This window comes from Rattus norvegicus, chromosome 8 (genome assembly GCF_036323735.1).
Source record: "Rattus norvegicus strain BN/NHsdMcwi chromosome 8, GRCr8, whole genome shotgun sequence".
Taxonomy (NCBI): domain Eukaryota; kingdom Metazoa; phylum Chordata; class Mammalia; order Rodentia; family Muridae; genus Rattus; species Rattus norvegicus.
In genome coordinates, this window is record NC_086026.1 from 101925982 (window position 1) to 102070160 (window position 144179).

At 40.8% G+C, this 144179-nt stretch overlaps 1 protein-coding gene, 1 long non-coding RNA gene, 1 other non-coding gene and 1 pseudogene across 4 annotated transcripts; 1 reads left to right on the plus strand and 3 right to left on the minus strand.

Annotated features, from left to right (window-relative positions):
• Positions 1–14980: 14980 nt before the first annotated feature.
• Positions 14981–15111, minus strand: LOC120094505 (small nucleolar RNA SNORA17). The gene has a single exon (XR_005488809.1). It is a non-coding gene; the product is annotated as a small nucleolar RNA SNORA17 (small nucleolar RNA).
• A 4249-nt stretch (positions 15112–19360) lies between these two features.
• LOC134480086 (uncharacterized) lies at positions 19361–23409 on the minus strand. The gene is made up of 2 exons (XR_010054240.1): positions 21510–23409; positions 19361–19644 (listed from the first exon to the last, which is right to left on the minus strand). It is a non-coding gene; the product is annotated as an uncharacterized LOC134480086 (long non-coding RNA).
• A 6253-nt stretch (positions 23410–29662) lies between these two features.
• Rpl39-ps5 (ribosomal protein L39, pseudogene 5) lies at positions 29663–30111 on the minus strand (annotated as a pseudogene).
• An 8225-nt stretch (positions 30112–38336) lies between these two features.
• On the plus strand, positions 38337–121041 carry Plod2 (procollagen lysine, 2-oxoglutarate 5-dioxygenase 2). 2 transcript variants are annotated; one of them, NM_175869.3, is made up of 20 exons: positions 38337–38642; positions 67691–67782; positions 69885–70021; positions 79107–79270; positions 81300–81412; positions 83647–83710; positions 85226–85323; positions 87774–87875; positions 90213–90338; positions 91719–91840; positions 93710–93814; positions 97545–97670; positions 99864–100005; positions 101208–101270; positions 102290–102403; positions 104107–104172; positions 104753–104857; positions 119161–119307; positions 119417–119542; positions 119688–121041. In NM_175869.3, the coding sequence occupies exons 1-20, from the start codon at positions 38534–38536 to the stop codon at positions 119841–119843; spliced, it is 2277 nt and encodes a 758-aa protein (NP_787065.2). In that variant the 5' UTR covers positions 38337–38533; the 3' UTR covers positions 119844–121041. The 2 variants fall into 2 exon arrangements, with proteins under 2 accessions (NP_787065.2, NP_001136387.1); NM_001142915.1 differs by lacking the exon at positions 101208–101270.
• The last annotated feature ends 23138 nt before the right edge of the window (positions 121042–144179 follow it).

Sequence of the window (144179 nt, forward strand, 5' to 3'; positions counted from 1 at the left end):
TATCCAAAATATATAAAGAACTCAAGATGTTTACCACTAAAAAAAAAACAAAAAACAAAAAACAAACAAAAAAAACAAATCGAAAAATGGGGTATAGAACTAAACTGAGAATTCACAATAGAGGAATCTCAAATGGTTGAGGAGCACCTAAAGAAATGTTCAAAGTTCTTAGTGATCAGAGAAATGCAAATCAAAATTACCCTGAGATTCTACCTTATGCCTATTTAGAATGGCTAAAATCAAAACCTCATGTGACAATACATGTTGGCAAGGATGTGGAGAAAGAGGAAGACTCCTCCATTGCTGGTGGGATTGCAAACTGGTACAACCACCCTGGAAATCAATTTGGAGGTTCCTCAGAAAATTGGAAATAAACCTACTTAAACATCCAGAAATACCACTCTTGGGAATATACCCCAAAGATGCCCCACCATGCCACAGGGACACATGCTCCACTATATTCATAGTGCCCTTGTTTGTGATAGCCAAAAGCTAGAAACAACCCAGATGTCTCACGGCAGAAGAATGGATACAGAAAATGTGGTTCATTTACACAGTGGAATATTACTCAGCTATTAAGAATGAGTACATCTTGAGTTTTGCAGGCAAATGGGTGGAACTAGAAAATGTCATCCTAAGTGAGGTAACTCAGACCCAAAAGAACATGCAAGGCTAATAAATGGATAGTAGTCAAAAAAAAAAAAAAGTACATGATACCCAAGATACAGTCCACAGAACCATAGAACTCAAAAAGGTCAACAAGCTGAAGGGCCCAAGTGAGGATGCCTCAGTTCGACTTGGGAGGGAGACAAATGCAATCAGAAGGAGAGAGGGAGGGAGGGCCAGAGGATGGAACGGTGGGAATCTGGGGAGAGGAGAACATGATCTAGTATTGGGTGGGGGGAAAGGACTGAAGCCCTGAGGGCCAGCAGAAAGAATGGAAACAGACAACCTTGGGGGGAAGGAAGTTGGGAGGACCCTATAGAATGTGCCAGAGAAAGTGAGAATCTCTCAGGACTCGAAGGGGGAACCCTAGATGAAAGGCCATACACTGGGGAGAGGGAACTTACTGAACCCACCTCCAGCAGAAAGACAGGCGTCAAGTAAGGGATGGGGTTGGTATCCCACAATCAAAGCTCTGACCCATAATTCTTCCTGTCTGAAAGAAATACAAGGATGGAAATGGAGAAGAGCCTGAGGAAAAGAAGGTCCAGTGACAGACCCAAAGTGGGATTCAGCTCAAGGGGAGGCCCCAAGACCTGACACCATTACTGAAGCTATGGGGCATTCACAAAAAAAAAAGGACCTACCATGACTGCTCTCCTAAAGACCCAACAGGCAGTTGAAAGGGTCAGATGTAGATATGTACACCCAACCAAAGAACAGAACTGCTTACCCCTCTGGTTGAATTAGGGAAAAGCTGGAAGAAGCTAAGGAGGACGGCGACCCTGTAGGAGAACCAGCAGTCTCTATTAACCTGGACCCCTGAGATCTCTTATACACTGAATCACCAACCAGGCGGCATACACCAGCTGAGATGAGGCCTCCAACACACATACAGCAGAGGACTCCCAGGTCTGGGTTCAGTCAGAGAAGGTGCACCTAACCCTCAAGAGACTAGAGGCCCTGGGAAGTGTAGAGGTCTGGTGGGGACATCCTTGTGGAGACAGAGGGAGGGAAATCAAATCTCGAGTGTAAAAATATTCAATTTTAAATGAAGGAATGAATGAGAAATATACAAATGATAGAAATCTCAAAATAAAAAAAAATTTTATAGGATTTTCTAGGAAGCAAAACCATGAAGGCAAAGAAACCCAACAGAGCAGCAGGGGGAGATAAGGAAATCAGAGGATCAGTGTAGGAAAGAAGGGAGAAAGCAGAGTGGAACAGTGTTAAAAACATAATCCAGAAATCCAGCAGAAACAGAACAGTAGGTAGGAAATGCTTGCCTGTGGGAAATGTCTCTGTCACTGTGGACTGGACAGGTCATCTAAGATTCTGGAGGAACTATTCTAGAACTGTAAATTCACGCCAATGGCATTTAGAGTATGAGGATGGACAGAATAGAACTTTTTCGTGTGTCAAGTCTCCAAACATGTTTATTCCGCTTTTCTTGGGAGGTAACTAGAAAATGAGCACTCCCAATAACAGTAGAACAAGCCGTGAATCTAGGATAAGGGGTTATCCACACTCCAGGGAAGAAAAGCTACATGGGAAGGCAGTTCCACCTGTCCACCAAGGTCCTGGACAAAGGCTCAATCTAGGAGCAAGCATGTCTAAGGGAGGGAAGTAAACAGACATGATTTGACCAGCTTGGTGGAGCTTTTCCATTTATCCTAAAGGCTAAAGCTGTTGTCATGGTACTTAGAAAATGATGCAACAGAGTAAAGGAAATTACTAGTTCAACAAACCAGCAAAGCAAACTAGCAAGCAAGCAAACAAACAAAAATAAACAAAAATATTTATTGATTTCTGGAAAAGAAGAAAGTATATAAAAATAATATTAAACCATATAAAATTTCTTAGGGAAACTGAACATTTTTCCAACTATGACCTTGAAAATCCTAGATTTTTATATAATTAAAATAATGACATATTTTGAGCAAATTGGCATTTTGGGTCCCTAAACTTTCAGTTTTCTCTCTGAGCAGTCAATGGGAATATATTGGCTATGTAATCATTGATGCATTCTTCCCAACACAGTCTATGCACTGGGTGCCTTTGTATGCTCAGGGAGACATTTCATTTAATAGTAACCCAATCAAGAAGCTTGAGAAAACAGACTGTGGGTCACAGAGAGTAAGGAGCCAAGTCAGGTTTGAAATTTGGGTTGGCCAGAGTTAAGGGTCTTGTTCTGTTATTGAGCTTGAGGGTAACAACCTGTGCCCTAGATTAGCCATTTCTAAAAATAGAAACGAGAACAAAGAACTTTATTCAGTGTAATCATCCAAGTCATTTTCAGAGTCATGAAGGGAGCTGAATGTTTAAACAGAGGGCCAAGGGTATGAAGATCTAAGCGGTCCCATCAAGCTGTGGACCCGCCCACCATTGACTCCTCTTTGACTGGTCTCCAGTCTCCTTCTGTAAGGTGATCTGATAGGTTTGATAGAACTTCTCTCAGACAGAGAGGTTTTTCCTCTGGTTTGTGCCTTTTCCTCCTTCCAGAACGAGATTCCTGAGTGGAAGATGGGTGGAGACACATTTCTTCAGAGTCCATTGTTATCAAAAATCTGATAGGTTAAGGGACACAAAGCTTTCTTTAGAATCTCTTCCTGGCTGATTACAGTTTCTAGTGCGTTATCTGTTACTGTTATCAACGACCAAAAGCCTGGAGAGATTGTCAAGCACTTAAGAGCACTTGCTGCTCTTGTACGGGACTCGGGTTTGAGTCCCAGCACTCACGTGGTGGCTCAGAAACATCCGTAACTACTATTCCAGGTGATCCGATGCCCTCTTCTGGGATGGTAATGCACACAGTCGTGCACTTACACACATATAGGCAAAACACTCGAACACACAAATAAGTCAACAACACAAACCAAAACCAACTTGAGGAGAAAAGAGGTTTTATATATTACAGATTAAAGTCCATTACTGAGAGAATCCAGGGCAGTAAGTAGCTCAAGAAGGAAACTGGATCCAGACACTGAGGTAGAGACCATGGTGGAATATATTTTACATGCTTGCTCTCCAAGGCTTGCTGTGCTGCCTTTCTTTACAGCACAGATACACCTGCCTACAGAACGCACTGCTCATAGTGGACTGGCCTGTTCTACATCTTTAGAAATTCATTAATTAACTGTTAATTAAAATAATAACATACTAATTAAGAGAGTGCCCCACAGACGTGCGCATAGGCCAGTTTGATGCAGGCAACTCATCCAATGAAGCTCTCTCTTCCTAAATGTTTCAAGTTGACACAACATTAACCGTCCCAAATCTGAAGTCGACATGGTAGAATGCTATTGTTTTTGATGAATTCTCTACAGAGAAGGAGTAAACATGGATGCGTAAGTAATTTTTAATAGGAAATAGAATTATTTGAATTGAAAACCTTCCCCAAATTTATTTTTTTCTTCATCTTTATTAAATTGGGTATTTCTTATTTACATTACAATTGTTATTCCCTTTCCCGGTTTCCAGGCCAACATCTCCCTCAGCCCTCCTACTCCCCTTCTATATGGGTGTTCCCCTCCCCATCCTCCCCCCATTACCACCCTCCCCGCAACAATCCCATTCACTGGGGGTTCAGTCTTGGCAGGACCAAGGGCTTCCCCTTCCACTGGTGTCCTTACTAGGCTATTCATTGCTACCTATGCAGTGGGAGCCCAGAGTCAGCCCCTGTATAGTCTTTGGGTAGTGGCTTAGTCCCTGGAAGCTCTGGTTAGTTGGCATTGTTGTTCATTTGGGGTCTCAAGCCCCTTCAAGCTCTTTCAGTCCTTTCTCTGATTCCTTCAACGGGGGTCCCGTTCTCAGTTCAGTGGTTTGCTGCTGGCATTCGCCTATGTGTTTGCTGTATTCTGGCTGTGTCTCTCAGGAGAGATCGACATCCAGTTCCTGTCAGCCTGCACTTCTTGTATGGGCCACATGTGGGGCAGGCTCTGAATGGGCGTTCCTTCAGTCTCTGTTCTAAACTTTATTAATGGCATAAAAAGACAGAACAGCCTCTCATGGACTCTGAGGAGCATTCAGGCTCCAGAACAATAGGCAGACATCATGGCAGTGAGTTCCACAAATAGGAATCTGGGTCCTTGTAGCAGAAGTGGGTCTTTTCCTATATTTAGTGAGGATAGGAGTGATTTCACAGAAGAACCCTGCAGCCAGCCTCTGCTTTTTTAGACAAGAAGCCAGGAGGAGGATGGGGAGCAGATTATATGGCCACCAATACCCCTTTTGATGCCCAAGTGAGAAATCTAGGCAATTGGAAGTCTGCTAATTAGAAAATGTCATCAGTAGGGCATTTGCTACTGTCTATGATAAAGGAAGAGGCTGTTGTAGGTTTCATAGCCTAAGAAGCAGTGTGATCCAGACTCTAACTTCATATTCTTATGAGGATATATACTCAGATAAGGCATAGCTGGGTCATAAAATAGTAAATCTGTTTTTCACTCTTATCAGTCCTTCCTATTGATTTCAATGGTATGTGCACTGCTTGTACTTGATCAGTATTCCCTTTTCCTAACCCTTACTATCATTTGATGACAGCCATTGTGGATGAGGTGAGACGGAATCTTGCGGCAGTTTTCATCTTCATTTTCTTGATGGCTACGTGTGACTGGAAATTTGGGGGACTCTCAACAGAGTTGCTCCATGTTACCTTGGAAATTGGAGTCTTTTATCAGGGTTCTAAGTATCATCAATAATATATTGAAAAGCTAGCTAATAACTCTATTAGCATTTTAAAGGAAAGCACCAGGACAGACAAACTGTGAGTCCTGGCAGCTGCCCAAAGGAGGACCATGAAGCAGAGAAAGAAGAAACCATGCAGTTGAGTCAAACGAACAGAGATGCTAGCCACAAGGTGCCAAACGCACAGGAGAGCTTCAGAGAAAGTAAAGCCCAAGGTTTCAAGGGAAGAATGCTTGGAAAGGAGACACAAAGAAGAAATGACAAGTTACACTTTTCTGAGCAAGTCAGAAGAACAAACTTACAAAGCTATGTGACTGTGGCATTGTGAGTGACTGTGTTAGGGAACAGGGAATTCTGGGAAGGAATTACCTGGAAGTAACCCTCCTGCTTCTTTAGTGTGATTTAAATGCCCTTCATGAGGGGTGGTCCCTTGTCTGACGATTGACGTGCACAAGTGCAAAGGTTTTTCTCCATCTAGGCCAGAGATTTTATTCTGTTGACCAAAAGGAATTTTCCCTAAATGGACTTTTATTGTTCCTGCAATATAAGGGTGTTGAGCACTTTTTCAAATGTTCACTGGCCATCTGCATTTCTCCTTTTGAGAACAGTCAGATGATTCCCTTAGCCCACTTACTTACTGAAAATTTGATTTTTTTTGGCATTTACATTTGCAGTTCTTTAGATATTCTAGACATTAATCTTCCTTTTGAAGCTTCAACGTCCACACTTTTTTACCCACTCTCTAGAATGTCTTTTTATTTGGCTGTTTGTTTCCATTTATGTATAGAAGCTTTATTATTTCATGTAATCCCATTTGTCGTTTTTTGGTAGGATTGTCATTTGCATAATATTAATTCTATTTATCTGTGAGCATAGAAAATCCTCCCACTTTCCAGTGTCTTCTGTTTTTACTGTGGAGTTCTTTCATCTCCTTGCATGAGCTTATTCTTCAATACATTTCTTGGTTGTGTGTGTGTGTGTGTGTGTGTGTGTGTGTGTGTGTGTGTAGAACTGCTTGCACAATTTCTTTCTCAACGTATTGTTATTGGTATAACACCACAGGACTATTTTTTTCCTTTGAAACAAAATGTATTACAGGGACTTCAGCATAAGTTATGTTAAATGTATGAGATAATACAAAACTTTAGGTAGGAGAAGCCTATAGTTGTGTTTTCTTTATTTTTTTTTTATTAACTTGAGTATTTCTTTTATACATTTCTAGTGTTATTCCCTTTCCCGGTTTCCAGGCAAACATCCCCCTCCCCACCTCCCCTTCTTTATGGGTGTTACCCTCCCCATCCTCCCCCCATTGCTGCCCTCTCCCCAACAATCTAGTTCACTGGGGCTTCAGTCTTAGCAGGACCCAGGGCTTCCCCTTCCACTGGTGCTCTTACTAGGATATTCACTGCTACCTATGAGGCCAGAGTCCAGGGTCAGTCCATGTATAGTGTTTAGGTAGTGGCTTAGTCCCTGGAAGCTCTGGTTGCTTGGCATTGTTGTACACAGGGGGTCTCGAGCCCCTTCAAGCTCTTCCAGTTCTTTCTCTGATTCCTTCAACGGGGGTCCTATTCTCAGTTCAGCGGTTTGCTGCTGGCATTCGCCGCTGTGTTTGCTGTATTCTGGCTGTGTCTCTCAGGAGCGATCTACATCCGGCTCCTGTCGGCCTGCACTTCTTTGCGTCATCCATCTTGTATAACTGGATGGCTGTATATGAATGGGCCACATGTGGGGCAGGCTCTGAGTGGGTGTTCCTTCTGTGTCTGTTTTAATCTTTGCCTCTCTATTCCCTGCCAAGGGTATTCTTGTTCCCCTTTTAAAGAAGGAGTGAAGCATTCACATTTTGATCATCCATCTTGAGTTTCATTTGTTCTAGGCATCTAGGGTAATATAAGCATTTGGGCTAATAGCCATTTATCAATGAGTGAATACCATGTGTGTTTTTCTGTGATTGGGTCACCTCACTCAGGATGATATTTTCCAGTTCCAACCATTTGCCTACGAATTTCATAAAGTCATTGTTTTTGATAGCTGAGTAATATTCCATTGTGTAGATGTACCACATTTTCTGTATCCATTCCTCTGTTGAAGGGCATCTGGGTTCTTTCCAGCTTCTGGCTATTATAAATAAGGCTGCTATGAACATAGTGGAGCACCTGTCTTTTTTATATGTTGGGGCATCTTTTGGGTATATGCCCAAGAGAGGTATAGCTGGATCCTCAGGCAGTTCAATGTCCAATTTTCTGAGGAACCTCCAGACTGATATCCAGAATGGTTGTACCAGTCTGCAATCCAACCAACAATGGAGGAGTGTTCCTCTTTCTCCACATCCTCGCCAGCATTTGCTGTCACCTGAGTTTTTGATCTTAGCCATTCTCACTGGTGTGAGGTGAAATCTCAGGGTTGTTTTGATTTGCATTTCCCTTATGACTAAAGATGTTGAACATTTCTTTAGGTGTTTCTCAGCCATTCGGCATTCCTCAGCTGTGAATTCTTTGTTTAGCTCTGAGCCCCATTTTTTAATAGGGTTATTTGTCTCCCTGCGGTCTAACTTCTTGAGTTCTTTGTATATTTTGGATATAAGGCCTCTATCTGTTGTAGGATTGGTAAAGATCTTTTCCCAATCTGTTGGTTGCCGTTTTGTCCTAACCACCGTGTCCTTTGCCTTACAGAAGCTTTGTAGTTTTATGAGATCCCATTTGTCGATTCTTGATCTTAGAGCATAAGCCATTGGTGTTTTGTTCAGGAAATTTTTTCCAGTACCCATGTGTTCGAGATGCTGCCCTAGTTTTTCTTCTATTAGTTTGAGTGTATCTGGTTTGATGTGGAGGTCCTTGATCCACTTGGACTTAAGCTTTGTACAGGGTGATAAACATGGATCGATCTGTATACTTCTACATGTTGACCGCCAGTTGAACCAGCACCATTTGCTGAAAATGCTATCTTTTTTCCATTTGATGGTTTTGGCTCCTTTGTCAAAAATCAAGTGACCATAGCTGTGTGGGTTCATTTCTGGGTCTTCAATTCTATTCCATTGGTCTATCTGTCTGTCTCTATACCAATACCATGCAGTTTTTATCACTATTGCTCTGTAATACTGCTTGAGTTCAGGGATAGTGATTCCCCCTGAAGTCCTTTTATTGTTGAGGATAGTTTTAGCTATCCTGGGTTTTCTGTTATTCCAGATGAATTTGCAAATTGTTCTGTCTAACTCTTTGAAGAATTGGATTGGTATTTTGATGGGGATTGCATTGAATCTGTAGATCGCTTTTGGTAAAATGGCCATTTTTACTATATTAATCTTGCCAATCCATGAGCATGGGAGATCTTTCCATCTTCTGAGGTCTTCTTCAATTTCTTTCTTCAGTGTCTTGAAGTTCTTATTGTACAAATCTTTTACTTGCTTCGTTAAAGTCACACCGAGGTACTTTATATTATTTGGGTCTATCATGAAGGGTGTCATTTCCCTAATTTCTTTCTCGGCTTGTTTCTCTTTTGTGTAGAGGAAGGCTACTGATTTATTTGAGTTAATTTTATACCCAGCCACTTTGCTGAAGTTGTTTATCAGCTTTAGTAGTTCTCTGGTGGAACTTTTGGGATCACTTAAATATACTATCATGTCATCTGCAAATAGTGATATTTTGACTTCTTCTTTTCCGATCTGTATCCCCTTGACCTCCTTTTGTTGTCTGATTGCTCTGGCTAGAACTTCAAGAACTATATTGAATAAGTAGGGAGAGAGTGGGCAGCCTTGTCTACTCCCTGATTTTAGTGGGATTGCTTCAAGTTTCTCTCCATTTAGTTTAATGTTAGCATCTGGTTTGCTGTATATGGCTTTTACTATGTTTAGGTATGGGCCTTGAATTCCTATTCTTTCTAGGACTTTTATCATGAAGGGGTGTTGAATTTTGTCAAATGCTTTCTCAGCATCTAATGAAATGATCATGTGGTTTTGTTCTTTCAGTTTGTTTATATAATAGATCACATTGATGGTTTTCCATATATTAAACCATCCCTGCATGCCTGGGATGAAGCCTACTTGATCATGGTGGATGATTGTTTTGATGTGCTCTTGGATTCGGTTTGCCAGAATTTTGTTGAGTATTTTTGCGTCGATATTCATAAGGGAAATTGGTCTGAAGTTCTCTTTCTTTGTTGGGTCTTTGTGTGGTTTAGGTATAAGAGTAATTGTGGCTTCATAGAAGGAATTCGGTAGTGCTCCATCTGTTTCAATTTTGTGGAATAGTTTGGATAATATTGGTACGAGGTCTTCTATGAAGGTCTGATAGAATTCTGCACTAAACCCATATGGACCTGGGCTCTTTTTGGTTGGGAGACCTTTAATGACTGCTTTTATTTCCTTAGGAGTTATGGGGTTGTTTAGCTGCTTTATCTGTTCCTGATTTAACTTCAGTACCTGGTATCTGCCTAGGAAATTGTCCATTTCCTGCAGATTTTCAAGTTCTGTTAAATATAGGCTTTTATAGTAAGATCTGATGATTTTTTGAATTTCCTCTGAATCTGTAGTTATGTCTCCCTTTTCATTTCTCATTTTGTTAATTTGGACACACTCTCTGTGTCCTCTCATTAGTCTGGCTAAGGGTTTATCTATCTTGTTGATTTTCTCAAAGAACCAACTTTTGGTTCTGTTGATTCTTTCTATGGTCCTTTTTGTTTCTACTTGGTTGATTTCAGCTCTGAGTTTGATTATTTCCTGCCTTCTACTCCTCCTGGGTGTATTTCCTTCTTTTTGTTCTAGAGCTTTTAGGTATGCTGTCAAGCTGCTGACATATGCTCTTTCCTGTTTCTTTCTGCAGGCACTCAGCGCTATGAGTGTTCCTCTTAGCACAGCTTTCGTTGTGTCCCATAAGTTTGGGTATGTTGTACTTTCACTTTCATTAAATTCTAAAAAGTCTTTAATTTCTTTCTTTATTTCTTCCTTGACCAGGTTATCATTGAGTAGAGCATTGTTCAATTTCCACGTATATGTGGGCATTCTTCCCTTATTGTTATTGAAGACTAGTTTTAGGCCGTGGTGGTCCGATAGCACGCATGGGATTATTTCTATCTTTCTGTACCTGTTGAGGCCCGTTTTTTGACCAATTATATGGTCAATTTTGGAGAAAGTACCATGAGGAGCTGAGAAGAAGGTATATCCTTTTGCTTTAGGATAGAATGTTCTATAAATATCCGTTAAGTCCATTTGGCTCATGACTTCTCTTAGTCTGTCTACATCTCTGTTTAATTTCTGTTTCCATGATCTGTCCATTGATGAGAGTGGGGTGTTGAAATCTCCTACTATTATTGTGTGAGGTGCAATGTGTGTTTTTGAGCTTTAGTAAGGTTTCTTTTACATATGTTGGTGCCCTTGTATTTGGGGCATAGATATTTAGGATTGAGAATTCATCTTGGTGGATTTTTCCTTTGATGAATATGAAGTGTCCTTCCTTATCTTTTTTGATGACTTTTAATTGAAAATTGATTTTATTTGATATTAGAATGGCTACTCCAGCTTGCTTCTTCCGACCATTTGCTTGGAAAGTTGTTTTCCAACCTTTCACTCTGAGGTAGTGTCTGCCTTTGTCTCTGAGGTGTGTTTCCTGTAGGTAGCAGAATGCAGGGTCCCCGTTGCGTATCCAGTTTGTTAATGTATGTCTTTTTATTGGGGAGTGGAGGCCAATGATGTTGAGAGATATTAAGGAATAGTGATTATTGCTTCCCGTTATATTATATTTGGATATGAGATTATGTTTGTTTGCTTTTCTTCTCTTTGTTTTGTTGCCAAGACGATTAGTTTCTTGCTTCTTCTAGGGTATAGTTTGCCTCCTTATGTTGGGCTTTACCATTTATTATCCTTTGTAGTGCTGGATTTGTAGAAAGATATTGTGTAAATTTGGTTTTGTCATGGAATATCTTGGTTTCTCCATCTATGTTAATTGAGAGTTTTGCAGGATACAGTAACCTGGGCTGGCATTTGTGTTCTCTTAGGGTCTGTATGACTTCTGTCCAGGATCTTCTGGCTTTCATATTTTCTGGCGAAAAGTCTGGTGTGATTCTGATAGGTCTCCCTTTATATGTTACTTGACCTTTTTCCCTTACTGCTTTTAATATTCTTTCTTTATTTTGTGCATTTTGTTTCTTGACTATTATGTGACAGGAGGTGTTTCTTTTCTGGTCCAATCTATTTGGAGTTCTGTAGGCTTCTTGTATGCCTATGGGCATCTCTTTTTTTAGGTTAGGGAAGTTTTCTTCTATGATTTTGTTGAAGATATTTACTGGTCCTTTGAGCTGGGAGTCTTCACTCTCTTCTATACCTATTATCCTTAGGTTTGATCTTCTCATTGAGTCCTGGATTTCCTGTATGTTTTGGACCAGTAGCTTTTTCTGCTTTACATTATCTTTGACAGTTGAGTCAATGATTTCTATGGAATCTTCTGCTCCTGAGATTCTCTCTTCCATCTCTTGTATTCTGTTGGTGAAGCTTGTATCTACAGCTCCTTGTCTCTTCTTTTGGTTTTCTATATCCAGAGTTGTTTCCATGTGTTCTTTCTTGATTGCTTCTATTTCCGTTTTTAATTCCTTCAACTGTTTGATTGTGTTTTCCTGGAATTCTTTCAGGGATTTTTGTGATTCCTCTCTGTAGGCTTCTACTTGTTTATTAATGTTTTCCTGTGTTTCTCTAAGGGAGTTCTTCACGTCTTTCTTGAAGTCCTCCAGCATCATGATCAAATATGATTTTGAAACTAGATCTTGCTTTTCTGGTGTGTTTGGATATTCCGTGTTTGCTTTGGTGGGAGAATTGGGCTCTGATGATGCCATGTAGTCTTGGTTTCTGTTGCTTGGGTTCCTCCGCTTGCCTCTCGCCATCAGATTATCTCTGGTGTTACTTTGTTCTGCTATTTCTGACAGTGGCTAGACTGTCCTATAAGCCTGTGTTTCAGGAGTGCTGTAGACCTGTTTTCCTGTTTTCTTTCAGCCAGTTATGGGGACCGAGTGTTCTGCTTTTGGGCGTGTAGTTTTTCCCATCTACAGGTCTTCAGCTGTTCCTGTGGGCCTGTGTCTGGAGTTCACCAGGCAGGTCACTTGCAGCAGAAAAGTTGGTCTTACCTGTGGTTCCAAGGCTCAGGTTTGCTCCTGGGGTGTTGCTAATGAGCTCTCCGTGGTGGCAGCAACCAGGAAGACCTGCGCCGCCCTTTCCGGGAGCTTCTGTGCACCAGGGTTCCAGATGGCGTTTGGTGTTTTCCTCTGGCGTCAGAGATTTGTGCAGAGTGCAGTCTGTTCTGGTTTCCCAGGCGTGTCTGCCTCTCTGAAGCGTTAACTCTCCCTCCCACGGTATTTGGGTGCAGAGAACTGTTTATCCGGTAGGTCTCTTCAGGTTCTGGCGGTGTCTCAGACACAGCGGTCCTGCTGCTCCTGGGCCCTCCTCTACGGGAACCCAGAGGCCGTATACAGTTTCCTCTTGGGCCAGGGATGTGGGCAGGGCTAGGTAGTGTTGGTTGTCTTTTCTGCTCTGTAGCCTCAGGAGTGTCCCCCTTCTGGTGGTGAGGTCTCTCTCCCACGGGGTTTGGGAGCAGAGAGCTGCTGCGGGCCGGGATCCGAGGATTTGGGACTCCTGGTAAACCAGCACAGGACTTTGAAAGCAGATTTTGTATTCTGCCACTTTCCCGAAGGTATTGATCATTTCTAAAGTTAGCTGGTGAAGTTTTTTGGGTTTCTTATGTATTTTGTATCATTTGCAAATAGAAAAAAATTAACCTCTTCATATTTGTAGCTCTTCATCCAGTCTCGTGGTTGAGTTGGTACCACAGCCAACTAGAGAGATTAGCCAATGGACCAATGATGAGAAGTCACCGTAACAGAATGTCGAGTCATCTTTGGTTCTCCACCCTGCAGGTCCTGCTCATCTTCCTGGGTAGAATGCAGCTCTGGGAGCTGCACACAGAGCTGCTCACACAGTGGTCAGTTTTCTCAAAGGAAAACGGCATAGGCCCACCGGCACTTGCATTTGTTATTGGTTCTATTGATGAACAAGATTTTTCACCATTTCCCAAGAAGCAAGAGCAGCAATGACTTTCATGTCTCCAGTTCTGCTTCTTTTCATCGCACACACATGCTTAAGTTCTCTTCCTCTTCTTTCTCTCCACCAACTAATTGCTTGCTTCCTTCTTTCTCTCTTCACTCTACCACTTAATTTCTTGCTTCTGCCACATCCCACCTGCTGAGGACTCCTGTGACTTTTTCAGTGCAACATTGCCTTTGCTTTAGGGACAAGTAATAGCTAATGACCAACTTATGTATGGGGATATAATTTTATTTTTCACATGATAGAAAAGGAAGACACAGATTTCTAAAACTCATATTGATGGTAAAAGAGAGAAAAAAAAAACCTTGCTGTAAAATCTGTAGCATATCAGGGTGTCTCACAGTATATACTTTTTTCTAAACTTCTTTGCTTGAAAATGTTCATTCCAATGGCTTTTTGGTCTGGTAGGAGACCTCTGGCTTCTGCTACTCTATCAATATTGGAACCTCATTGGAACTCCTTTCAGATATCCTGTTGTTGCCCTGTGCCATGGAGATCCTTTAGTTTTGATCTGGAGGACCAGCCCCTTGATGCAATCTGCATTTTATTGATATTGGTAGATGGTGGGTTGGGGCAACTCAAAGTCCTGGATCTGGGCCTGAGAGATATCTGAACTGGTCAGCCCTTTCTAGATCTTGGAGCTAGGTCACGAGAAACCCCTGCGACCAGGGCTGCATGGGTGAGGTTCCATGCTTGCTCTGCCACGTGTTATAGCAGGCGAGGAACATAGCCAGTTCTCCCACTCTCATGACCTAGGGCCAGCTTGTTGGCTGTGGTAGGTGTTAAGGGACAAGAAAGGGGAGGAGGGCATCTCTCCCTCATCTACACCACTGCCTACCAGACACAAGGCAGGGTCTGCTCTCTCAAGTTCATAACATGGGGACTGGTTTACCCACAACTCCCTTAATGTGTGGGGGCTGCTCTCCTGAGTACTGTAGCTGGCTAAGGGTGGGGTCAGCTCTCCTGCTTTCCTATCCCCAGGGCCAGCTCTTTTATGATGCCCAGGTAAGGGGTGGGAATTCTTCACAGTACTCAGACATCAGCATGTCACCAGGCAGCAGACCTTACCAGAGATGTCCACCTGGCATTTAGTGGCAACAGACTTCTGCTGCTGTGAGGTTGTGGATCCAAACATGGCCTCTGATGGCAACACAGGCCAAGACCTCACCATAGTCTCAGATGGCATCATTGGGTCATCACATCAAGTGGTTCCTCACTACCCTTGAGTCTCCAGCTCTGCCTGTCTTTATTGTGCCCACATCCTTCTGTTTCTCTCTCTCTTCCATTTCCCCAACACTTACAACTCCCAGGGTCCTCTAGGCTGTGCCCGGAGTCTTTGGATGTCTGTGGTCATCTCAGGAGTGGTCTTAGGAGTGCTATGCCCCACTCATGCATTATGGTACCTGGCAGGTATCATCTTAGGAAGCCCCCCCCCCTGGCTTGCACTACACTGGACTGGTGGTTCTCACAGACAAGCTACCTGTCTGGGTAGCCTGTCTGGGCCTGTGTGGTACTGGACTGATGATCTCCTCAGGTTCACTTTTTTCAGGGAACATTGGCTACTAATTATTCTGATGTTCACAGGGCAGAACACTGGGCCGAGGCACAGCCTCTCCCCTCACTGCCATCTACTGAAACACATGTGACACAGCAGCCACACTTGCAGTGCTCCTAAGGGCAGTCTTACCTTATGCTTTAGTCTTGATATTTTATCTGGGACTATTCTGCCTGTACAGCATTCCACTGAGTTTTCTAATTGCATTATTGGAGTTTTTTCAATTTCATCTTAATTTTGGCTTTATCTATTTTCAATAATCCTGTGTCTTTGTTGAAATCAGTTTGCAAATCCCAAATCATCTCCATCAGTTCATTTATCTTTATGTTAGTATTTTCTTGGGCATCACTCAGACATTTGTTGTTATTCGCTTTAAGTTTACTGCGATGTTTTTGTCTCCTTTAATATCTCTGAATTTTTTGTTCTGTTTCATAGATAACTATCACTGGATACCATTTTTATGGGACTTACAGATTTGGGAGGAGATATACTGTCTTGGCCCTTCATATTGCATATGTTATGTGCATGTGTGTGTGTGCATGCATGTATGCATGCGTGCATATGTGTTAAGACTTGGGCATAGGCAGGGGGAAGAAAAAAAAAGACTTGGGCAAAGAGACTTCTTTGTTTGTGTGAGTCCAATGTGACATTCTAGACTGCTTCAGTTGAGGAGTTTGTTTTTTGTTGTTTTCCTAGATTGGTTGATTTCAGGCCAGGTATGTGGAGTTGTAGGCCAGTCCTTCAAATACTCAGTGATGAATTTGGATTGGAGAAATGGAGGTGACTCCAATTCAGTGTTGAGCAAGAAAGCAGGTGGATGGAATGAATGGTTGGATTGCTTGTGCTAGAGTAAAAGCTGTGCCACGCAGACTATACCTGAAAATATGGGGATATCAGGGGTGGGCCAGGGGTCTTGGACAAGTGCACATGCTGTGAGACTAAGGGAAGCCTGATGTCCCAGGAAAGGGAGGATCCAGGCTGATCTGTTACATACGTAAGTGTTCATGTGGGACTAGACTGTGAGATTGGCTCTGGTACAGAAGGGTTAGCATCTGGAGACTCACCATAGTGAACCAGTGCACAATTTGTAACTCAGGATAACTCAGACTAGGGTAGTGCACTGAGTGTATGCGTTGGGCCAAGCCTAGAGATTGGAAATGGTGTCGGAAGACTAGGATCTATGGGACTCCCCAGGCTGAATGGTTCATAGGATGTATGATTGAGCCTAGGGTAAATACGCTATTCTTTGGTGGTCATAAGGCTGGCCTGGTGTTCAGAATTTTAGACTAGGCCAAGCCTGAAGGTTGGAAACTAGACAGGTGGAACTCACCAGGATGTGCCTATGCACATGAATGGGGAGTGAAACCAAGGCTAGTTATGGGGATTAGGAAAGGTACAGGCAAGCTAGGATGTAGAAGGCTCACCAGTCTGGAAAGGAGCACAGGATATGAAACCTTGGGTAGTCATACAGGTTGTAGTTCGTAGACATGCTAGGGTCAGGCTTGCTCACCAGGTTAGGCTGGTACACAGGATCTAGAATTTATATATTCTAAAGAGACACTGTGTCCCTTGCTCTGACTAAAGAACTATTAAAGCAATAGACCTCAAGAAACTGTAATTCCCTGTAAGATCTCATATTAAGAGAAAGGAAAGGCAGAAGCCTGATATTAGTCACACAGTGATCTTGAAAGATTTCACACATTTCTAAGAACATATCAGACTACTTTGATGAGAATGGGAGCTCAGATAAAGACAGGTCAGTGGTGAGGGGAACCACATCTTGACAAGGACTGCTGAGATGCACATAACCCTGGCCCACTATTTAGTCTCTTTTCAGATCCTCAAAGACAGACTGGCAGGGGATGACTGGGTCTTTTATCTTTCCAGCCAAATGCGTTCACATTGAGTCCATCTTCTTTCTTCTGCTTTTTACAAGTTAATTTGGCTGTTCTGATTCACTCCTCAAAGACGGGTGGTTGAACCAGACTTCTGGAAGTCCAGACTGTGACTCTGTTTTAGTAACAGCTTTTCACATTCTACATTAGGGTCTTTGATTCATTTTAACTGATTTTTGCTCACAGTGAGCCTATGGGTCTATTGTATTTTTTGACGTGACTTTTTTATTTCCAGCACTTTTCACAGAATTAAGAAAGGAAAACAACCTACATGCTTATCAGCAGAAGAAAGGGTGCAGGAAATTGCTACACATGCACAATTGAATTTTATTCAGCTGCAAAGAAAAATAAAATTATCAGAAAGACAGAAGACACTGGAAATCATTGTGTTAAGCAAAGCGTCCCAAACTCAGAAACGTACATATGGAAAATTTTATTTCATATGCAGATTCTGTATTATAATTGTTAGCATCTTGTCTAAGCTCCACCCTCTTGTCCCTTTCCCTCCTCTCTCTCCACATGCTCATGGCCAGCCTCTAGGGCCTCTACTTTTCTACTTCTCTACTCTCGTTCTCTCTGCCTTTCTCTGCATCTACTACCCTCTTGATTCGCCTCCCCATGCCCTGAATAAACTCTATTCCATACTAAACCATCTTGTGACTGGTCTCTTAGGGGGAAGGAATACCTTAGCACGGCCCCACAGAGCAACCCCCTTTCCCCATACCTGACTACACTTCCATAGAACATACCCCCTCCTCTTTATCTTTTTATAAACACATCAATAATCTTTATGGTTGTGCACTTGTGTGTAGGCATGCATGTTATAAAACTGGAAAGAAGATCACAAAAAGGGAAAAAGAAGTTTCAAGGGAAGTTTAGGAGAAGAAATAAAAAAAGTGAATAACAGAATAAATGTGAGGTGAGAACTGAAGCTAGTCTAGTGGAGGAGGGACTGCAAGAGATGGGGAGAGAAGTGGGAAAGGAGGATCAGCCCAAGGAACATGTGTAAAAATGCCACCAGGAAACATACTATTCAGACTGCTGACACTCAAAGAAGAAATTGAAATTAATAAAATGAAAAACAGAGAACAATTTCACGAGAAAGAACTTAGAGCATATTTAAGGTAGGTGACAAACATTCTTGATCAATAGTAAAAACTACACATATGAAAGACAAAAGGGAGGAAGGAAAGAAAAAGAAAAAGAAAGAAAGAAAGAAAGAAAGGAAGAAAGAAAGGAAGGAAGGAAGGAAGGAAGGAAGGAAGGAAGGAAGGAAAAAAAGAAACAATTGCTTCCTATTTCCTCCTATTGTTTATGGCATAAGTTTTTGGTCATTGTTATTTTTTAAGTGTAACTGAAGTTTCAAAATTATCTTTCCTTGCCATGTTTACAATTTCTAAAAGAGAAAAATACAAACTAACATAGACAAAATAGGCCCAGGGGCTGACAGGAGGACTCAACAAAGGTGCCAGCAGCCAAGCTTCATGACCCAAGTTCAATTCCCAGAACCCATATGGTGGATCCAACTTCCACAAGTTCTTCTGAGCGTCACATATGTGCTGTGACATGGGCACACAAACAAACAAACAAATGAAAACACACACAAAATAAATAATAATGTAATAATTTCTGCAAATGAAACAATAAAAAAACATAAATCCTATAATGTTTTATTGTATTTATTGATAAAACAATATCAAACACATCTTACAACTATAAACAAGTCAATTAGAAAAAGTTATTTAGGGGGGTTGGGGATTTAGCTCAGTGGTACAGTGCTTGCATAGCAAGTGCAAGGCCCTGGGTTCAGTCCTCAGCTCCAAAAAAAAAAAAAAAAAAAAAAAAAAAGAAAAAGTTATTTACATCATTTTATTTTATCTTTAAAATATCTACTGTCCAATACTCAAGTTTCAGTGAATTATCTTTAATATAAATATTAGCGATTAATCTGGAAGCTGTATTTCTTTACCTTATGCTAGTTCTCAATAACAACACAGAGAAACCAAGATTTATTTAAAACTGCACTTGAATATCAATAGTTAAATGATCTACCTTAATCTTCTATGCTAATTTGGCTACCTCCCAGCCCCATCCTATGATACATGCATATTATTATTGATCTGGCCCTTGGACTTTAGGTGTGTTTCCATGATCTCTCTCTAGACCCCTTCCTCATGGCTACAAATCCTCCATCCCCCTCACGGATCTCACTTCCTCTCTCCCTCTCTCCTCCCTCTGACTGGTGGATGTCCTGCCTTATTCTCTATTCTGTCCAGCCATTGGTTGATCAGTGTTTATTGACAAGGCAGAGACTAAATGGGAAGAAATGCTTACAGAAACTTGACACAGGACATGTTTGGTATAAGCATTAAAATGCTGTGTCCTGACTGAAACGAGATACGAGGGCAGAGAAATCTGCATTTGAGTAACACAAGGTTAAACTTTTACACAGTGTACAAAAACATTATGCCTACGCTCAAGTACCATTTAAAAAGACATTTATTAAGGTATACTGTAGATGTAAACCATCAGTAATGTGTAGGCATTTGAAGGGAGAGAGTTTGGATCACCTTGGGATCTGGCCATGAGGGTCTGAATGCAATGGCAACGTGGGTGGTGACTACTAGCTCTGGCCAGGCCTCTGGGAAAAGATGGCTTCCATTCTGGGTTAGCAATGACGACAGCAACCTTTTCTTTCTAGGTTCTTGCCTCTCCTTCCCTTCTGACTCCTACGACACTTCAGTGAGGATAACTGTATGAACAACCTTAATGGAATAAAGGAAAAGAAAACAACACATTTTTTCTACATAAGGTTCATTTTTTGTCACTTTTGCTTCATGAACATTATCTACGCTATTGTTTTCAGTAAGGCAATATATACTCAGTGTTGAAAAGTTGAATGAGTCAAATGAGCCATTAAAGTACTTAATTTCATAGTATTTTCCATTTTATGAATTTAAAGCTTTCATGGAAAAACTGAACCTCATTTTCAAACATACTTTAAGCGATCACGTGCTTTTTATAGGCTATACCTGTGTTTTTGGTAGATGCTGATTATCCTTTGAACTTAGTAGCTTTTACTTTGGGATAAAATTCATATTAATTATCTCTAAATTGTGATTTTTAATGATCATAGGAGAGACAAACCCAAGAATGCCCACATGCTTTAACAAAGTAACACTACAGTTACTTAGAAAACTACTGTGATTATGAGAGAGAAAAATTAGAGGGCTGCTTCCAAATGGCAGCCTTTTGATACTGGAGTGGTATGATGATAAAGTCGGAGGACCCTATAAAATAGGCGTCTGTGAGGTCCTGAGCATCTCCTGCACTGGGAGCAAGGAAGCCGTGTGCTTGTTATGCTGAGCACAAAGTCTCCAGTGGCTCTGAGCTCTGCCATCTGTGTCTGGAATACAGAAAATTACACCTGGTGCAAAGTATGGCTTTAGAAACGTGTAATGGAAAGTATTCAAAGGAGACAGCACGGGCTCCCGAGGTGCTGTGGACAGACTGGGCTGGGAATGGCCACACTCCAGCATTTTCTCAAATGACACACCCTTTCAAGTACAGACTCCTTTTCAGTTCCACTGCAAAGACACTTCCTGTAGTGTATGCCCCAGAACTCCTACTCCAGACCAGGAGTTAGTGCTTGCACAATACACATCTGAATAACGGTCATTTGTCTCAGACCAAAGCGTTATAACTTCTATTATTTCACCTTCTGTCTGCTAGTGGTGTCTTATAGTATCAGTTACTGATGGGTCTCTTTTTCTCCATGCTAGGTAGTAACTCATTTCAGGGTGACATTCTTGGGGAGTTCACCAAAGGGCATCCTAATGGAATTATGAACATTAAACTGCTCTCATTGAATCAAACGATGCGATCAATGTATGTTATGTTCACGTTTGCCAGAATAAACTCTACAAGGATAAGGGTTAGTATGCCAACTGCAATGACGGGACATGGAAGTAATCAGTCAGCAGCAGGACTATGAGTGGTGCCACGGAGAAAGGCCTACAGGAGGTCCATCGTAGAAGTCCATTGTTTGGGACTTAGGCAATGGTAACTCTAGCTTGAGATATCTCAATGTAATGGAACAAGATAATTCTGGAGCCAAATATGAATGACCATGGCCTTGTGAACACAGGTTCATGTCACACAAAATACCATGTTACAACATGGTTGCAGGTTCATGAGGTTTTCACAGTAACACCAGTCATTAATCAGGGTATTTTAAAAACGTATTTGTGGAAACAGCAGGAAGGTTTAGAAATGTGGGGAAATCCCTGCTCTAGGCCTTAGATGCTGTCTGATGACATTCTTAGCCCTCAGGTCAGGGGAAGCTAGCGGTCTCTTGTGCATTGCAAACAGATTTACCTAAGGACAGATATTAAGTGAAACAGTGCTGGGCAATGAGTGACCATAATGGCAACTAAAGCTGACCCAAACAACTTGGCTTTTGACCTGAAACACTCAAGTCTCCACAATCATAAAGGTTATATTATTCCTTCCACCTTTAAGTGGGTTTTGGGAGTCAAACTCGTGTCTTCAGTCTTGTGAAGCTGGCGCACCATATTAATTATGATACCTGACGAGCCAACTAATACGGCTCTGTCACAGAAGCGCTTACCTGTCAATCAGCCTCAAAGACTCTTTAATACAGGTGTGGATTTTATTCTTTTTCATAGAGGAATTATCTAATAGAAATCTGAGGCTATGATGAATATTTTTAAACAAGATTGAATTGTGTAAGAAAGTACTTAGTCACAGAGGCTTCGGAATCTAGAAGCTCTTCAGATTCTCAATATCCTGAGTCAGACTTGTTCTAGATTCTAAGGGTAAGACAAGGCGTCAAGCGAAGACTCTTAGGACTCTGCTGTCTTTAATATTTTACGGATATTTTCAAGAAAGGAGCATAAAAGCTATGACTGTAAATGGAATACAGATGTTAGGATGGATGATGACCCCAGTGGCAGGGAAGGGACTAGCAGTCAGTGAATGATCCCAATAGGAAGGAAACAGGTTTACTTAGTCTGTGGTAAGAGGCAGTAGACAGGACAGTAAGGAGCACACCATCTGTAGCCTAAGGCACTGGGTTGTAATGTCTCCGTTTTAGAGAAATTCCTATTCTGTTAGGGTGAGCTGGTGCTTTGTAGTTTCTTGGAAAGTAATTCCTGCCATGTGGTTAAAGGCAGTCAAGATTGGTTTGTGTTTGGTCTTACCAGGTTAGCATGAGTTGCTGTGTAGTCGATAGTAATGAAATCTTCACCATACAAATAGGGGCTGTCCTGAGTGACCAGTGCCAGCTTCTGGGTGAAACTTAGATTACTGCACTCTGTAGTTAGCAGTTTGGCTGAAGGCAAGCCTTTCTCTTTGAGTTTTCTGGACAAAGCTTGTGAAAATTCCCTAATGGAGACTGCAATAATAAATGTGCTGGTTCACGGAGAAGTTGAGACCAAATAACCTTAAAAAAATCTTCTTTAGGAAAGTTGTAGCCAAGATCAAGCCTTGAGAAGGGAGATAGCTGAGAAGAGATAGCTTAAAACTAAAGATAAGAAAAGATAACATTCAAAAACTGGATGATGGGAAACTGAGGGAGTATTCCAACAAAACCACAAGCAAAATGGAGTTCTGGCTTTTGTAAGATTTTTTGGGGGGGAGAGGGGTAATGGGAAATCCCAGGCTACATTAATAGACTCCTGTTATGTATGGAACCAATACTAGATGGTCCCAAGCATCAGCTTGGCACAGTGTTTTCTCAGTACCACATTGTAGAAGGGCATGGCCTTCTTATGGATGGAAACTAGAGTTCCCTTTGAGTTTTTAGTCTCATTAATAAAATTTAAAAGCAGACTTAGAAGCAATCTTGAGGACAACATTATTAAACATTGGGAGAAAAACAACAGGACAGTAAAGCTAAAAATATCTCAGCAACCACAAGGCACAGGGTGAGCAGGTGTAGACGGAAAAGGCATGCGTTTTAGCTAGGCCTGGAGGTCAGAGAAAGGGTTAAAGCCTAGTGTCAGAGAAATGAGGCTGAGGAAGCTGGGCTATAGGTCTGAGTTCAGAGAACACCTCCTTCTAATCTCTTGTGTCCCCAGGCAAAGGTCTACATCAAGGACACATGGTAAGAAATAGGAATAGCATATAAAACCACAAAAGACCCCAGATAACCAAAACAGTACTGAGCAAAAAAAAAAAAAAAAAAAAAAAGTTAGAGGAATTTCTCTTCCAGACCTCTAGACATTTTACAGAGCCATAGTAGTTAAAAACAATATGGAAAAAAATGTCGTAATGGCACAAAAAATGCATATAGATCATTAGAACAAAATGGGAGCTAGAAACAGGAGTACATGTAATTACAGCCATCTAATATTTGACACTGGAGAAAAGACAAGTCACTATCTTCAACAACTGGTGCTGGGAAAAGTGGATGTCTACATGTAGAAAAATAAACTTAGGGGCCTGCCGATCGCAGCGCGCTCCCTCCTCTCCCCCAAACTAAATCCAAATGGAATCAAAGTCCTAAAGGTTAAACCGGAAACACTGAGTCTGCTTCAAGAAAGCATGTGGAGTACTCTAGAATACAAAGATGTTGAAAGGAATTTCTGAATATGGTTCAATTTGCCAGGAATTGAGGACAGCAACTGACAGGTGGGCCCTCTAAAACTAAAAAGCTTCTGAAGAGCTAAAGAAACAACCAATACAAATTTTGACCATCCTGACTGGGTAAGATGAAATATCAAAGGAGTTTTAGTTGACATTTCATTGATGGCCAGGATGTTGAATGTTTTAAAAATTATTTCTGAGGCATTTGTATTTCATCTTTTGAGAACTCTTTGCTTAGATCCATGTCCTATTTTAAAATCGGGGTGTGTTTTTTCTTTATGTTTAGTTTTTTTTCATTTCTGTGTATATTTTAAAAAATGAATCCTTTGTCAGATATATAACTGGTAAAGATTTTTCACACTCTGTGGGCTGCCTCTTCACTAGGATGATGGTTTTCTTTGACACATTAGAACATGTTTAGTTTCACACAGTTCCATTACTGATCTCTGGCCTTAATGCTTGTAGTATTAACATTCTGCACAGAAAGTCCTTTCCCATGCCAACAGTGCAAATGTATTCCCTTCTTTCCTCTTCCATCAGGGTATCAGCTCTTACCTGAAAATCTTTGATGACAATCTTTGGAGTGATTTTGTGCAGGGTGAGAGGAGAGGATCTAGTTTTAGTCTTCTGCATGTAGCTATCCAACTTTAGAGCTTTAGAGCACCACTTGTTGAAGATGCTATCATATCTTTGATATATATATATATATAATTTCTATGAAAAAATTATCTTGAGTATTGATAGGCACCACCTTGAGTCTGTAAATTGCCTTTGGTAGGATGACCTTTTGCAATATTTATTCTATCAATTCATGAGCATGAGAAAAACTCCCATCTGCTGGTGTTTTCTTTTCAAACGAGGTTGTTTCTCTGATTTCTTGTTATGATTGTCACTTGTATATCTGAAGGCTAGTGAGTTTTGTTAGTTTATTTTGTAACCTGTTACTTTGCTGAATGCATTTATCAGATGCAGGAATGTCTGGTGGAGTATTTACTCTTTTCTGTATAGAATCTTATCATCTGCAAATAAGGATGATTTGATTTTTCTTTTCCTATTTGTGCTTCTATTTCCCTCACTTGTATTATTGTTCTAGCTAAGGCTTCAAACACTATTTTGAACAAAATTGATGAAAGCAGGTACCCTTTTCTCGATGCTGATTTAATGGCAATGCTTTGTATTTTGAAGTTTATTTAACATGGTGTTGATCTGTAGGCTCCTTGCACATTGCCTTAACTAAGATGAGATATGCCACGTGTATCCTTACATTCTCTACTGCATTTATCATGAAGGGATATTTCTACATCTGATGAAGTGATCGTGTGATTTCTGGCTTTGAGTCTGTTAATAATGTGTCTGATTACATTAACTGATTTATGTATATTGAACCATCCCCACATTTTTGGGATAAAGCCCACTTGCTTATGGTACAGTCTTTATGATGTGCTTTTAAATTTGTTTGCAAGTATTTTATCAAGGAGTTTTGAATTTTGAGTTCATTAAAGGTATTGGGACGTAATTCTCTTTTTCTTTTCTACTTTGATTTATTTACTTATTTCTCATTTTTGTCTGCTTTTGGTTCAGATAATTCAGGAATCACAAAAAGAGTTTGGAAGTGATCTATCTTTTCTGTTTTATGATATAATTGACAGAGTACTGGTATTCTTGGGATATCTGGTAGAATTCCATGCTGAACCAATCTGGCTACAGGCTGTAGAGATGCATTTGATTTATACTAATTAGCTCCTACGTCTTTCTACTTAGTTTTTGTCTTAATGATCTATTGATAAGAGATTGAAGTCACACTATCCCTGTGTTTGATTCATAAATGTTTAGAATTGTAATGTCCTCTCAGTTGTCTTTTCCTTTAATGACTATCTTCTGACCACTTTTGGCTTGAGGTTATTTTGTCAGATATTAGCTGTTTCTTTGTTACCCTTGCTTGAAAACATTTCCTCACTCTTTTACTCTAAGGTATGTCAAGCCTACATTGGAAGGTGTGTTTTTTGGATGCAGTAAAAAGGATTCTGTTTTCTAATCCAATCTGTTAATCTGTATCTTTTTTTGGGTAACGGGACTGTTATTACTGAAGCTATTTTTGAACAGTATTTATTAATTCCTGTTATTTTCTTGTGGAATTTTGTTCTTACCATCAGGTAGCTAGCTCTCTACCTTTCGCATACACTAAGTACCGGTCTGTGCTTGTTGAGTAGAGCCAGGCAGATGGGAGTGTTTATGTATCCATGAAATACACTGTTATTCTCCTTCATCAAAAAGGAATCAAAAGCTGCTTGCGAAATGGAGTCTTTCAGGGAAAGACACAGTCTGAAAAACCATATTTTACTCAGTATATAGTGACTTATAGCAAGGTACAGACTGGTCTCAATGAGAAAAACGGAAACGATCCCTTTTAGATCACAGAGTGCTAGACTCCCCTCCTCTCTTCTCTGCTTCCCTCTCTGATATCAAAGAAAATTGGGACCACTAGAACACAAGAAAATATGAAAATCATACTAGGAAAATTGGGCCCAAAAACTTACTGAACATCAGGCTGGGGAAAAGTGAAACTGCCTCACCTGGACCCCAAGTGGAGGACAATCCCATAGTGAAAGTCCCACAGGCCAATCCTGTGATCATTCCATGTGTTCATCAAAGGATAGACAGGCAGAGAGATCCTCACTGTCTCAGGGACTGGAGGTCAGCTTGTGGACACAGCCTATTTAAACTGCCATCCACTTATCATCCTGTGTCTTATCTAGTTGCACTTGTCATCCAGCTGTTCACCTGTTCTTTCATCTGGATCTGGTTCTGCCCTTCATCATGACAACCAACACAGTGTCACACCCCTGCAGCTCAGCTCCAACCTCACCATCTGTCTCAATGGCAATAACAGATTCCCAACCCCGCTTCCTATCTTCCTGCAGAGACATTTTTGCATCCCTGTTGGGCTGCCAGCTTCTGACTCTCAAGCTTCTTTGAAACTCCTTAAACTCTGCTTCAACCTCTTTAACCATTTTAGCCATTCTCTACCTGATAAAGCTATTATATTTCTTGTGTGATATGTAAAGTGTGGTCTGAGAGCTAATATTAGTAACTAAGATTGATGAGAAGAAACTTAGATTTAGTTTGGTTGGTTTCTTAGAGTTTCTATTGCTGTGATAAAAATGCAATGGCCAAGAACAACTTATAGAGGAAAGGAATCATTGTATTGTACAAGCAAGTGCATCTTCAAAAGATGTCTGTTCAGTAACTTGAGGCCGGAACTGAAGCAGAGGAGTGGTACTTACCGGCTTGCTCTTTGTGGCTTCCTCAGCCTATTTTCTTCCAGTATCCAGAACCACTTGTCCAAGGATGACATCATCTACAACTGGCTGGGCTCTCCCACACCAATCACTAACTTTTAAAAAATGCATTGTAGACTTGTCTGCATGCCAATTTTATATAGTTTCCTCAATTGAGAAAGTCCTTCTTCACAAATGACTGTCACTGTGTCAAGTTGCTATAAAACTAGACAGTACAGTTGGCTATCAAAAAAAAAAAAAAAGGGCCTACCTGCCATACTTTGTGAGTTAATTTTTGTTCAACAAATCCTGACATTATACAAGGGCACAGACATGTTTGTCTATGTTTCTAACTGTATGTTCATGCATTTGTCTTTTACTTGTGGCTTTTGTTTTCATAAACTTGAGTACTTATTTGAAATAATAATAATAATAATAATAATAATAATAATAAATCCTAATACTTTATTGGATAAATGAAACTCAGGGCCTGGGCCACAGAACCAGCTCAGTAAGTGACAGAGTGCCATACCTGAAATTCATAAAGAGATAACTCAGTTCTACAAAGATATTCTTTGACCCAACACATCTGCAGTAGTACTCAGGCACTCCTATGCCCAAAATAAAATGTTTGTTAAATTTCAGGCCCCCTTTTCTAAAACCCTCATGCAGTGTCTAAGGGATGTGTTCTTAATGATTCTGATTTTGCCATAACTTCCTTCCTAATAAAGACTAAGCCACAACTTCCAGTCCTTCTATGTGCAGTGCATTCATGTCACTTCAGCTTCCTGTGCCTTGGGCTAGTACTTAAGGAAATGAGAAAACTTAAAAACAAAAGAACCAGAAAGAAACCATTAATAACTGCTGTTGAACAAGAAAAATGTGACACTACGCCCCAGCTGGTCACAATTAGTAGCATTTTAGTGTTATCTGTGTCAACAGATATGTTGCGGCTCTGGACTTCATTGAAACCTACTTGGATGACAAACGCAGACACCACAAATGTCTGCTTCTGGGCTTGTGGGGTGACTCATAGCGCAGACAGCTCTGTCTCAATCATTGTGACTAGTCAGAAAGCATCTGCTAGAATCATCTTCTCAGAAGACCATGCACCATTTGGCTCTCTCTGCGGTCCTGGCCTCTCCTTGCTATTTTAACTTGGCTGAGTTAGTTTTAAGTATGACATCATTTTTCCGATGTACATGGCCTTCCCAACTCATATCTACCTAGGGAAGATTCCATAGAAGCTGGTTAAAGCATGCAATCAAGGTTTTAAAAAAAATGACGTTTAATCTGAAAGTGTTGGAATGAGAACTGAGATTACTTATAGAAAACCGTACGCTTATTAATCTCTAATGACACAGACAAATGAGAGTAAATTAAAATCCTCAGAACACGAGTCAGTGTTCTCTGTTAGAAGTAAGTAGCTTTGTTTGCTAATTATTCATTATGTTAAGCAGCTCATTTAATTTTCTTACTGGCTGAAAAGACATTCAACTTTACCATACATATGCCACCTAGGAAATCATCTTTCCTTAGATGAGAGCTTGGAATACCGCTGGAGTTCCCGAGCATGTTACAAACCTTTCATACTTGAAGAGCAGAGTCAGCACTGTGGTAACTTAGCCATCCTTAAGTGAGGAAAGGCTGCACTCCAACATGCCCAGGAAACCCCTGGTTTAGATGGAGTCACAGAGGAATGGTCTGCTGTTTTCTCGCTCTCTTCTCCCCCATGTGGTTTCTCCTCCCTTTTGAGGTTAAGATCTTACATGCGTATCCCAACTACTCAGACCAGTCTCCTTTTCCTAAACTTCTTCCTTTGGATCAGTTTTGTCTGTCTGACTTTATCGGTTTCCTTTACAGACTACTCCCCCTCCCTTTCCAGAAGGGCCTGCTTTCTTTCATTTCATTCCTTGGCTGTCTGGTTATTTTCCTTCTAGTTTGTTTCTTACAATGTTCTTCTCCATATCCACCCATCATGAAGTATGTTCCCGGAGCATTACGTCTTATTCACCCAACAAATATTCACTGAATAAATATTCTTTGACATTCTCTTACACCCACATATAGACCATCACATTTTGTCGGCTGTACAGTAGAACTTATTGAGAAACTGACTTTGATTTAGTAATACCAATGTGGTTAATGCCACCATGGCCTTTTTGCTAGGCTTCAATCTTTAAATTGGTTTGTAGTGTTGCTTTTCGCCACTGCCTGCCCCTTGGTTCTTCATCTAACATCTGGAATCTTATTCCAGTGTGCAAAGCACACTTCTGCTCTTCCTAAAACATTCACAGGACTTCTTTGTTCACTTAGGTCAAAGAAAGAGGTCAGGCAGGTTCCCTATGTGCTCAGCTGTCTCATAGGATGATAGACTGAATCTCTAAAGAGGTTGAGCTCAATTTGAGCTGGCTAGCTCAAAGAAGGCAGAGAGGGTTGTTTGTTAGAAGTCTTTATACAGATAGATAACATGAACGAATGCAGGCTTATTCCTGTTTTCTCCTCTGATCTTAGCATTTCTGAGCATGACAACTTGACATCCTGCAATCTAGAGTTACACAATCATTGGTAGGTTGCTATGTCTCTGAGCACACATGCTGGGAATGTGTGGAAAACAAGCATTGTTTCGAGGCCCTTCAAAGAATGTTGGAGTTGAAAATAAAGATATCGCAGATATCTTGTGCCTTGACTATGCTATCTATAAGGTGTAATTATACATCAGGTCTGTGGACTACAGGCTGTACCTACTGGGTTAGATTACAACATGAATGGACTCCTGGTTGTCTTTTTTGGACTTTCTTCAACCTCACCTACTCAGTTTCTTCTGAACACTCTTCCTGTAACCAAGGCTGAAACACAGAGGAACCCAAACAATGACAATGATTGCTATATAAACTTTTTTTTAAAGGTTACATACATTTTATTGCTGGACAAACCACACCCCCAATTTAGGCACGAGCAAGTCTCCAGGTTAAAATGTTAAACTCTGTCTGGTAGGATTGAGCAATGACCATGATTCAGGATAAACCCCCAGTCCTGCCATTCTGTGAACTATTACAGACCCAGCTTCGTTCTCCTCCAGTGTCTTCTCTTTGGGTTTTACCTGATTTTGTTCCCAGTTTTCATCCGAATTCATTGAGGAGTAGGACGATTTTGCTTTTGTTTCTTGGCCAGGGATCGCTTGATTCTCAAAGCCTTGTGAGAAGGCATGGCAAGAAGTCAGATCAGGTGTAGGGCAGAGGAAAGGAGAAGAGAGTGCCATACAGATTTTGGAGGATAAAAACGAAACATTCATCTTGTGGTGAGAGATGAAGTAGTCAAACCAATCAAATGCAGGATATAGCATGAGGCGGCTTAAACTTTAGTGAAATAATTTGAATTGTAGGCAAATGGGTTAGGATTGTTTCCGGCTCTGTGAAATCTTTGTATCTGGGGATGAAAAAAAATCATGACTATGATGGATCTAGCCTTAATACAGAGTGCCACAGTTTGGGTAGTGGAAGCAGCCACAGAAAATTTGGCCAGTGATAAAAAGCTTGAGCTGAGGCATTAAGTGGTATGCTACTTAAGCAGGAAAAAGGGAATGGAAGGAGGGAGAGGAAATGTGAAGGAAAACGTAACAGTCCTCTAGGTTAGTGCTATTGTGAGTAGAAATTAAAAAAAAAAATCTGGCTCGTACCCAAAAGAGAGCTGGATTCTCAGAAGTGCAGACAATCCTGAGAGTTCAGGGAAGATTGACACTTCTGCTTACATCTTGGCCCAAGAGGAACCTGCCTAGTGTCCTCTGGATACAGTAACCTAGGAGCAATCAGGGGCAGGAGCCTTGCCATTTCTTCCTGAGCCCAGAGCTAAAGCCAGTCCCCAGAGCACTGACATACCTGAGAGCAGAGGTGAGGCCAACTCCTCTGCTCCAAGCAAACCCACCTGGAGGCTTCAGGTCACACAAAGTCAGGAGCAGCTCTCTGTTCCCAGATATAGCTGAAAGAAAACAGGTCTTCAGGACTGCTGACACACAAGCCTACAGGAAGGTCAAGTCACTGTCAGAGACACCAAGACAAGCTAATACCAGAGACAACCTGATGGCGAGAGGCAAGCACAGGAACCTAAGCATCAGAAACCAAGGCTAACTTGGCACCATCAGAGCCCATTTCTCTCACCAAAGCAAATACTGGATATCTAAACACATCAGAAAAGCAAGATCTAGATTTAAAATCACACCTCATGATGCTGATAGAGGACTTTAAGAAGGACATAAATAATTCCCTTAAAGAAATACAGGACAACACAGTTAAATAAGTAGAAGCCCTTAAAGAGGAAACACAAAAATCTCTTAAAGAATTACAGGAAAACACAACCTAACAGGTGAAGGAATTGAACAAAACCATCCAGGATTTAAAAATGGAAATACAAATAATAAAGAAATCACAAAGGGAAATAACCCTGGAGATAGAAAACCTAGGGAAGAGATGAGGAGTCATAGAAGCAAGCATAACCAACAGAATACAAGAGATAGAAGAGAGAATCTCAAGGGCCAAAGATACCTTAGAAAACATTGATATAATCATCAAAGAAAACGTAAAATGCAAAAAGCTCCTAGCCCAAAACATCCAGGAAATCCAGGACACAATGAGAAGATCAAACCTAAGGATGATAGGTATAGAAGAGAGTGAAGACTCCCAGCTCAAAGGGCCAGTAAATATCTTCAACAAAATCATAGAAGAAAACTTCCCTAATCTAAAGAGAAGCCTACAAGAAACCTACAGAACTCCAAATAGATTGGACCAGAAAGGAAATTCCTCCTGTCACAAAATAGTCTAACCACCAAATGCACAAAACAAAGAATATTACAAGCAGTAAGGGAAAAAGGTCAAGTAACCTATAAAGGCAGACCTATAAGAATTACACCAGACTTCTCACCAGAGACTATGAAAGCCAGAAGATCCTGGGCAGATGTCATACAGTCCCTAAGAGAACACAAATGCCAGCCCAGGCTACTACATCCAGCAAAACTCTCAATTAACATCGATGGAGAAACCAAGATATTGCATGACAAAACCAAATTTACACAGTATCTTTCTAAAAATCCAGCCCTTCAAAGGATAATAGATGGAAAACTCCAACACAAGGAGGGAAACTAAACCCTAGAAAAAACAAGAAAGTACTCTCCTTACAATGAATCCAAAAGAAGAGAGACACACAAACATAATTCCATATCTAACAACAAAAATAACAGGAAACAACAATCACTATTCCTTAATATCTCTTAACATCAATGGACTCAATTCCCCAATATAAAGACAGACTAACAGACTGGATATGTACAGAATCCAGCATTTTGCTACATACAGGAAATACACTTCAGTGACAAAGACAGACACTACCTCAGAGTAGAAGTGTGGAAAACAATTTTCCAAGCAAAAGGTCCAATGAAATAAGCTGGTGTAGCCATTCTAATATCGAATAAAATCGACTTTCAACCAAAAGTTATCAAAAAAGATAAGAAAGGATACTTCATATTCATCAAAGGAAAAATCCACCAAGATGATCCTAAATATCTATGCTCCAAATACAAGGGCACTCACATTCATAAAATAAACCTTACTAAAGCTCAAATCACACATTGCAACTCACACAATAATAATAGAGATTTCAACACCCCATTCTCATCAATGGACAGATCATAGAAACAGAAATTAAACAGAGACACAGAGAAACTAACAGAAGTTATGAACCAAATGGATTTAACAGATATTTATAGAACATTTCATCCTAAAAGAAAGAATATCCCTTCTTCAAACCACCTCATGGTACCTTCTCCAAAACTGACCATATAATCGGTCACAAAACAGGCCTCAACAGATACAAGAAGATTGCAATAATCCCACGCAACCTATCAGATCACCATGGACAAAGGCTGATCTTCAATAACAACAAAAATGACAGAAAGCCCACATATACATGGAAGTTGAACTCAAATGATATCTTGGTCAAGGAAGAAATAAATAAATAAATTAAAGACTTCTTAGTATTTAATGAAAATGAAGGCATAAGATACCCAAACTTATGAACACAATGAAAGCAGTGCTAAGAGGAAAACTCATAGTCTGAGTGCCTGCAGAAAGAAACAGGAGAGAGCATACATCAGCAGCTTGACAGCACACCTAAAAGTTCTAGAACAAAAAGACGCAAATAGACCCAAGAGGAGTAAAAGGCAGGAAATAATCAAACTCAGGGCTGAAATCAACCAAGTAGGGGAAAAAAGGACTATACAAAGAATCAAGAAAACCAAGAGCTGGTTCTTAGAGAGAATCAATAATATAGATAAACCCTTAGCCAGACTAACCAGAGGTCACAGAGTGCATATCCAAATTAACAAAATCAGAAATGAAAAGGAAGGTATAACCACAGAATCTGAGGAAATTCAAAAAAATCATCAGATCCTACTACAAAAGGCTATATTCAACAAAACTGGAAAATCTGGAGGAATTGGCAATTTTCAAGACAAATACCAGGTACCAAAGTTAAAACAGGAACAGATAAACCATCTAAACAACCCTATAACTCCTAAAGAAATTGAAGCAGTTATTAAAAGTCTCCCAACCAAAAAGAGCCCAGGACCAGATGGGTTTGGTGCAGAATTCTATCAGACCTTCATAGAAGACCTCATACCAATGCTGTCCAAATTATTCTACTAAATAGAAACATACAGAGCACTACCCATTCCTTCTATGAAGCCACAATTAAACTTAAAATTAAACCACACAAAGACCCAACAAAGAAAGAGAACTTCAGACCAATTTCCCTTATGAATATTGATGCAAAAATAATTCAATAAAATTATTGCAAATTAAATCCAAGAACACATCAAAACAATAATCCATCATGATTAAGTAGGCTTCATTCCAGGGATGCAGGATGGTTCAGTATATGGAAATCCATCAACATAACCCACTATATAAACAAGCTCAAAGTAAAAAACCATGTGATCGTTTCATTAATGCTGAGAAAGCATATGACAAAATTCAATACCACTTCATGATAAAAGTCCTGGAAAGAACAGGAATTCAAGGCCCATACCTAATCATGGTAAAAGCAATATACAGAAAACAGTAGCTAATGTTAAACTAAATGGAGAAAAACTTGAAATAATACCACTAAAATCAGGGACTACTATACAAGGCTGCCCACTCTCTCCCTACTTACTCAACATAGTACTCATAGTCCTAGCCAGAGCCATAGGAAAACAAAAGGAGATCAAAGGGATACATATTGGAAAGGAAGAAGTCAAAATATCACTATTTGCAGATGATATGATAGTATATTTAAGTGATCCCAAAAGTTCCACCAGAGAACTACTAAACCTGATAAACACCTTCAGCAAAGTGGCTGGATATAAAATTCACTGAAACAAATCTGTAGCCTTCCTTTACTCAACGGATAAACGGGCTGAGAAAGAAATTAGGGAAATGACACCCTTCACTATAGCCACAAATAACATAAAATACCTCCGTGTGACTCTAACCAAGCAAGTGAAAGATTTGTATGACAAGAACTTCAAGCCTCTGAAAAAAGAAACCGAAGAAATCTCAGAGGAGAAAGGCCTCCCATGCTCATGAATTGACAGGATTAATATAGTAAAAATGGCCAGTTTGCCAAAAGCTATCTACAGATTCAATGTAATCTCCATCAAAATTCCAACTCAATTCTTCAGACAGTTAGAGCAATCTGCAAATTAATTTGGGATAACAAAAACTACAGGAAGGCAAAAACTATCCTCAACAATAAAAGAACTTACAGGGGAATCACCATCTCTGACCTCAAGCAGTATTACAGAGCAATAGTAATAAAAAACTGTATGGTATTGGTACAGAGACAGGCGGGTAGATCAATGGACTAGAATTGAAGACCCAGAAATGAACCCACACACCTATGGTCACTTGATTTTTGACAAAGGAGCCAAAACCATCAAATGGAAAAAAGATAGCATTTTCAGCAAATGGTGCTGGTTCAACTGGAGGTCAGCATGTAGAAGAATGCAGATCGATCCATGCTTATCACCCTGTACAAGCTTAAGTCCAAGTGGATCAAGAACCTCCACATTAAACCAGATACACTCAAACTAATAGAAGAAAAAGTGGGGAAGAGCCCAAATACATGGGCACTGGGGAAAACTTCCTGAACTAAACACTAATGGCTTATGATCTAAGATCAAGAATTGACAAATGGGACCTCATAAAATTGCAAAGCTTCTATAAGTCAAGGACACTGTCATTAGGACAAAAGGGCAACCGACGGATTGGGGAAAGATATTTAGCAAACCTATATCAGATGGAGGGCTAATATTCAATATATACAAAGAACTCAAGAAGTTAGATTCCAGGGGAACAAATAAGTCTATTAAAAATGGGGTAGAAAGCTAAAGAAAGAATTTTCAACTGAGGAATGTTGAATGGCTGAGAAGCAGCTAAAGAAATGCTCAGCATCTTTAGTCATCTGGGAAATGCAAATCAAATCAACCCTGAGATTCCACCTCACACTGTCAGAATGGCTAAGATCAAAAACTCATGTGACAAGAGGTGCTGGAGAGTATTCGGAGAAAGAGGACCACTCCTCCATTGTTGCTGGGATTGCAAGCTGGTACAACCACTCTGGAAATCAGTCTGGAGGTTCCTCAGGAAATTGTACATTTCACTACCTGAGGACCCAGCTATACCACTCTTGGGCATATTCCCAAATGACACTCCAACATATAACAAAGACACATGTTCTACTATGTTCATAACAGCCATATTTATAATAGCCAGAAGCTGGAAAGGGCCCAGATTCCCTTCAACAGAGGAATGGATACAGAAAATGTACACAATGGAGTACTATTCAACTATCAAAAACAATGACTTCATGAAATTCATAGACAAATGGATTGAACTAGACAATATCCTCCTGAGTAAGGTAACCCAACCACAAAAACAAACAAACAAACAAACAAACAAACAAAAATACCACCAACAACAAAAAACAAACAAACAAACAAAAAAACATGGTATGTACTCACTGATAAGTGGATATTACCCTAAAAGCTCAAATTACAATCAACAGACCACATGAAAGTCAAGAAGATTGGACAGCCAAAGTATGGATGCTCCACTCCTTCGTAAAAGGGGGAACAAAAATATTCATAGGAGTGCATACAAAGTTTGGAGCAGAGACTGAAGGAACGGCCATTCAGAGACTGCCCTACCTGGAGATCCAGCCACCAAAACTAGATAATATTGATGAAGACAAGAAGTGCATGCTGACAGGAGCCTGATATAGCTGTCTCCTGAGAGGCTCAGCCAGAGCATGACAAATAGGGTTGAAATGCTAGCAGCAAACCATTGAACTGAGAATGGGGTCCCAGTCAGAGAAATTAGAGAAAGGATTGAAGGAGCTGAAGGGGCTTGCATCTCCATAAGAACAACAATACCAACCAACCAGAGCTCCCAAGGACTAAACCACCATCCAAAGAGTACACATGGACTTACCCATGGCTGCAGCTGCATATGTAGCAGAGGAAGACCTTGTTGGGCACCAATGGGAGGAGAGGCCCTTGGTCCTGCCAATACTGGACCTCCCAGTGTAGGGGAATGTCAGGGTAGGGAGGTTGGACAGGGGGTGGGTGGGGGGTGGTTGGTGGGTGGTGGTGGTGGTGGAAGGGTGGGGAGGTGGGTGAGGGGGGTGGGGTGAGGGGTGTAGTTGGGGAGGGGTAACACCCTTATAGAAGAAGGGTAGGGGATAGGATACGGGGCTTATGGAAATAACATTTGAAATGTAAATAAATAATATCCAATAAAATGATAAAAATAAAATAATATACAAATATTTAAAAAAAATCTGAAACCATGTGAGTTAGAGCATCATTAATAAGGTAAAGAAGCTAGGTTTGAAATCTGGATTTGCTGAGCTAAAGATGCTATTTGCCATAGGAACATACAAGTAGACAACCCCAGCAGACAGGAGGGCTGGAAACCTGAGAGGGCTGGAAAGATTTGGTTTCAGGCTGTTATTGAAGTGTCTGGCTATTTTGAAAATCTCAGAGACTATTGCTTTATAGAAGCTCTTAAGTTCTGCCTTTGAGACTCAACAGAGGATGAGCCTGTCATGGTAACCAGTAATTACTGGTGGACTCTGTAGCTAAGCATCCATGGAAATTCCATCACTAGCCAGGCAAGTTGAGGACTCCGGAGGTTCGGGGAAGCAAGAACTCAAGTTCAAGGAACTTGGCAGTGGTAAGTCTGATTTCTGGAAACATATTTAGCCAAACGACCAGCCATTCTTCCGAGGGCTGGTTCGACTTGCCCCTGCCTGGATTCTACACCTGCCACCCACACCGCAAAAGAATCCATCCCTTAGCGGCTCCTCTTCAGAGAAAAAAAGTTTTACTTCATTCTTCCTAACTTCATTCTTCTCCAGTCACAGTTTCCATTTCTTTCACTGTTTCTACTCATCTCTGAAGTCTCCCCAATTTTCCTTTATTAAAAAGAGGAGGATGACAGACACACCACCAAAACCTTTAAAACACAGCAAAATCTGGCTCAGCCCCAAGGTTATTTTTCTTCTAAATGTCACACTCCAAATATTTACAAACTCTCCCACCTGCTCTCAATCTGTTAGTTAGTATTCCTCTGCATTTGATGCTAATTTTACAAAAACTGTGTTCATGAACTTGAGTACTTTATCTTGAAGGACTCGGAGATAGAATGAATGTTTTCTTTCTTCTCTCATTTCATGGAGACTTAAGTAGAACCTTCTAGAATGCGGTCATTTTGATTCTTCCCTCAATTTTTAGCATACCATGGAAAGTGTGAGACAAAGTTGTCAAGACTTTTGCTCCTGCACAGTTTAAATCTTGGGCTAAAGTCTGAAAACACAGGACAAATGACTTTACATAGACATACTAATCAAAACCCGAAGTAGTGGAGGCGGCTCCCAGGAGCCCAGGAGCCCAGGAATGGATCCCCTACTTCTTCGGAAGTAATTTTCCATGTGCCTGGCAGGGAGAACTTGTAAAGCACAGCCCCAGGTTGCAGAAAAGCTGGGCTTGGACTCCTTCGGATTTACAAGCTTCATTACTGGAAAGAGTCTGAGGCTCTCCTGGCACCAGCGGCAGGAGAGATGTTCACCGGACAATGAAAAGTTTCTGTTTACAGAATAAAACCAAAGCATGGCCTTCCTCGACGAGGTGATGGCTAAGTTCAGAAGCAACAGCAGTGAGTGTGACAAGCGCCTGCTCAGCCAGGCAGGCTGAAGCCCCGCAGTCACCACTCACCTCCGGGAGCGCCCGGTTCAGTGGGGAAGGAGGTCTAGCCAGGGCGTGTCGAGGAAGCTTCTGGAACGCGGGGAGCGCAGAGGGGCGCACGTTCCGCAAGCAAGCTCCCCGGAGCCCGGGCGTGAGGCGGTGCACGTAGGCGTAGGCGACTCGGAGGGTGGGGGCGCAGCCCGGATAGCCCGGGACGCGGGGTCCCCGGACAGCGCCCCGCCCCCGGCCCCGCCCTCCTTGGCTGCTCTTAAGCCCGCGCCGGGCGCACCGCCGGTTCCGTCGTCTGCTCGGTGCGCTCGGGCTCCGCGCTAGTCCGCTCAGTGTTCTCCAATCGCTTTGGTACCCACGCAGTCCTCTCATCCGTCCTCCGCTGCCGTCCCGGGCCCCACGTCTAACCCGGTGCTCTTCGGGGTCTCCGCGTCTCGCGAGAAGTCCTCGCCGCAGGCCTCGGGCTTTCGGGCTTAGGGGCGGATGGGGGACCGCGGAGTGAGGCTGGGGCTGCTGATGCCCATGCTCGCCCTGCTCTCCTGGGCGGCTAGCCTGGGCGTAGCGGAGGAGACTCCCTCGCGCATCCCAGCAGGTGAGCTCTGCATGCCGGCTTCCATCGGCCGGTCTAGAGGGAGCTGGGCATGTTTCCTCTTTGCGTGCTTCATCGCTGCCTGACCTGCGGGGCTCTGTGCTTTGCGACTTATGGGGACATTCTTCCCTGCGCCCCGGGAAGCAACCCGCCATCCTGCCTCTATCTACACGCCGCGCTTGGGACCTGGCTAAGAGTGGACCCAATGCTCACCCAGCCGCTCCTCCTTTTGTTCACTTTGGGGTGCCCCTGGACGGTGTTCGGAAGCTGAACTAAAGCTAGTAGTTGGAGGCAAGTTGGTGTGAACAAAACTTTCTGGGTTCAGCCAGAGGAGAGCCCCGCCGCCTATTTGTCTCAAAGGGACTTGCAGCGCTTTTAACGCTGAGGGGAGTTCTTTGGCGGTTTCCACTTCTGGGCCCTGGGCTCAACTGCCCTGGAACTGAGCTTTGTGTTTAAATAACTTGATGTATTCTGGTGGTGAGTGAGTGGGTGGATGCGATAATTTTGCATTCTTCAATAACTAGTTAGATCCTTTTCTGCTGGAAACCAAACCCAGGAGCAAACATTACCTACCACCTTGGGATTCCAATTCAGAAGGTGACACTTGGCACAAGTCCAGATGCTCCTTGTAGCCATTTTTTTTTTTTTTTTTTTTGTCTTTCGCTTGGCTCAATACATGGAAATTAAGGGCTTAGAAGCACCTGGTTCTGGGGAACAGTGCTTCCTTTGTTGGCTGCAGAAATGGGTGCCTTTATTCTACCAGTCACAGGGAAATCTGAACCTGTGCGATTATTCTGAGTTTGAACTCATTTTAATCACATATCAAGGGTATTTCTTTCAGCATAATACTAGAAAACGACCCAGATAGATGCAAATAGAGACACAAAATAGAAAGACTCTTTCTGAAAACTGTCTTTGTTGAAACCCCCAAACCAAGCTTTTATTAGTAAAGTAAAAAAAACCTCTAGGACTTGCTAATTTCAGAGTTGGGCTTCAGCTTCTGTGTATTTTATGCCACCTCGATGCAACCTCTCACTTTTTAAAGAGGATATCCGTGCCAGGCTGCTCCCTTTCTGTTCGTAGTTAAAAATCAACTTCCCAATGCAAACTTTTACATTTCGTGGAAATGGATGTTAAATTTTTAATGGATTGTAATGGCTGAGGGCAGGGGATTTCAGATTTGAAAGTTTTTTCCATATGAAACCCATGGCTAATATCTGAGATGTGGTTTCTGTGGTAGGTGGGCCCAGAGTTCAGTTATGAGCTAAGTGTTGGAAATTTCCGTGTGCATGAATGGAGCCAGCTGAGTAGTAGACATTCTGGTTACACACACACAGAGATGGTTTGACATGTTCTGTGGTGAGCTGATAGATGCATTGTTTGGTAATTTGGTCAGAATTATTATCAGCTGTGGTAAGTTTTATTCCTAAATTAGTATAACTGGAAATTACTACATAAATATGGAAGTAATTCTTTAAGTTGTCTAGATGAATAGAACTTCAAGAAGAGTGCAGATCACCTGTGACCCCCATTCTTTGACAATGTGTTCTTGCTGGTCAGTAAAAACTATAGTCAGAGCTCGGGAGATGGCTCATTTAGTAAAGGACTTGTCCCAAAAGTGTGAGGATCTGAGTTTTGGATCCCCAGGGTATACTTAAAAGGTGGCATGATGAGATGCATTGATGGTGAGATGGTAGGGAGACTTAGGCAGAGCCCTGGAGCTGACTGGCCACTTAAGTAAGGTAGCCAGCCTGGCAACCTTTGCTTGGCTAATGAGAGATCCTGTGTCAAACAAAAGGTAGCTGGTACCTGAGGGGTGACTCCTGAGATTGTCTTCATGCCTTCACATGCAGCCCCAACCCCACCAGTGTATGCTCACTCTCCTACATGAAAGGAAATGGACCCTATTGATAATTTGAGTCATAACCCAAATTGTAAGTCTTGCTTTTTCCTTGACCTCTTACCTACTTGAGAATCACACTGCCCAAGATTAATAGGTGTCCTTGACGCAATGGGACATCACAGTGCTATCTGTTCTTCCATTTATTTGTGAGCGTTTTCTGGAACTTCCGGGCTCATGTGTTCCTCCTACTTCAGCTTCCTGAATAGCTGGGACTACCATTCTTAGTTTTTTAAAAAACATTTTTTTCTCTCAATTTTCCACTGTTTCAGTGAATGTGCTTCTCTAATATATTTCCTGGCTGGGGGCTCAACAGTTGGGAATGTCCTGCTTGTTACAGCAACGGAAGGATCTGCTGTGTGCTGTCCTGGATGTCTTTTGGCCGCCCAGTAGTCCAGATTAAAAAAGAATGTAAAAATGACTTCAGTTAAAGTCATTTGTCCCCATTTGTCCTCGAAGCATTTATCAAATTTTTCTTTCTTGGAGCTTTCCCCAGGCTGAGGTCTTCAGTCAGGTTCTTACGTTGATGCTTCTTGCACTTCATGCCTTCTAGATGAGAGAAGGAGAGGGTGCTCCTGCCAAGTCTCTGCAGTCTGGATGCTAGACCTGGATCCAGACTAGTGTGTGCTCTTAGAGGTACCTTGACTATTGTATGAACTCCATTGGGCCAAAACCAAGTTTGGAGCAAAGAGAAGGTTTCAGACATTTCTCCTAAGACTAGCATTTTTCAGTGATATTCATTTATAAGCTCTTTAATTTGCTATGGTGCGTTCGAGGAAGGAAGAAAAGGCTTGTCCCTATCTGCTGATGCAAACTAGTAATTTACAGGGTGGAGAGGGAGACAGTGAGTCCCCAGACAGGCTGCGGGGAGGGAAAGGGGGAGTCTCCTTTTTTGTACTCTGCCTTTCCTGCATTTCTCCCCAGTCTGAGTCCTGGAAGCTTCTCCCACTTGCTGTCTTTTGTTTTTGCTTTTCTTTCTTTTATAGCTTAATATGGTCAGTATATGCAGCTCAAACCTGTTTTGCTTTGTGTTTATAAGTTAATGACTTAGACTCTGAGGTTTTACTCATTTTTTTTATGGTCTTCAGAATGCACGTCTGGCCCCTTTACCACTAAAAGATTCACCATTTATTTTGTAAGGCTTAAGGCCTCCTTTAAGAATTGTGAAAAACAGCATGCAGCCAGTGAGCTTAGAAGTGCCTCTTCCAGGCCTTCAGTTAACTTGGCCCAGTGTTCTTTCTGCCTCAGGGACCCTTGGTACCGAGACTGAGCACTGTAAGCATGTCCTATCATCCGGGACCTTATTTCCAAGTTGCTGTTAGCAGCTCTTCTCCATAGCTTGTATCCACCCCAGATTTCTCTTAATAAAAGATAGTGCATTCGCTGTTCTCTTCAGGTGCTTGTATGCCACAATCAGTTATAGGACCAGAATTAGGATTTTGGGGTATTTCGTACCTCCCACAAGAACACTGGGGAACAATAAAAGGAGCCTGTACCCCTTCTCCTGCACTGTTTCTGTTTCTCCATGCCCTACCTGCCCTCAGTTTTGTTCTGTTGGACTTTTGGGTATTTAGTAAAGAAATAGCAGCTGGGCTTCAGGGACTTAGAGAGATGAATGATTGACAGGGAAAGGGGAAAGCATGCTGTTCATAGGTTTTGGATATAGTGGTATATGTGCAACACCAATTTGCCCCTCAGCCAGGGACAGAATGAAAACCACAGGCCAGATCCACAAGGTCAGATCCACCTTTGTGTTTTCTATGGCCTTTGAGCAACCAGACTCCACAATTTCGGATACATGGAGAAGATCAGAAGGAAAGTAATATATCAGGGCAAGTGAAAACTTTATGGACTCGAAGCTGTGTTGGCTGTAGTCACATTGTGACTGCTAGCACATTCTCTGTGGTGGCCTTTAGTGCTCCCAGGCTGAGCTGAGGAGTTCCCCACAGATGGAATTGACTACACAGCCTTAAAATGTTTACTGTCTTGCCCTGTGTTGGTCCTTGTCATAGGAGATGACATTCTTACTGAAGTTGTAACACGTGTAGCTTGCTCCTCTCTTGGAAAGGGCCACAGTTGGGACAGTAGCAGCTGGCTCTGGGCATGCCAGAGGCCTGGTTTTCATTTTAGATGTTGCCGGAGATTTCTGCAATCTTTGAAACCGGATACTTGACTCTAACTAGATATATACTTTGGTGTAAATACTGTTTATGTAGTTAAAAACAAAGTATCTTTATTTTGGCCAGATGGGAAAGAAGACACATTTTTCTTTAGATTTATATTCTAGACCTTTATTCAAGGGACTTGGTGGTAGGTTTTGGCTTAATTCCTTGTATGAAATAATTAGTATATTTGTACATCAGAAATTTTAGTCTCTTGTAACTGCAGCAGTAAATCAGGCCGCATCGAGAAAGGCAGTGCATTTTCAAGTGACTTGAGCGGTTTTGTGTATGTGTTTTACTTTTCTTCTCTCTGTGAACACACTGGAAAGGGGTAACTTCCAAAGCTATTACCATTGCAGTTGCCCCCAAGGAGTTACTCGGAGTCTTAGAATATGGGCAGTGTCACTGCCTTGAAAGCCTGGTTTGTTAAGCAGTGGCTGACAGTCAGTGGAGCGCTGTTAAATTATTACCCTACTCACTGGGTCACAATGATACTTTTATATCCGAAACGCTTCATTATTTTAAAGTGTACCTTCAAATAAGTTACTGTTTATGTAAAAAAAAAAGAACAGTTTATAATTTAAAATATAGTAGCTTCATGTACATTTTAATATTTTTCATTCAGGATAGCTTCACATACAAACTTAGATTTTAGATAGGTAGTTTTATGCAAAAAGCTAGGTTTCCTTTATTTTTATGTTCTGATAGAGGGGAAATTAAGTTTTCGTAGCATTTCCATAACACATGAATATCCTATTTAAAAAAAAAATAGTTTAAGCCAGAGTATTTATACATCTCTGAGTTATGACGTGCGGCAGTTTTCTCAATGCAATGAATGTTGCATTCGCCATCCTACCAGCATACACATTTTCTTGGATTTCTTAAAGGCGGTGCAGTTATATGCAAAGGGACCCGTGGTGACTCTCTTGGTTCGAGTACGATTTCTATTCTGCTACCAGAACTTTAGCTTAACATCTGGTCTGGGTAGGTTCAGAATGCCGAGCAGCCAACGGGACTTTGCTAAGGAGACCACGGACAGCCTTTGCTCCTCAAGTCAAGAGCAGCCAACACAGAATTCTCTCTCTTCACCGTCGTTCTCTTTGACTGCAGGGTTCTGAGTTGACAGGAATATTCCACACCTTGCCGAGACAGGGAGACCCTGGCCTTGGAGGAGCCTTCCCTTCTGCCGGTGGATTTCTGTTCCTGAAGGACCACTGTACTTAGAGACTTCACCAGAGATGAAGACAAACAAAAACAAACAAACCACCACACTTCAAACGTTGATGCAACCCACAGAGCACACTTAGCACTGAGTGGCCCCTGGGCTGATTTTAGTGGACCCGTGCTAATATGTGGGGCTTTTGAGGGCTTGTCAGGAGGTGTTTCGGTCAAACCAGGGTGAATTTAAGTAGGAGAAAGTTAAAATGACATCTCGTTTGTTAGATATGTGTTGATTTTAGTATTATTTATCTTATTGTTAGATGCACCCGACATCCATTCATTATGCTGTTTTAACCTTTCCCAGGTTTTTTTTGCTGCAGGGCTGCAGAGTCAGATGTTGCTGAGGAAGTCCTCCATTTGCTCTCCAGGTTTAAGGTTTCTTCCCAAAGCAAAGCGAGAGAGGCTTTTCATTAGATTCCAGGAGTGCGGTTATATTCCATGCAGACAGGTGAAGATTTCTTTCTGCATGAAAAAAGGAGGCTTTCAAATACACGTTTTAGTGTTTTGAAGAGGAGGGTCTGACTGTGTTGCTCAGCCGGGCTTCATACTTGGATTCTTCCTGCCTCTGCCTTTCTAGGGCTGGCCACGGTGGTGGCTGTGAGCCATTATATCCACCTCAGCATAAACAGTTCTTAAGCTCTCATGGTCACTGCCTCAGACGCTCAGATACACAGAAGAGATATCAGGTATCTTCTAGGTCACACCCTCTCAGGATGGGCTATCTCTACCTTGTTTAGGTATCCCCTCTGTGGAACTGCCAGGAAGGGCTGACAGACTGACATACTGCTTCTTGAACCCCCACAGACGAAGCCTCAACTTCCACTGGTCTCTCACAGCTCTCATGGAAGCTGATCCCTCTCCTTAGGACCTGGCATTTACAGATAACTTGGGCCACGGAGGGTTGTGTCAGACAAAACTGGCTCGTGACATCCAACCTTGGTCACTGCTGCACCAATGACCTTTATCCAGGGATGCCCCGGGACCCTTTAAACCTCCTCAGCCAGAAGTGAAAAGAAAGAATTTCTCTAAGTCTAACTGGGTAATGTCAGCTGAGTTTGGGTCCATTTCACTTTCCCCCTCCTTAAAGAACTATGTTCTTTCTGGGCTGGGTGAAGCTTCCCTTTCATCCCAGTGTCCTGTCCTGTTCATGCTGCCTGAAAATTGTTCCTCCTTGGTGCTGTTCTTCCCCGTAACTGAACAGTGCACCATGGTTGACCGTTCTGCAGGCCTAGCAATATGAGAAGAGCTGTGTGGATTCAGGCAGTCACTGAGTTCCTATTACTGCAGCTTCCCTCCTTGGTAGAAGACACACCCAGAAGCCATACTCCTTTCCTCTAGAGCCCAAGGCACATTTTTGGTGTTGCCTTTGGTTAGGATAGCTTAGAGCCAAGGTTTATATGGGGCCTTAGGGTGCTAATTACTTAATATCTAATATCTCTTGCACAGGGGGAATCCAGCCCCTTTAGGTACTTTTCCCCCTTTAAGGCCGCATCTCAGTTAATATAGCCCAGGCTGGTTTTAAACTGCTGGCCTTCCTCCCTCTGTCTCCTTGGGATGACAGGCCCAGGTCAACCAGATGTGCCTCCTATTTTTGGTAATCTAGATTCAGTGTCTAATAGGTTCCTGGAGCATTGAGAAAACTTCTTCTTGGTTCTTTAGTTATGGCAAACAGCAGCTGCAATTTTGTTTTCAAAAATTCTGCAAATGGAGAATTGAAATCATGTCTTTCAAAACCCAAATGACCACTCGCCCAGGAAGCCTTGCAAGACCTTGTGCTGAGGGCTGACTGACTGGCTGGATGGTTGTTTGGGTTTTTCCAGTCCTGCTCAAGCCAGATCTGAGACCTCTCGTCTCCGGAGGTCTCGGCTCCCACTCCAGCTGGTATTTCCTGGCTGCCAGCCTGCACTGTGGCCGTGACCAGAGTGCCCTGCTTATCCAGACCCTACTCATTCCTGCCGGCCACTTCTAGAGGACAGTTCTCTTTTTCTTCTTAGTTTAGTTTAGAGAAGGTTGGAATTTTTTAAACAGTGACTTTACTAGGTAACCAAGGGCAAAACAAAACCAAACCCAAATCTGGAAAATCACCAAAGCAAAGCAATGACCAGACCCACGCAGCAGACAGAGTTCTCAGTGTTTTCCGACTCGGCGTCCTTAGAGCTCCATGCTCCTGGCGTGGGACTGGTTTCCGAAAATCCATGCCCAACTTTTGTCTGGCCAATCTTTTATCTCCTTGCCTTTTCCAGCACAGTATTTTACAGAGACAAATGCTTTCCAAGGTAGAAAAGAGAAGGTAGGAAGAGTAGTGGATGGTTCTGTTTGTAGCCTCTCAGTGAGTTATTAGCACAATCTTATGCATTTAGCATTCCTTTTCTTCAGTAGGAGAGAGATTCTGTGTTTTTATTTGTCTACTTTTTAACTTTTGCCTATGTAATTCATTTCTTTATTAGTTACTTGAGAGTTTCAAGCCCGTACATGTTTTGATCATATTCACCTCCCCTTCCAACTCTTTCCAGATATATAACTCCCTTCTCTTCAAACCCAGCTTCTTGTTCCTTTAAAAAAACTCCCCAGGCCCACTTTGTGTTGCATACATGGTCTCCCAGTGGAGCTGGTAAATGAACTCTTTTTTTATTGTTATAATTCTTGGTTTTGAGTAGTAATTTGCTAAGGCTTTTGTGATTCTGCAGTTAATTAGCTAAACTTTGTTTTCCTCTAATAAGAGTTTCTGTTGGTAGCTAACAGCACCACCGTTCCCCATTGTTTAATACTCTGGGTATGACAGTATTGCAGGGCTCCAATGTTTATTGAGTGTCTTGTCTCTGTTTTGCTGCTTTATGTGGGGAGAAGAAAAAGTCGTAACATAAACAAAATCAACTCGGGTTCAGTTCTTTTGTACACTGAAGTTATAGGACTCATAATAGGAAAATGATTCATATGTAAAGTTGAAGAAATCAAAAAGCCTTTAGGGTGAAGCGCCAGGAGGACGGTTGGCGCCAGGAGGCAGGGTGACCTGAGATCCCTTCATTTTGTAAGCTGAGCCCTCACCACACCAGCAAACCTGATTCGCAGTGTATAAGCGCGCCCCCTCCAGCTCCTACCCCGTCCCCTTCGAGTCCTTGGAAAGACTGCTATTTTTTTATTCGACCGAAGAGAACAGAGATACACAGTGGTCTTGTATTTTGAAGTTTGTGTTTGCTCCTGGTTATTGTATCTCCCATGGGATTTGACTGAAATTTGATGTGGCTTTTTTTTTTCTTAATGAGCTTTTGATTTAGATGTAAGGCAATGCTAACAATAACTAGAGTTAAATTTACATTTTAAAATAGTCCACATGTTTCATAAGAGGGAGAAAAACAGTCTAGTGTTGCTATGAAACTATTTTTTTTCTTCTCAGAGGAATTAGATAATCCAGTACATTTAAATACTGTAAACATTTTTAAAAGAACTGTATTCTGTTTCCTTCCTATTTAAAATTTATAAATTAGCAAAGATGATGCTGATAACCCTGGAAATTTACTCTCTCTAGTTTGCTACTGAAATAGTTAATTTATCCCATAATTTTAAAATATGATGACATTATTGTGCTAGAACCATAAGTTCAATAGAAATCTTTTTGTAGGAGAAAAGTTCTGGAGTGTGTGTGTTCTGGAGTGTGTACGTGCATGTGTGCTTGACAGAATGGGCCTTGGGAGTGGAGTGCCTTGCCTGAGGTCTTGCTGGGCTGCTGTCTCAGCAGAGTTCGTTCTTTGTGTTTGCACATCCACATTTGAATGTTATCTAGTGAGTAGGATTCTTATCGCTATACCTGGAGGATTGCTTTGTCTTTCCTTTTTCTTTTCTTTTCCTTCTTTTGGACAATTTTATCTACTGTTTCCAAAAGGACCGCACCCCACCTCCCACACTTGCTCTTGTTAGGCAAGTGCTCTACCCCTGAGTTAACCCCCCAGCTCTCCAAAATGACTTTAGGTAAATTTAGGGAAGAAGTTCAAGCAGGATGATCAGAAGGAAAGAGTGTAAATTTTGAAAAAGCGAAAATTACTCTTTTGTTATTATTACTATAAAGTTGCAAAAGCATTCACCTTGAGAACTGGGGAATTAACCACGATTTGTTGAGTAAGCAAGTAAACATTAACATTTATTCGTCCCAGTATATTATGTATTAAAGAAATGTCTGGTTTATTAAAATGGTAACTGCTTTAGTGTGTGGGTAGACGCTTTAGTGCATAGTTATACATGCCCATTTGCACATGTGTGGGTACACATGAACATGTATGTCTGCCTGTGCGCGAGGGACAGGAATTGAAGGTGGGGACCTTTTCAGTCCTAGTTCCCTCTGTACTCTATTTACTGAGAGCTGTCCTTGAATCAGGGCTTGGCTATTTTAGCCAGTCAGCTTGCCGGTGGGATTTTCCTGTCTTCTTTCAGGCACTGGGATTATCAGTGGCCCATAACCACTCAGTTTTTAATATGGGTGCTGTGTAACCAAATTCTGGCCCTCAAGTTTGGGGGCTGGCATTTTATTGAGCCATCTCTGTAGCCGTGAGTTAACTAAACTGTTTATTACTAGGTATTACATATTTGATGTTTTTATGCTCTTCAAGTACAAGCATTTTCCCCCGACACAGCGATAGGTCCTAAATAGCTAAGCCCACCATATAGCTCAGTTCCCTGACTGAGGCTTTTATTTATACGGCTTGTGATGAGTGGCTTATGAAGATGAGGGTGGGATCCTGGCTGAAGTGTGAGAGATCAAGTAAGCAGTTTATGTTTTAAAACATGTTCAAGATAAGAGCCATCACTAACAGTGTGTTTCCTTTCCTGTAACTCGGCTTGGATTCTGGTGGGCCTGTGTGAGCAGCTCAGTGTTAGAGGGTTTTTTTTTTTTTTTTTTTTCGTCTTTATTAAATTAGGTATTTCTTATTTACATTTCAAATGCTATTCCCTTTCCTGGTTTCCAGGCAAACATCCCCCTAACCCCTCCCCCTCCCCTTCTATATGGGTGTTTCCCTCCCCATCCTCCCCCCATTACCGCCCTTCCCCCAACAATCACGTTCACTGGGGGGGTCCAGTCTTGGCAGGACCAAGGGCTTCCCCTTCCACTGGTGCTCTTACTAGGATATTCATTGCTACCTATGAGGTCAGAGTCCAGGGTCAGTCCATGTATAGTCTTTAGGTAGTGGCTTAGTCCCTGGAAGCTCTGGTTGCTTGGCATTGTTGTTCATATGGGGTCTCGAGCCCCTTCAAGCTCTTCCAGTCCTTTCTCTGATTCCTTCAACAGGGGTCCCGTTCTCAGTTCAGTGGTTTGCTGCAGGCATTCACCTATGTATTTGTCATACTCTGGCTATGTCTCTCAGGAGAGATATACCTGACTGTCATGTTCAAGGACTTGTATTAATCCCCAACACTGAAAATGAAAGTAAGCCAATTCATCATAGGTGGAAGACATGGGTTTTTCTCAGTAGTCAGAATCATCCGTGTGAACGAATCGAAGAGTCTCTGAGTTGTAGGGAAACCTGGAAAACATGTGAAGAGGGGACAGGAAGCAGAGTGGCAGATAAATCACTTCCAAGTGAGAAGGAAAACTAAGAAAAACAACTAAGAAAAACATTTATCAGAATCCATTGATGGGGTTTTATAATCATAAGCTGAACCTTTAATTCTGTGCAAAGTAGAGATATGGTTTGGTCAGTTTCACTGTAGGACTTTAGGTTTTGCTAATTGATACCGTGGCATATTATATTGACCATAACGAATGTACTGTTCCAGGCGTTCTTGCTAGACCATGGCATTTAGCTTGTGGTCTCTTGTGAGTGGACCCTGACAGTATTCCCTCTCCCCCTCTCTTTCTCCCTTTCCCTCTCTCTCTCTTACGCATACTCTCTCTCTCTCTCTGTCTCTCTGTTTCTCTCTCTCTCTCTCTCTCTCTGTTTCTCTCTCTGTCTCTCTCTCTGTCTCTGTCTCTGTCTCTCTCTGTCTCTCTCTGTCTCTCTCTCTCTCTCTCTCTCACACACACACACACACACATACACACACACATACACACACAGCTGGCTGCTTCCATGATTAGCAGAGATGGAGAAAGGTAGATATCAACTCTACATGAGTGTTTGCTGGTGAAACAGGGACACGATTCACATGTCTCTTGGTACTTCTGATGAATTGAGGTGTATGTCTGCTGTGAATGACCTGAATAGCTGTATTAATATCAGCTTCATCCTGTTTAACATTGCAATGACTTTAAGCATGGTACTTATTTATTTTGAAATACAAAGAGGATGTAAAAGGAAGATAGAAGAGTGCTCACTTTCTGAAAATAGCCAGTGAGGGCTCCCCATAAAATACTGATAGAACCCTAACTGTGAATGTAAAGTCCTCATGCTGTCGCCTCTGATGCTGGGATGCATGATGTATTTGAAAGCCAAGGGCTTACCAACTGCTTACATAGTACCCGAAAGATAAACAGTGTGGAAACAGTGTAGGGCAGTAGTTAAGAGGATAAAGCTTTCAAGACCCATAAGGTGTCACACGTGAGCAGATTATCTTCTGCACAAGCTCCTTAACCTCCCTGAACTCTCTTAGTTCCCTACCAGTAATGCTGCTTCCTCGGCAATCATTTGCACATTGACTATGACAGTACCTGTAGAAGAGGCTCGCCTGCCAATGGAACTTGCCCAGTTTGTGCTGTTACTTTTGTACCATTTTAAGAAATGTAATTCTAGTTATCATTTTTCTAGGGTGGCACCTAAAAGTTGTGGGATTATTCTTACCTTTCCATACTGGAAGATAGAGAGGGCCTCAGCAGGTTTTAACAAGCTAAGCTTCAGAGGCAGCAAGTTCAGAAGAACTCAAAAGAAATTAAAGATAAATTTAACAGTTCACATGTCATCTTTTTGATGATGCTGATTACTTAGTTTCAAAACTTAAATTTTTTGTCATTCTTCTTATATATGATTTTTTTCCTCCTTTTTACCCTTTAAGCCCAGATGTCCTTGGGATTTATGATCACAAACCTACGATTCACTTGTCTCCTCCGGAGTTGTCCAGGTTTGATTAGTCCCGGCACTCAGCTTTGCTGTGTGCACCGTTGCTCCCTTGGCGTCGGCTTTACTTGTCTTCAGTAGCTGTCAGTGTCTCGGGCAGCTAAGGCCTATAAATACACAACGTGAAGCTACAATGGTCTGAATTCATCTCAGTCGCTGGATCTCAGAAATCCTTTCGCTAGGAAGTTTGTGTGATCAGATACATTAATCTCTGTTTCTAAACACCCTTGCAGCTGTCTCCGGCTTATGCCAGGCTGCAGAGTCAAATCTCTTCTGTTTATGGGATTTCAGAAAGGTCAAACAGTGTTGGGTTTTCAGATCAGGGAATTTTACCTGTAGTCTTTATTTTTTATTTTTTCTTTTGGTGGGGAGAGAGAAGGAAGAGAGAGAGGGGGAGAAGGTAAGGGAGAGAAGGGAGTGAGGGACAGACATAGGCAGAAATACTCCGGAGCTGCCTTCCTCACAGAAGGGGCTGCAGGGGAACGGGGGTGGGGGTGGGGTGCATGGCTCTTCTGCTCCTTCCCTTTGATGCCTTGTATTCGGGCACTGGGTGCTGCTGGTCTCTGAGGGAGACAAGCACAGCTCTTCCGCATCCTTCTCCTGCCCCTCTCAAGTCCCGCGTCTCCTGAGCAGATGTTCTCTCAGCGGATAAGTGATAATGTGTGTAAGGGCTCTGTGGTGAGTAGTTGGTGCTCCTGGATTCCCGTGGATGAACACTGGTGGGTGGATGAGTGGGTGGGGTGTCCTACAGCATGACCTCCGAGGAAGAATTGCCTGTCCTGATTGTCAGATCTGCCGAGTTTGAAGGACGAGTCACCGTCTCAGCCCCCTCTGGTTACACGGCCCGCTTCCTGTGCTTCTGAGGGTTCCAAGCCTGTCTGGGCTCCCTGGCCAGTACTCACCGTGGCTTCTTGCTTGTCAGCAAACTTCCTTTTACCTCTGCCTACTTTGGGTCATAATTCCAGGCCCTTTGACTTTTAAAATCCCATTTAGGAATTTTAAGTCCTCTGTTAGTGCATCCAAGAAACAATTATTGATGGCATTTTATCTGTTCTCTAAAAGCTATCTTATTAGAAGTGGAAGCCTTCGTAGAGAAAGAATATTTTACTATATTCTCACTGGAGTTCTTCATTGGCTAGTGTAGAAAAACAGTGTTGATTTTCGATTGTTGCTTAATCTTTTTACTGTGTCCGTTCTACAGACCTTTAGTAAGTAGCAACTAGAGAGACTTCATGTGCAGCGCGTCCTAAAATGCTCCCTAAGAAGCGTCAATGCACCAATAGGACCAGTGCAGAGCGACTGATATAAAAACCGTGTCATTATTTAAAATCGTGCTGTGAAATGGGTTTCTGGGACTTAACATACAGTCACTAGCAAATTAAATTTGTCTGCGATCCCACTATGAAGTAGTAAGCAAGATAGTGTGATTTTTTTTCAGTTGATGTACCTTCATGTGTTGTCATCACAAAATCCAGTACATGCTGTCAACAGGCATGTAAAGACAATTTCGTAATCTGCCCCTCTTCCAAACACTGTTCTGTCTTTCCCCGAGGTGCTTTTGCTTCTGGGGCTCGGTTTTATAGTGGTAATATTTTGGTGTCTGTGGAGGGCTTGCTTGAGACTCCCTAGCTTCTACTCACTGTTGAACAAATGCACCATTTAGTATGATGCACTAACAAATTATTTTCTAATAGTATTATTGAAAATACACTTTGGACCCATTTATACTTATTTGCATGTGATTTGTAAAAGGAAAAGTGTGTCACGGGGTATGGATTTTTTCTTGTGTCATGTATCAAAGTGAATAAGCAGAAAGCTGTGTGGCTTGTCGTCTTGTCCCTCACGTTTCTATTACGTTTCTATTGAATCGTGGCAGCTTTTCCAATACTGCTACTGATTGATTTCTTCAATTCGTAGTGATTTTTTTTTTACTCTCTACTTAGCAGAATAAGAGGTTTTTCTTTTTTCTTTTTTTCTTTCTTTTTTTTTTTTCGATTTGTTTTTCCTGTGAGATGTCTTACCATGGTGCTGGAATATACAATCTACTTGAGTGGAGGGAGCACAATAAAGAATTCTATCAGTAAATGTCAATAACAAAGAAAGAACTCTCTCTCTCTCTCTCTCTCTCTCTCTCTGTGTGTGTGTGTGTGTGTGTGTGTGTGTGTGTGTGTGTGTGTGTGTGTGTGTTGGTGATCCAGTGTAAGAATGACGGGTTGTAAAACACACTTCAGGTCTCTTCAGGGCTTCATTCCATATTTCTGTTGTTGTAAGCCCTTGGTTCTCCACAGGGAACACTGTACCAAAGAACCTGCTCTGTACAGAAAAACGAGAGAAACTGCTGAGATCTTTTGAGGTGAAAGAAGTTTTGCAGGCCCCCTCTTCTGATGACAGTGTAAAGAACAGGTTGACTAGGTCTGGAGTAATTGCTGCGAGGTCATTTAGAACATGCGACAAGGGGAGGAGATGATGGTGCCATGCATGGGACAGGTGGCAAGGAGAGGCTGGGCCACATTACTCTGATAGAATTTGCAGACACATTGCACATGCACAAGAGAGGGGAACATAGGGTAGAAGATATCTCTACATTTTCTACATGCCTTGCAGTTAAATGATTAAATTTGCTCTAATCTTCACAGAGCAAAAATGGACCATGCCTGCTCTCACATTCTGATGTGGGGTAAACTAGAGCTTTCGGAAAACTTTTGGTGACCGTTTTACTGTCAGTAATCACTCATTAAAGTGTATAGTCTGTCTGTCCCTGTGATGTTATCCAAGGGCTTAATTTGGTGGTGTGCCAGGGCTGGCTGAAAAGGACCGACTGCTGAAACAGGGGTTCTGCAGAGGAACTTGGAGTGGGAAACGCCAGGAAGATCTGGAACAGTGGCTGCTGGTCAGTGAGCCCATGAGTTTTGGACACAGCATTCTCCGAACTTTGGTGATAAAACTGAGGAATTACACTCCCTGGAAGCTCCGACAGTTACAGCAAGGGAAATGGAAATAGGCCAGGGAGTCTGGCTCCAGGGCTCTACGATCCTTGCTCATCTTCCCCTGAGTCAGCAGAGAGCTGTTCAAAGGGATAATCATATCTGATTTTATCAAGATTAGCATGCACTGACCGAATCTGCTGCCCCCTCATACTGTATTGCAGAACAGTAACCAGACAGTTTATTTTTAATTTCTCTTTTTATTTGTTATGAATCACACATTAAATTTTGTTTAAAGACAGGCCCTGCTTTGTGTGGCTTAGTTTGTTTACGGGAAGTCCAGGGGCATTTATGTTCCCTAAAAGTGCTTTCCTCATATCACATTGTCCCTTAAGTTCTTCTGGGCTGCTTTGCAGTGCCTGGTGATCTTTTCTGCTAAATATGCAGCTTATGCAATTTAAAAAGGATATTTAGAATTGATGTTAATATTTAATGGTGTGCTAGGGCTTAGCTTTCAGTAATGGGTGAAGGGAGAAATAACTGGAAAAGAGACTGAAAAGGTAGAGAGAAGAAGAGGAAAAAATAGTATTGAGAGGCATCACTGGAGAATGGATTAATGCACTGGACAGTAAATTTGGCACTAGGTAATTTGCTAATAGAAAAGGGGATTGATTGCATTACATAATTTTCTATTTAGTGAAAAAAAGGAAAAACTATTTTTCTTCCCAGGTTGCCCCTCGTTGGCTGTGATAAAGTGCTCTTAAACATCTGTAAAGGAGAGAAAGCATCATTTCCAGTTACAGTTCCCATGTTGGGGATGTCACAGTGACAACAGTGTGAGGGACCTGGGCAATTGTGTCCACAGTCAGGAAGCAAAGAATGATACATTCTTGAGCTCAGCTCTCTTCCTGCCTTTCTGTGTAGTACAGGATCCCAGTCCAGGGAATGGGCCACGTACAGTTTACCTAATCAATTTCCACCTCAGCTAACTTAATCCCTGAGGGGATCCTGGATCTCTTCGTGGTGATTGTTGATAGTGGCTGTTGTGTTATTTCTAATGATTCAGAAAGTATTTTCCTTGGTGACAGAAATCAGTGCAAAGAGCCAGGTCATGGCCAGAGTGATGGCTCAGTAGTTATGAGTACATATTGCTCCTGTAGAAGTCCGGAGTTCAACTCCCACAAGAAACCACCTACAGCTACCTGTATCTCCAATTCTAGGGACAGCCAATGCCTTGACTCTACAGGCATCTGCGCTCACACATACCCTCTCTCCAGTATGTGGAAAATAAAAACAAATCTTTAAAAGAATTTTTAAATGCTGTGCATTAAATAGTAACAGTAATAGTTCTGTTAAAGTATATTCATTTTCTTGATCATTTTTATTTAAATTTTTTTCTGAACGACTGGAGTGATAGAACAGTAGTTAGGAGAACAGTAATTCCTCTTACAGAGGACTCTGGATTGATTTCCAGTGCCCCCATGGTGGATCACAACCATCTGTTACTTCTATTCGGAGAGGATTAAACCTTTCCCTTGAGCATAGGCAAGCATGTGGTGTACTTACATATATGCAGGCAAAGTACACATCTGTAAAATAGAAAAAAATAAAAATTTAAAAGCAAAAGAATTGTGGGCTGGGAGATAGCTTGCTACTTAAGCTTGAAAACCTGAAATCAGATATCTCGGCATCCACATAAAAGCCAGATGTGTTGCACATCTGTAACTCCATCTCTGGCAAGCAGAGACAGGAGGATCCCATTGGCTTGCTGGCTGGCTAGCCAGCCTTGCTCAAACAGCCAGTCCCACAGTTCCAGGTTCTCCAAGAGACCCTGTCTCCATAAATGAAGAGGACAGACCCTTGCACTAATGACTTTTGGCCTCCACACACGCACACACATGCACTGTCAGAAAGACAGACAGGCAGACAGGCAGACAGACAGACACAGTTATTTTTCTTACATCAGCATTTGACCAGTGATACAGTAAGGAGAGTTATTATCAGTCCTCCAACTCTCTGAGAATAGGGATCACAAAGGAAGTCTGGTCCTGGAACATTTACTTATTACTGGTTTAAGGAGGTTTCCCTGCAACTGTCTTTCTTCCCCTGGTAAAGTCTTTTCTTTCCTTTAGGTTTCACTGTTGGTATAAATTTCTCAGAACTATTCCCTAACCACCTTGTTTAGTACAACTTTTTCCTTTAAAAGTCTCTCACCTCACTATAGTTGTTTTACAAAAAGGATTCTTTGCACATTTATCACAGTTAGCACGAAACCTTTGTTTGGGGGCAAAACCTACCCTGTGTTGTCTTCACTATTCCCTGAGTTATGTGGAGTCAGGAACCTGTCTTCAAAGTAGATCTGCGGGGATATTTCTTTGCACTGAGAGCTTGCCAGTCATTACTTTATGTTCTTGTACATTGTATTGTTTCTCTGGCTTCCTGTGGCATCTCTCGATGAGCTGGTGCCTGTTCCACAGGGGACGATGGTAACCGTTGAAAATGAGACACGTAACGGTAATTTGTTGGACCTTAGGGCAGAGTGGAGCCTGGAGTTAGTTTAAGGCTGTGATTTAGGAGCCAGACTGGCCTCAAGAATGAAAGCTCCTATTCCTTAAAATTTCCAAGTGTCCTGCTACTCTGGTACTCTCTTGCTATATATGAGGTTTTCGTCTGGCCGTAAAGGAAAAGGAAATAAAAGATTCTCTTAGTTCCTCTGTTAGATTCTATAGTAGTTCCTCTAGGATCTACTCTAGTGTTTAAAACATTCTTTAGGCGTTCGAACAGCATGAAGGCTTCAAAGTCATGTCCCAAAGGAGGACGGAGCAGCTGTAGTGTGTGGGTGGAGCGTTCACTTTTCTTCAGTAATTACTTACTTTCCCTTGGCAAGGGAATCTCTAGATAAAATGTTTGTGTGAGTTTCTTCAGAAGAGGTCTGGGATTTTTTCCATGCCATTCTAATAGTCATCAAACCATGGTTAACCTTCTACGAGATGCCATGGAAACTTGAGATGTTTCACTCCTGCGTTCGGGGAAGTGTGTAGGGCAGTCTGGCTTTCTTTTCAGCAATATAACCTCCCTGGGCTGACATTCACTTTTCCAGATGCCCTCAGAGAAGGTGTATGCAGTTTGTGCAAGTTTTGAGATAAATCCCGTGCCTGTTGGTAATCAGTTTAGTATTGGTGAAAACATGGGCTACCGATCGTTTAACAGTATTGTCTGGTCATAGCTTAAAATCCAGAGATGATCTGCATTACTTGTGATTAAGGACTATGTACAGAATGAGCAAATGAGCTTTCCGCATCTCAGTATAAAATACATTTTTAAAATCACGCAGGGATAGCTAGTGAAGACTGAAGATGCATGCTGTCTGGTGACACAAGGTACCCTGACCCTTCTGGGAACTAAGAAGTTAAAGACCCAGGGCCAGGAACGTAGCTCAGTGGTAGCACACTTGCCTCCTGCATGCCAAGTCCTGAGTTCAATTCCCAACATCAGAAAAACAAAAGCAAAGTAGGGAAAGTAGGGAAAGTACAAAGTAGGGAAAGTTGAAAGCCTGTGAAAATTAGTCCATCTTCTCATATGGCAGTTAGAAATCACGGAGAAGTCATTTTTTCATATGCCTTTTCTAATTATGAGAATGTGTTGTAACAGAAAATGCAGAATAGTTTGTGAATTTGAGAAACGTTTTTACTTGAAACACACACAGATGCACATGTGTGCACACGTAAACACACACACACACACACACACACACACAAATGCGTGCGCACGTACTCAGCATAGTTTTATAGGTATTGTTTTATTTAGCACTAAATGAAATCACTGTGTTTCCTGTTGGAGAAATCTTCGACTTAATGATATGCAAGGCTCACTGGGAGAGGTCACTGATTCTGAGGAAATACCCGGAGATAACAGGGCTTCTTGGCTGTAGAAGTTAGACAAGGCTGAGTAATAGCTTTACAGCAGTGGGCAGGGTGACCCTGTACTGTAAGAGATGTTTGCAGAGCTCACAAGTCTCAGGATTCCTATTAGAAGCTGGCCACATGGGATGTGACTGATCTTCATTTTCTCCTCCAAAAATGTTCTACCTTAACTTCTGATTGTCTGATACTGCACAGCCTAGCCAGTGCTCAGGGAGGCATACGGCCCTGCGTAAAAGGATTTATACGCAGATCTTAGATTGCATTCATGGAGCTATTGTGTGAATGTCTGCTTTAAATGTGTGTCGTCTTTATGATTAATCAATGCCTTGCTTAAGTCATCTTAGCATTTGAACAACCACGTGGCCTGCCATTTATTTCTAATGTATCATAGCAAGAAAGTAAACGGATATTTCTACACAGAAGACAGGAAAAGAATGGAGGGACTAGGGAAAGGAGAGCTAGTTAGACTAACCCTTCACCCATCCTGTCCTCCTCTGTGTTCTCTGCCTCCAGGATATTCCTCACCAGTGAGCTTCAGTGGATATATTCAAGACCGTCTCAGTAATGACTTAACGTGGTGAATTTACATAGTGTACCCGTGGCTTGTTTATTTTACTCTAGTTTAAAATGAGGAAAAGTCTCTGCACACCGATAGCTCAGTCTGCTGAGATTCAGACTAGTGGGCAGTATGAAAAGCGTTTGGTGTTGAGGTGAGCTCAGTCACTGCTGCCTTCATCCCTGCAGTAAAACCCACAGGAGCTCATTGGGGTTCTTGCTAGTTTGTGTCTGAGATTCTCCTGGGAACAAGCAAGTATCAACACAAGAAAAGTTAACAGCTTACTGTCACATTCGTAGGATCTACACTGTCATTGTAAGTACTTTTACATTTTCTTGCCATTTTCAGAACAAAATCATCTTAAATAATTTGGAATTCCTTCTTCCATCCCTTCCACACAGAGTCGATTTAATATATCAGTTAACTTGTTGAATTATTCAAGACACACCCAGATCAGTTGCTTTTCACCTTCGTCAGTGCTACTCCTTGGTTCCAGTCATGCACTTTAGTTTAGGGAGTTGTAGCTCCACCCCCACCCTCACCCCCACCCCACTAGCCCGCAGTGCCTGAATTTGTCCTTCATTCTTTCAGTGAAGCCATGCCATCCTGATAATCATTAGCCATAATGACTGAGAAAGCCATATTGTGTCGCACTAAACGTTTTATCTGGGCCCAAATCTGGGATCCTGTCACTTCAAATATGTTTTATTTAGAGCATATTTGATGTAAAAATAGACTGTTTAGTAATTGGATTTAATGAATATTAGGTAAATGTTGTTGCTAATAGCAGATACTAATCTTGGCCTTGTATTTTATCCCTGTCCTCAAACTTCTAATGGTATCCAATGTCAAGATTAAAATCTGCAGTGACCTGTGAGGCCCTCTGTAGGTCACGAGCAGTTCCGAGGTTTGTGTGTGCCACATCTTCTCTTGCTTGTTCTCTCCTGGCCACGTATTTGCCTCTCTTGTCCTTTCCCAAGCCAGGCACCATGGCAACCTTTGTATTGCTCCTTCTTACTAGAAAACTTCTAGCATGTTATCTGCATGGCTCACTGCGTCTGCATTAGACTCTCCTCTCAGCGTGCTATGTGTGTGACTCAGAATTTGCAGCCTTGCAGCACCACGTCTCCCTGTGTTGCCTGTCCATGCATCTCAGAGCAGAGTTATCAGAAGCATTGTCCTTTGTATTTGCCCCCCTGGCAGCAAAGATGGATTGCTTTTGTCACTATTCCCCTGGAATATGGAGTCTTCGAACACTGTGGCACATGGTAGAGCACAGCACATATTGAAGAGGGCGATGACATTTTAGCGTTCATAGAATGTTTCATTCTCACTTGCAAACCATACACAGCAGCATCTTCTTCTGCCGGGGCTTGGTACTTCTCAGAGCTGTGCATGTTTTTTTCTCATGTTGGCTTCCAGATGCCTTTTCTCTCAGTGAATGCATTTAACCATTTCTTTCCATTTCTGAAGGCAGAGGATCAGAACCTCTTACCCCTATTTCTTACTGTTTAAATCTCACCCTTTCTCCAAGAACCACCTACAGTTTGTTTCTTCTGTGGAGTGATCTAGATTATTCTATGTCTCGTTGCATGTCATTGTGGATATTTGCTGGCACACCTAGGTAATTAGTTTATAATGTGGTCCCCATTTCGACTTTATCATATCACCCTGTACACAGAAAACAAGTCCTCAGCAGCTCCTGATACAGAGTAAGAGAGGAGACTTGTGACCCAGCATCTATGTTTAAATGAGACCTTGATTACTTCTGACTCATGTTCATGTCTGAGAACCAGTTGACAAGAACGGTATATGAATGGAACAGGCTGGTGATACCTGAGATTAGGGAGCCAGTTGATAAATTATGATTACTAGCACTGAATTATCAGGGTTCAATAGTCCCTAGGAATAGAAAATCTGGAGTGGAAATGGAACAACATTCCAGTATTCCAAGAATGAATAATATGGTTATTTCTCTGACTGTATCATTAATTGGGAGATGTCCTGTAGGACAAAGAACCGTCAATGAGATGAAAATAGGTCAGTGTTTACATCTGTGGTTTAGACGCTGGCCTTCTGAGCACATTTTGGATAATAGATGGTTAACTGCCTTGCTTCCTGTGAGCTCCACAGTGGGGAGATTTGAGACGGGTAAGCCATACTGAGCTAAATGTGGCATACATGGCTTCTTGGGATGGATGAGAACCTTAGGTTCCAGCTCCATGACTGGAATATGACAAAGGGACTGGTGACTGGTAAGTAGAAAAACCAAAATTGTGGGGCTGGAGAGATGGCTCAGCTGTTAAGAGGACTAACTGTTCTTCCAGAGGTCCTGAGTTCAATTCCCAACACCCACATGGCAGCTTACAACTGTCTGCAACTCCAAGATCTGACACTTTCACACAGACATGCAGGCAAAACACCAGTGCACATAAAATAAAAATAAATTAAATAAAAACAAAAAAACAGAATTGTAAAGCACAGACACTGAGAGCAAGGGTGCTTTTCAGGATAAGGTTAAGTGGTCTGGAGTGTAGGGGTTGCTTCTGAGGGACGTTATATGTATATTACTAAGGTCAACAAAGTGTCTTCTGGGAGGTGTGCATCAAATTACTCCCAGTGTTTCACTTGGAGATAGTCCATGTATTCCTGTATCTCTTTGTTACCTGAAATAATAGATTGAAATAAAATACTTTGATTACCTACTGTTTATGAGCAGTCATTTACTATGCATGCCTATTTGCTGTGTCTTACTAAACTCTTTGATTTCCCCCTCAATTTATAACTAGGATAAACTAACTATACTTCTTAACTGTGTGGTTGCTTCTCTAGCCTGTTGTAAGTTGAGATGGGCACTTCTTAAACCATACCAGTCCCTCCACATGGAATCAGGAGGGTTATGGCACCCTTTCCTTTCCAGGACACATATTCTTTTGCTCTTTTTGCTTTGCATACTCATAATAAATCTCACTAAAAGCAGCCAATAACACTCATGCCACAGGCTGCATGCTAGGCTGTCATGAAAGTCACCCTGTCAGGTAAACAAGGTAATTGCTTTAGAGTTCAGTTTCATTCCTATTTCCAGGAGAGGGGAGAACATGGTCAGAATATAACCTGAGTGGCCTCCAGTCAACGTTCAGCAGTCTTTTCTGCCGCCTGCAACCTCATCAACAGTCTTTACGGCCCGTGTTCTGACAGCACCCCTTGCTTATGGCGCGCTAGGGTTTTTCTGTGTTTGCTACAATGTCTTCCACAAAGCAGTTCCTAAGGGCTGTGAACTAAATGGTTAGGTTTATCATACGCGAGAACCCTGGATCTCTCTCTTCTGAACCCATTAATTTTCTGGTTGCTGTAACAGCATTCCTGATACATGCAACTTAAGGGAGGACTGAATTATGCTAGCCATGCTGACAGAGGACTTCAGGCCATCAAGGCCAACAGTTAGAGACCAGCTGCTATGTGCCTTTGGGGAACATTGCAGATTCAAATCATAATAGAATTGAACTTGGGATTTATTACATATAGTGTACCCGTACGACTGTATGTACATCAAGAACAACTGTATCTTTTTAAATGCTCTAAAGGATAGCTGTGTTTTAAAATAGCTTGACTAAGTTCACGGTATAATGGTTAAATAAGTAGTGCTTTATATAAACCAAACTATACTGTTGTTCCATTTGAAAACAGCTCAAATACATGTAAAACCTATAAAAGGAAAATATGGCTTAGCATGTAAAGTGTGCTCATGTATAATAATATATGGAATACTGACTTGTGTGGCATTGAGATTTTTTTTTAGAAGCAAGCAGAAGAACCACTTTTTTTTTAATGTCTTGAGCGAGAACCTCTCAGATGTCTGAAAATATATTTTGATTTCATTATTCAATCCTATAACATTTTTTAAAATTATGTGCATACTAGTTTTGCCTGAATGTCTGTGCACCAGTTGTGAACCTGATACCACGGAGGGTAGAAGAGGGTGTCAGATCTGCTGAAACTGGAGTTACAACAGGTTATGAGCCCCACTGTGTGAGTGCTGGGAACCAACCTGAGTTCTCTGGAAGAGCAGCCAGTGCTCTCAACCACCGAACCATTGCTCTAGCCCTGAAACACTGCTAAAATAGTTAACTTGTTCAGCAAGATGAGAGTGTGACAGTTGGTAGTTAGAGCACAGGAGTTTTGTAATGACTGTAGTTATTCCATAGACGCCCGGACTATAAAGGTGGCATTGCGAGTCATTTGGGAGTTACCTTTATAGCCTCAAATTATCATGTAATATGCTCATCCATGTTTTTAGTAATCCTTTACATGGCAACCTCTGAATAATGTGAACTGAAGTAGCAGGAAGGTGTTCTAAAGCTTCTGGAGTAAATGCTGTAAAGCCTTAAAGAAAGAATGAGGCTGAGCTGCTGCTGCTTAATCTAATGCACTTGACTGAATATATGCCTGTATGCCAGAAGAGTGCCCCAAGATCACGTTTCAGATGGTTGTGAGCCACCATGTGGTTGCTAGGAATCAAACTCAGGACCTCTAGATGAGCAGTCAGTGCTCTTAACCTCTGAGCCATCTCTCCAGCCCAAAGCATCTATTTCTTACATTATGCTGTAAATCAAGTCAGGCCTCGAGCATGTTAAACAAGCACTCTGAGAACCAAGAAACAGCATTGCAAGCCCGGCAGCCCCAGTCCTTGAAAATAATTCTGTACTGTTCTCTTAGAAATGCAGGATAGAAGAAACAACTATTTCCTTGTAGCTGAAGATGATAAGTAAAGTTTAGGACTTTGTTTTCACTAAATTTCAACAGCATATGTTTCTGAATCTTCTTTTAGTTAGACCCTTCTCTTAGAGCATGGTCTCTCAATCCCAGCACAGCTGCCAGTGGCCCTTACAAGTGAGTGAGCTCGTGGGAATGCGTGTTACCTTCATCTGTGGTTTATTGTCCTGGTCCCTAAACGGTGCCCCCTGTGTATGAGCAGAGGAGATATTTTACTGCCTGTGTAAAATATGGAACAGACAGTAACAGATCAAATGTGTTTCAACAAGCTACGTAATCTGCTTGCAGATTGGCGAAAGGCCGGTCCCCGTCTCTGATAAAGCATTTGGCCAGCAGATGTGTTACAGCACTCAGCTCCGAGGATGTTCTTCTCACTGGCACGTTTTTCTATTTTTGTGACATTTCATGTCTCTGAGGCCCTGCAGTTCATTAATGTACACTCTTTCTTTTGGGCGGGTGGTTGGCAGCTCTTTGTGTCTTTGACATTCGAATTATATCTAGTGTTCACAATTTGTGACATGTGGAGGTATCAAATATACTGTTATGAATTTTGGAAAGTTACACTGTATTTGTTGGATCTAAGGGATAGAATGCACATCAATTTTCTCACATAGTTCATTTATTTTGGATACATCTTACTCTTGTTGTTGACACAATGTCCTCAATTAATTTGTCCTTCTCTCTCAACCAGCTTTCTAAAGTTAAGCACAGAAACCTAGATTTTTGTTTTTCCCTCTTGAAATGAGTTAGTGCAAAAGGTGGTTGATTACTTTCTTATTTTTTCCTTTTTATCAGAGTAGAAAAACGTCTCAGTCCCTCAACTATTAGTACACAGCATGGCTTCCATATCTCTTGCCACCCGGTCAAACCTCACACAGTTATTACTTCCTGACATAGCTCACCAGTGTCACACGTGGGAAGGAGCTGGCACATGTCACTTGCCTGATAAAGATGGCTTTTTTCTTGGCTTGCTTGGCATGCATTGGCTGTTTGTGAGCATGTGTTCAACCTCACAAGTTTTTTTTTTTAATGTAGAATTTATATTTATTATTAAATACCATGTAGGAGATAATCATAGTGAATGCTTTTCCCTGCTTTTTTTTTTCTTTTTTGTTTTCGTTTTTGTTGAAGTTTTATTTCAAAAGTTTATCTCAGAGTTTCCTTGCTTGCGTTGGGAGTCGTCCATGCTCATTCTTTGGTGTGTGAACTTCGTTTCCACATTCTAAACTCCAGAAGGAACTCTTGGATCTCTGTGTGGAGTATTTGGCTGCCGTCCAGGGTTGTGCAGTTTTTCTTTCCATGTTTCTGGGAAGGGATTGCTATGAATGTGGGGGAGTGGATCCCCTTCATTGTTCTTCCTTTCACTTATCACATCGAGCTTGGGATCTTTGAACAGTCCGGTCTGAGTAACTGAAGGACTCGGCACAGTTGTAGGTCTGTGGCAATGGTGAGGGAGGGAGTGTTGGGTGGGAGTGTGGGTTCTTACAATGGAATGCGTTTTGTACAGATGACATAAGTTGTGTGGCTCACGTCTGTAACTATTGTTACAACAAGAGCATGAACTTCCCTAAACTAGGCGTTGTGTTAAGGCCAACTGTTCTCATTTTAATTTCTGTGATCCGTCATTGTTATCATTGACATAAAGTTTGTGGCCAACAATATATTAAAATTACATCTTATAGCAGGATAGAATTTTATCATTTCAATCTTTACCTAATAATCACTTTTACTATAAAATATACTAATTTTGTTTTTATTTGCAATATAAATAATCTACTTACATACTTTGAAAATGTCTTTAAGCACCCATAGCTCTGTGAAAGTTACTTTGTCTTCCAATCAGACCTTTCTGAAGAGGGAAGCTTCTGGCTTACCATTCCTTTTCTGTACACATACCATTTTATTTATTTATTTATTTATTTATTTATTTATTTATTTACATCCCAAATGTCTGCCCCCCCCCCAGATTCTTTCCCCCATCCTCCTTCACTTTGCTTCTGAAAGAGTTCCTCCTCCTCCACAGGGCATCCTCCCTCCCTGGTCATCAAGTCTCTACAAGATTAGGCTCATCTTTTCCCACTGAGCCCAGACAAGGCAGTCCTCTGCTACACCATATATACCAATCTAAAGGGTTTTTTGGCCCAGTGACCTTTGCCAAATGAGGCAACCTTAAATACTGGAAACAAATGAGCTTTACAGATTAGCTCTCATGATCTCCTTGTTCTGCACATAGCTTGTTTGGTAATATTAGTTAAATCACTTATCCTATTTAACTCTTACTCTCCTCATCTGTGAATGCCAGGTAGTGCTATGTATTTTGTTGAAAATTAATATTTTTGTACACATGTGCATGCCATCCTTTGTCCATGAATCCACTCAGTCAAGATGTTGATACATACAACATGTATGTACATGAAAAAAATTCCTTGTACTCTATTATATGTACAATTTTATGTTACTTTGTATCAATTGAAAATGAATTTTAAAAGTTTAGTAATCCATGGAATACTACATACCATGGATAACCTCACGGTTTAGTTAATGTTTAAGGACATCTCAAATCTTTGGATATAGTCTGGTTGGAGAGAATTTGATCATAAGTTTTAATTGTTCTCATGAATTCGTAATTATTCTTGCTCGAGATTGTTAAGAGCAGCATGCTCTTAACAAAATAAATCTTTAAACCAGAGACTGGATGCCATCATTACTGCATATAACTTTCTTTAAACCAGAGACTGATGCACCACTACTGCACATAACTTGCTGGCCAGGGCTTCTTTCTGCAGGCTCTCCTGTCTTTGCCTGTGTCTCTGCAGTGGGGCATGATGGGAGTACAGACCCTTGTGCTGCAGATGTTCCATGTTCTGGAAAACCAGCTCACATGGTCAGCCTTGCCCATTTATTTCTTCAGCCCTGGAAAGTTTTCTTTTCTAAAATTAACAATTTAAAGATATCTTTAAGATAGCTTTACCCAGTGTCTTAGTCTGTGTTGTATGAAGAAACATGAACAAGGGGACTCCTGACAAAATAAAGCATCTAATGAGGGACTTACTTAGAGCTTAGTCTATAGACATCATGGTGTGAGCAGAAAGGCACAGTGCTGGGACAGTTGAGAGCTTTACAACCTGATCTTCAGGCAGCAGGCGAAGGGGGCTGGAGGGGGTTGGTGAGAGACAAACAGAGAGAGACAAACAGACAGACACTGGGCTTTGAGTGGGCTTCTGAAACTTCAAAGCCCAACCCAGTGACATCTCCAGGAAGCTACAACTCCTGATGCTTCCTTAACACTTCCTTGCCCTGATGACTAAGCATTTAAATATATGGTTCTGTGGTGGCCATGCTTATTCAAACAACCATACTCAGATCTTCATAACGTCAATTAATTACCGGCTATATTTTATTTGGAACATTTATTCAACCAAAATTTTGTAAGGTAATACTTCATTTGTAACAGAAATCTAAAAATGCATTATTTATCTTAATGGAAATGTTTTTCCTTTTGATTTGAATAATGAATGTTTAGCTTACGCAAATTAATTATGCTTACATTCTATAGTAAAATATTTTCAGAATTTGATATGAAGAATTACCCTAGTTTGTTAACTGATTCCTATGATCCATTAATCCTATGACTACGGATTATTTATGATTTAGCGGTCACGCAGAACCTTCTCGGTCTTCTTGTATCACTAGGCCACGGAGAATTAAGTGGGATAACTTGGTGTTTGCAATGTTGAGATATTAGCTCAGCTGTCTGACTCCCTGAGGAATGCCCTGCTCCTTAGTGCTTGCTGGGGAGGATGCAACTTTTACGAGTTTTCCAGCATGCTTTTGCCTGATAAATATTATCCCATCTGTCTACAGCGGCTTTTATGAGTATTTGTAAACAGATTTTTACTCCACCTGTCTCTGTTAAGAACAGAACCTATAGTGAATTCGGGAGCCATTGTAAAAGGCAACTAAAGGCTACCTACTTGCTGATGGTGTTGCTAGCATCTCTGACTTTTGATCCAATTACTGTTTACAAAACTAAGAATAAAGAAGGGATATAAACGTTATATCTTTTAAGACCTTAGTATCAGACGTAGGAGGAAAAATAAGACTTTGTAAGTAGTCTGTTTTCAGTTTGTTCAGCTTGTTTTAGAGACTATGATTAGTCTTGCGATGAGGTCCTCCTTTGTGAGTGTCCGTGCGGAGTGAATAGAGCTTGCTGAGGAAATCACATGATAGCACACCTCACCTGGGATGGTGTGTAGGTGACAGTGCGGCTGTCTGATGGAGTGATGCGTACAGAAGTCTTAACTGGAGATAAAATAGGCCTTTTGTGAAAGCCCATCTCCTATATTTATTTGAATACCAGTAAAATAGTTTCTTGCTACATGGGTTAATCATTGCCTTGTCATACGGCCCATTTTCCATGCCTGTTTTTCAGTAACTCTTCATTTAACTAATCAAGAGAATTCCTGCGTGATAAGGAAGTGTTTAATCACCATAATGTTATGGAGAAACAGCATTTAATGTTTTGCTAAACCTTCTTTCTTTATCTTTTCAGATAAGTTATTAGTCATAACTGTAGCAACCAAAGAAAACGATGGATTCCACAGATTTATGAATTCAGCCAAGTATTTCAATTATACTGTGAAGGTATGATACATCTTTCTGTCTCTGGACTTCCTAAAATATGTATGTGCCTAAAATACATTATCTAGTGGTTTATTTAAACATGTTCTGTAAGCAACAGAAATACATATATATGTAACTTTCCTGACTTCCTTTGGAGGGTCATGCATACATACAGTGCAATCAGGATTTGACTAAGGGACTGTCTGCCATGGTGTTTCTTTATAGATGGTTGAAAACACGGTGGGAAGGAGGCTGTCGGGGTATGCTGTTGACAGTTGCTTTTCCTGTTTGGTTTGGTTTGGGTTCATTTGTTGGAACATTGCCAAGTGTTTTAGATGTTTTGTCCCCAGGATATGGTTCATGGATATGATCAGAGGTGACTTGGAGCCCCTGATAGAGTGTTACACTGGCTTTTGTGACATGTGCCTGTTGGATCTGGTTATTTATCTTTTGATATAAAGAGTATGCCAGCCATATTGTTTTTAGAAAGAGGAGCATGAGGAAGTAGCTGAGAGACTGAAGAGAATGAAAAACAAAAAGAAGGAAAACGTTGCTCCTAGCTTGGGAGAAACTGACCTGTTTTAGCATGTAATGTAGAGAATAGTGTCATCCATTACTTGGCCTCTAGATGACGAGGTGTGGATTTTCATGCAGAGCGTTAATGTTGCTGAGCTGTGCCGGAAAGAGATTTAGTGATAGCATCTGTGTGTTTAAAGAGGAAGAGTGAGAAAGAAGAGGAGAGCTATCGTTGGCATGCCTTGATGGAAACCGGTGTATACACACAAACAAAGGATATGCCTGGGACTCGGTGGGTCGATATGTAGGGCTCGATGTGAGGAGAGAATAGAAAGTATCTCATGTGCACGTATTAGGAAAATCGTATGTGGTATGCTGTTGACCAGTTCCATAACCAATGACATAAACATGCTTATGAGCAAAATTTATTTATTTTTGAGGGAAACTTGCCTGCTTGCTGAGAGTACATAGCTCTGACCTATCATATCTTAGAGTCCAGTTCCCTTTGAATAGTAGAGATTTGGGTCCTCTCTTCGTCCTCCTGCTATGTAGTCCAGAAGTTTCTAAAGCATACACTTTGTACCAGGGAGCTCTTCATTACTAGAAAGGAGCTGGACCGGGAAATTCTCCCACACACATCAGGTGAGTGAGTCACAGAGTGGACCCAAGAGTCTTCTTTCACCATTTTTGCCCATGTGCAGCAAAGCCTGACTCCTCCCTCTGCTCGGCTGGGATAAGCCCCAGATGTGGTCGGCTCAGGGGCGCAGTATTGGAAACTCCAGAGCGTCCTGTGAGAAGCTCGGCTGGAGCACTGATCAATCCGCATTCGCTCCGGCTTGAATCCAGTCCCATGCTAACTAACTTCAGTCCACTTGGATGTCTTTACCCCGGACATCCCTGTAGGCAGTTAAACATCTGAGGTTGGGTTCACTGAGTTTGTTTAAATTCCATTCCCCTTTCGTTCTCCAGATCTACTTGTGTGTGGGAGGTGGGGCACATGTTGATTATATCTCTCCATCTCAAAGCCAGGGCGTCACTCACCACTTAGAGCTCATGGTGAAGTGGCTAAGGCTGAGGCAGATGCTGGAAGGAGCCTACGTAGCCCAGGCTAGCTGCACTTCAGCATCCGTTGCATTGGGTAATTCTTATTAAACTTTTGAGGCTGATACAAATAAGATTTGCCAAAGAAATAAGGGTTCTTTATACTGGAGGCTTTCTGTGTGTCCTTGTTTGACAGGCCAATCTAGGAGCCTCTGATCATAGGAATTTCCTTACAGAGTTCCTATCCCATTAGACAGGTAAACCACAAGGGTCTCTTCATTTTCATTTAAATCTGGGAAAGAAGAATAAGATGAGAACTACTTTCTGAGTCCACTTCTATAGGTTAGAATCAACTTGAGGTGTTGTTTGGAGTGGTATCTTAGTGGTGGACAGCACTGAAGAATTAAGACCGTCCCGTGCATTAATTTCTCTTCCATCCTGACATTGCGCTTTAATTATAAATAAGCAGTGGGTTAAAGGAGTGCGGCACAAGTCTCTGCTGACATTTTAATGCTGATATCGCCGTTGGCGTTTTCCTCAGGATGAATTCTTGGTTTCATTTCTAGGTTCTTGGTCAAGGGCAAGAGTGGAGAGGTGGTGATGGGATGAACAGTATTGGAGGGGGCCAGAAGGTGAGATTAATGAAAGAAGCCATGGAGCACTACGCCGGTCAGGACGATCTGGTCATCTTGTTTACTGAATGGTAAGAGAACTAAGCCTGTGTGTTTTTCAGCCTGTATTATGTTACCTTTAAAGATAGAATTGGATAATTGAAGTTTAAATGTTGAAATATTTTACTGACAGTGACTCATTATAGAAAGTTTATTTTCCTCGGGTATAACTGAAGTTTTTCCAGTGAGCAGTTGGTGCTTCTGAGCCCTAACTTAAAAGCAAGATGATTTTATACTGAATTTTCCCATTGGCGGGAGTTTTTCTTCTATGCAAAATAAATTTACTACGCATGAAAGAAGTCACAATCTGCACCAGTCTTGTAGTATTAAAGATGATGAGTTATAATAAGAACTAATAAGAAAATATGGAACCATGTAACATTCTTGTGACATTCACTTTAATCTTGGGTTAAAGGCACACTGGAGGTCATGCTTGAGTGTGCAGTTGAGGGAGACAACAAAATGAGCTCTGCTTAGCCGTCCAAATGACCTAGAAAGTTGCAAGTGCAAGGCAGACAGATGAGACCCTGTGCTGTTAAACAAAGAGTCTTTTGGTGCATACATTTTTGCCATTTATTTGCTTTTGAGCTTGGCTGAAATACAAAGGGATTCGTATCCAAAGCACATATTCTGCCATAGAGCCGTCTCCCTGGCCCACGGATACCATTTTACATACTGCCTTATTTTCCTGAAGTACTTAACGTCTTTTTAAAACATATGTATTTTAAAAACACCACATTGTACCATATACTGCTTTGTGTCTTTTTCATTTTTATAATGTTGTTATTGATCTTTCATTTTAAATCCTGTTTGGAATTTCTCTCATTGGTGTAATAAAGTCATTTTAAATCCTTCTTGTTTTCAATTCCCAAATGCAAAACCACATCATTTGCAAATGAAACTAGAGATGATTCTTAGGCAAAAGTGTATGTGAGGATGGGCTGAACTCTGACGTAAAAACAGAAGCAGTGATGCCTAGGCCCCGTCAGTCCTTCATACTGTCACACTTCCAATTGCTGAGGTCCCCAGACAGAAGCTTTATTTTCATGCATGCACTTTCCTTGCAAGTCTGAGACAGCAGGTATGGGACACCTTATGCACTGTGAAGTTTTTTACATTGTCTAATATATCCATATCGTATATAATATATATCATATAACATCTAGATTAAGTGCTCAGTATGGATTTCTAATATTCACATGCCTGAGTTTGAACCTGGCACAAGCAACTTTGGATTTTGATTATGAGGGAGATAGTCCGTGATCACACACCAGTGAAGAACCTAGTGATGGTCTCTAGGTTTCTGAGCCTTTGAGAATGGGGACCCTGTTTTTCTCAGACCTTCCCTTCCCAGCCTCCTTTCTCCCTTACTCATGTGCTTTATCCTGGCGAGTTGGCGTGTGAGGAGCCCAGCTATTTCTGACAGACAGAAGAGGGCATAAGACACACATACCTGAGACTAGTCAGTCTGATTCATTTGGTTGTATTTAAGACTCAGCTCGGCAGAAAATACAGTGTTTGAAAACGGTCCGATGGCTCTAGGTTCAGGATCAGTCATTTCCGTGGTCCAGGTAGTTTCTTTGAGAATAAAGTTTTAAAAGCAAACCTGTACTTTTATTAAGAAAAGCTGGTTTATTTGGTAAAGCCCCCTCCCTGGCAATAGTGACAGTTTACATGTGCAGACACAAAGGATCTGATCATTAGTGATGGACCGCACTTCACATATAGATATAGTAGCAGTGACTGGTCTGTCGGTCTGTCTGTCTGTCTCTGTCTGTCTGTGTCTGTGTCTCTGTGTCTGTCTCCCCCCCCCCACACACACACACATATACACACATTGTGGTTTGCCCTGAAGTTACTGTATTTTGATGCTAATTCCACTGCCCCAAGGACAGCTGCCTAGTCAAAGACTCAGAACTCAGGTGACTTCACCAGAACCACCTCCCCATTGAATTTGTAAAGTACTGGTGAGGGGCAGGTACAGGATAGAAGGAGGCCTATCATTGGAGGAGAAGGAAGGATGGGCGGGAGAGAAGTTTGAAGGAAGAGGAGGAGACTAAGGGAGAGAAGAGGAGACAGGGCAGAGGAGAGAGGGGAGAAGCCTTGGCAGGACAAGATGGCAGGTGATGTTAAGATTCTGCTCTGTGTATTTACAGGTTGTTATTAATGTTCTCAAGGGATGGATAGTACCAGGCTTTGTATGTTTAAGTGGGCAGTTATATCTTACCAATTGGATCTAAGATTATTGTGTTGTGTGTTCTTTTATGTGGGGATTTGAGTGTAGGAAAGTGCGGCTGGGATGTGTTTCCGCCAAGATATCTAGCAGATATCTTGGGACACTGTGGCACGGACCTAGCGGGGTAAAAGACCACCGTACTTTATTATTTTTATATTTTTACAACAACAACAACACCACACACACACACACACACACACACACACACACACACACACACACACACGTGCACACATCCTTGCATGTGTATTCCCAAGCCAAATTGTCTACTTGAAATTTGTTCTTTAGTGAACAAGTATTAGCTATCTCTGTTCAAAATAAGATACTAGTTGTGGGTACTGACAGCTGACTGGGTCAGACATTCTGAATATTTTTCTCTTTTATATGTGTCGTAGCTGACATAAAGGATCTGAAAAATTACTTATTACTTTTTTATGGAGTGAATGAATATTCATTTTTACAGATTATTTGCCAGCTTTGCACGTTCTTATCATTCAGAGATAATAAGCCCTATCCTTTTAAAAGGAGACTGTGATTCTCATCTAATTCTTTGTATCATTTTAGTTTAAGGGACTGACTGAGAAACCAGGGGAGATCCTGGTCTGGCAGTTAGCTGGGCTGAGGAGCAAACATCTTTGAGATTTGCCACATTCTCCCTCTGGCTGTCCTCTGTGCATTGTGGCTCCTGCACTTGGGCTCCTCTGAAAACCGTCTGGAGGCGGTGACCTTCCAGATAGAAAGATCTTCATCGTTTCTGACTCTGTTTAGCATCAGGAATAATTTCATATCCTTCATGTGTAACTTCATCTGGGGACATACTCATCAAGGAATGTTTGGCTTTTAGGATAGAACCTACTTTAGCCCACCAACTCCCCTTTTCTCTATCACAAATAGCTAATATTAATTTGATCGTTTTCAATAATGATTTATACTTTATTTTGAAAATTCACTTGAGTGAGCATTTTCAACTAGTTAAAATGATGTGTGTGTGCGTGTGCGCGCGTGTGTGGATGCATGCGTGTGAGTGTGTGTGTTCGTGTTGTGCATGTGTGTTATCTATGTGTCCCTGTATATCTGTGTGTCTGTGTCGTCAGTGTATGTTGCAGGTATTAAAGGTTCTATTCTGTTGCATCATGGTTTTAATCTCTGGAAATACCAAAATTTGAGGGAGACTTAAGATACATAGTTTTCAGGTATTGCATGGTTCAGTTTCATTAGACTTTATTTTTAACCTGAACCTTCTTATGGTTCAGATGATTATAATTTTTGTTTAATTCTATGCATGTAATGATCAGTAAAGTTTTGGATTAGGGCAAAGTAACAAGGTTTGGGGAAACTTCTGTGGCTTTTTTCCTTGGCAACCTATAAGCTTTTTCCTCTTGTACAGATATAATTTAATTCATTTATTGGTTGATTCATTTCATTTGTTTGACAGACATATACTTAATGTCTTCAAAATCCTCAGCTAAGGGCCTAGATAAATGCTAAGGATGTGAATCCAGCTTATAAGGGAGAAGATGCAGCCTGGAATAAGAGGGGCTTTTGATTAGGTGCATAAAATACAACGGATATCTGGGTGGGTACAGAGAATTAAAGGATAGTGAGAGCTAAGTGGAAGGAAATGTTCTTTTCCTGCCATGTTGGTGTCAGAGGAGTTGAGACTGCACGTAAGCCTCGAGGGGAAGTTGCTTGGGAAATCCACGTTATGTAGACAGATGCTCATTATGAAGACACACTTGACCCCACGTGAAAGAATTCATATTAACTTCTGAATAGGATAGTGAATCAAGGTTATTGTTGTGAGCTGGTCTATTTAGATTTTATTCTACAGGGCAGGTATCCATAAATGGGTCTTGTGGGACCAAGCATTGTTCTGTAACTGAGAACTCTATACGTCCTATGTCTTATATGTGACTGCTTTTGTACCAGCCTGGCAGAATTAAGTTGTCTGACAGAAACTGTGTGGCCTTAAGAGTCCAAACTGTCTACTGAAGGCCAGTGTAAATATTTGCTGACTTATTTTAGGCCACAGCTAGAAACTACTGGTTGACTCTGGGGCGTGGTACCTTCAGGAGAGTCTCAGACTCCCCGAGTCAGGAGTGTGTGTGGCAGGGGGTGACAGATTGCTGGGAAGGTGCATATGGAGTTTGGAGGGAATGTAAATCGATACAGATCATTGTCTTCTCGGAGGAACTGAGTAGTAGAGGTAAGGTGCAATCAGTAAGACCCTGCAAAAGTATTTCAATGGCAGTTGTCATGGAAACCGACGAGTCCAGGATAAATGATGGATTTTCATCCAGTCTGGGTCACTGTGGTAGAAGTTACCACAAGCATAACACAGAAGGACCAGTACTCATAAAAGTCCCAATGACCTGTTGGAGATAGAACTGTGACATGTCTGCATTCACTCATGGGTTTTGCAGGACTGGGGAATATTTACCATGCTTAAATGTGGAAAAGTTTTATTTTATTCCTTGTCTTTAAATGGACTGAGTTCCTGTGAGAATTATTTTTATGACCTCTGTGTATTCATATTTTGAAAAAAATATTTTTATTGTACATTTTTGTGGCTCAAATAATTTTAAGTAGAAAAACTTTCTTCCCTTTGAGAAGTTTTAAATAGGCAGAAAGAAACCCCCACCCAAGGAACGCAAACAGAAATGACACCTGCTGGAAGGAAATAGGAAAACATGTCACCAACTTTACCTTTTTTAGCTGAGTGCAGTGGCGCCTCCCTCACTTGGGAGGTGAGGGCAGAAATGTCAGGGCCAGCCTGGACTTCATACCATGTCCCTCTCTGGCTTGCCTGGGTTATGTGAGACCCTTTCTCAGAAGAGGAAATACTTTACATTTTTAAGTCAAAGTCAATATTCTTTACAGTCAATTCCTACTTGAATTATGTGAAAATAATTTTCTTCTCATCTACATTAAGAGAATTGCATTTAAAAAGTAATGATTATAAAATCCTAAATTAGCAAATTAAAAATCATATCTTCTTTTATAAGCTACTGACTTTATTAATAGTCTAAAATACAGTTTTATCTTTGTTCTTCAGTAGAGTTCTAAAGATAAAAACATTCAAATGGCATCTGTAACTTTTTTTGGGCTAAACTGGGAATTCAATCCAGGCTTTGTTCAACTGAGGCCAAGGCTGTACATGGGATTTCACACCCACCCATCTCACCCTCATTGTAACATTTGAGTACGTGGTACTACTCACAAATTTTCTATAAACTATCTGTCTGTCTATATATCTGTCTGTGTGTCCTTCTGTTCATCTGTCTGTCCATCTGTCCGTCTGTCCATCTATCCATCTATCGACTATAAATTAAGGTTCCTTTACTCACCAAACTATATTTTTAACTGTTTTCAGAAAGTCGTTTGGTCTCCTAAAGCTCACTGTCTGCTTGACTCAGAGTGTGAGCTTTTGGCCTCATCTTTGGTATTTATTAATCCCCCCACTCTCCCCTCTCTCTTTCTCTCTCTCTCTCTCTCTCTGTCTCTCTCTCTCTCTCTCTCTCATCATGGGCACATACAAACAAAATTAGTGTCTAGTTCTTTGGAATAAAGCAGCTATAGTTATAAACAGGATTGATGAATTCAGTTATACAGAAAATTGTATTTATTTTGTTTTGTAAATCAGATTAGCTTTCTTTTTTTAATTTTAAAAACATCAAAAAGTTAGTTTTGAGATTTCAGAATACATTACTGAGATATAAAAATTGACATCTTTAAAATTTATTTAAAACACACTACACACACACATATACACGCACACACACACACGCACACACGTATATGAGCACTGCCTTTTCCCATGTCCTGCTTTCTAGGCAACCCCTCCTTGAGTTTGTAGCCAGCAGCTCTCATGTGCAGTACTTAACAGTGTGTTAGCAACTGTCAATCAGCAGTTCCTGTTTATGCCCACTTTCCCGCTCTTTTATAAATAAGAAATTAAGCTAGGTCCAGGAACTGGTGTGTGTGCTGCGAAGGCAGCAGCAAAGCTGGAGTCAGACTGCAGCTAGCACGCTGCACACTGGGGTAGACTTCGCGATCCTGCTGTTAGCATCAAGAGCACCTTCCTTACTGATTCTAGAATGTGTCTGTGTGTCTGCAATCTTTCTCTGACAGTCTGCCTCTCTGGATATTCATAAACAGAAATTTAATTTTGAAATGCAATATTTCATAATAGAAATATAAGTAACTGATTAATTTTTCTAGAACAGCTTCAAGTGAAAAGAAACTAACTTTTTTGAACAGCAGTTTTAAATATTACTTCAAAAATGTCGGGGGGAGTGTGGCCTGAGTGGTGGATTGTATGAGTAATTCTAGCCCTGGGTTTAATGGCAGTGTGGGTATGTAGTGAGACTCACATCTCAAAATAAATTCATAAATACAGAACTTAGTTATACAATTTTTTATATTTTATTTTGTAAAGATGTAAGCACTTATCCCTTATGCAAAGGAAGAGCAAAGAGATGCAGACAGTTTCCTTTTTAAAGAATGTGGCTTGGTGGTGCTGGCAGAGTTGGTCCTGTGGCACGTCTTTTCTTCCTTCACGGTTCTTTCTCAGCAGGATGGCCGTGTACTCATCTTACACACGAGCAATGCTGTTGTTAAAGCTCGAGTGTAGAAGAGGGGCAGGTGTTATCTTCACCAAGAGCCTAATGGAAAACAAGCTTCCGGTATTTTTGCTAGCAATGATCTAACACAGTAAACTATATGTTACTGAACCTTACATGTACCCAGCCCCTCATAGACAAAGCTACAGAGCACATGGAGCAGCTCTGGGCTTCCAGGACACGTGACTCACAGTCCATCTGCACTGTTAGCCACTAGGGAATCCTTTGCGGAACTGAGAGCTTCCCTTTCATATTTGTCACCTACCACAAGCATCAGCTTAGAGTCCTACAAACACTGGCTTTCAGCTGCTCTGCTGTAAAAAGAAACACTGGGAGATTTTTTTTTTCTTACAAGACACATTTTTTTATTTATTTTTTCCGTCTTTCTTAAATTGGGTATTTCTTATTTATATTTCAAATGTTATTCCCTTTCCCGGTTTCCAGGCCAACATCCCCCAAACCCCTCCCCCTCCTCCCCTTCTCTATGGGCTTCCCCTCTCCATCCTCCCCCCATTACCGCCCTCCCCCAACAGTCACATTCACTGGGGGTTCAGTCTTAGCAGGACCAAAGGGTTCCCCTTCCACTGGTGCTCTTACTAGGCTATTCATTGCTACCTATGAGGTCAGAGTCCAGGGTCAGTCCATGTATAGTCTTTAGGTAGTGGCTTAGTCCCTGGAAGCTCTGGTTGACCGGTATTGTTGTTCATATGGGGTCTCGAGCCCCTTCAAGCTCTTTCAGTCCTTTCTCTGATTCCTTCAACGGGGGTCTTATTCTCAGTTCAGTGGTTTGCTGCTGGCATTCGCCTCTGTATTTGTTGTATTCTGGCTGTGTCTCTCAGGAGAGATCTACATCCAGTTCCTGTCAACGTGCACTTCTTTGCTTCATCCATCTTATCTAGTTTAGTGGTTGTATATGTATGGGCCACATGTGGGGCAGGCTCTGAATGGGTGTTCCTTCAGCCTCTGTTCTAAACTTTGCCTTCCTATCCCCCCTTAAGGGTATTCTTGTTCCCCTTTTAAAGAAGGCGTGAAGCATTCACATTTTGATCATCCATCTTGAGTTTCATTTGTTCTAGGCATCTAGGGTAATTCAAGCATTTGGGCTAATAGCCACTTATCAATGAGTGCATACCATGTATGTCTTTCTGTGATTGGGTTAGCTCACTCAGGATGATGTTTTCCAGTTCCAACCATTTGCCTACGAATTTCATTAAGTCGTTGTTTTTGATAGCTGAGTAATATTCCATTGTGTAGATGTACCACATTTTCTGTATCCATTCCTCTGTTGAAGGGCATCTGGGTTCTTTCCAGCTTCTGGCTATTATAAATAAGGCTGCGATGAACATAGTGGAGCAAGTGTCTTTGTTATATGTTGGGGCATCTTTTGGGTATATGCCCAAGAGAGGTATAGCTGGGTCCTCAGGTAGTACAATGTCCAATTTTCTGAGGAACCTCCAGACTGATTTCCAGAATGGTTGTACCAGTCTGCAATCCCACCAACAATGGAGGAGTGTTTCTCTTTCTCCGCATCCTCGCCACACTGGGAGATTTAAAGTTGCAATACATAGGGACTTCTGCAGAGGGGTTGTATTCCTAATAGAGGTTATTACAGTTAATTTTCTGTTAAGTCATGATCCCGTGAGTTAGATCTGAAAATAAAATCTGGGGCTGGGGGGGTATCAATAAACCTGAGACCTTAAATTCTGTTGTTAATTTTGTTAATTTTACCTCGTTTTGAATTTATGGATCTGAATAAGATTATGAATGTGATTAAGGCTTCATATTATAGAGTATATCAAGTATTAAGTGTATACTGATAGCAGTTTGAGACGTACAAGTCAAAACCACTTTGTCAGGGGTAATAATGAATTGGTCCCTTAAACTTCCTGTCTGTGAATGTCACTGAAATATTTGACTGTTAAGATGGAGACTTTATTAAGTATTTATGCCGGTGTTATTAATTTAAATTAGCTGTAACATCTGCACACTAACTTTCACGTTTTATTCTGGAGATAAGTTGCTAAATATTAAAATGAAAATGTCTCATATTTTCACTTCATGTGTCAATGTAGAATAAAACCAAAACAAACCTGGTTCGTGTGATGTGAGTTGGGAAGAGGTTGCCTGCTGTGTTCTCTAAATGTGTTTTAATCCTGTATGGATTCTAAATTCTCATGTTTTAGGGATTTTTTTTCTTAGTTTTTGTTCTTAAATTCAGAAACATGCATTTTAAGACTTGTTTGTTTCTTTTAAAAACAGTTTTGATGTTATATTTGCTGGTGGGCCTGAAGAACTTCTTAAAAAGTTCCAAAAGACAAATCATAAAATCGTCTTTGCAGCGGATGCGCTGTTGTGGCCAGATAAGCGGCTGGCAGACAAGTATCCTGGTGTGCACATTGGGAAACGCTACCTGAATTCTGGAGGTATGAACAATGCAGCTAGAGACAGGACGGCTCACAGCCCCTGTTCTTGCTAGGGAGTATCCTGAAAGCTCATGCACAGGTTAGAGCCTGGAAACCATTTCCCAGGAGCTGTCTGTGTATCTAGGCAGTGTGGATGCTCACATTTCCACATTATAAGTGGGAATGACGTCCTCCCACTGCAGTTCGTTGAGGTGTTTTGGGTATAGGATATGATGTTTAATGAGTTTTCTTTGAAAACGTTTCACGTTTAATCTATAACCCTGTGATTAAAAGCAGTCACTTGTTAATTTGGTCTGTTTTTACTTATATTGTGCTAAGTTACTTGTTCTGACTTTTTTTAGTCAAAATTTTAAATAGTTCTAGTGTACAGAAGTGTTGCATTCTTTAACATGAATCACCACAGATTAAATAACAGTGATCACATATGCTCCTTAAAGATAAGAGAAAATTTGACCCAGGAGACATTATGACTATAGAAGATGTTCCCCTTGAACTGAGATTCATGCAAACACACAGATAGAAGGCATGAACTCATAGATGGGGGACATCATGACCTCATAGACGGAGGACATGTGTTCTACGTGAGTGAATAGCTTTGGATTAGGTTGTGTTTTGTATTCAACTGTTTTTCCCTGAGAATAGCACGTACAACGATATCCTGTGATACACATTCATCTGGGCAGTAAAAAGCCACTGAGGGAAATGTCAGAGGGCCCCATGGTGCTGTGGAGATGACAGACATTAGCAAGGAAGTGATGCTGGCAGTGATCTAATTCAGGGAAGCCTAGGAGACAGGGGATGAAGCTTCTGTGTGCAGCAGGATTGTGAGTGGGAAGGCAGGGACCATGGGTGTGTCAGTGTGTGGTTTCAGAGACAGTCTGGAAGAGATACTCAGAGGACATGAGTTATGACCTAGTGAAAATGGATTGTTTAGTCTTAAAACATGGCAGTAGAAAAAATGCATTAAGAATGTATATGAATGTAATTGTATTTTACTTATTTAAGGATATTTGACCTTAGAAGAAGGATAAGAAAATATTTTTTATAAGTCAATACTATGGCCAACTAAAAATGTTACATTACTAATTTTTTATTTTAAAACAATACTCGTAGTAATTAAAATGACACTGTCAGGCTGGAGAGGTTCTCTGGGTGAATGCTCTCACTGTTTCTCCAGGTCGCAGTGCCCAGATCATATCATAGCTCACAAGTCTGTAATTCCAGTTCGAGGGGCTCTGACACCGTCTTCTGGCCAGTGTGCACACACATGGCACACATGCAGACAGGCAGACTGCTCACAAATATACCATAAGTCGTTTTATAAAGTACCGTCTCCGTGTGGTGATTCTTGTCTGTCAGTGAGGCAGAAAGGCTGGCTGCATGTCTGAAGCTCAGGGGAATACTTAGAAAATGATCCTGTGGTCCCTGGTCTTTATAGATACATGCCATTGGCAGATTTATTGCCTTGGTTCGAAGGCCAAGGGGAACACTCTAATTTTAGAATTCCCTTTTCCAGACAATGACATATAAAAGCTAGCCGGCAAAACAGTCTAGCTGGCACAGTAAGACTGGTTCAAGTAATGGAAAAAATTTAATTTCTTCACGATTTTTTTGTAGTCAGTGACAGCCTACATTCTTTGCCTACACTGGAATCTTGGCACAGCAGGAGACGTTTCCCTCATTCAGAAGCAGTGGCTCCTTTTTCTTTCCCTCAAGGAGAGCTATTCACAAGGTTGGAGGGATGCCACTTTATCCTGCTTCTTCCTAGCTAGCCTTCCCTTGGCCACCTTCAAAGGTTCGTTCCTGTATGTCACTTAGCTTCAGGATGCATGTGGTTAAAAGTATCTTTGGTTATCTTGCTTTGTATTATGTTATATTGGTATTATCTCTATTGTAGCATGCATACAGGTACGTTAGACCTCATGGCTTTGCAACGTTGTCAGTTCTCCAACAGCGCTAACACTGACAGGTTGACATGCATTTTGTTCTTTGAATCCTAAGCTCTCTGTTGTGTTTTTGTGCGTTGCAGGCTTTATTGGCTATGCTCCCTACATCAGCCGTCTGGTCCAGCAGTGGGATCTGCAGGATAATGATGACGACCAGCTCTTTTACACTAAAGTTTACATCGACCCGCTGAAAAGGGTGAGCAGTAGCTTGCGGTTTCTCATCTGCTGTTTTGGCTTTCACCAAGTGGTCAGGGAAACAAAGGATTTTGGAGGCTGAATTGCGAATTATGTTTGTTAGCATCACAGTTGAAAACATACAAGTCAGCGTAGCAAGCGCAAGCGTAGAGTGGTGGCCTTGGTTTCCCTCCCTCCCTTGGGTATGAGAACTCTCTGTATCTCTCAGTGGCTGGGTCAGGAGCCTTGTTGAGCCTGGATCCATCAGAGAGGAAAACAGTAGGGTTAAGACCCTGTTATTTGCCACATTGTATGGAAGGACACATTGAACAACTAGAAAATTCAGGGCCGACACCATCATACCTGCCCACCTGCTGTACCTCATTGCCAGGCCTCTGAATATCAGAATGAGGTGAAGACAGTAGCATTTCTGAGCCTGGAGACCAACGACAATACCAGACAATTATGCCAAATTTGGAGCACATATCTTTCATTAAGACAGTGTTTTAGCAATAACAAAGTAATCTATCTATCATCTATCTATCTATCTGTCTGTCTATCTATCTATCTATCTATCTATCTATCTATCTATCTATCTATCTATCTATCTATCTTTATGCAAGGTCCTGTTTAGTCCAGACTTTCCTTGAGCTACTTAGCCTCCTGTTTCTGTCTCTGGAGTGCTGTAAATTACAATCACAATTACAACTGTGCCTAGCAGTACTTTGATAACTTTGAAATGGCATATTGATGAGCTCACTTCAAAGACAGTTTTTGATTTGAAAAATGACATATGTCAAGCTAGAATGAGCATCTCTGTGAGACCTGTCCCTTGGAGTCTGAGGGTGCCTCACCATTATCCAGGGGCTGGTATTGTAGGTACTGTGTGGGAATATGGTCCTGTGCAGATAAATTTTAGTCAGTTTTATAGCCAGCAGTAATGCTAAGGATGTTTGCAAAGGGGCTCGGCAGATGTCTCAGTGGGTAAAACACTAACTGTGTCAGCTTGAAGACCAAGTTGGGGTACTAAATATCACATGAATGCTACACAGACTAACCTGTAATCTCAGTGCTGAAAAACAGAGGCTGCTGTCTCTGGGGCAAGCTGGCCAGCTAAATTAGCTCAATTGGTGAGCCCCAAGTTCAAGTGAGAAGCCCTGCCTCTATGTAAGGTAGAATGCAGTAGAGAAAGATAATCAGTGTAGAGTTCTGGCTTCTGCATACATGTGTGCTCACATACAGGTTAACACACCCACACATACACACACACACCACCACCACCTCCACCACCACCACCACCATCATCATCATCATCATCAAAAAGGCAGAGGAAAAAAAGAGTGCTTTGGTATGTATGTAGATCGTGGAATGAATTGATTAAGAAATTCCAGAGATCATGGCCTGAGACTCTATGGAGGCAGGGACAGTGTCTTATCTCCTAGGTAAAATACTATAGTTGTCACAAACAGAGTAACTAAAACTAGTAGTGGGCCTAATAAGATAGATGCTTTGTCTGTATTTATTTTTCTTTTCTAGAATACTAAATATAAAGAGAGAGAACATGGGCTATAACAGTGGTGGTCTTTCTGCTCATCACTGCACCATACCTAGCCTGGAGTGCGTATTTTCCCACTGTTCTCTGTAGCTTCGATGACTGTTGGATCCCCAGTCTTCACAGACATATTCTAGACAGATAAAATTCGGGAGACTTCACAAAGAAAGCCATTGAAATTCATGGGCTTTCCTTAGTGAGCCTTTCTGGAAGGGTCAGGAAGTGCATTTGCATTTCTTTGACAAAATATCCTGTGACTGCACATTACATATGAATAAAATTTTGTGGTTCTCAAATGCATAGACCATACTAAAAATTCTGGGTACTGTTATAACTCAGTCTGCCTCATGCTTTATAGAAAACATTCTTAAAATTGATTTAAGCTTTAATTCAGAGAAAAAGCAAATGTAATCTGAACAAATTATTTGAATAACATGAGGTAATATTTTGTGCATTTTCTGTGCCCTATAAATATAATTGTGATTTTTCTTCCCTGCACACTGTCACCAGGGATGCTTGATCTGTGTGAGAGCAAGTGTCAAGTGTACAGTGGTGTCTGTCGTAGACATCTGAATATTTTCATAATATGTTAAACAAGTATTTTAAAAAGTTGCAAATCCCCTCAAAGATAGGTATATCAGTATTACTAGTGTTGGCTGTTTCTGTTGTAGTTTTCAATGTTATCTGTTTTTCTATTTTTTTAGGAAGCTCTTAACATCACATTGGATCACAGATGCAAAATTTTCCAGGCCTTGAATGGAGCTACAGGTACAGACACCCATGCATTCTCTCCTGCATTAGACCATGTGGTACTGTAGTCAAGGTGACAACCCTTAAAATGTTCAAACCCATCAAATACTGAATTTAACCTGTCACGTTTCCATATAGTCCATTGGGTCACTTACCTTGGATGGGTAGCTGTGTGTTAATTACATCTGTACAACACACTGTTTGGTTCAAGTTCTTTGGATCCTGAGTTACCTGGAAGGGAGACTCTTTAGTAAATTGAAAGGCAATTGGTAAAATCTATGAATGGATGGTGGAAGAGTGAGAGGGGCTCTGAACACCTGTATACTTGTGAGTATATATAGAGCGTGTGCATACCTACACATGTGTGAATACACTCTCAGTGTGCACATAACACCTGCAAACTTATGACTGTGTGCACAAGGTGTACAACACCTGCACATGTGTGTATACTCACAAAAAGCACGTATGTACACTACTACATATGTGAATACATTCTTACAGAGCATATAAGCACACCTGTACACTTGTACACAAGCAAGCATGTCTGCATACTTGAGAGCGCATGTACAGAGCGTTCTTGTGCACACTTATGAGGATCCATACAGAGCATGTGCACATACCTGCACATGAGTATATATGTAACATTTGTGTACACCTGTGCTTTTGTCAGTACTTGCCCATACAACATGCAGATACATCTGCACACTTGTGTGTGTGCGCACACAAGTGTATACTTCTGGCTGCTCAAACAGTACTTGTGCACACACTTGGATACTTGTGAGTACACACACAGAACATGTGCATACCTGCATATTTAAGTGCATCTGTACGGAACATGCACATGTTCACGGTGAGGATCCTTGATTTTATTCTTTTCTAGAGACACATATACCCCAGTAGGACATGTCGGTACATTGATTTGTGTACTAAGAGTCAAATATTTTTATCTATTAATGCATTATCATTTTAAAAATTAAGAACGTGCTAGAGTTCAGCATAATTCACAGTGCTGACCATCCAGTGATTAAGTTCTTCGGATAGAAAGCATGTAGTGTTTAGAACTGTGAAGGGAGAAGCTTGGAGTACAGACATGGTGCCTTCCATGCCCCTCTATGTTTTTCTGGACCATCACAGAAGACCAGCTGAGAATTAGACATCCACCCGATCAGGTGCCCAGTCACTATGCAAGTCTTGCTTAGACCTGGGAATGCACACTCACCGCACACACATGGCTTGCTGTTTCTAGGGCAGTCATTCAAGGCCAGTCTGGGTCCACTGCAGGAGGATAAACTTTGATAGTGTGGCTAGTATCACACAGCTAGGAACCTGGTCAGGAACCAGTGAAGCAGCCTTGAGCCACTTCACAACCAGGCTTAGTGATAAGGCGTTTGGTTAGGAGCCAGCCTTTGTTTGCTAACTACGGACTTGGAGAAGATAGTTTCTGTGCATTAAAATAACGGGATAGTGTGTTTTACAAATCTATAGACCTGTATATGTTTGAAGTTGACAAAAACTTTTCTCCTTTTAACCCAGACGAAGTTGTTTTAAAGTTTGAAAATGGTAAAAGCAGAGTGAAGAATACATTTTATGAAACACTGCCAGTGGCCATCAATGGGAATGGGCCCACCAAAGTGAGTACCTGCGTCGTCAGCTCGCTGTTTCTCAGTGTTGAACTGTGGCCACTATGTGAGGATCATCATCTCTTAAAACCTGTGTGAGAAACTTCCACATGAGCATTTACTTACATTGTCTTTATGCAGTTAGCATCTGGTTTAAAATAGGATTTTCCGTTAGCAGGATTATGACCTTTTATTCCATAGGTAGATACTTCGCTTTAGTGTTTATTTATTTGTACTTTTAGGAAGAGCAAAGGCCCGAGGACAGGAGAGCAGGCCTTATTCCCCATATTGTTCAGAGACCTTAGAAGAATCTCGTTTTGCACATGAAAAGAAGTAATTTCTTCAACTCTTTTGATGTATAATAAAAATGACCTTAATTCGTGCCCCCAGATCATAATGTGTAGCCACTGTGACCTTCAAGAATAGCTAGCTCTGGTTCAGGATCGGTCCTCGGCAAGTGCAAATGATATCACACTTGGAAGTGTTTTGAAGAGTCAGGAAGTTCTAGATCCAGTGCCCTGGAGCCCAAGGCAGCCTCGCCCTGTGAGCAGCTTTCCACACCTTGCTCAGCAGCCAGCAGAAATGTCTCCAATTATGAGGAAAACAGATGCTCTGGTGTGTGGGAATTGGGAGGAGGTGGATAGTCTCTGCCATGGATGAGAAACGGGAGGACATTTCCCATCAAAAGGACTGTTTCTCAACAGCTTACTTACTCTAGAAACAAAGGGCAGAAGGTGGAAAGTTACAAGATCACATTTTAATTCTAAAAACAGAAGGCACAAATCCCCCTCTGTGCTTTACCCCTTGGAGTTCCTGACCATTTTCATGTTCATACCAAGGATCTAGTAGATGAATTCATGGCATAAATGTTAAATTTTTATTTCTAAGTGGGAAAGTTGTCAGTCAAATGTTGTGAGGACTTTCTTAATGTGTCCAATTATGTATTTCAATTCATGTTTTACATTTTCGTGCCCTTTAAAAGTAACACCTATCAGGGTGTCCATTTTTATATAAGCATGTCTTATTAGTCACTAATTATTGGACAATCAGAAGTACTTTCTGCGTTTGTTTCTGTTATACATTTAAAATGTCACCATTGGCCTCTACCCCTTTTCAGAGGATGTCACTGTACAGTTCTAGCTAACCTGGAGGCTAGGAGTGCTGGGGCTAAAGGTGTGCATCCCCGTGCTCTGCCTCACTGACCCTTGAATGTCACAGTGACTGTCATGGCCATATATATGGTTCCTGCCTTCAGAGGTACCATGTCATCCACAGCAGATGCCGTGCGCTGCACGTCCTTGTCTCAGGTTTGCAGAGGTTCAGTGTAGCCACATCTGTAGCATCCTAGCAGCACAAAGGCTTTTCTGTCCTAACGCAGAGTTTACTGGTTGCAGCAGCCTCTGATTGAAACTTTCAGTGCTGTGGAAAATGTGGCCCAGACGGTGGAAGGGCTCTGGTGAAGCGGCTAGGTCATCTGTGCTGCACTGTCGAGCCAGGAGGAGCTGGAAAAGAATCTGGGCACTTCCTTATGTATTTCCACTTCTGTCTTTAATACAGTTGAGTCTTTCTTTTGATGATCTTACTTTTGCCATGATGAAAAAAACATGATTAAATAAGCACAATGGGGATTTGAGGGGTGTTCTATAGTGCTAATGTTAGGGTACAACAGACACTGTGATATCAAGACTGCAAAACATGTCGTGACACCTAGAGAGTATCTTCTGCCGTGTCCTGATTTTGGAGAGTTTGGAGTTATTTTTAGGGCTCAAAGGGAATTGTAGTGAGCTTGCGTCTTGTGACCTCTTCCAATTGCTCTCAATCGATACTGAGAAGGGAGGGCCATAGTCAGGGAGCGGGGAGCTTGTCAGATGGGTAAGCAGCCTCTACTTTAGCACAGCCTTGGTTTGTGCATTGGACATTTCCCATGCAGCACCAGTGTTCTGAGCAGCACTCCAAAGCCTAGCTGACCGTTAAGTCTCCAGAAATTGCTAATGTCCTTTGGTGATGAATTTTTCTCAGCATTTGTTTTGTGTGATGTGTTGGGAAGAGATCACATTATCCCTGCCCCATTTACTGCAGTGTCTGCTGGACATTTAAACACATTTATCTCATCACTAAAGTGCTAACATATGATTTATGGAAATTGGTCTAAAATGTCTTATTTGCTCCTTTAATAGATTTTTTGGCATATTTTTGCAATGATCGTTTTTTATTAGTATTCCTTTATCAAATTATATAAAGTAGTACAACACACGTTGTAACCACATAGACCTTTCTAGACACAGTTTGAAGCAGTTAGTGTAAAGAGAGCTTTATTTAATGTGTATTTATTGTTGATAAATGTTAGTGTGGGTATTGGGATATGCCAGGTGCAGACAGAATTCTGTGGAACTACGAGTATCCGGTGACAACACCGCAGTGGGTAAGGACTACTGCTCATCTGTTTTTCTTGCATTTACTAGATTCTCTTGAATTACTTTGGAAACTATGTTCCAAATTCATGGACACAGGAAAATGGCTGTGCTCTTTGTGACTTTGACACAATTGACCTGTCTACAGTAGATGTAAGTGGAAATTATTTGTTTCAATTTATATTAAAAATCTACATTGTCATAAAATGCAGTGACTCAGGAGAAAAGGCAAATTGTTTTATACCGTCCCTTGGATATTAGGTAATGGATTTATACTGTAAAGATACAGTGACTGAGAAAATCTATTGACTTGTCCTTTTGAATTGTTTTGAAACCACTAACAGCTTGAAAGTTGAGAGAATCGAGCATTTGCAGCATGCCTGGGAGGTAAAGCAGCACAGGCTCAAAATAAAGTCTGTGAGGGCTGTGTGGCCGCGGTACCTGTGGAGCGGCAGGTCCCCCACGCAGCACCCTGGAACTCCCAAAATGAATGCTTCATTTCTCATTGCTGCCTGAAGGGAGGATAAAAAGCAAATTGTCTGCATTTAGTAACTTCTGAATAGAGCTCTATGTCACTTGGAAGGAAGGATATTTTGGCCAGACTTTCAAGCAACAAACTAAACGTTTCCTATCTGGAAAGCAAGCCAGAGCAGTTCTGAATGAAGCTGCACCACAGAGATGTTTAAACGTTTGTCTTGATGTTTTTTGCAGAAAATGGTGGTGTCCTCTGGAAGGAGAATCAATTCCTTCTGTTTGGATTTTCCTTTCTAATATAAACTTTCTGGTTGAAGGAGAAAATGTTCATGTTGAGGGTTTTATTTATTTATTTTTTTTAGTTCAACATATAAATAAGGTTTTTGTATATAAATAATTTCGTTCTAAATTGTTTGACTTAAAACTTTATAAAATCTGCTAGGAAAGGAAAACAAGTTATTCCTAAATATAGTAAAAGTCTGTAGTCTCAAAATATAGTGATCATTCAATAGGGACATAGAAATTAAATATTTGTAAGAGTTAAGACCCCAGAGTGAGAATATGTTTAGATGTGGGTCATAGCACATTTTTATTGGCTAAAATCAAATTTCGGTTATATTTTAATTCATTCATGCTTTGTTTGTGCGTATGTTTGTGTGCATGCTAGTGTGCACATTCTGTGTGCACATGCAGAGGTCAGAGGACGCTTGCAAGAGTTTGTTTTCTCCTTTTAGTATGAGTCCTATGGATCATAAACACCTTTACTGCCTGGACTTCTGGATCATCTTACTGGCACTATGTGTGCATATTTCAGATACTTTTAGTGTTTGATAGATGTTTCCCTGTTGTTGCTACTGTTAAGAAAAATAAACCAAGAACATTGAATGGCTCTAAGTTCCTCCTGAGTTCCGTCTTGCTTTTGTATAATGTGGGATGGTTCATAACTTCTAAGGCATTAGGACATTGAATGAGACACGTCAGAGAAGACCGTGAGCTACTCCTGACTAATTTCCTCCATTGAAAGCTCCTGGAGGGTGGATGTGCTGCTTCTAGGGGTTTTGCATTTATTTGCTCGTCTAGTAATCAGTGTTTGAAGTGATAAGTCAAGCCCAGTGGATCAGCTCAGTTTCCTGCAAACATATTCTCGCATTCAGATAACGCAGGGATGGGTGTGAAGAGATGAGAAGAGCCAAGTCCACACAGCACGGGTGGGCCGAAGGTCTGGCTCAGTGGTATCGAGCTTGCTCAGCGTGTTTAGCGTCTCGTAGGTCTGGCTTTAGCCCTGTTGCATAGTAGTTAACTTGTATGTCTGTTTTTCCTCCTTACTGATACTCTTTTAAAACAGGGAGCTTCCATTCTCTTTGGTGAAAACATCACAGAGACTGCCATAGTCAGTGTGGATTGCAGTTTCATATAAAAAATAAAAGGGGAAACTACACCTAAATATGCTAACGTAGATTTAAGAAAATGCATAAACATTTTCATTAAAACAAAATGTTAGTGAAAGTAGTGTATATCAAATGTGAAGAAAAGAGTAAGATAAAAAGAGCCTATTAATAAGATGAGATTATTCCTCTCCAGCCCCCTCCTTTTCCCTTTCCCTTCCTTGCCATCTCTCCTTTCTCCATGCCCAGGGATAGTTAGGGTCTCCACCAGTAAGCAACACCCCTGGTCTGGAACTTACAGCATTCTTTCAAAACAGTTCAGCTCGGAAGACATTTTTTTGAGAGCAGCCCTGAAGGAAATGAATCACAGAAGTACTTTAAGTTCTACATCCAAGTTTCAGGAGGCATGTGATGTGATTTGATAAAGTCACCTTGACTGGCTTTGTGGAAATTAACTTACAGTGCAGAGCACATCAGTGCTTGATGCAAGCTTAGTGACTATGCTGACTTGAAAGTCTAGCGTGGTGTCGTTTGCTTGCAGTTTTCCCCCACTGTGATACTGTTTAAGATCTGAGCAGAATTTGAAGTCGGACTGATCAGAGTTTGCTTTTGTATTTGCTATAACATGTAGGTCTATCCGAAGGTAACACTAGGTGTTTTTATTGAACAACCAACCCCCTTTCTACCTCGGTTCCTGGACTTACTGTTAACACTGGATTACCCTAAAGAAGCACTTCGACTCTTTGTCCATAATAAAGTGAGTATTCCCTCGTGAGTGTCGTGGGTGAGAATTCTTCGGAAGTGACTTTCCTTGCAAATAAACCAAGTGGAAGGTTTTCTTCCATTCTATGTTGAGAATTGAAAATTGAATCTAACGTTAGGCTGAGCAGCATGAAATCGACGGTTTCTGTAGATCAAAATGGCTGAATATTAGCCGTTTTCATACGACATGTCTGTGAAGGGTGTGTGTAAGAGCTTGTGTTCCTTTGCACTGAAGAGGGTTCAGGGCTTTCTTTTAGTGGATTTCTGCCATTGCTGATTTTCTAGCAATAATCCCACAGCATTAGAACTAAAACCACTTCCATCCATCCCAAAGTGGCATCTGCTTCACCAGAGAATTTGATGTTGCTATTTCTTGCAAGCCACGAAGCATGGTATTTTCTACTTTTGTGGAAATAATTTTGAATTTTGTTTAACTTTGTGTTTGGGTGTCTCAGAATCATTTTTTTTTCTGTAGAGTATTTTAAAATTTCAGAAACCCATCTTTCATAATTTCAAAGAGTAAATGTCAGACATTTGCCATCCAAAATTCATCATAGTAGAGATACTTAAAACAAACCCTTTTTACTTTCATGGTGTTAGGCTTTTTCTTCACATTTTACTTGCCTTAAATGGCCTTAAAAATCTTTAACGTTTCTGTTCGTCATTCTGTTTAAGGCTGTGTCTTGCACCTTGTGTGATAGCTGACCTGGCCATGCTATGACAGCCTTTTGAGAAGGCTGAGTTTGACTGTTGCATAAAACTCTCCTCACGGCCTGGTGCTGGAGAGAGAATCCCCCTGAACTTCAGTATGGCTGAATCAAGCTAAACTGGCGGTTGACACTGCAGACGGGATATCTGTCGATATTAATACATCAAATAGTCTCCATTACTAACGACAGTCTCTCATATCATTGTATTGCTGTCTTTGGCTTCAAAGATTATTGTTACGTTTTTTCACAAGACTTTATATTCATAACAGATTAATATTTATTATATTTAGTAGACCTTCTTTTCTAGATTTTTATGACAAATGTATGGGATTCCTAGGCTATAAGATTTTTTTTTTCTCCCTTCAGTTCAAATTCTCTTGAATGATTAGGATTTGAGTAGCATTGCAGGACTTAACCAAGGAGTGGATACTGAAATATTTTTGAAGCAATTCTCTTTTTGGATATTGATGCAAACCGATTTTATGTTTGTTGTGTGTGTGTGTGTGTGTGTGTGTGTGTGTGTGTTTTAACCGACAGTTAAGTGTATTTTCTCCAATTGAACAACTGTGAATCGTATAATTCACACTCTCAGTGTGAAGCATTGTCTTCATGTATAAATCATGATTGTTCTCTCTCTAACTTTTTCTATTTAAAATATGTTACAGGAAGTTTATCATGAAAAGGACATCAAAGCGTTTGTTGATAAAGCTAAACACGACATCAGCTCTATAAAAATAGTAGGACCAGAGGAAAATCTAAGTCAAGCGGAAGCCAGAAACATGGGAATGTATGTCTGAATGCTGTATGCCGAATTAGTGTTCTAATAGATGAACTTCATGAAAAAATTGTCTCAAAATTATTCCATTAAAGTTGCAAGGCAGCTGCTTCATGTCTGTCACAGATACAGCTCCAGGAGTCAGTTCTGCATGGGTGTGGTTACACAGGACAGCTGTAGAAGTTTCTTACATTTTTCTTTAAACTGAGTCAAAATGTTTAATCAGTTTATGAATTGAACTTCGGATAAAGATTGAAGCAAAACAGCCGATAAATGAATATTATGGCTGCAATAGTAAATGACTTGCTTTTAAATTCACCATTAGAGGCCCTATATATAGTAATGCCCCTATGGGAAATACAGGTGCTCCTACTTGCCATGGCTAATATTGTGTGCGCGGAAGTCTGCATACTTCTAATAGCATCCATGTAAAACTCTGCTCATAGAGACGTCATGGCTTCAGAGAATGCCAAGCCGATTCTCCAGAAACATTTCGTAAACTGCTTGTCAAAGGGCAAACATGCCGTGGCTTCTTATCAGGAGACATTCTTGTCTGTTGCTGACTCTTACGCCTTTTACTGTGCAAGTCTGGCTCATAGCTAGGGTTCTGCTTGGGATGAGCTTTTCGTACAGTCCGAAGTGCCTTTACCCCTAACTGAATCATTAGATAACCCCCTGAGTCCCCATTCAGGACTCCCTCCCTCTGATGGTTTGAATGACTGCTGTAAGTCTTCCCAATCAACTGTCCTGCTGGCACCTACTTTGAAAATGAACTTAAAGCAGAAAGTAGTCAGCGGGGCCAGTACTCGAAGGATCAAGCAGGCAAAGAATCCTAAATGCATGTGGAAGATTTCACAGGTCATCATGGTATCAGCACTGGCTCAGTCCTTGGTATTTCTGCTGATAACGCTGCAGGCTCTCTTGTAAAAAGATACCAGTCACCACCTCCAGTGAGCAGTCAGGAGACAACTGTCTTAAGAAACATTCTCTGCAATCATGTATTAGATATTAAGACTCAAGGCACCTTTAGCTTCATCTCCATAATTCCTCTCAAATTCCAGATGTGGGTGTCTAGGTTTGTAGTACATTGGTCTTAGCATGGATAAAGCTGGGATTAATCTCCATCACTACACACACACACACACACACACACACACACACACACACACACAAACACACACACACCCCAGCAAAAAACCTAAACTACTAAAAGAATCTGAGTTATTTACAGTATTTCATATTGTGTATCTATGTGTTAGCATGTAAAACGTAATTTCAAATAAAACAAATTAAGATGAATTATTTTTTCCTTTTCAGAAAGCATTTACAAGGTTCTCGTATTCTCATTGTCACAAGATGTTTTGTATGTATGGTGTATGTATGTGCATAGTGTGCACAACTACAGTGTGTGCAGAAGCCAGAGCAGGACATCAGATACCCTTATCTATCTTTATTCCCTTGAGACAACGTCTCTCACTTCCCTGGAGGCAGTGTTAAGCCAGCCAGTCACAGCCACCCCCTCTGTCTATGTCACTATAGTCCTGGGGTACAGCCTGCATGTTGGACCAGGCTGAGCTTTTCACATGGATTTGGGGCATAAGTCCCTATGCTTGCAAAGCGAGAACTGTGATGCAATGAGCCATCCCTGTGGCTCCTGTATGTTTTATGCCTTAAAGTATATAGTGACTTGAAATACATTCTCACTTGGTCTAAGATTGTAGTGATGTATTCCTGTACATTGATGAATTAGGGATTTTCAGTGTCGAGCAGTGTGGTTGGGAAAATAACATCAGTGCATCCCTACTTAGGTTTGCTTTATGCCAATATTTCCAAACAGGAATTTTTATCTAATGCTTATTTTATTTTCTTTCTCAACACCAGGGATTTCTGCCGTCAGGATGAAAAGTGTGATTACTACTTTAGTGTGGATGCAGATGTTGTTTTGACAAACCCAAGAACTTTAAAAATTTTGATTGAACAAAACAGGTACTAAGATTTAACATGAATTCATTAGTCATACGGTAATTTCCCACCTCTGTGTGGACCTACTCTCTAACTGTAATAAATTGAGGTAGGTCACATTCAACTGTCTTCTGGATCTTGTAAACTCCCTGTACTAAATATTCCATTAGCAATCGTAGCCAAAAGTGTTTAATAGCACTTATAGACAAAAAGTGGCTGTTTAACGGTATTTGGTCTATTTTTTATATAAGCAGCATTTAATTAAAATATTAATATATCTAATACTAGAACATTTTTAAATTTTTATCATTTGTAAATATTTTAAATCTAGGCCTTCATAAAGCTCATCAGTTATTTGGTAGAACTGTAGTTCTAAAGTCAGACTTTTCCAACACTCTGATCATTCCACGGCAAGCTAGAGTTGCATTTTCTGTTATACTGACTGTCACTGACTCGAATTGAAATGGTATAAAAACATTATGGATTCAAGGGTCGTAATCCTACCTGCTCTAATACAGTGACTACTGTCTCTGTTGCTGTTCCCCGGTCCTCACGGCCCACATCTGTGCTGTTTGTGTGCATTTATACTTGACACAATAAAAAAAAAGGAGTAGGAATTGAAATGTCAGCATGACTTCACTGTGTTACAAGTTACATAGGAAGTCAGCTATGCTGCATCAACCCTTCCTGCATGTGGAGTCATGCTCCTAGGTCTGCTCAGTCTGCAGATCCAGCCTTTGCTGCCTAACCTGACAGAGCACACACGGTCTGTCTGTTCCGTCCCATTGTGCTCATCCACAGATACCTGCTTTAAGCCAATTTCAAGTTCATACTTTCTCAAAGTATTTTAAGGTTTTAACCATTTGACTTGAATAAGCTGATAGAGATATTACAAAGTTCTCTCAGATTCATAAAAAATCTAGGAGAATTCAATAATTTTAAAATTTTGCTTTGTTAATATTTTCCCACTCTGATTTGAATGCTTGTCATATGACACATACAGACTTTCAGTATTAAGTAGTAGTCTAGTTCTATTTCTGTTGCTGTAAAAAAAAAATAACCTGACAAAAACAACTTAGGGAAGAAGCTTTATTTGGCACAAGGTTCGGGTTACAGTCAATTATTGTGAGATAGTCAAGGTTGGAATATAAATTATCAACAGTCAAGAGCAGAGAGAGTGTAATTGCTCTTGGACAATTGCTCGCTTGTTCTCAGCTAGTTTTTCTGTCTTTTGTTACTACTCAGGATGCCCTGTGTAGGGAATGGTACCGCCCAGAGTAGACTGAATCATCACACCTCAGTTAACAATTAAAACACCCTGAGATGCCCATTGGCCAACCTGATCTAGAAATTTTTTCTTTAAGTCTCCTTCTTGGTGATGCTAAGTTTTGCTGGGTTGAGACTTAAAATTAGCCATCATGAATGAGTTAATTTTATGACAATTTGTCTAGTCATAGTTACTTAATTATTAGTTACTATCCTAGTGTAAATTCATGCCAGATATTAAGTATATATTCCCCTTACTATTAATCAAAGGTTTTAATAATCTGAAAAATAAAATTATTTTAAGAGGAAATGAGTTACCTTTTTTATTCTTTACCCCTTTACAGACTTGTAAAACCAATGGTTCCTATTTGCATGGACTTCTCAGTTAACAAAAGTTTACGTATGACTCTCGTGGTTCTTGCTTCTGAAGTTTACATGAGAAAATGTGTGCATAATGATATGTGTGAGATACAGAGAACTCAAGTGTAGGCCACTTGTTCAGGATGGGACATGTAACTTTGAGCATCTGTCACCTCTCTGTTCTCCCTGTTTCTTGCTCCCCATTTTACTTCTTTGATAAAAGAGAAGTCATCTCCCCCAGTTTGTTTCTTCATACTTTCCATTCTTAAAAAACACTAAGGTGCACGGCAAGCAAGCTTTGTTAGACTAAGTTTCTCAGTCTAACACTTCAGGAACAACTGAAATTATAAGTTTTTTGTTTGTTTTGGCCTTTTTTAACTGTCAAAATACTTCATGTCAGTTATGGACATTGAATCATCATTCCCTGAATTCCCATAGTACTAATTTGTAGCATTATTTCTTTTTTTTCTTTTCTTTTTTTCGGAGCTGGGGACCGAACCCAGGGCCTTGTGCTTGCTAGGCAAGCGCTCTACCACTGAGCTAAATCCCCAACCCCTGTAGCATTATTTCTAATGCTATTCTACAAGACAAAACCACATGCTTCTGGCTAATATTTGGTAAATAGTAAAAAAAAATATCTTGGTGGGCATGATACATATTTTTCCTTAATTGATCTTTTTCTGTGTATAAGTACGTGGCCTGCATATAGGTTTGGGAACCACATGTGTGTGCCCATTGCCCAGAGACCTTAACGTCTGTCAGATCCATTGGAACTAAAGTGAAAAAGGTTTGTGAGCTGACATGAAGGTGCTGGGAACCAAGCCTGAGTCTTTGGATAACAAGCTAATACTCCTAATTACTGAACAATCTCTCTAGCCTTGAGATATAATATTTTTATACTTATTTTATTTTAGTATATGTTCATGCAAGGGGCCTGCTGATCTTCGGAAGTATTGGGCATTTTGAATTAGGATTCTTTGTGGAGAATGTTCAGTCCAAAAGCATGGAAGAATCATGTGAGCTTTTCTTAAATGATCTGGTGCCACTGCAACCTAAAAGTAAACATAGAGACTGACTGTCAGACTTTACTCATTTGCAAATGGATAATATAAGGTACTAACCAAGGGAAAACCTGATGCACTTCAAACCTGTACGTGTTTCTCTCAAAGGAACCACGTTCCAAATAGTTAATAAGACAAGACATTGTTACAGTGTCTTACTCTATTTGCTATGGCTGTAACAAAAGGCCACCAACTGGGTAATTTATAAAGAGTAAGAGTTTATTCTTTCACTCATGTGGACTTCTAGGCTGGGTGGTTCAGTATAACATGCAGGGGCTGCTGCAGGGCTGCCAGCTGCCTCACAACATTCTTGGGTACTGTATGAGGAGAAGAGGGAGAAGAGGAAAAGAGTTTCAAGGCCTCTCTGCTCTTATAACCTTCTCTGAAGTTAGGGACCGAGATTCATTGGAGGCCTCTCAAAGTCCCGCCTCTCAGCCCCATCATGGTAGCAATTAAATTCAAACTCTAGTTTCCTAGGGGACTTGCAGTTCTAGGCAAGCATCTCTGTTTTGTTTTCTAAAGTGAAGGCTGACATATCCATTGCTGCGAGTCCAGCTTACAACTGTAACCCAGTTTTAAAAGTCCTAAAATCCCGAAGACAGACGGTAAAGTAATTAGGGTTTGTTTTTGGAACACTGCCTTGTCAGTGTCTCAGCCCATCTGCCTGTGTTGTTTTTCATTCAACAAGTATCCATTGGCTACCTTAACACTGTGGAGAGTGTTCCGTTTGCCAGTTAAACTAGAATGTAGTTTAAAAACAGTGAAACAATCTATCTTTACTCTCTTCAATGTAACTAACGTGCTATTATTTGAATATTTTGTTAGCATTTCCAATAAATTTTCCATTTTTGCTCTTTTTAATTACCATAATTAAAAATTTTGTGTCTATTGAAGAAAAAATGATGGGATTAATTTTTTATTTGTGTATTTATATTTATGTATATATATATACACACACATTATGATTGTTATATGTTAAATGAACTTTAACATGTTACATGTTTTGCAAAATGCACAACTCCAATGACTATTTTAAAGTTAATAATGCTGTGGGTTTCCTTTCTTAGGAAGATCATTGCCCCTCTTGTGACACGTCATGGAAAGTTGTGGTCCAACTTCTGGGGAGCCCTGAGTCCTGATGGATACTATGCTCGTTCTGAAGATTACGTAGATATCGTTCAGGGAAACAGAGTGTGAGTTAACTGATTAATCTTTTCATATACAATACAGTGAAGATATGATCTTATGTGGACTTCTAGGCTGGGTGGTTCAGTATAACATGCAATGTTACTTGAAAACCATCTATATCTATCTTCAATTTGCTTAGTATAAATTTGAAAACTGGGAGATCACTTACAGTTACATAATAACATTTTTTGTTAGAAAGCAGTCTATGTGATTAGTGGGCAACTTCACTGTTAGATGATAATACTTGGTTGCCATGTGTACCTGTCTAATGGAGGAGAGGAGTAGAGCTCTCTCCTAAAAGCTGGAAAAGAGTTTAGTTTACCTAATTCATTTAATAGCTCCAGTAAAACTTGTCTTTCTTGTCTTTAAAATTTATAAATATGGAAATAATAATGCAGAAAACCAAAACTTCCCAACATTTGCAATCTCATGAGGTTTTTTGTTGGTGATGGCGGTAGCTTTTAGTTTGTCATCTCTGTGTGTAAGAGCTAATGTGTTCTAAAAAGGTAGGAAACTTCACCGACATTCAATTGTCATCTTTTAGGTGACATGCTACAATGTGCCAGTGTACAAGTCATATATACTTTCTAGATGATAGCTGACATTTTCTAAAATTAAGAAAATTAGTCTGTCAAATATCAAGAGTTTTGTTAAGGAACTACTAGGCAAGAATGTCACTCTGTTTTCCTAGATGGTAGGCTAGCATGCCGGAGTCCTAAGTGCTTGGTCTTAATTAGCCAACTCTTCAGCTGACATCTAAAAAGAGGTGTTCTCAGATTGAATGCCTCATATTGTCCTTGGGGAAATTGTAGATGTGGCAAGGTCAATCTGAAAATAAAGATGGGCTTAGGAGCATTAGATCTGATTGATAATAATAATCTATAATAAAGTTTTTGTTATCTGATAGCATAATAGGTAAGGGATCAGTAGGAAGACAACTCCATTTCAGTTACTTTTATTGAGTCTAAAATGACTTTCCGAAGTCATATATTTGATACTATCCATGGATTGGATGAAAGTGAAGGTTGTCAAATGCAGGGCCGTGCCTTCGTGTGGATTATAGTAAACCATTATTGTTGCTCTGTATACAGTGGTTTCCTGTCTGATCCACCCATAGAGGATGGTAAGGACTGTGGTCAGTTACTGAGCTGGAGGAAGGAGTGATTCATGGCTGATGACACATAGGAGTGCATCTGCATATGTGCCCTCAGAAAGAAGTATTGCGTATCCCAGCACGTTTAGTGTTTGAATTTACCTGACAAATCATATTGATTTAAAGGCCTTTGATTGTTTATATTTTCTCATGTAAGTAAGACAAAATGAAGTCTTACACGTCCTTGGTCAAGACTTTCTGTTTCCTAATCGTGACAGACATGGGCTTTCAGGAGCTGATATTGTTCATATAGGATGAGTTGTGTCAGACTGGGCTGGGGATAGTGCGAAGAGGGAACTGTCTGCCAACAGTTCCACTCCAGCTGCATTTCCTCACGGCTTCTTCATGCCCAGATTTAAGGAAAGCTCAATGAATTCCTTGAGAATACCATAGGTATGAAGTTAAATGAACTGCACCATGTTATATGTCTGTTATATGTCTTGCAAAATACACAACTCCAGTGAATATTTAAAAGTTAATAATGCTGTGAGTTTCCTTAGGAATATCATTGCTCCTGTTGTGACACGTCATAGGGGGTTCTTATTTTTATGTTCATGTATTTTTTATTTATTTATTTTGACTGTGGTTGGATGCACACCCTCAGGAATAGTGTTTACAAAGTCCTGTGGTATGAATACTTCTATGACCTGTGTCTTGGCATTGATGTCTGCAGGGAGCTATGCCAGCTAATGCTAGCACACTTCTGGTTCTGTGTGAGCGCTTTTGCTATCAGACGTTCACTGATGAACAGAAACCATTCTGTACAGTAGTCTGTATAACATAACTGTAACAAAGTGGCATGTAACAACAGCTAGATACACCTAAATTAGAGTCTATCTAGGGATAATAGTTTCTTCTGAACCTCATTAGGACATGTATATACAAAACATTCACTTTTGTCAAACATCATCATATTGTTAGCCAGCTGAATAATTTATATATGCAAACCATGAACATTACAAAGTATTTATTTTAGAATGTAAGCACGAAAGACATTCCTTGTATGTGTGGTATTACTGGAATGCTTTTTTTTTTTTACCTTCAGAGGAATATGGAATGTCCCATACATGGCTAATGTGTACTTAATTCAAGGGAAGACGCTGCGATCAGAGATGAGTGAAAGGAACTATTTTGTGCGTGATAAGTTGGATCCCGACATGTCTCTCTGCCGCAATGCTCGAGACATGGTAAGTCCGCAGCTGCGGCTTCCTGCAGCTTCCTCATGAGACGCTTGCTTTTCAGTCCGCGTGGCCCTGTGTTTGGATGGTCCCTTCTCCCTTACTTGTAAATACCAGCCAATTTTTTTGATCCTATGCTCTTTGAAGAATAATCCGTGAGCGTCTATAATGTAGATTTTTAAATGTTAGACTGAGCTTGTCTCATAAGCAACCCGAAAAGATTTTAATAAAGGCAGAATTAAGAATAAGAGTTGCTCTTTTAAGAGAACTATCTTTACTCACATTGGAATTTTTTTAACTTAAAAAAAATCAAGTTAATATTAATTTGAATGAAATGTACTTTACACATTTGATAAGCACATACTCTTCTTGGGAAATCAGTGACTATTTTTTTCTGAGTGCACCCTATAAGATAAGTGATGGTACGAACGAAGCAGGTTCCCTAACTATAAAAAGAATATATTTGGGGTTGGGGATTTAGCTCAGTGGTAGAGCGCTTGCCTAGGAAGCGCAAGGCCCTGGGTTCGGTCCCCAGCTTCGAAAAAAAGAACAAAAAAAAAGAATATATTTAACATATGTGAAATTGATGATACATTAGTATTTTAGTATTTTATAAATGTACTTTTACAATAAAATATAAATGCTCGTAGAAAATAATTTTTCAAAATGCACAGATATGTTTTAATTCAGAAAACATAATTAAAAGATTTTCTATTTCAGCCATTGTTATTTTGTTCCTCAATTTATATAAACAGTCATGGCCTAAGGAATATCAGAAAAGTTGGCAAGTATTTTTCCTTAGTTTAACAAGGCATGTGTTCCGGTGTGTTTGTACTGCCTGTGTATCTGTGTGCACCCTCAGTGAACACCCTCAGGACTTTGATTGTATTTGTGTGCTCATGTTTGGCTGATTTCACTCAACAGTGCATCCGGAATGGCCTCTGTTACTCATTTTTTTCCTTTGTCTTAATTATGTGTCTAATGAAGTTTGCTAAGGAATGAGCTTGGATATGTGTTTCACCAAACAAGTTAAAATAAAGCGGCAGGGAAGGCTTCATGTTCTTGTGTGCTCTGTAAGCTTTGCTTGTTTTGCATGTGTCTAGGAAGGGCATTTCACAGTGTCTGCTTTTATCCGAGCTGCTGTATTTATTTACCAAGATGCCTCGCACAGGGTATGCAGATCACTGACCTGATGCTTCTCTTCATTTTAGACCTTACAAAGGGAAAAAGACTCCCCCACTCCGGAAACATTCCAAATGCTCAGCCCCCCAAAGGTGTCATTTTTATTTATTTTTACTGATTTTTCTTTATGTAGTTGTTAGATATGCTGTTTCCAGTGGTAGTCAAGCCACCCTGTAAGAGCCTCCTTTGCACTGACTGGTAAAATGATGCTTCTCATGGGATCCATATCTGCTTGTATGTGTGTTGTGGGATATTGTAGACGTGTTGCTGGAGGGTCAGCTCTTGGTTGATCAAAGTAGTTTACATTTTATAATTAGCAGGTGAGAGAAATAACTTCAGATACTTTTACTTATTGTTGTAAGGTTTTAGGGTGCTGTGGAGAGGAGAAGGAAGTGAGTTTAAAGGGCATCTCCATTAGAGATGAGACTTGGGTACTTGTGGATGTGTTTGTTTGCCACTAATCCTTTTTATAATAAAAAACAGGTACAGAGAGATGTCCTTGACCCAGTGGTGTCAGCCATAATTACTGGGTTTAGGGCAAGGGCAGGAGACCAGGAGACAAGTTAAAATAAAGCGGCAGGGAAGGCTTCATGTTCTTGTGTCTTTGTCTTAATTATGTGTCTAATGAAGTTTGCTAAGGAATGAGCTCTCTTAGATCCTCCCAGTGCCTACAGAATGGTGTGGGTGCTGGGGCAGAACCATAGAGGAGTGCATCGCTGAGAAAGAACCTTGGACATGTTGAGCTTCCATAAAATATGTGTTTCTTTGAAAGGAGATGAAGAGAAAGAGAAGACACACTTGATTGCCTGTTGATGTCTGAAATGTTTTCTACTTTTCCCCCATCTGCGTCTAGGATCACTGAGAAAGTAACAGAGTGGCCCAGCAGCCCAGTCCTCCTCTTCCTTTCAGTTGACCCTTAGTGCTAGTAGTTTTGTGTGCTGTGTGAATCTATAACAATATCTGTTTTAAATAATCCGTGTTTTATGCAGAATTATAATGTGTCTTTACAAATGAAGTACTATAAAAATTGAAATTAATGCATCTTATATATTTTTCCCATGATTAAGTGTTCTGTGCTTTGAGATTAATACTGCTGTTTTTTGGTATGTAGGGTGTGTTTATGTACATTTCTAACAGACATGAATTTGGACGACTGATATCAACTGCTAATTACAACACTTCCCATCTCAACAATGACCTCTGGCAGATTTTTGAAAATCCCGTGGTATGTTCATGTTCAAGCTGCTCGTCTTCCTGCCACACTACGTGGACATATATTGTGCACTAATATTGACGCATAGATGTTTTTAAATGGGTTCAATTAATTGTGTTTTATGATTTGTTATAGTTCTAAATTTGACCAAGAACGTTTTAAAATTAAGACACATCCTCAAAGGAAAGGAATTTATCAGTTTCTTTACTTTCTCCCAGTACTAAGCATAATTTAAAAAAATATGAATATCATACATATTTTCAAAAGGAGGGGAAAAAAAGACCTTACTGACTTGGGCTTAGAACTCTCTCCTAGCATGCAAAATGCATTAAGTTCATCCCCAGCTGTGCATCCCCCTCCCCACCTACACAGACACACACACTATCACAAGTTAGTTTTGGAAAACACCCAGTATTTAATTAAAGTTACTTAGTGTCATAAAACAACAGTTTTTTAAATGTAAACTAAGATAGCCAGAGGACAACGCAGAGTAAATCTTCCTCCCTCCTAAGGTAATGTGCTCTTAAGTTGAAGAAAATTGAGTCAGATGGTAATAGCTGCTGGTTTTGAATTACCGGCCCTCGTTCATCGGTAGCTTTGGCACATCTGTCCATTAGAAAGAAAGCTTTCTTGGACAGTCATTTTTGTACCTTCTTAAGATCTCATCCCTTTCCAACAGCAAGTTTTAAATTACAAAGACTCTGACCTCCTGACGAGAGTAATCTTTGATTTTTGGAAAAATAGCAGGATTCCAGAAAGAGCAACTTTGAACACTGAATCCTCTGTTAAATTTAAAGAGAGAGAGAGAGAGAGAGAGAGAGAGAGAGAGAGAGAGAGAGAGAGAGAGAGAGTATCTTTTTGGTACTTTGGTGTTTCAATGAAACATTTGTCTTATTTTACCTGGATATTTTCAACTTTTATGAGGTAGAACTGGATGTTTTTTTTTATTTTTTCTTTCTTATGGAGAGAATAGAATGCTTAACTTATGCTCTTACCTTTTGTAGAAGTTTGAGAGGTAGCAGGACTTGGTTGTAGCTCGCAGGTGAGCTTCAGTTCGTGGCCTTCCTTGTCTGTGTTCCTGGGAGCTCAGCTCTCCTCAGAGGCTATGGTGACTGTGCTGAGGGAGCCGGCCCTTCCTGTCTTCCCATGGCCTTGCTCACTCTTTCGTACTTCAGTCTGAAGATGGTTGGTGACAGAATACTTAGAGATTTTCCCATTTTTAGAAGTTCTAAAAGATGAGTGAGATTATAATTTGTCTTATTTGTTTCTAATGTCTAGAGGTATGTTTTCAAGTGAAGAGTTTGTGTCAGTGCCCAATATAAAACGTTAGGGATTTTAACATCAACAAGTTAAAAATAGGATGGCCCAACTCAATTGGAATGTGAGGTTTTTCTCCTACGCTTAACACTCTGAGCTCCATTCTCAGTTCTGTTTTCTTTTTTATGTTTACATACCACATGTTTAGTTCTGTCAAATTGCATATAAATCTATTTATTATAATGTTCAATTTTAGTAGTCTGAGACATGAGACTTTATAGATGAAAGGCTTGGTTTCATGGGGTGTACCCATTTGCAGAATCAGGCCAAAACTGAAATAAAAGCTGGTTTTTAAAAATTGTAAGTTTCTGAACTTATAAATTATTTGAATATTTTAACAATGTGTATACTTATTTATGGAACAGTTATTTATTTAAATGTGTTCTTTGTTTTCTTAGGATTGGAAGGAAAAATATATAAACCGTGACTATTCAAAGATTTTCACTGAAAATATAGTCGAGCAGGTTTGTACTAATGATTCTAACTTGTAGAGTGGTTTTCCTATAATTTCCACAAAATCTTAAGCAATACTACATTAGCAGAAAATTTAAATATAGGGAAAGTATTGGTTAGGTACTATTCATAAGGTTTACCTACGGCTTTTAGTTTTCTTAATGGAGCCAACCATTAAGACCTGTCTTTGAAAACATGCAGATGTGCATCAGGGTGTTTGACCTCCCTCAAGCCACTAAAGCTGGCGAACTACTGATAGATGATGGTACAGTGGAACCTTGTCTTGTAAAAACAATGGATTCCCGAACCTTGTCTTGTAAAAACAATGGGTTCCCTTTCTTAAACAGTTTTATGCAGATCTACTAAAAATGAACTACATTTCAATGTTCAAAACTGTCATTCAGATTTGTTGCTGAGGAAGCTTTGCCAGGACTGTGATACACCATTGTTTTATGGAACAAGAAGAATAAAATACACTACCTACTAAACAATGATAAAATTATTTTCTGGTGAAGATTTTTTAAAAAATGCATACATATCAAGAACTATTACTGGTGTTACTCAACTTTCTAATGACATGCTGTATTGTAGCCCTGTCCAGATGTCTTCTGGTTTCCCATATTTTCTGAACGAGCCTGTGACGAGTTGGTAGAAGAAATGGAACATTACGGCAAGTGGTCCGGGGGAAAGCATCATGTGAGTTGTAATTTGCAGAAAGGAAATGAGGAGGGAGGGGTAGATATTCAGAGATATTTCAGAGGATGTGCACCTTACGTGGTACATGTCTCTGGGGCCTTGAACTAATTGAATTAGCCATCAAGAAACTTGGAAGCCTAATTGTACTGATTGCTAGTTGTTTTAGCTCACTGTGTACCTGGGTCACTTTCTCATTTATGAGAGTAATTCCACTGTGTAGCCATGAGGGATCTGTGCCCCCCAGACTGGAAGCGATGAGTAAATCCATGTCTTCACTCACCAGTGTTCCAAGGACAGTTTTTATTCCCTGTGCTTATTGTCCCAATCATGCATTTGACTGTTTGCATGGTCCTGTGTGTGTGTGTGTGTGTGTGTGTGTGTGTGTGTGTGTGTGTGTGTGTGTGTAAAATAGTGCAGCAGAGTCTGGAATTCTGCTTTTTATTTACATTGTTAGGAAACTTGGCAGTAAAGTAATATAAGCCCTGATTCCATGTGTGTCTCTTTAAGGAGCCACAGGGGCAGCCTGCTTTTTTTTTTTTTTTTTTTTTTTTTATTACCTTGAGTATTTCTTATATACATTTCGAGTGTTATTCCCTTTCCCGGTTTCCGGGCAAACATCCCCCTCCCCCCTCCCCTTCCTTATGGGTGTTCCCCTCCCAACCCTCCCCCCATTGCCGCCCTCCCCCCATAGACTAGTTCACTGGGAGTTCAGTCTTAGCAGGACCCAGGGCTTCCCCTTCCACTGGTGCTCTTACTAGGATATTCATTGCTACCTATGGGGTCAGAGTCCAGGGTCAGTCCATGTATAGTCTTTAGGTAGTGGCTTAGTCCCTGGAAGCTCTGGTTGCTTGGCATTGTTGTACTTTTGGGGTCTCGAGCCCCTTCAAGCTCTTCCAGTTCTTTCTCTGATTCCTTCAATAGGGGACCTATTCTCAGTTCAGTGGTTTGCTGCTGGCATTCGCCTCTGTATTTGCTGTATTCTGGCTGTGTCTCTCAGGAGCGATCTACATCCAGCTCCTGTCGGTCTGCACTTCTTTGCTTCATCCATCTTGTCTAATTGGGTGGCTGTATATGTATGGGCCACATGTGGGGCAGGCTCTGAATGGGTGTTCCTTCAGTCTCTGTTTTAATCTTTGCCTCTCCCTTCCCTGCCAGGGGTATTCTTTTTCCTCATTTAAAGAAGGAGTGAAGCATTCACATTTTGATCATCCGTCTTGAGTTTCGTTTGTTCTAGGGATCTAGGGTAATTCAAGCATTTGGGCTAATAGCCACTTATCAATGAGTGCATACCATGTATGTCTTTCTGTGATTGGGTTAGCTCACTCAGGATGATATTTTCCAGTTCCAACCATTTGCCTACGAATTTCATAAACTCGTTGTTTTTGATAGCTGAGTAATATTCCATTGTGTAGATGTACCACATTTTCTGTATCCATTCCTCTGTTGAAGGGCATCTGGGTTCTTTCCATTTTCTGGCTATTATAAATAAGGCTGCAATGAACATAGTGGAGCACGTGTCTCTTTTATATGTTGAGGCATCTTTTGGGTATATGCCCAAGAGAGGTATAGCTGGATCCTCAGGCAGTTCAATGTCCAATTTTCTGAGGAACCTCCAGACTGATTTCCAGAATGGTTTTACCAGTCTGCAATCCCACAAACAATGGAGGAGGGTTCCTCTTTCTCCACATCCTCGCCAGCATCTGCTGTCACCTGAGTTTTTGATCTTAGCCAATCGCACTGGTGTGAGGTGAAATCTCAGGGTTGTTTTGATTTGCATTTCCCTTATGACTAAAGATGTTGAACATTTCTTTAGGTGTTTCTCAGCCATTCGGCATTCCTCAGCTGTGAATTCTTTGTTTAGCTCTGAACCCCATTTTTTAATAGGGTTATTTGTTTCCCTGCGGTCTAACTTCTTGAGTTCTTTGTATATTTTGGATATAAGGCCTCTATCTGTTGTAGGATTGGTAAAGATCTTTTCCCAATCTGTTGGTTGCCGTTTTGTCCTAACCACAGTGTCCTTTGCCTTACAGAAGCTTTGCAGTTTTATGAGATCCCATTTGTCGATTCTTTTTTTTTTTTTTTTTTTATTAACTTGAGTATTTCTTATATACATTTCGAGTGTTATTCCCTTTCCCGGTTTCCGGGCAAACATCCCCCTCCCCCCTCCCCTTCCTTATGGGTGTTCCCCTCCCAACCCTCCCCCCATTGCCGCCGTCCCCCCATAGACTAGTTCACTGTGGGTTCAGTCTTAGCAGGACCCAGGGCTTCCCCTTCCACTGGTGCTCTTACTAGGATATTCATTGCTACCTATGGGGTCAGAGTCCAGGGTCAGTCCATGTATAGTCTTTAGGTAGTGGCTTAGTCCCTGGAAGCTCTGGTTGCTTGACATTGTTGTACTTTTGGGGTCTCGAGCCCCTTCAAGCTCTTCCAGTTCTTGCTCTGATTCCTTCAATAGGGGACCTATTCTCAGTTCAGTGGTTTGCTGCTGGCATTCGCCTCTATATTTGCTGTATTCTGGCTGTGTCTCACAGGAGCGATCTACATCCGGCTCCTGTCGGTCTGCACTTCTTTGCTTCATCCATCTTGTCTAATTGGGTGGCTGTATATGTATGGGCCACATGTGGGGCAGGCTCTGAATGGGTGTTCCTTCAGTCTCTGTTTTAATCTTTGCCTCTCCCTTCCCTGCCAAGGGTATTCTTTTTCCTCATTTAAAGAAGGAGTGAAGCATTCACATTTTGATCATCCGTCTTGAGTTTCGTTTGTTCTAGGGATCTAGGGTAATTCAAGCATTTGGGCTAATAGCCACTTATCAATGAGTGCATACCATGTATGTCTTTCTGTGATTGGGTTAGCTCACTCAGGATGATATTTTCCAGTTCCAACCATTTGCCTACGAATTTCATAAACTCGTTGTTTTTGATAGCTGAGTAATATTCCATTGTGTAGATGTACCACATTTTCTGTATCCATTCCTCTGTTGAAGGGCATCTGGGTTCTTTCCAGCTTCTGGCTATTATAAATAAGGCTGCGATGAACATAGTGGAGCACGTGTCTCTTTTATATGTTGAGGCATCTTTTGGGTATATGCCCAAGAGAGGTATAGCTGGATCATCAGGCAGTTCAATGTCCAATTTTCTGAGGAACCTCCAGACTGATTTCCAGAATGGTTTTACCAGTCTGCAATCCCACCAACAATGGAGGAGTGTTCCTCTTTCTCCACATCCTCGCCAGCATCTGCTGTCACCTGAGTTTTTGATCTTAGCCAATCGCACTGGTGTGAGGTGAAATCTCAGGGTTGTTTTGATTTGCATTTCCCTTATGACTAAAGATGTTGAACATTTCTTTAGGTGTTTCTCAGCCATTCGGCATTCCTCAGCTGTGAATTCTTTGTTTAGCTCTGAACCCCATTTTTTAATAGGGTTATTTGTTTCCCTGCGGTCTAACTTCTTGAGTTCTTTGTATATTTTGGAAATAAGGCCTCTATCTGTTGTAGGATTGGTAAAGATCTTTTCCCAATCTGTTGGTTGCCGTTTTGTCCTAACCACAGTGTCCTTTGCCTTACAGAAGCTTTGCAGTTTTATGAGATCCCATTTGTCGATTCTTGATCTTAGAGCATAAGCCATTGGTGTTTTGTTCAGGAAATTTTTTCCAGTGCCCATGTGTTCCAGATGCTTCCCTAGTTTTTCTTCTATTAGTTTGAGTGTGTCTGGTTTGATGTGGAGGTCCTTGATCCACTTGGACTTAAGCTTTGTACAGGGTGATAAGGATGGATCGATCTGCATTCTTCTACATGTTGCCCTCCAGTTGAACCAGCACCATTTGCTGAAAATACTATCTTTTTTCCATTGGATGGTTTTGGCTCCTTTGTCAAAAATCAAGTGACCATAGGTGTGTGGGTTCATTTCTGGGTCTTCAATTCTATTCCATTGGTCTATCTGTCTGTCTCTGTACCAATACCATGCAGTTTTTATCACTATTGCTCTGTAATACTGCTTGAGTTCAGGGATAGTGATTCCCCCTGATGTCCTTTTATTGTTGAGGATAGCTTTAGCTATCCTGGGCTTTTTGTTATTCCAGATGAATTTGCAAATTGTTCTGTCTAACTCTTTGAAGAATTGGATTGGTATTTTGATGGGGATTGCATTGAATCTGTAGATTGCTTTTGGTAAAATGGCCATTTTTACCATATTAATCCTGCCAATCCATGAGCATGGGAGATCTTTCCATCTTCTGAGGTCTTCTTCAATTTCTTTCCTCAGTGTCTTGAAGTTCTTATTGTACAGATCTTTTACTTGCTTGGTTAAAGTCACACCGAGGTACTTTATATTATTTGGGTCTATTATGAAGGGTGTCGTTTCCCTAATTTCTTTCTCGGCTTGTTTCTCTTTTGTATAGAGGAAGGCAACTGATTTATTTGAGTTAATTTTATACCCAGCCACTTTGCTGAAGTTGTTTATCAGCTTTAGTAGTTCTCTGGTGGAACTTTTGGGATCACTTAAATATACTATCATGTCATCTGCAAATAGTGATATTTTGACCTCTTCTTTTCCGATCTGTATCCCTTTGATCTCCTTTTGTTGTCTGATTGCTCTGGCTAGAACTTCAAGAACTATATTGAATAAGTAGGGAGAGAGTGGGCAGCCTTGTCTAGTCCCTGATTTTAGTGGGATTGCTTCAAGTTTCTCTCCATTTAGTTTAATGTTAGCAACTGGTTTGCTGTATATGGCTTTTACTATGTTTAGGTATGGGCCTTGAATTCCTATTCTTTCCAGGACTTTTATCATGAAGGGGTGTTGAATTTTGTCAAATGCTTTCTCAGCATCTAATGAAATGATCATGTGGTTCTGTTCTTTCAGTTTGTTTATATAATGGATCACGTTGATGGTTTTCCGTATATTAAACCATCCCTGCATGCCTGGGATGAAGCCTACTTGATCATGGTGGATGATTGTTTTGATGTGCTCTTGAATTCGGTTTGCCAGAATTTTATTGAGTATTTTTGCGTCGATATTCATAAGGGAAATTGGTCTGAAGTTCTCTTTCTTTGTTGTGTCTTTGTGTGGTTTAGGTATAAGAGTAATTGTGGCTTCATAGAAGGAATTCGGTAGGGCTCCATCTGTTTCAATTTTGTGGAATAGTTTGGATAATATTGGTATGAGGTCTTCTATGAAGGTTTGATAGAATTCTGCACTAAACCCGTCTGGACCTGGGCTCTTTTTGGTTGGGAGACCTTTAATGACTGCTTCTATTTCCTTAGGAGTTATGGGGTTGTTTAACTGGTTTATCTGTTCCTGATTTAACTTCGATACCTGGTATCTGTCTAGGAAATTGTCCATTTCCTGAAGATTTTCAAATTTTGTTGAATATAGGTTTTTATAGTAAGATCTGATGATTTTTTGAATTTCCTCCGAATCTGTAGTTATGTCTCCCTTTTCATTTCTGATTTTGTTAATTTGGACACACTCTCTGTGTCCTCTCGTTAGTCTGGCTAAGGGTTTATCTATCTTGTTGATTTTCTCAAAGAACCAACTTTTGGTTCTGTTGATTCTTTCTATGGTCCTTTTTGTTTCTACTTGGTTGATTTCAGCTCTGAGTTTGATTATTTCCTGCCTTCTACTCCTCCTGGGTGTATTTGCTTCTTTTTGTTCTAGAGCTTTTAGGTGTGCTGTCAAGCTGCTGACATATGCTCTTTCCTGTTTCTTTCTGCAGGCACTCAGCGCTATGAGTTTTCCTCTTAGCACAGCTTTCATTGTGTCCCATAAGTTTGAGTATGTTGTATCTTCATTTTCATTAAATTCTAAAAAGTTTTTAATTTCTTTCTTTATTTCTTCCTTGACCAGGTTATCATTGAGTAGAGCATTGTTCAATTTCCACGTATATGTGGGCATTCTTCCCTTATTGTTATTGAAGACCAGTTTTAGGCCGTGGTGGTCCGATAGCACGCATGGGATTATTTCTATCTTTCTGTACCTGTTGAGGCCCGTTTTTTGACCAATTATATGGTCAATTTTGGAGAAAGTACCATGAGGAGCTGAGAAGAAGGTATATCCTTTTGCTTTAGGATAGAATGTTCTATAAATATCCGTTAAGTCCATTTGGCTCATGACTTCTCTTAGTCTGTCTACATCACTGTTTAATTTCTGTTTCCATGATCTGTCCATTGATGAGAGTGGGGTGTTGAAATCTCCCACTATTATTGTGTGAGGTGCAATGTGTGTTTTGAGCTTTAGTAAGGTTTCTTTTACATATGTAGGTGCCCTTGTATTTGGGGCATAGATATTTAGGATTGAGAGTTCATCTTGGTTGATTTTTCCTTTGATGAATATGAAGTGTCCTTCCTTATCTTTTTTGATGACTTTTAGTTGGAAATTGATTTTATTTGATATTAGAATGGCTACTCCAGCTTGCTTCTTCTGACCATTTGCTTGGAAAGTTGTTTTCCAGCCTTTCACTCTGAGGTAGTGTCTGTCTTTGTCTCTGAGGTGTGTTTCCTGTAGGCAGCAGAATGCAGGGTCCTCGTTGCGTATCCAGTTTGTTAATCTATGTCTTTTTATTGGGGAGTTGAGGCCATTGATATTGAGAGATATTAAGGAATAGTGATTATTGCTTCCCGTTATATTCATATTTGATGTGAGGTTATGTTTGTGTGCTTTCATTCTCTTTGTTTTGTTGCCAAGACGATTAGTTTCTTGCTTCTTCTAGGGTATAGCTTGCCTCCTTATGTTGGGCTTTACCATTTATTATCCTTTGTAGTGCTGGATTTGTAGAAAGATATTGTGTAAATTTGGTTTTGTCATGGAATATCTTGGTTTCTCCATCAATGTTAATTGAGAGTTTTGCTGGATACAGTAATCTGGGCTGGCATTTGTGTTCTCTTAGGGTCTGTATAACATCAGTCCAGGATCTTCTGGCCTTCATAGTTTCTGGCGAGAAGTCTGGTGTGATTCTGATAGGTCTCCCTTTATATGTTACTTGACCTTTTTCCCTTACTGCTTTTAATATTCTTTCTTTATTTTGTGCGTTTGGTGTTTTGACAATTATGTGACGGGAGGTGTTTCTTTTCTGGTCCAATCTATTTGGAGTTCTGTAGGCTTCCTGTATGTCTATGGGTATCTCTTTTTTTAGGTTAGGGAAGTTTTCTTCTATGATTTTGTTGAAGATATTTACTGGTCCTTTGAGCTGGGAGTCTTCACTCTCTTCTATACCTATTATCCTTAGGTTTGATCTTCTCATTGAGTCCTGGATTTCCTGTATGTTTTGGACCAGTAGCTTTTTCCGCTTTACATTATCTTTGACAGTTGAGTCAATGATTTCTATGGAATCTTCTGCTCCTGAGATTCTCTCTTCCATCTCTTGTATTCTGTTGGTGAAGCTTGTATCTACAGCTCCTTGTCTCTTCTTTTGGTTTTCTATATCCAGGGTTGTTTCCATGTGTTCTTTCTTGATTGCTTCTATTTCCATTTTTAATTCCTTCAACTGTTTGATTGTGTTTTCCTGGAATTCTTTCAGGGATTTTTGCGATTCCTCTCTGTAGGCTTTTACTTGTTTATTAATGTTTTCCTGTGCTTCCCTAAGTGTGTTCAGGTCTTTCCTGAAGTCCTCCAGCATCATGATCAAATATGATTTTGAAACTAGATCTTGCTTTTCTGGTGTGTTTGGATATTCCATGTTTGTTTTGGTGGGAGAATTGGGCTCCGATGATGGCATGTAGTCTTGGTTTCTGTTGCTTGGGTTCCTGCGCTTGCCTCTCGCCATCAGATTATCTCTAGTGTTACTTTGTTCTGCTATTTCTGACAGTGGCTAGACTGTCCTATAAGCCTGTGTGTCAGGAGTGCTGTAGACCTGTTTTCCTCTCTTTCAGTCAGTTATGGGGACAGAGTGTTCTGCTTTCGGGCGTGTAGTTTTTCCTCTCTACAGGTCTTCAGCTGTTCCTGTGGGCCTGTGTCTTGAGTTCACCAGGCAGCTTTCTTGCAGCAGAAAATTTGGTCTTACCTGTGGTCCCGAGGCTCAAGTTCGCTCGTGGGGTGCTGCCCAGGGGCTCTCTGCAGCGGCAGCAACCAGGAAGACCTGTGCCGCCCCTTCCGGGAGCTTCAGTGCACCAGGGTTCCAGATGGTCTTTGGCTTTTTCCTCTGGCGTCCGAGATGTGTGTGCAGGGAACAGTCTCTTCTGGTTTCCCAGGCCTGTCTGCCTCTCTGAAGGTTTAGCTCTCCCTCCCACGGGATTTGGGTGCAGAGAACTGTTTATCCGGTCTGTTTCCTTCAGGGTCCGGCGGTCGTCGATTCTTGATCTTAGAGCATAAGCCATTGGTGTTTTGTTCAGGAAATTTTTTCCAGTGCCCATGTGTTCCAGATGCTTCCCTAGTTTTTCTTCTATTAGTTTGAGTGTGTCTGGTTTGATGTGGAGGTCCTTGATCCACTTGGACTTAAGCTTTGTACAGGGTGATAAGCATGGATGGATCTGCATTCTTCTACATGTTGCTCTCCAGTTGAACCAGCACCATTTGCTGAAAATGCTATCTTTTTTCCATTGGATGGTTTTGGCTCCTTTGTCAAAAATCAAGTGACCATAGGTGTGTGGGTTCATTTCTGGGTCTTCAATTCTATTCCATTGGTCTATCTGTCTGTCTCTGTACCAATACCATGCAGTTTTTATCACTATTGCTCTGTAATACTGCTTGAGTTCAGGGATAGTGATTCCCCCTGAAGTCCTTTTATTGTTGAGGATAGCTTTAGCTATCCTGGGTTTTTTGTTATTCCAGATGAATTTGCAAATTGTTCTGTCTAACTCTTTGAAGAATTGGATTGGTATTTTGATGGGGATTGCATTGAATCTGTAGATTGCTTTTGGTAAAATGGCCATTTTTACTATATTAATCCTGCCAATCCATGAGCATGGGAGATCTTTCCATCTTCTGAGGTCTTCTTCAATTTCTTTCCTCACTGTCTTGAAGTTCTTATTGTACAGATCTTTTACTTGCTTGGTTAAAGTCACACCGAGGTACTTTATATTATTTGGGTCTATTATGAAGGGTGTCGTTTCCCTAAATTCTTTCTCGGCTTGTTTCTCTTTTGTATAGAGGAAGGCAACTGATTTATTTGAGTTAATTTTATACCCAGCCACTTTGCTGAAGTTGTTTATCAGCTTTAGTAGTTCTCTGGTGGAACTTTTGGGATCACTTAAATATACTATCATGTCATCTGCAAGTAGTGATATTTTGACCTCTTCTTTTCCGATCTGTATCCCCTTGATCTCCTTTTGTTGTCTGATTGCTCTGGCTAGAACTTCAAGAACTATATTGAATAAGTAGGGAGAGAGTGGGCAGCCTTGTCTAGTCCCTGATTTTAGTGGGATTGCTTCAAGTTTCTCTCCATTTAGTTTAATGTTAGCAACTGGTTTGCTGTATATGGCTTTTACCATGTTCAGGTATGGGCCTTGAATTCCTATTCTTTCCAGGACTTTTATCATGAAGGGGTGTTGAATTTTGTCAAATGCTTTCTCAGCGTCTAATGAAATGATCATGTGGTTTTGTTCTTTCAGTTTGTTTATATAATAGATCACGTTGATGGTTTTCCGTATATTAAACCACCCCTGCATGCCTGGGATGAAGCCTACTTGATCATGGTGGATGATTGTTTTGATGTGCTCTTGGATTCGGTTTGCCAGAATTTTATTGAGTATTTTTGCGTCGATATTCATAAGGGAAATTGGTCTGAAGTTCTCTTTGTTGTGTCTTTGTGTGGTTTAGGTATAAGAGTAATTGTGGCTTCGTAGAAGGAATTCGGTAGGGCTCCATCTGTTTCAATTTTGTGGAATAGTTTGGATAATATTGGTATGAGGTCTTCTATGAAGGTTTGATAGAATTCTGCACTAAACCCGTCTGGACCTGGGCTCTTTTTGGTTGGGAGACCTTTAATGACTGCTTCTATTTCCTTAGGAGTTATGGGGTTGTTTAACTGGTTTATCTGTTCCTGATTTAACTTCGATACCTGGTATCTGTCTAGGAAATTGTCCATTTCCTGAAGATTTTCAAGTTTTGTTGAATATAGGTTTTTATAGTAAGATCTGATGATTTTTTGAATTTCCTCTGAATCTGTAGTTATGTCTCCCTTTTCATTTCTGATTTTGTTAATTTGGACGCACTCTCTGTGTCCTCTCGTTAGTCTGGCTAAGGGTTTATCTATCTTGTTGATTTTCTCAAAGAACCAACTTTTGGTTCTGTTGATTCTTTCTATGGTCCTTTTTGTTTCTACTTGGTTGATTTCAGCTCTGAGTTTGATTATTTCCTGCCTTCTACTCCTCCTGGGTGTATTTGCTTCTTTTTGTTCTAGAGCTTTTAGGTGTGCTGTCAAGCTGCTGATATATGCTCTTTCCTGTTTCTTTCTGCAGGCACTCAGCGCTATGAGTTTTCCTCTTAGCACAGCTTTCATTGTGTCCCATAAGTTTGGGTATGTTGTACCTTCATTTTCATTAAATTCTAAAAAGTTTTTAATTTCTTTCTTTATTTCTTCCTTGACCAGGTTATCATTGAGTAGAGCATTGTTCAATTTCCACGTATATGTGGGCATTCTTCCCTTATTGTTATTGAAGACCAGTTTTAGGCCGTGGTGGTCCGATAGCACGCATGGGATTATTTCTATCTTTCTGTACCTGTTGAGGCCCGTTTTTGACCAATTATATGGTCAATTTTGGAGAAAGTACCATGAGGAGCTGAGAAGAAGGTATATCCTTTTGCTTTAGGATAGAATGTTCTATAAATATCCGTTAAGTCCATTTGGCTCATGACTTCTCTTAGTCTGTCGACATCACTGTTTAATTTCTGTTTCCATGATCTGTCCATTGATGAGAGTGGGGTGTTGAAATCTCCCACTATTATTGTGTGAGGTTCAATGTGTGTTTTGAGCTTTAGTAAGGTTTCTTTTACGTATGTAGGTGCCCTTGTATTTGGGGCATAGATATTTAGGATTGAGAGTTCATCTTGGTGGATTTTTCCTTTGATGAATATGAAGTGTCCTTCCTTATCTTTTTTGATGACTTTTAGTTGAAAGTTGATTTTATTTGATATTAGAATGGCTACTCCAGCTTGCTTCTTCTGACCATTTGCTTGGAAAGTTGTTTTCCAGCCTTTCACTCTGAGGTAGTGTCTGTCTTTGTCTCTGAGGTGTGTTTCCTGTAGGCAGCAGAATGCAGGGTCCTCGTTGCGTATCCAGTTTGTTAATCTATGTCTTTTTTTTGGGGAGTTGAGGCCATTGATATTGAGAGATATTAAGGAATAGTGATTATTGTTTCCCTTTATATTCATATTTGGATGTGAGGTTATGTTTGTGTGCTTTCATTCTCTTTGTTTTGTTGCCAAGACGATTAGTTTCTTGCTTCTTCTAGGGTATAGCTTGCCTCCTTATGTTGGGCTTTACCCTTTATTATCCTTTGTAGTGCTGGATTTGTAGAAAGATATTGTGTAAATTTGGTTTTGTCATGGAATATCTTGGTTTCTCCATCAATGTTAATTGAGAGTTTTGCTGGATACAGTAACCTGGGCTGGCATTTGTGTTCTCTTAGGGTCTGTATGACATCAGTCCAGGATCTTCTGGCCTTCATAGTTTCTGGCGAGAAGTCTGGTGTGATTCTGATAGGTCTCCCTTTATATGTTACTTGACCTTTTTCCCTTAGTGCTTTTAATATTCTTTCTTTATTTTGTGCGTTTGGTGTTTTGACAATTATGTGACAGGAGGTGTTTCTTTTCTGGTCCAATCTATTTGGAGTTCTGTAGGCTTCTTGTATGTCTATGGGTATCTCTTTTTTTAGGTTAGGGAAGTTTTCTTCTATGATTTTGTTGAAGATATGTACTGGTCCTTTGAGCTGGGAGTCTTCACTCTCTTCTATACCTATTATCCTTAGGTTTGATCTTCTCATTGAGTCCTGGATTTCCTGTATGTTTTGGACCAGTAGCTTTTTCCGCTTTACATTATCTTTGACAGTTGAGTCAATGATTTCTATGGAATCTTCTGCTCCTGAGATTCTCTCTTCCATCTCTTGTATTCTGTTGGTGAAGCTTGTATCTACAGCTCCTTGTCTCTTCTTTTGGTTTTCTATATCCAGGGTTGTTTCCATGTGTTCTTTCTTGATTGCTTCTATTTCCATTTTTAATTCCATCAACTGTTTGATTGTGTTTTCCTGGAATTCTTTCAGGGATTTTTGTGTCTCTTCTCTATGGGCTTCTACTTGTTTATTTATGTTTTCCTGGAATTCTTTCAGGGATTTTTGCGATTCTTTCAGGCATTTTTGCGATTCCTCTCTGTAGGCTTCTACTTGTTCTCTAAGGGAGTTCTTCATGTCTTTCTTGAAGTCCTCCAGCATCATGATCAAAAATGATTTTGAAACTAGATCTTGCTTTTCTGGTGTGTTTGGATATTCCATGTTTGTTTTGGTGGGAGAATTGGGCTCCGATGGTGCCATGTAGTCTTGGTTTCTGTTGCTTGGCTTCCTGCGCTTGCCTCTCGCCATCAGATTATCTCTAGTGTTACTTTGTTCTGCTATTTCTGACAGTGGCTAGACTGTCCTATAAGCCTGTGTGTCAGGAGTGCTGTAGACCTGTTTTCCTCTCTTTCAGTCAGTTATGGGGACAGTGTTCTGCTTTCGGGCGTGTAGTTTTTCCTCTCTACCGGTCTTCAGCTGTTCCTGTGGGCCTGTGTCTTGAGTTCACCAGGCAGCTTTCTTGCAGCAGAAAATTTGGTCTTACCTGTGGTCCTGAGGCTCAAGTTCGCTCATGGGGTGCTGCCCACGGGCTCTCTGCAGAGGCAGCAACCAGGAAGACCTGTGCCGCCCCTTCTGGGAGCTTCAGTGCACCAGGGTTCCAGATGGTCTTTGGCTTTTTCCTCTGGCGTTCGAGATGTGTGTGCAGGGAGCAGTCTCTTCTGGTTTCCCAGGCTTGTCTGCCTCTCTGAAGGTTTAGCTCTCCCTCCCACGGGATTTGGGTGCAGAGAACTGTTTATCTGGTCTGTTTCTTTCAGGTTCCTGAGGTGTCTCTGCAGCCTGCTTTTTAACATTACAAAGGGATTTTAGTGGGATAGTTTGGAATCCTAGCTGCATTTGCCTAGCTTTGCTCACAGTTATGTACCTGGCCAGGAAGTCATGCTTTCAAGATATGAGGGAGAACCTGCAGTCTGAAGTTGGCGGTGTGATGGTGAACAATTGCTGAAAGCCTTGGGTTACACCAAACACAAAAGGGTTAAGGGGCTCTAGTCCAGAGAGCTCACAGAGGGGTCTACCATGAGGCTGTGTTGCTTGTAATTTTAAAAATCCATGCTAGCTCCAGCTTGGCTCTAGAATCAGTAGCTGCCCATTTCTCCTTGCTGGATGCTGAAAATAGCCTTCTGGCCCTGGTTCCTGCGGCTAAGCCTCCCAAACTAGTCCTTTCTGAGATCACCTGAAGCTACAAGTTCCATAGACAGACTGCCCCGTTGGCTTTGCCAATGACTGCTTTGCAGTTTCACCCTCTCTCTTGGCCACCTAAATGGTCACAAATAGAAAACTCCATACAGCCTTAATATTTAATACCAGCCAGATTTCTATCGGTAAATCTCCACCCCCAATATGCCCATGCAAAGAACAAACAGTTCAGTTATAATATTTATAAGCTGCATGCCTAGGTTGATATACCACTACACTACTCTATCCCCAGCTATGAGATACCTTGATACTCGTGCCTCCTCCCGGCCACGTGGTTCTGCCCCATCTTCCACCTCCTTTTCCTCCATCATCCTCTCTCTCCCTCCCTCTGTCTCACCATCTCTCCTTCCTCTCCTTCCTTCTTCAAAACTTCCAGCCCCACCTTTTCCTTCCACTGCCCAATCACAGGCTCTAGCTTTTATTTGAGCAGTTAAAATGGGGAGAAGGTTCTCCTGAAATCCCCTGAGTGCTATGATCCTGTCCTCATGGGGTGGGGGGGGCCCCTTTTCAGGGAGCATAATTAGCATCAAAATACAAACAGCACCAGGGCAATCCACATAGCTAGGGTGATTGTAAAGTTGTTTTCAGGGGTGGTATGAAGGCTTAGAAAGTCACTTTAACAGTGGAACTCTATGATAAGTAATAAGTAGAGAAGCATTTTCCAACTGAAGCTCACTTCACCACTGACACATGCATGTCATATGCAAAGCCGTGTTACCCGAATGAACTTTACTGTCTTGATACTAAAACAGATGGCACAGTATAATCAAACAGCAGTTTATTTTATTATGGTCCTTGATTGAAAACAACACCAATAATCAATACAAACTGTCTTGGTATATAATGTTATTTCCAGGACAGCCGTATATCTGGTGGCTATGAAAATGTCCCAACGGATGACATTCATATGAAGCAGATTGACCTGGAGAACGTCTGGCTTCACTTTATCCGAGAGTTTATCGCTCCAGTTACCCTGAAGGTCTTCGCGGGATATTACACCAAGGTAGTCCCGCCTGTCCTGCGCCTACCAGCTCGCCGCTGGTAGAAGAGGAACATGGGAACATGCTCTTCTGTCTCCATTGTTAAGCAAGTCTCCTGCCTTGATCTTCTAGGGATTTGCCCTGCTGAACTTCGTAGTGAAGTACTCGCCCGAAAGACAGCGCTCGCTCCGGCCTCACCACGATGCGTCAACCTTCACCATCAACATTGCTCTAAATAATGTAGGAGAGGATTTTCAGGTAATTATGACAAGCATAAGAGAACGTTTTGAGCTGTGGTAATACAGGAAAGGCTCTGCTGATATTTGGGCTTTGCTCACTGTTTAGTCGGCGCAGTTTGAATATTTCTGCTGATTGAAAATGTGTTTGTGTTTAACTTTCTTAGGGAGGTGGATGCAAATTCCTAAGGTATAATTGCTCCATCGAATCCCCCCGAAAAGGCTGGAGCTTCATGCATCCTGGGAGGCTTACTCATCTACACGAAGGGCTTCCTGTCAAAAATGGAACAAGATACATTGCAGTCTCATTTATCGATCCCTAAGTTATTGACAGAACTTAAACTGAGTGGCTCTTTGAGATGGATGACTGGCGGGAACATGTCTCTGAAGTTGTACTTGAGAAGACGAGAGGAATATTTAAATAATGTCACCAGAACAACGTCACTTTGGGCCAAGCATTTGAAAACTTTTTATATAAATTTGTTTTATGTTTCTTAACGTCTGCTCTGAGCCTTAAAACACAGGTTGAAGAAGAAGAGAGAGGAAAAAAGTGAAAGTTGGTATTTATTTCTGTGCTTTAATTGTCTATGAAAATGATGACATTTTATAAAATGTTTAGGTACAAAGGCATGAATGATAATCAGTAAGCCTAATAATATTTTCTTATTTAAGGAGAACCTGAGAAGATTTTATTTTTCAGTGGGAGAAATATGGAAAATGGTTCTAAATGAGGGTCGGCACGTCTGGAAGCCCGGGATTCTGACGCGTACTGAATTTATGTGTAACTTTTAAGCCATGCTGACCTCCGGGTAGATTCGCTTTTCAGTGATAAGGAAGAAAACCCAAAGAAAATATTGCACAGAGGCTTTCCTCAAGCAGCCTGGGCAGATGGCCAGTGGAAGCCCATCCACTGGAGATTCTCAGCTTGTGAGGCAGGTGCTCCTGTCCGTTGGAAACTGGGCCCCTGTGTGTCTCCAGGGCAAGCTCTCAGGGGAAGCTCACATCTGCCTGCTTTACAGAGTGCTTCAGGCGTCAGCTCCAAGTCAAACAGGATGTGTTTCCTTCTGTTTTTCCCCTCTAATTATAGAAAATAGTAAGGAAAAATATCAGTTTCATTGAGATTAGTAGTACATTTTACTATCTTCTTTTTTAACGATTAAGTACTTGAATTTTATATCAGGAAAATAGTTTTTGAGCCTGTTCTTACCTTTGGCCGTAGTTGGTAGTTGGTCTCTTTGTTTTTCCTGGAGGAGGGGCATTTCTTTTCCTCATCATAAACTACTTTCTCATTCTTAGTCTTGTTATTACTTTTCCTCTACCCCACTTTTTAAAAATTCCCACAGCAAAATTTTTATTTGAATTTTTAATATTTCTCTGAATGAGGTTTAAATATCTTTATTAGAGCTACTGTCTTTAATTTAAAGGTTAAACTTGAAGAAAGTCTTTATTCATGGTGCCAAAATGCATTTTTCTAACTCTGTGTGTTAGAAAATAATGAAAAATAAAATAACTTAACATAAACGTTGTGCCTTTCTGTATTATTGGTGGTTCTTTAGAAGTGAACATATTATAAACTATTCTGAAAGCATATCTGGATATAAAAGCTGTAATTATTTTATTTACCTTGATGGTTTAATAGTATATCAATTACTACCTAAATTTTAAATTCAACTGTACTTTTTCTACTCCTAGAGTGACAGGTCATCATACAGAGACCAGTGAGATGGTATAACTCGTTTTATAGCAGTGCAAACAGAAACCATGCATTTAATCAATCTACATATTTGTCCAGCTGTAGTTTTGAGTCTCTGTGAAGATCCAGGCTCAGTCAAGCAGTGAGGATATTGTGATTCTGTTCTGGTGCTCACTGGGAGACTGATTGAGAGGTAAAGAAGTTGGATTCCCCCCTTGTTCTTTTTGGTGGCCCTAAACATCCAAAGTAGATCAGCTAGATTGAGGAAGTGTTTTAGTAATGATTTATTAATTTAATCACACTTCAGGCAGATTGTTCACAATATGTAGATCTGGTCCGGCAATGGTGCCATCCAGGTCCACAGAAACTAAAGGATTTACTTTCTGCAGGCTAGGCTCAGACACTTGCTACACTGTTCTGTGGAGGCCAGATGCCAAGCATTGGCTCCTACGTGACACATCAGGCCATGTTTCCAGAAATTGAATAAAGATAACAGACTAGCAAATTTTCTGGTTTTATTTTTCATCTCGCTTTAATGAAATAGTAGGCAGTGTGTCTTAGAATCATGATTAGTGAGAGTAAACCTCCCACAAGTAGATCATACAAGTTAAAAGATGGGGAAATGTAAGATTGGGTAGGTGGAGAAAACTGATTACTGAGACACCGATGGGAAGAGTTCCCGAAGCCGTGATTCATGCATTCTTTTTAGGAATAACAAGATGACAGATGTCTCTGGAAGAGAGATATATGAGGAAAACCATGCTGCTAGAGTACAATACCAGCTATGGTTAAAAAAAATCTGTCTGTCTCTCTATCTCTTTGCGTGTGTGTGTGCGCGTGTGCGTGTGTGTGCGTGTGTGTGTGTGTGTGTGTGTGTGTGTGTGTGTGTGTGTGTAAAATATTGTAGAGAGGACATAAAGGTACAAGACCTTGGAGGAGTAAATTTATTTTGGTCTTTTTCTTGTTACCTTGCAACTGAAATCTTTCACTCTGTAAATGCATTTATGTAATATTGAAAGAAAATGCAAAAAATACCATTTACATGTGTAAGACGAGAAGACTTTCAAATCCTCATGATAGTTATTTTGTTCCAAGTTATTTCTCTCTTTTTCTAATTTCTTCCTCTCCTTTCCTGTTTGAAACCGGAACCTCTTACTCACTCATGTTCGTTAAACACCTCCCAAGTCTGCTTTTGTTAACTATTTATGCACATGGGAATCAATATGAATAGCATCCCCTAGAATAGATCATTATATTCTAATATTTCAGCCTCTGTTCTGCTTTGCCTTTAAAAACTGCTAACATTTTATTGGTAATTTCATAGAGTAAAAATATGGAAAAGCACACATATATGTAGTAGTAAGTGGGGGCTCTTAGTGACAGAAGGCGCCCACATTCCTGCTAGTTTGCGTGCTGGCTAAGCACTAGAGCACATCTTATGTGTTGGTGTTTGGATATGTCATTCATTCAGAGTTTTGGACCATTTAAACCCCGGATCTCGTTAAACTGCAGACAAATCTAATAGAATTTAAAATTGCTGTTCATGGTGAAGAACCAGTCTGTGTCAATAACTTCCTTTCACTAGATGTTGTTTTTGGAAAATTAAATTATTTAGGACATCGTGAAAGCAGGTTTTGTCAGCACTGTTTTTCTGTGGTCTTTCAGAGAACAAGTACAGACTTGAAATTGCTATTAAGAGAAAGACATTGTAGGGAAACAGACGCCGTGTGTCTGTCTGTGTGTATGTTTGTGTGTATAAGAAATGAGCTTTGATTCCAATTAAGAAGTAAAGTAGAAAACTACATGGTTGCATGCTTCTAAAGATGCAGACTGAGCTGTGGACTGGGCTCGGAGCCCATTGGAAGGGCTCTCGCCATAGAGGTAGGTACAAGACCCTGCATTCAGTTATGAGAGCAATTTTTGTGCTATCAAATTTACGATGTTCATATTTGTTTATTTGTACATTAAGAAACCAATTAGCATGTTCTGTCTTCACTGAAAAATAAGTGACTACTTTTGAATACTAATATTCTTTTAGATTAGGAATTTCTGACTATATAATAGTAAAAACATGAGTCGTTAAATTAAAGTTGCCACAGCATGCCCTCAGGGTTACCCTTCCAAAAGTTTGTTCTAAAGTAAATGTTACTTCATCACTGGGAATTAAGACATGGAGGTTTCCTGTAAATTTGTGGTAGATAATAAACTGCTCTCTGCATAATTGCACAGTAACTTTAAAAGTAATTTTTAAAAGCATTCCTTACAATGTTGTTCAGTGAACTTTGACACTGTAATAGGATCTCTTAGAAGAGCAAGGAAGCGTTAATCACAGGGTAGCTGCATCTGCTAGAGCTTGTGACAGCCAGGGCAGGACTGAGCAAGTGGAAACATTTGATACTGAGCATCAGTGGTATATAATTGATTAATTGGAAAAAATACATAGTTTGAAAATGAAGTTATCCTCTTACGTTGTGTTTTACTATAGTATTCTCATCTGGGTTTACATGGTTTGTGTTTGCAAACTGACATAACAGCTCCACCTTGTGGTTAGAATTCAAGGATAACAGTCTAAGCTAAACAACGCAAAAACTTGAATTTTCTTTTTGTTATTCCTGAGCTTTTTTCTTTTCTTTAAAGCTTATACAAATGAAAATCGCAGAGATGCTTTTTCCTCAGTTCTTTTTAAATGTTCTGCTGTGCTCTGGATCAGTGTTTCAAAAGGAGTAATTGTAACCTTAGTCTCAAAGAATGGGCCTGCTTCCAGTGAATGCTAATGAAATGCTTTGTCCTCAGTTCTGACCTCCATCCTTCCATTGTCGGCTTCTCATTGACGTTCAGTCTCTACCAGCAACTGCTAGGAACTGCTAGCATGGGTTACTTATTGATAAACCTTGTGTAGAAGATGTCACATGCTGGTACGTTTGATAAATATTAGAGTACACAAGTTATAGCTATTATCACCACAGGAAGAGCTCCATAGGATTCTACAAAGGAAACTTTTGAATTACTGTGTATGAATAGTAATGAATAATAATTGTGAGTGGTCATCACATGGCTGATGCGTATAACATTAAGGACAAGTTACTGTGGTTACAAAATAGAAACTGGGTGATCAAGACTCTGAAGATACAATTTTGACTTAATGATGTTCTTGTCAATGGAGAGAGGTTGGGAAGTAGTTCCCAGGCATGTCTACTTTTCCTGCTCACATGTTCACCACCACCCTTGCCTTGTGCCTTTGCTCTTTAACTGAATCAAAGGGATCCAGCTCACTCTACAGTAATGGTTCTCAACTGTCCTTATGTTGTGACCCCTTAGTACAGTTGGTCATGTTGTGGTAACCCACAACTATAAAATTATTTTTGCTGGTACTTCATAACTACAATTTTGCTACTGTTATGAATCATGATGCAAATGTTAGTGTTTTCTGAAAGTCTTAAGTGAGTCCTGTGAAAGAGTCATTGGACCACAAAGGGGACATGATCCACAGGTTGAGAACCAAGTCATTGAACCACAAAGGGGACATGACCCACAGGTTGAGAACCATTGCTCTAAGGTGGTACCTGTACACTCATCTCTGAACCTCAAGGATAAGGAATGGGAAATACATGTTATTGTGAGGAGTGGATGCTTGTGGCCGTGATTGTCCAGAGCTGGTCCTAGATGATAGTGTCATGGGCCCTTGTGAAGTTTCTGTCCTCCATGTCACATCCGTGTGAACATTCTAGAGAGGAAAGAAATCCACCCAGAAGTGGAAGTGCAGCGTCCAGGTTTAATTACAGAACTTACAGCTTTAGTTCCTTGGACAGTGACTCTTCGGGAAATCTCTCCAGACTCCAGTGCAGTGTTTTTACATAGGCTGAGCACCTGTTGAACCAAGTCACATGTTAGAGTGGTGGGATAACTGTAAGCCACTAAGCTCCCCTGGAAAGCCCTCTGAGCACTCTATTTACATTTCCCTCTCAAGACCCAGAGCTTCCCAGGGGCAGAAGTGAAGGCTCCTCCCTCAGCAGCCTTTCCAGTTCTGGAGCCTCTCCTGCATTCTGGCCACCCAGTCTGAAGTCTGGTGCTGCTTAATTGTGAGTAACTGGGAAGTGCTTTTATTCCTAAAATTTTATTGTGTTTGAACCAGTATTTGCTAGAGGCTTGGGTGGGGCAGATGCTTTGAACCTAACAGGTTCATTTTTGAAAATGCATGGCCTTTTTACTACATACGAGGTGAGGGATGAAGGTGTTGAGTCTGTCCTTGAACAGAGCTGTGTACATATAGTCCAAATTGGAGAGAGTGATGCATTAAGACTCTAACAAGAACTCCCTGTCTCTGCTTATTCAGTTTATGAGCGACCTGCTCACTGACCACATGCATGACTTCCAATAGTCATTTTGTTGTTACATATCTTCAAAAAGAGTGTATTTATATGTATTTCCAAAGTGCTATGCCTATAAACTATCTAAAAAGCTCCCATTTAATCGTCTAACTCTCAAGTAAAATATGGCTCTAAAATAGTAACGAGTGAAGAGAGTGGATTCAGATGCTGAGGCTGAGAGTGGCCTTGACGTGTTTACTGGAGCCACATGGTTACCCTGGTTACTGAAGGCATTGCTCATTCCGCTTGGCTGGCTGATTTGACCAAACATCATTTCAACATCTTTTTTCAGACTGGTCTGCAAAATGGGATAAATACCATTTAGGAGAGTTAAAACTAGAGTAGTGTCGAAAGAAAAGAAAAAACAAGACTAAAACTTAGTAACTTTTTTGGCTGAAAGGTAGATATTAGTGGATCATATAACCTTAGAAAATAGTAATTTTTGTAAAAGTATGAACATGTTATTTTTAACTCTACAATTGCTATAAGTGAGTTGGTCGTATATAAAGGGAACTTGCAGTGAATTCAAGGATAAAATAATGATGAAGATTGTAGAGTAGGCAGGGCTCAGGAAATGTGATTATTTGTGTGTGTGTGTGTGTGTGTGTGTGTGTGTGTGTGTGTGTGTGTGTGTGTGTGTTGAGACAGGGTCTATGTAGTTCTGACTGTTCTGAAACTAGCTACATAAACAAGGCTGGCCTCAAACTCTGCTTGCCTCTACCTTCTGAGTACTGGGATTAAAGGTGAGGGCTGACACTGCTGAGGGAATTAATCTGATTTTATTACCCACCATGCATGGTGAAAAATTAACACAAGCTTGTCGCTGGTTAAATAGCTTTCCTCTGCTAATTTGGGGGCACTTGTCTTGAAAGTGGCTTTTTTTTTGATAAGGGTGTTTGTAATACATTTTGTAAAAATATAGTCCATTGTTAAACTATTTGTGGTTTAAATGAGGACACAACTAATTTTAAAATACATACTTGTCTCTATGACATAGGTGATGACTCTCAGATGCTTATGACCCTGGATGGTGGTTGATAGTTCACTCTTGTGATAGTTACAGGTACTCATTGAGTCCTACTGTGCTTCCAGATTCCCTGCCTTGTCCCGAGGCATTCCCAGATTCCGTGGGATCATGTAACTCTTTGTAACTTGCTACAGAGACAAGCATTTAGCCCTCGTTTGGGATATCCCTTAAGCCAGGTACACTGAGAGACCTGATCTTAAAGTCCCTCATGGAAATAAGTAAATAACTCTTGAGCGCTGCAGGACCCAGGACATTTGTGTGAGAAATGAAGTTGATTTGAGATAATTAATTACCTGAGAGTTTGTGATTTGCCAAGCAGTTTATTGCATTGTAACTGGTGGTTTGAATTAGATGTCCTGTGTGTTCTGGAACATTTGAATAATCGATCCCCAGTAGGTGGTACTGTCTGTGGGGGTGTTTAGGAGGTATGGCCTTGCTAGGTGAAATGTGTCACTGAGTCAGGCTTTGAGAGTTCTAAATGCTCCCACCATCCCCAGTTAGTTCTGTCTCCGTTTCTCTCTGTGTCTGTCTCTGTCTCTCTCTTTCTCTTCCTTCTTCCCTCTCTCCCTCTCTCTCTTTACCCTCCTCCCTCTGCTTGCTGTTTGCTGTTCCAGATGTGAACTCTCAGCTGTTCCTGCCTCCCTTGTCTTCCTGCTACCGTTCTTTACCACTCTTGAGGGTGGTGGACTCTTACCCCTCTAGAACTCTAAATCCCTGTAGACGTTGCCTTGGTCATGATGATTTATTGCAGCAACAGCAAAATGTGGTGACATAACTAACAGTCAGTGGGAAGAGAAAAGATAGTCACTGACAAGTTAGTTGTTTTTTTTTACCTGTTGATGATTCAAAAGTAATGCACATGTTGCAATTTTATCTTCTTTTCAGGTTGTTGCTGTACATAGTACTGCCTCCATGTTTCAGTGTCAGTTCAGTGTGCCGAACTTCCCAAGAAGCTTGGACTCAGGACGGGTGCTCTGCACTGCTGTGTTAGGATGTCAGGCTTGTGCTAAGTGGATGTTCAACAAGGTTTTTAAATTTATTGTGTGTTGAGATATAACTCCCTCTTATCTAGAGGATATGTGGAGTTAGTATGAATTGAATTTCAAATAATAAAATGTGATTCCATTTGTCATCTAAGAAGAGAAGATGTATGTCGGTGGCTGGTGGGGGCCCCATTGGAGGAGTTAGAGAAAGGATTGAAGGAGCTAAAGGGGTTTGCAACTCCCTAAGGACAATACCAACCAACCAGAGCTCCCAGGGACTAAACCACCATCCAAAGAGTACACATGGACAGACCCATAGCTCCAGCTGCATGTGTAGCAGAGGATGGCATTGTTGGGCACCAATGGGAGGAGAAGCCCTTGGTCTTGCCAAGGCTGAAGCATCCCCAGTATAGGGGAATGTCAGGGTGGGGAGGCGGGAAGGGGTGAGCGATTGGGTAGGGGAACACTCTCATAGAAGAAGGGGGAGGGGGAAGGGATAGGGGAGGCTTAGGGACCTGAAACCAGGAAAGGGAATAACATTTGAAATGTAAGTTTTAAAAATATCCAATAAATTAAAATTTTTATTAATAAAAGAGAAGTTCATGCTCTGAGCACTTCCTCTCTAAGCAAAGCTTTTAATCCCTTCTTTGTTGGCCATGCACACTCAGTCACTTGCAGTCTTCTCTTAGTGAGTGACTCATCTGTGGACTTGCAAGAGGAAAATATGAAGTAGACACTGTCCTGTTCTGCAGATCCCCGGGAAACAAATCACAAACTTCTTTGAACTGTTGAAATTGGTCATTAGTAAGTTCTACTGAGAATATTTTTGTATATCAATGAATTATATGAAAGAATATACACACACTAATAAACTTTCAATTTTTTAATACTTGTAGTCATAATTGCCGCTCAAATTAAGATGTAATTTTAACTTACACTCAAGTTTCTTCTTTTATTAGTTATTTTGTTTACATTTCAAATGTCCCCTTCCTAGCTTCTTCTCTGCAAGCCCCCTATTCCTTCCCCTGTTCCTATGAGGGTACTCCCCCACCCACCTATTCTCACCTCACTACTCTAGCATCCCCCTATGCTGGGGCATCGATCCTCCCCTCCCATTGATGTCAGACAAGGCAGTCCTCAGCCACATCTGCAGCTTGAGCCATGGGTCCCTCCATGTGTACACTTTGGTTGGTGGTTTAGTCCCTGGGAGCTCTGGGGATGGGGGTGGGGGTCTGCTTAATTGATATTGTTATTCTTCCTATCGGGTTGCAATCCCCTTCAGCTTCTTCATAGGCTGAACTTTCTGAACAGGTCTGTACTTTAAATGTGACTTGCACATACTTAGGTGACATGAACCAGGGGCAGACTGAAAAATTATGTTAGGTGGGAAGAAAAACCACCTTTCACAAATATGCCAACCATTTAGAACTACAAACTAAAACCACAAAGTTTGTAGCTTTGAATTCAGTAGCTTCCTATACTTGGCTCAAAAAAAAAAAAAAGTAAGCAACTATAAGGTTGTGTTGGGAACAAAATTTTATCTGGCTACAAATTGTCCGTAATAAAATACAATTGGAGTATGCATTAGTTGTGGTATTTGGGGTTGCCCAGCTTTTCTGAAGTCTGAGGGTGTGTTTTCAAAAGAAAAGTGTGGGGTGAAAAGTGTGGCCTGGAGAATTTACTTCTTGATGGTCTCCAGCACAGGAGGTGGTTAGACATGCCACTGTGGTCTTTCCCTCTAGGCTGAAGGGAGCCTTGGCTCTGCTCTCCTTTTTCCAGTAGATCAAAGCAGCTGGATTTAGCCCATGTTCTGTTAATTATTAATGTCTAGGAACTCTCAGTGGAAAGATTCTGTAATCAATTCTGAATTTTTAGTTATCAGGTTTAAGGTTTCCTTATAATAGTATACTGTGGCTCCCTTTAGTAGTCTTTTGACCGTATTTTTATAAGATGTTTAATACTTTATAAAGAGATAATAGGTGTTTCCTTACCAAGGACAGGTCTTAGATGTGGAAGGTCTAATGGGAAGGTCTCAGACCAGGGAAGACAATGTCTAAAATCAAGTTTAACAATTAGTGTTTCTTCTTTATTCAAATACCAATGCAGAGGTTGTGGGAGGGGCTTTGGGTGAAAGAGGGAATTTATTTACTACTCTTCCTCTCCCCAACGTAGCCATATCAGGAAGAATCTCATTTCTGTATCTGTTGCTGTTTGTTTTGTTGCTGGTGGTGTGTTTGTGTATTCATTTGTTTCACCGTCATTTATCTCTTTAATTGGCCTGTTGGGAATGTGTGACTGATTCTAGCTTCACAGACTTGTAAAGCCCAGCCTCTGACCCCAACAATTCCAGGGCCATTAAAAGAGCAATATTTTAAGAAAGCTACGTTCTCAACAGAAATTCAGCCACTACATCAGTATTAACACATTGAATTTTGACCTTGGGAATTTCGATGCCTTCTAGCTATAGCCAATTTAGTCTTAGCATGTAACCTTTATTTCAATTTTAACTTTTATAGCATTTTTGTGATTAACCTTCTTGTTTTGTTTTTATCTTGTATTTACAACTTTGAAACAATCATTTGTTTAAGGGCGCATCTAATTTAAAATCTTATATCCTTTCTTATCTAAAAGTATTTTTATGTTTCCTTTAACCTGCTTTTTTTTCCTTTAGTAAAATACTTATACAATTTTTACTTTTCTTTTTTTCATCTGACGGTTTCATTTTTTTACTATTTATTATGACATTTAAGAAATGTGAGCTGGTGAGATACCTTAGCAAGTAAAGGTGGTGGTTCCCACTAAGCCTCAAACATGAACTTGACTCTTGGGGCCCATATAGTGATAGGAAGTAACGAGCTAGAAAGACCCTTGTCACAGTAAAATAACTGTTTCCTGAAATCATAAGTATTTCAAACTTGTTATCATGTGAACATCATTCTGAATTCACTGGATTTTCAAGTTGTTGATCCGTTTACATCCTGTAAATGGCAACATACAAGGAAAGAAGAAAAGGCTTGGGCCTCGGTTGACCAGGAATCAATATTTAAAGATGTCCATGCTTTTAGTACGTTCTAATCGAGTGCTGACTGGAGCTCAGCTCACACCATTAGCACCCAGCGCTGCAGGCCGTGCCACGCCGACAGTCCTTTGGTTTTTCTCTCCACAAATCTGACAACACAGTAACATGTCTTGGAAATTTATGTCCCTAGGTTAAAGACAGAACTGAAGCCAGTCATTCAGCTTACCCACAAGAACAGCAAGGTTATATTTGTGTCTGCCTATATCTAGCAGCAGCGTTCATTGGGTATTGTTAAGGGATCAACTGTACTTTCTGGGGAATGTCATGTTCTGGACACTCCCTCAGGCATACCACGGTTTACTTTCCTTTAAACAGTTTACATAGTTGGCTCTGTTTTTGGCAGGAGCTGAAGCTGTGAAAACTAACAGTATAAAAGACTAATACTGTCAGTTATTTCACTTCTACATAACAGTCCCGGTCTTTATTTGTTTTATCATCAACTTCTCCAAATATCAGAGTGTAGAGCCCTGTGCTCCTGTAGTGAGGACGGAAAGTGGGAAGGTCCATTCCCAGCCTTGCCTAGGCCGGGGTATCGCTGTAGGTGAAAGCTGGTGTGACTAAAACATGGAATTTTAAATACCTTTGGTAACAACCTGGAATTTGGACCTCTGTGTACCGTGTACTGCGAATAAAAGTTAAAAGGTTTTAGATTATCAAGATTAAAGCAAGCAAAGATTTAGGGATAGAATTTTTTTTTTTGAAAAGTAAAATCATTTCTCATTTGTTTGTTAAATCCCACACAATTTTAGTTTGAGATTATTCTTCTGAAAGTCATCCTCGGAGGTAAGCAACCCCAGCTATTTTAGAAACGTGGCTGCACCAGAAAGCAAGCTTTTGCAGGTTCTTCCACACACTCCTCAGGCAACAACAGAAAGCAGCACTGAGATTTAACCGTTCCTTTCAGAAGTTTCTCAAAAGAGCAGAATCTGAGGCAAGCGTGGTCTGCAGTCTGTTTAGAAAGTAGTAACAGTGTCCTCTGTTTTACAGAAGCTTTTCAGTTGTGTGAGGTCCCGTTTCTCAATTGTCGATCTTAGAGCCTGAGCCATCGGCGTTCTCTTCAGGAAATGTTCCCCTGTGCCAATGCATTCGCGGCTATTTCTCTCTTTTCTGTTAGATTCAGGATATCTTCTTTTGTCTTGAGGTCCTTGATCCACTTGGACTTGAGCTTTGTGTAAGGTGATAGATATGGATCAATTTGCATTCTTCTACTTGCAGACATCCAGTTAAGCCAGATCCATTTGTTGAATATGCTTTCTTTTTTTCATTGTATATTTTTGCCTTCTTTGTCAAAGATCAAGTAATCATAGGTTTGTGGGTTTATTTCTGGGTCTTCAATTCTTTTGCACTGATTGGCTGTCCTGTTCCTGTACCAATATCATGTGGTTTTTTTTTTTTTATTATTACTATTGCTCCGTAGTACAGTTTGAAGTCAGGGATGGTGAGTCCCAAGAAGCTCTTTTATTGTTGAGAATTGTTTTGCCTATTCTGGGTTTTTTGTTTTTCCATATGAATTTGAGAATTGCTCTTTCCATGTCTATGAAGAATTGGGTTGGAATTCGGATGGAGTTTGCATTGATTCTGTAGATTGCTTTTGGTAAGATGGCCATTTTTCACTAGGTTAATCCTGCCAATCCATAGCATGGGAGATCATTCCATCTTCTGAGGTCTTCTTTGATTTCGTTCTTCAGGGACATGAAATCAGATACATACACCCAAGCATTTGACCAAGCCTGTGGACCCCAGTGGAAGATTTAGGGGAAGGATTGAAGGAGCTGAAGGGGATGGCAACCCCATAGGAAGACCAACAGTGTCAACTAACCCAGATCCTTGGGAGCTCTCAGCGACTAGGCCACCAACCATAGTGCATACTTGGGCTGGTCTGAGGCCTCCAGCACTTAGGTAGCAGAGGACTGCCCTGTCTGGCTTCAGTGGGAGAGGATTTGCCTAATCCTGTAGATACTTGATGCCCCAAGGAAAGGAAGTGCCCAAGGGGCTTGGCAGAGGAGGACCCTTTCGGGAATGAAAGAGAGGAGGGAGGAGGTGAAGGACTCTGGGAGTGGGCAACATTTGGGCTGGAAATAAATAAAATAATTAACTTTAAAATTAATAATAAAAATAAAAGAAAGTAGTAACAATGTGGTTGGAGAGATGACTCAGTGATTAAGAAAACTCATTTCTCTCCCAGTGATACTGAATTCAGTTCCCAGAACCCACATGGCAGTCACAATTGTGTGGTACCATCGTCTCGTATGCAGATATACATGCAGATAAAATACATATATATTTATATATATGTATATATATATATACAATATATATATACACGATATATATATATATACATATTTCATATATATATATATGAAAGTAGTAACAAAACCTCAAGGAAATCTCTATGGGAGAAAGTTCTGTCATGGGTTTTACTTCTTTATGTTGAATATATTGGTCCTGTTCTGTTCGTCAGCCTCTGCCAGTCAATATTTTGGGAGTAGAGGATGAGAAATGCCCATGGAGAATGAATCTCTGTGCTTAGCAGACCTTACACTTCTTGCTTCACTTCCAGCCTTCTAGATTCCAATAACACTTGAGCTTGTTGGAATTTGTGGTTTCCACACTCACTGAGATGTTCAAACCGAAACTTCCCTCAAATAATGATTTAGCAAGAGTTGCCGACTAGAATGTGATAAGAGATGTCATTAGTTTTGTTACTGAAAGAATTTAAGAGTAGACTCAAACAGAAGCTTGATGACACTTCACTAGTGTTTAAAATGAAAACCAGACGGTAGGAAATCTCACAGGACTCACGGTAGGAAGGAAAGTGGAGAAGAAAAGGGAGCCAGCTGCAGCCAGCCATGAGATAGAAAGGGAGGCTTTAGCAAAAAGAGTAAGGGAGCCGAAAGCAATGGAAACTTTAAAAACATACTTAGGTTCTGCCCAACAAATGCAGAAGAGAAGAAAGAGACATTACACCTTCCTGACTGAGCGCTCAGAAAGGCTGGTGGCCCAGCCAGACTTTGCTTTGTTTCTCCGTATTGCAATAGGGGGTAAGAATTCTGAGAAGGGAAAGTCCATTTTCCTGAGGTGAACCTGCCATCTTGGGCAGGGAGGTTCCTAACCTGACTCACTGGGTTTATCCATAAGGGAAAAGACAAGGTGGCCACCATCTAGAGGTGGAGTCTGTTCTTATAAGGGTGTCAGCTGACCTGCACCACTGTCCCTGTCAGTATTTTTATTTTAGTTGTCCTAGTGAATGTGGCTTGGTATCCCACTGTGACATTAAAGTGAATTTATAGGTCTTTAGTATTTTTTCATTCGGGAAACATCTGTGTAAGCCTTGGCCAACTTTGTTATTTTTCTTATTACTGTTAAGCTGTTGGGGATTTATTATATATCTAGTACACATACTAATATTTTAACCTAGCCTAGACATTTCTAACTGTAGCTTTCATTTGAATGAACAGAAAACTTACATTTTTATTTTTTAGAAATTGTGTGTATATGCATGTGTGTTTGCGGGGCGGGGTTGGGTGCATGTGAACACAGTGTCCAAGAAGAGAATGTCAGATTCCCTGGACATAGAGTTACAAGTCTTTTGAACTCTGCCGTGTTGCTGGAAACCGAACGTGGGTTCACTGTAAGGGCAGTGCATAATCTTAACCACTGTGCCGTCTCTCCAGCCCAAAGTTTGATTGTTGATAAGTTTATCCGTTATATACATTTTAAAGTTTAAGGATTGGTATCTTTAAAAGGATTAAATTTTTAGAAATTTGATTTAGAATTTCAAACAATGTCAATAGGGAAAACAGGGTTTAAACTTTTTCCTTGAGAGTAATGGGTGTGCGGGCACAGAGGGGTCATCAACATTATATGTATATATTTTCTTTTTTTTCTGAATGTATGTTGTGAAAAGTGTCCCTGCATGGGTTCACTAGCCTGTGTGTACTTGTGGAGGGCTGAAATCAACTGTGTGTGTCTTCCTCTGTTGCTTATTTCTGTTCACATTTTTTTCCCAGACAGGGCTCATATTGAATTTTTTAAGCTAGACTGTTTAGTGAGCAAACTCTGGGAATCTGTTTGTCCTTCCTTCACACAATGCAGCTTACACAGATTCTGTGAACCTGAACTCTGACTTTTCTGATTATACAAACTTTTACCTCTTGAGCTGTATCTCGGTCCCAGCATTTCATTTCTTTATAAGCCTATAGGGACATCAATTTCTATAGAAATAATTTTAGCTGAAAATATAGAATGGGCTCAGTAAGGAAGATGTAGTGATAAATGACAATAAATATATTGTGAATATATGTGAGTGTGAAGAAAACTGGGCAATGTAGGCAACTGAGATGGCCCAGGAAACAGATGCATACTTGATGGGATGCACACAGAAGAAGAGCATGAGAGAGAAGAGCCAACACAAGACCATGTTATTGTTAGAGAAACTGAGTCCTCGGGAGCTCCTTCTACTGTGAGAACATCAGGTTTGCATTCAGGGAAGGTGGAGAGCTCATTTGGTATGGTGAATTCTGGTAGTCGGAGGCTGAGTGTCAGGAGCAGGCTTTGCCTATAAAAAGACAGGTGTGGGGATCTGCAGTACAGCAGTGGTCATTTTCCAACACACAGTTAGATGAAGACTTCACCCACTGATGGAGCATAATGAAGCCTTCTGTGAGGGTTTGTGCTAATGACAGAGCAGGGGAGTTCTTGAATGATGAAGCTTCCCGCTCAGTGATTCAACAGCTGGCAGGAGGAGGGTCCCACACCCATCAGTTATCCCGGGAGGTCCATTTCTCTTGCAACCTCAGCCTTCCTCAGAAGGAAGCACTTTGCAGGGATTTATGTGTTTTCCTCTGTGTTAGTGAAATTTCTGAAATTAGATTTGACTATCACAAAACAGAGCGTGGCATGATGGGATAGAAAAATCTATAACTCCGTTACACCATCCCATTGACCTATTTTCCCCTGGTCCGTTTTAATAGTAAATGCTACACACACATCTTGTCCCACCAAATGCTTTTGAGTAGGACTTGTTGACTGAATCTGTGAATTACAGCAACAAGAACAAAGATTCAGTTAAAAATACAAGATTATGAAGCATGTTTAATGGCATTCTGGTGGCTAAGAGAACACAGAAGCATTTTGCATTTGTGTATCATTCTTTAGTGATTTTACTGAAATCTCTAAGAAATTGCAGGGAACTGTTGGAAGCAGTAACAATACCAGTTCCCAAGAGTGAGCAGTGCCAGTCCCCGAGGGTCAGCAGTGCTGCCAGATTCACGAGGTCCAATGCCCTCCAGGATCAGCAGCTATCTCCTCTTCTATTTCAGGATTTGCAGACATCTTTGACTTAAAACCAGATGTAGATGCTATTAATAACCCGCATTAGTCATCAAGACTACTCACAACTGTCAGAGTTCTCTAAACAGCAAACTGAGTGCCGTTCAGGAATAACCACTTCTGCAACATCTGCAGACATCTGAGCAGCAGGGGACTGCGTTTTCACTTTGAAGTGCCTCATGGTTCCATGTGCTTCCCCACGATATACCTTCTGTTGATTTTTTCATCTATTCCTATCTTTTTGTTAACTCATAGACAGGCACTTGTCACAACGCTATCAGTCAAAGCAGGTGACCACGGTCACTCTAGCACTACCTTCATAGAAAGACACTGTCCACGAGAGTGACTCATTTTTACAATTTTCATGCACCTTATAGCGATTCAGGCCAGCCACTGTATCCTTTCCCTTCTGTTCATTCTTCGTGGAAGAGGTGTAAGATTTCTTCTTTTCCATTAGCACCACCACAAGATCTCAGTGCAAGATGAGGGGCAGGCTTCTTTCAAACTTAGTCAGACAGAGTTCATCCATCTCCCAGATGCTTACCAGGACTGTCAATCTTTGCTGAACCGAAGGAATTCCTTCTTCTCCCTGGGTCTGAGCCCTTCTATTCCCCATGGTGTCTGGTTCAACCTGAAGAGTGTTGGTCTCCCTCAGGAGAGTCTTCCACAGATTTGTAATTTGGTGTCGTTTACATTGAGCTCTAAAAATCTCAAATTTATTCAAGAGTATTCCTAAAAATCTAAGGTACTTAACACATTTTAATATTCGGGTTAGTGCTTATCACCACTGCACTGGAAATGTTTAGCAAGAAGTGGGCAGAGAGATTAGACAGCCTCAGGCTAGTGTAGATCAAAGGTTTATGTTCCACTCATATAACAGCTCAGAGTACCATAAAATGTGTAGGCATTCACCTTCTCCGAATTGCCTCCCAAATTGTGGGAGGTCCCTGTGGGTTTTACAGCTGGCAGGAAAAATGATCTGGTCCAGGGAAGAGTGAGACACGGCTCAGTCCAATTTAGGTGACTGGTGCTGGGCCAAGACTTCTTGGAGTCTGATATCAGCTTGTTTATTTTTGCCAAATTTAAGCGCAGCACAATTTTGCAAGAAGTTTTCAGATAACAATTGACTCTGTCCCATGAGGACAACAGTGCTTCAAGGTTGTTGATATTGGAGCTCTTTGCAGTACAGGGCTTTGTGCATAGGAAGGGCCCTGGTTGACTTAGAAGCAATGCTCAAGATAGGGGTCTAGAGAGAATGGCTGAGGTGAACAAAATCCCTGTGGGATTTGGTCTGGCCCTAAAATAACACAGAATTCAACCTGTAACATAATATAGAATTAAATATGTGAAGTACAAACCTCACCAGGATAAGTTTTATGGCCTAAACAAAAATGGTCAAGGTTTTAGGAAGAAAAGGTCTGGGATAAAGAAACATAATATTCTGGTTGATATGGGTGGAGCCTGGCTCAACAGGTAGCCAAGGATTACCAGGTGGTAAACCACATTTTCCCAGCATTCCTGAAGAATGGCCGAGTATCTTCTCTCTTTGGAAAGATCAGCTGTGTGTGTAACCTTTCCTGGTTTCGCCAGTACTTACCTCTGTGCACAGGGACCTTTTAGCCCTCTATGCCGAATCAGGAGAAAATTAATTTGATAGGCCACAGCAACCCTGGATTTAGAACAGCACTCAGTGCGGTGGCTTCTCAGTAAAACGGCAAAGACTGGGACTACAAGTGAGGCTCTCTCTAAGCTCAAAAGGCTCTGAGTGTTCAGTGTGGATGTTTGGGAACATTGGAATCTACAGAAGCTGGCAGGTACTGACATGGTAACAAGGGAGTCTTCATACTAAATGTTGGCCCTGCTATTAACCAGTCTGTGAACAGGGCGAAAGCCTGTTCCCATCCCTGGGGCCAAACTCCTCATCTGAAATATGTGTACTGACTTAGAACGGTGGAAGCCCGTGGAAGCATTATACATTACATCCACAGAAGTCTCTTTCTTTCCTCATTTCTCATAGTTAAAAAGATTGGAACACTTAATCACCGAGTAATTTTTCTTCAGAATACAAGAAAATTGGATGTGAAATAGTCACTCCTAGAAATGGCTGCCTAAACAGGACTGTAACAATGGCAATGGCAATGGGCACATTCACTTGGAGGGGGACAATTTTACAGGATGCCACCCCTAGGCAAAGAAATGAAGGTGACCAATAACTGCTGGGAAAAGAAGAATTAACGTCTCTCAGATATGGCCACCATGTCCAATGCAGAGCTGCGAGTTCTGAAATGATACACATGCAAATAACCTAAATGGACTCAGTAGATATCTCTACTCTGTCTCCGTCTCCGTCTGTATCGACATCTATATTAATATCTGCACCATCTAATGTACATATTTATATATCATCTACATATTTTCACATATACATACTTAACACACGTAAATGTAACATGTATGTAACAGTGGCAATCCAAGAGAAGTAAGCTACCAGTGGGAGGGACTGAGAGGGACCGGAAGGGGAAAAAGGAGGGGAGAAAGTGGTACATTTCTATTTTAATTAAAATGTGTAAAAGTAAATAATAAAGAAAAAGCTAGGTAATTTTACTTATAACCTATATTTGCAGTTTCAAAGGGGAATCGGCCATGTGGAATCTGAGGTATCCCATGGTAAGAACAGAACCATAGAACCGGGAGTGGCACTGGCCCTGTCATGGCTCAGAGTCTGTGTTGCCGCAGTGCCCACAGCTCCTCCTCAGCAGTCACTCTGACCTCAGCAGGCCCTTGGGTTTGTGACCTCTGGGTTTTAGGGCTATGATTTTCTTGCTTCTTTCTTTCCAACCCAGCAGGACTGTAATTCTCAATGGGCAAACCAGTAATTATATCTTATTTATACTGCAGTTTCAGCAGTCTGGCACGTAGGCTGGAAAACCTTAGTACAAGACCAGACTAAATTAGCATAACCTGAGGGCTCTTTTCCCTCTACAGATCTTCCTTGGAGGTGGCCGACTTCCTACACCACACGATTTTTTTTCCCCCACATCTTAGGTGATGGCTTCATCTTTCAAAAAGCATAGCCTCAAAAATCAGATGTCCGTTAAAAAGGTTGTCTTGTTTTCAAAGCGAATCATCTCTTGAACAAACCAAGTACACAGCTTCGAGCTTACAGTGCAACTTGTGTTGTTTAGCCAACTGTAGATCTACAAAGTCTGGAAATGACTTCCCAGTCCTGTCGGAAGCCCTAAAATGACTTCTCACCGGTTCATCTACTGTCTTCACTCAGAGTCTTTCAAAACAGCGCTTTCCTTTGTCCCTTTATCGTCCTCTCTTCTGTCTCTGCTGACATCTATTCATTCGCACGCCTCTTGTCTCTCTGATCTGACACTGCCCTGCCTGCGTGCCTTCTCATGTTTCTGAATGACAGAAAGAATGAAGGGAAATAGGGACGCAGATACAAACTATCTGCTTCAGTAGTTTCCCATTTTCTGTGTAAGTAGCTGAGCTTACACTTCGTCCCCACCGGGACCCCGACCCATCCTTACCAACTTTTCTGTATTTCCGAATGGTGATTCTGTGAAAAAAAATCCATCATTCTCCTTTCTGAGATAACAACTGAATCCCTGTGTCCCCCTAAACAGCATGCAGGATTTCTAATTTAAAAACAGGATCATTTGGGTCTAACAAAGAAACACAACATTCGTAATAATCTTCCACTCTTTCTTTCTGGACCCAACCCAGGAAAATGTGAGGGTGCTATGCCCCTCACCCTACCTACTGAACATTTGTGCAGGCGCTGGCATCCACTGTCCCTGACCAGAACTGGGTACAGGCACTTCTTTTTAACGTCTCAGAGTGGGCAGAGGGTGATTTAGCCTGGGGCAGTTTTTGGCAGGAATGATACAGCATCTCTGCGCATTGCCAGCTAACTCAGAATCAGGACCTCATGTTAACTCACGCAGATCCCAGAGCTAAGACAATTTCCCACGATCTACAGCTAATCTACACGAAAGGCTGATTTTCTCTGAGTTCCTCTCATGGGCGTGGCATCTTCTAGGCTTCACATCCACAGTGGAACTCAAAGTCTAAACAGTGCTCCCCTCTCAAGATGGGCTTCTGCCTACACTGCAGAAATCTGTTGTCTTGCCTGCCAAGTCTGGATTGGTGTAATTCTGTCAGCCCGTCCACATTCACAGTTGCTACTGTACTCTCCATCAAGACTGAATGCTGGCCCCCATAGTAGCATAGCACTGTCTTCTTCCTTGTAGCCTCAAACTTGTTTCCTATTACAGTTTCATGGTTACATTTTCTCCCTTTGATTGCTTTATTTCTGTGACCTGACCACACAGACACGGACATAACAGGTTATAGATGAAGTAAAACTTACATCCACACAGTATTGCGGCCTCAGAGCCCTTCCAGAAGAAAGGACTCTTGAGGACTCCATGAACCCCAGTTGCTTCTAAGGAACAGTGCTGGGATAAACTTTCCTGTAACTAACCCCATTCAGCCTAGCCAGAGGTTCTCAAGTTGCTGAGGGATAAAGAATATGTGAAGAAGGACGGAGGCCTCAGATCACCGCTCCTGACAGCCCAGAAAATTCCATCTTTTGGTGAATTTTGACCTCATTTGTCAACATTTTCTAAGTGAAGTTATCTTTTGAAATGAAAAAAAAAAGAATCTATTTGAAGCACATACAGCAGGTCCTATTAAATGTACAGCTAATTCAATGCTGAGAAATTTTATATCTATGCCTTTAATGCTTATTATGAGAAGTGAAAAAATATTTTAAGACAGTGACAAATTTTCATGTAATAGCTAAGAAAAAGTTGTAGAAGAATGAAATAATAAACAGTAAAAAATATATGAAACTATATAACAAAATGATATAGAGAAATAAGTGAAACAAAAAGTTGATTATTTCAAAAGATCAATAAAATTCATTAAAGTAAGCATAAAATTTCCAAGTTCTAGGATAATAGAGGGGTTACTATTTCATAACTTGAAAAAAAATCAATAACAAAAAGTACACCAACAATGTTATGTCACGAAAACAGCAATACACATTGAAGCTATTTGTAAATGCAAATTGTAAAACTATGCTTGCATGGAAAACCTGTTATCATTATTGTCTAAAGAAGGATTGAGGTTAACACAGAAACATACAATCACACTCTCACACACACACACGTATGCACATACACTGCATTCACACACACTGACATTTCCCCCATATACACACTCACATAAATGCAGAACACATACCTGCACATCCTCACTCAGATGCTCACGCACAGACATTCCCACACAGGCTCAACTGGCTTCGTGCTAAATGCAATAGAATGTTTAAGAAAGCTGTGATGAAATTCCCAAAGAGGATTTCAGAAATGAATAAGGAAACACTATAATAAACACATCGCCCTCACTACTAAAGGTTCACAAAAATTTAATGGAAAACTAGAGGCAGACCCAGAATCATAGTAAATTCAATCCAGCAATACATGGACAGAGCATCATGTTCAAGTGAGATTTTCTTTCAGGAATGCCAAGTTGATTGAACATTAAAGGAAATGTTGTCCTTACAGAATACAAGAAAATCATGTTTACTTATATAGAAAACAATTGAAAAATTTTAAAGTGCAGCTTTAATATATTTTTAGTGGATTGAATTTCTCACAACTGGATAAATTTACAGATACCATCACAGTTAATGTCAAGTCTGAGTTCTTCTAAAATCAGAGCAAATGTCAAAGCTTTTTAAAAATATACCTCATGTTAGAGTTTCTAACCAGTTCAAATAGACTGTGTGTGTGTGTGTGTGTGTGTGTGTGTGTGTTCGTACACACACATACATATGTAAGTGGCTGATGTGCGGAGGATTTCCCAGACAACTTGTGCATGCTAATATTTGTATGTACATAAAAAATTCATGTAGATTGGCAAGAGAAATAGTGAAAATGTAAAAATCTACAAAAATCTATTCAAATGCAAGAGGGATTTTGGCAAGACCGGCATGCACAGACATATGTGAAACAGAATTTGTAATTCTGTTGTAATCGCATCTAAAATGATGAAGTCTACAGTTTATCCATAACATAATATTTGTAATACCTAAGTGCTGAAAAACACCACCACAAGGGATTTTTAAAAGGAAATATGTCATAGTTACTAAGAAGAGTCTTTCCAGTTAATATCTCAGTCATTTCCTTGAAAATTAGCTGCATTTCTGGAGTTCATCCAATAACGTTCCAGCAGTGCATGTTTATGATGTGTACAAATAGGTGTGAGAGATAGGGTGGGGCCTTGTAAAGTTCCCCCAATCTATCTTTCCAGGGCTACTGGTTGGTCATTCTGTAGCTCTGGTTTACTTAACCATATTGTTGAGACTAGTAGGTATAGCATCCCTGTCACGTCTAAGATACACTTGCTCAAAGCTTGTGTCCTGGTTCCTTGCGTTTTACAAGTTTTCCTCCAGTCATCAATGAGGTTTTCTGTGCTGGATGTGTAAGACTTGTGTTGTGGATGTATTGATTGGTGTTGGCCACTCTATGCTGAGTTTTTCTCTGTATTTTGACCAGCTGTGGGTTTCTGTAATGATTTCTGATTGTTGCAAATAGCAGCTTCTTTAATGATTGTGAGAGTTACACAGATCTGTGGGTATAAGGCTAAGTACTTAGAATGAAATGAGATATTCCCTGGTTTGAGGAAGTGGTGGTAGTAGGTTCAGTTCTAGCCATTTGTCTGCAAATGTCATGACTCCAGGTTCTTTTCTGAATGCATTTCAATAGAATTTCATATGGTATATGCCGTCTAATTTATTTTTCCATGAATCTGTTGAAGGACACTGTGATGGTTTGTAGATGCTTGGCCCAGGTGTGGCACGGTTAGGAAGTGTGGCCTTGTTGGAGTAGGTGTGTTACTGTGGGCATCGGCTTAAGACCCTCATCCTAGCTACCTGGAGGTCAGTCTCCTTAAAGTAGCCTTCAGATGAAGATGTAGAACTCTCAGCACTGCCTGCACAATGCCTGCCTGGGTGCTGCCATGCTCCTGCCTTGATAATTATGGACTAAACATCTGAACCTGTAAGCAAGCCCCAATTAAATGTTGTCCTTATAAGAGTTGCCTTGGTCATGCTGTCTCTTCACAGCAGTAAAACTCTAACTAAGACAGACATCTAAATTACTATCATTTCCTTGCTCTTGCAAATGTAGTAGCAATGAGAGTGACCGAGCAGGTATCTGTGTATTAGATATCTAGTCTTTTGGACTTATGTCAAGGATTGGTATGGCTAGGCCGTAGGCTAGATTTATTTTTAGCTTTTTTGAGAATCCCTTACACTGTGCTCTATACCAGTTTGTAATCCCAGCAGTTATAAATGAAGGTTCCTTCCTCCGAACAAACTCACTAGTATTTGCTCTTACTTATTTCTTTGGTCTTAGTCATTCTAACTGGAGGAAGACGGAATTTGCATTTCCCTGATGGCTTGGGATGTTAAATACTCTTAAAGCTATTTATTAGGTAATTTTGTTCCTTCCTTTAAGAACTCACTCTTTAGATCTCTTAGCCATTTTTGATTAGTTTGCTCTTGGTTCTTTGTTAATTTCTTTGTATATTTTGGATTTTAATCCTCTGTTGGATACATAGCCAGCAGAGATGCCCTATGCTGTTGGATTTCTCTTCACTTGATTATTTCCCTTGCTGCATAGAAACCTTTAGTTTTATGAGGTTGTGTTTGCCGATTTTTGGCATTAAGTCAAGAATGAATGGAATTGCATGCAGAAAGTCTTTTCTTGCTCCTGTGTCTTGCAAGGTATGCCTTCTGTCTACAACTTGTTAGTGTTTCAAGTCTTACATTGAAGTTCTTGATGCATTTGGTGTTGATTTTTGTGCAGGCAATGGGTAGAGGTCTAACTTTATTCTTCTACGTGTGGGCATCCAGTTTGCCTTGCACCATTTGTTTCAGACACCCCTTTCCTCCATGTGTATTTTTTTGGCATCTTTGTCAAATATCAGATGATTTTAGGTATATGTCGTTTGATTAATACCTTCCATTTTGGTCCATTTATTTCTGTGTCAGTATGTTATTAGTAGGTCTCTGTAACGCAGCTTGAAATCTGGAAAGTATTGCCTCCAGAATTGCTTTCTGCTCATCACTGCTTTGTCTAATTGAGAAGTGTATTAG

Excerpts from the sequence above, each read along its gene's own strand:
- Plod2 (NM_175869.3), top strand. The coding sequence starts at position 38,534 with ATGGGGGACCGCGGAGTGAGGCTGGGGCTGCTGATGCCCATGCTCGCC. Across the intron at positions 104,858-119,160 it reads GGTCCGGGGGAAAGCATCAT|GACAGCCGTATATCTGGTGG; the intron begins GTGAGTTGTAAT and ends TGTTATTTCCAG. Across the intron at positions 119,543-119,687 it reads ATGTAGGAGAGGATTTTCAG|GGAGGTGGATGCAAATTCCT; the intron begins GTAATTATGACA and ends TAACTTTCTTAG.